General features: G+C 37.6%; 1 protein-coding gene across 1 annotated transcript; it reads left to right on the forward strand.

Annotated features, from left to right (window-relative positions):
- Nucleotides 1–8,816: 8,816 nt before the first annotated feature.
- RAB38 (RAB38, member RAS oncogene family) lies at nucleotides 8,817–68,249 on the forward strand. Its single transcript, XM_063094535.1, has 3 exons — nucleotides 8,817–9,064; nucleotides 30,516–30,796; nucleotides 66,535–68,249. The coding sequence occupies exons 1-3, from the start codon at nucleotides 8,863–8,865 to the stop codon at nucleotides 66,685–66,687; spliced, it is 636 nt and encodes a 211-aa protein (XP_062950605.1). The 5' UTR covers nucleotides 8,817–8,862; the 3' UTR covers nucleotides 66,688–68,249.
- The last annotated feature ends 75,930 nt before the right edge of the window (nucleotides 68,250–144,179 follow it).

A 144,179-nucleotide genomic window follows, 5' to 3' on the forward strand; every position in this document is an offset into this window, starting at 1 on the left:
GTTGGCAGTAACGTAAGCATGGTCATGCATGGTTCATATTTTCCATTGTCATTAAAGCATTTGCTGAGTGCCTGTGCAAGTCAAGACATTAAATGCAGCCTGGCCTGAACAAGTACGGGACATGTCTGGAGCATACAGGATCATGTGGCAGGCATTGCACCATGTGCTGGTAGGGAATATGCTCCTGATCTCACAGGCAGAGTCGAAGAGGAGAGAGAGGAAATCTACAGAAAGAATGCTGGTGAGAGGTAGAATTGGCAAAATGGTGTACATGTAAACTGCTATTATATAGGCATGCTAGGGAGAGAGATGACTTCTCCTTTTAGACTGAAGGAGGTCACCATTTAGGATTTAGTTTAGCTGCATATTACAGCAAACCTAACTCAACAGAAGATTAAATAAGATAGAAAGTATTTCCCTCACGTGTAAAATAGGTTCAGAGATTGTGAGTAGAGGAGCGTCCTATTGCAGTAATTTATTTATTTATTTATTTATTTTAATTTTTATATTTTTGTGATGCTAAAAACATGTTTTATTTTGATTTTGGAGTTGGTGACAGGAAATTATGTATTTGTCAGAATCTTGCAGCAGTAATTTATTTTTGGAGACGATTGTTCTGGGGGTGGTAATGGATAGCCCAAAGCAGGGGTAACTGAAACAGGGAGAATTTCCTAAGGAAGAAGCTATTTGGTGCAATATTAAGTAGGACTGAAGGAAAAAGGACAGGACGAATGGCAAAGACATTGGAGGGGAGAATCAGCAAACTGGTGACAAAATGGGAAAGTAGCACACAAGCAGGAAGGAGGCGAAGATAATGCCCAGGTTTGGATTTGGGTTGACCATGGTGGGAATTTCAATCCAAATAGGAGAGCCACATCTTTGGGGAAGGACAGTCAGTTTCCTTTTGGGCACATGGAAATTGTGGGGACAGCTCACATTGTCAGTACTTCATGAGGTAAGCCTGTGCTGCTGTGGGAGAGTCACTTCAGGACAGCGTGGGGACCTTGTCTGACTGGTTCTGGAGTGTCTGCCCAATTATGCCACCCATGAAATGTTGCATTGGTTCCCTTGGGAGGGCAAACTTCTCAGCACTGATAAGATCAGTAGGATCAGGATGAGAAAGGTTGGCCAGGAAAGTACTGAAACCTGTAACACTGATGCTGAGCACCTGGTTGTGAGACTTAGGCACATCATTGTCATTACAAGACTGAATGCTGAAGCCCAGAACTGGAGCTTCTGGGAAGCCTCATCCGAGACCTAGTCAGTGCACATTATTTTTAAACTTTGTTTTCTTCTATTAAAATCAATAATGTTTCCTGTAAAAATGAGACAGGACATAGAGAAAAGCAAGAAAAATATAAAAAAACAAAGCGGTCATCTCACTATGCAGAGATAAACTCTGATAACATATTGGTATATAATTATACCCTTTTTCTATCAACGGTGTATGTGTGCGTGTAAAATGGAAATTATATATTTTATGCCAAATTGAAGATTATAATTTTTTGTAATTTGTTGTTTTCCCCATTTTAAAAGCTTATGCAAAAAATATTGTGAACATCTTTCCAGCTTCCATACTTTTCTTTAACATGTTTATCGAGGCTGTATATTATACCATCACATACTTATACCAGTACGACATTTGACCTGATGTGTATTTAGAAGGTTCTCATTTTTTTCTACTATAAACAACATTGTAACTAGCATTCTTAAAGGTAAATATTCACCCACATCTCTAATGATTTCCTTATCATAAATTTCCACAAATGGAATCGTTGGGTCAAAGGGCAATACATTTTTAAGGTTTTTGATACATGTAACCAAATTTCTCTCCAGCAGCTTTTTCTTAGGTTACAGTCAACCAGAATCACATAATAGTATCCTTTCCTTTGCATCCTCACCAATATTGGGTACTGTATTTTTAGTAGTAAAATATATCTGTCAATTTGAAAAATGGAAGATAGTATCTCATTATTGTTTAATTTTCATATTTTTATTACTAGTGAAAAATTTTTCCACATTATTATTGGCTTATTTTTTTCTTGCATGGTCAACTGTTTATTTATATCCTTGTTTCTTTATCTAAGTGGGGATTTTAGAATAATTGTAAGAGCTTTTTATATATAAAGTATATTCTCTTTTTGCCTGCTTTAAGTGTTACAAATTTTTCCCCATTTTGCATTTATCGTTTGCCTTATTTCTAGTGATTTTTAATATACATATACATTTACAATTTTTTTCTGCCTATCATGTAATACTTAAAATCCTTTCATCATGATGATATTGAATCAATATTCACCTTTTTGTCATTACAGTACTTTTACGAAGTAGAGGAAATGCACTCAGGAAATTGTCTGAGTAGAGGACTCAGGCTGATCAGATATGTGGGTAATAAAAAAGGAGGAGCCAAGTGTAACTGAATTTTCAGGCTAGGTAGACTACAGTGAGGGTGGAACCAGAAACCAGGAAGACAGGAAAAGGAACAACTCTGTTAGGGTAGATAATGAGTTCAGTTTTGCACATGTTGCCTTTAAAAAGCCTGCCAGAAATGCCCAATGGGAAATTGAAAAAAGGGTATAGAATGCAGGAGTAAGGTTGGAGCTTTAAATAAAAATATAGAAATCACCAGCAGACGTTTGATAGTTTAACATTTTCTTTTCAGTGCATTTCCTGGGCCAAGCACTATGTTATGCTCTCCACTGCATTATTTCATTTAGTCTTCCCAACGAAATTATGAGGTACAAATTATTATCCTCTTTGCACATATGAAGGAGCAGGCTTATAGAAGTTAAATTATTTTACTGAGGTCTTCACAACTGGGTAACAGTAGAACTTGAATGTGAAATCAGGTAAGTTTGCCTTAAAATTTAATCTCTTGGGCCGAACCCGTGGCTCCCTTGGGGGAGCGCCGAGGACGCAGGTTTGGATCCTATATAGGGATGGCCGGTGCGCTCACTGGCTGAGCGCGGTGCAGGCGACACCAAGCCAAGGGTTACGATCCCCTTACCAGTCAGAAAAAAAAAAAAATTAATCTCTTGCCCAATTTGTTATGCTGCTACAGAACTGGATGAGTTTAAGCAGGAAAAGTCAGAGTACCAAGACCAGAGAACAGCAAATTGTAATGGATGGGCCGAAAAGAAAGTTGCCAGTAGAGTCTGAGAAGGAGTTCGGGGAGGTAGGTAGAGGGTCTTGTGTATACACACTGATGCTTTAACCAGAATGGAAGCATTTTGATAGTAGGAGCTTATATTGTGTATACTCTTTTAGATAAAGGTGAGATCCTTCTTCTGACCCTTACCCTCAAAAAAATCTGTTAGAATGTCTTGCACATAAATATTTCTTGATTGAGTTTTTGGTGGTCTAGCAGTAATTTTCTTGCATTATCCTTCTGAGCAAGACCGTACCAGTTCTTGTGTCCTCAGCTGTTAGGGGCTGGGGGCTCATTTGCTGGAGATCCTCAGTATTTTGCTACTGCCTTCTCTGAGAGCAACAGAGGTACATGCTCTCTAAATGTACTGGGTCAGACCATGCCCACAAATGAACAGCATACCATTTTTACTCGTGTTGACTTTTTGCCTGAGTTGTTGAGTGAGCATGGGATATATATCCTTTTATCTTTGAATTGTAGATTTTTCCCTTCCTCCTTTATTGGATGTTTTCTTACATACTTAGGACTTTATAAGACAGAAATAGAATCAAACTCTCTTCTTTACAGTCTGAATATCTAGCAATATAGCAGAAACAAAGCTACATTAGTCTGAACCTGGATCTTATCACATGCTGAAGGAGTGTGATATAGTAGAAAAAGCACAAATTTAGGGATTAGGGGTTACAATTCTCATTCTGTCTTTCTTTGATCCCTATTTTCCTCATTATACAGTGGGGGTACCTGCTACAGGGTGGTTGTGAGGATTAAGCAAATTTAACAAAATAAAAAGCTTGGCTCATTGTAAGCACCCAATGCATGGAGGTTGAAATTCTAGTACATACAGAATCATTTTGCTCCAAGTTCTTCTCAAATGCTTGCCTTTCAGCCATTCCACAGCTCATTTCCACTCATCCATGTTGGGTGGGTTAGGAGGAAAATGGGCCCCAACTCAGCCATGTCTGTCCAATGCAGGTCTAGTGTGTGCAGCTAGGGCACACAATTTTAGTTGGCGATAAATCTACTGCTGAAAATGGTTTAGGGTATAATCTGGTTTTCTTGATGCGTGCTAATGGTGGGTTCAAAATCTCACCTGCAATCACTTTTAATGATCATCAGTAAATATCCTATTGTAGTTTTTCTTCCTGAAGAAAAATCCAACATAAAAATTCTCATAGAATGAAATGTATTCATTTCAAGTACTCCCATACAGAATCCATTTTGGCCTCTCTCCAAATAATCTTAAAGTTTTGGCCCACTTTCAGGCAACTGCTATAGTCCGGAATCAATATGGGATGACTTCCACTGCAAATTTAGCACAGGTTTCAGACAAGGCTAGTAGATAAAAGGGGAATTCTTTGAAGACAAAGGAGAAATGAGCTGCAGCATTAACTTGGCAGGCTTACTTATCAAAGTAGTGATTTAGAAGATTTTTCTAATGCCGCTGTTTGTTGCCGATCCCATTTGAGATCTCTAACCCTTTACTTTAAGAATGAATACTCTTTAGGATAGCTCTGCCTTGTTCCTGCTGTTTGGTGTAATTATTAATAGTGCCTCCTTTCATTCTTGAGAATCTCAGTTTGGATGATAAATTATACGATCATTTCCTGCAGGCCTTTTGCAGGGCAAAGGCCATCTCTTTTAAGATGTATTCCTTGTATTAACCTAAGAAAAGAATTAGCTTACTTTTCTTACAACAGAGCTTCTGGGACTCTATCTTGCAGTCATATAAATATTTCTTTAGAGCAATAATTAAGAGCACATATAAGCTAACTCCTGGTGTCTCTTCTTAATGGCAAAAGTGAATAAGGTAACCTCACAGGGGCTCACCAAATACAGCAGACCTGGGAGGGAAACTTGAGGGTTTGTCCCTCCAAGTTTATATTTGCAAAGCAATTTCCAAACATTTTAATTAATCTTTCCATTTAACAAGTGTAACAACATATGCTCACTTCGGACAGCAAGGAAATGGATACTTAGAGAAATATGATGCTGTGCCTTTTGGGATATCATTCCAGGCTTGAATTCTGAGCATGTTGTGATCTTCCACACCTTTTACAGACTTGAGTCACCTTCCATCCTGAACTTTGTGAAAAGGTGTGCTGGGGTTTAGAAATTCGTGGGTGGTAAGATTGTCAAAACATCATGAGAGACGCTTTGAGAGTTACTGTGGAAAGCAGGTTTCCGTGGTGCAATGTGACTGCTGGGAGGAGGAGCCATAAGGCAGGACTCTAGACATTGTCTCCAGAGAGAAGGAGCACTAGCTCCTTTCAGTCTTGTCAGGAAGAAGCTGAGCATCCTTCTGTACAGTCCTAAGGCATGTGGGGCAGATGGATGCTCAGGTGGGGACAGATAGGTTCTAATGAAGCATCATAATTATGGGAGAAGTGGAGGGAGTGGAAGAGGAAGCAAAGATGGTCTATTTGCTTCATAATGTCCTTTCCATCTAAGATTGTCTGGCCTGAACCTAGTTTATAACTTGTCCCCAGCTCCCTGACTCCCTGGCTGCAGCCTAGGTCTGAGAGAAGGAATAAGTTCAAAACAAGGCAGGGGAGTACGGAAAGGTGTGCGGTACAAAACACATGCCTGGATTTCCCTTGTCCTGTGGGAAGATGTACAGTAGCTAAGGAAGGAACATGAAACTAGAAAAGAACTATGGCATAATGTTTGTATTGAAATGTCCCTTCCACAGCCTTTCTCCCAAATCTTCTAAAGAAAGGGCAAATGGGGTGCAGAATAGAAAACCCCACCTTTTGGGTAATAGTACCATTGTGGAGTGACTAGAATTAGCTAGGGTGCCACTCCTACCAGAGAGTGTCTAGCAGACCCAGAATTCTAATATTTTAGGATCCAAAGGAAACTCCAGAGATCTTGCAACCCAGCTCCCTCATTTTATTCAGGGGACTTTCAGGTTCAGAAGCCGACCTAGAGTGCCTTTTACAAAGATTTCACTGAATTGCTGGCCTGAAATGCTTATCAAGACACTTTAGTCTTAAAGACATAAAAATATAAACCGAGAGTAATTTGTTCCCACTGTGAGGAATTATCATGAGACCTAAATGAATGCCCCTGGAAACATATTGCATATACTTCCTGCTTAGCCAGGGAGCTTGCTCACCATGGTTGGCCAGTGTCCCTGAGAGAGGGATCACCTGCCCCCAGAGATGCGCTGGAGCTGAAGCTTTAGGACCCCTTTCAAAACCCTGAAGCTAATTTTGTATTTTTAATTCTTTTGCTTAAAGGGCTCTCTGCCCCGAATTTTAAAAGCTTCAGGACCCAGAAAAGCTGAATCTTGCTCTGCCTGTCACACATCATAAATCTAAATGTCTGATGTTCCAATATGCTCCTGATCAAAAGGGTAGACCAGATAATGGTGAAGAAGACTGCCTAGGCCCAGCTTAAGAAAACAGGCTGGGACCTGAAAAGAGGTTGGGTCGGGTATAATGCTGAGGACCGGCCCACACTGTGTCTCTGACTTCTACTCCTCTCCTTGCTTCTACCACCATCAGCTCCTCACTCAGACCAAACTCGTCTCTCAGATCTACAGAACCGGGATTTTTAGATTTTGTCATCTCTCATTTTGCAGATTTTAAGAATGGCCTAAGTACCTTCGGTTCCTGAATTCCCCTTCCTGTGAAGTAAAACCACAGTGTTGGCTGATTCTTTAAGTAGGTAGAATATCTGTCTTACCTGTGAGATATAATCTGCCTGTGTCCCTGTGTGGGTAGAAACCAATGAATGAGGCCTGCCTATCTCAGCATTTCAATGAGACAAAACCAAGTGAAATTCTACACACCTTCACTTAGTGTCTATCATGAGCAAAACTTCCGATTTACCCTCTGAGGAGAGAGAAAGCTGAACAAAATAACAACTGTGGACAATGGTTAAAGCTTATTCCTCATTTCTTATTAAGAACTACCATTTATTCAGCCTCTGCTACAGGCCCAGAATTTTATGATATATATCATCTCTAGTCTTCTGAATAACTCTATAAGGTAGATGTTATTATCCTCATTTCATTGATGTGGAAATCAAGGCTCAGAGAAGTTCTGTGCTCTGTCCAGGCCACATGTGTAGGACAGCCCGCTGCTTGTTAAGGGCTGTAGATGCTGAAGGTGAGGGTGTGTAATGTCAGAGGAGGAAGGCGGAAAGACAACGGACATGCCAAACCTTGTGTTTTTCATACAGGCTTGCGTTTAAATCCCAGTTCTAACAATTTACTAGCCTTGTGTGGCTTTGGGAAAGCTGCTCTCAATCTCGTTTGCATCATTTATAAATTGAACAAAATACCACACTTCATAAGGCAATTGGAAAAATGAAGTGAGCTCCATTCCCAGCTTGTTCAGGTACAAAACAACTCATCTTGTTATAGAATGTTCATCTCCTAGAACTGCATGCCCACAATCTCATTTCCTTCAGGTCCTTACTGACTTGTCACCTTCTCAGTGAGCACTTCTCTGGCCACCCTATCTAAAAGACCAGCCCATACCAACTCTTCATATCCCCTTTCCTGCCTTTTTTTTTTTATTACCAGTAATATATTGCAGAATGTACTTATTTATCTTTGTTTATCTTGTCTGTCTCCACCCACAAGGAAGAATATTTTTTGAGGCAGAATTCTTTGTCTTGTTATTTCTATGTCATCCAAGCGCACAGAGCTGAGCCTGGTACATGGTAAGCACTCAACGTATATTGGTTAAATGAATGAATAAAGAAAAAAGTCTTTGGCACCTGAAAGACCTGGGTTTGAATTTGGCTTTTTCCTTACTAGCTATTTGACCTTGGGTACCTTACTTATAATGTCTAGTCCTTGGTTTCCTCATTTTTAAAATGGGAAGAATAATGGTATGTATTTTTAAGACTGCTGAGATGATTAAGTGACAAAACGTACAAAAACTCTGGCACATAGCAAGTGCTCCATCAATGCTTGCTGTTATTATGAAATAACAATTTGACCAGTTGTTTAAACTGTCTTTGTGCTCAGAGTTTTTAGGATAGGAGAGGAAGCTCAAAGTCAGGGATGTCCTCAGTATTTTCAGCCTATTGTCCATTTTGTTACACCATTAACAATGGAATGGGTGTGAAAATCCTCAGTATTCACACCTCAGAGCTGCTGAGAGCATTACTATTTCACTGAGAAAGAACGGAGAGGAGACCCGGGGAAGTCAAGTGACTTGCCCCTGGACACTCAACTCAAACAGTGGGGCCTGCAGGACCCAAACCCCAGTGTTGTGCCTCCTGGTACTGTATTCTCCGCTGCCTCCCGAAGCTACTTCTGCAGTGTGGGCTGGCCACAGGACACCTTTGTTCAGCTAAGTCTTTCACTGACTGTCATCTGCTGCACAGTACGTTTTGGCACTCATTTTTTCGCACACGGGACATGGAAAACAAAATCCACATCTCCTAGCTTTGTGGCCAGGATCACAGGCAAGAAAAGCTCTTTGGAAACTGTCAAACGCGGTACAAATAAGTGCTGCAACAGGCAGTAACACGCGACCCCTCAGTTTCCAGTCCCTGGAGTGGCTCCTGTCTCCACCCCTCTGCCAGCCCGCCGAGTAGGAAGGAGGATTAACCCACGGGGGAGGAGTTCCGCCCTCGGCCCCCGCCCCGCTGCCGCCTCTCCCGCGCGCCCACACTGGAGCCCTCTGAGTCTCCCTCCCGCGCCGAGCCCAGGCTGCGCTTCCCGGCCAGGCACGGCACGGCGGGCCGGCGCCAGCATGCAGGCCCCGCACAAGGAGCACCTGTACAAGCTGCTGGTGATCGGCGACCTGGGCGTGGGCAAGACCAGCATCATCAAGCGCTACGTGCACCAGAACTTCTCCTCGCACTACCGGGCCACCATCGGCGTGGACTTCGCGCTCAAGGTGCTGCACTGGGACCCGGAGACAGTGGTGCGCCTGCAGCTCTGGGACATCGCAGGTGAGCGCCCGGGAGGGGTCCCGGGGGTGGCGGCGCCTCGCAGCCGGTCTCCAGTCCCAGGGCATCGGCTTGCGGCTAATCATTAGGTCCAGATCGCCGGATGGCCGGGACGGTGCACCGCAAGAGACTTTTCCTGGTGGGTTGAAAATTTGGTTTCAAAGAAAAGAAAAAAGTTTCTTGCTCTAGCTGAAACTTGAAGTGCATTCCCTGGTGTTTTGGGGCTTTGGCTTTAGCTCTCTTTCGCACCTCCCCCTGGGAGCTCTCCGCTCAGAGCAGGCCTGCTGGGGGACCCAGAGGGAGAGACTGTCTGCAATTGCCTTCCGTTCGCGGCTCCCGCTCATTTTCTGGGCTCGGGCTGTCCTGAGGGTGACTGGGCCCAGAATGTCACGCACGCCCTTCTGTGCTGGGGCCGACTCCAGCCGAGTTATCAGCGGAAACCGGGATAATCCCTTTCAATCTCTTGCGTTATTCCAAATTTCGCCACCCTCTTTTCTGCCTTTCAGTTAAGAAAATTTGAGGTTCTTTGCTTTGAGGAAACCAAGCACCTTTCTGTGTATATGTCAGAGGCAAAATAGTCTCTCTCTGTCTCTCTGTCTCTCTGGATGTCTGTAATCTATCAAAAGGAGTTTGTGTATATATTTTAAGGCCACTTTGTGTAAGAGCCTATGACAGCCATTCGATTTCTTGATTTGGCCCTGAAGTTTTCATTGAGAGATCTGGAAAATGATAAGTTTTTAAAAAATGCTTGAAATCAGTATTTGATTCTGAGGATTTGTACCAGGAGGTAGGCTCAGTCAAAAGTGAGAGTGCAGAGTGTCTACTCTGAGTCCTGAGAGTCAGGCTGCTTGCAACCTGGCATGTCCAACCCCTCATTACACATCCTGGCTCTGTCACTCACTAACCTGCTCAGTGGCTTTGAACAAGTCTCTTCAGCTCAGGTGCAACCCTGTTAAGTGGAAAGGGGTTGGACAGTGATGGTTCAGGAACCTTCCTGCTCAGAAGTTTTAAGGTCCTCTGGAATTCTCCGTGAGTCACTTCAAACAGTCCAGCTTCATCTCTATTTCATGGTTCTGTGGCACCAGGAACCTTTCTTTATAAATGCTGGATCCAAACTACCCGCTTCTTTTTCAGAAAATAGGTTAATTTCAGCTGGTGCATTTGACTGGAAACATTTTATCATGACTTGAAGCGAGAACAAATGTGGAAAATTTTTGAAAGGGCATTTCTGGTCTGGGGACTTCAGTGCCTCTTTAATCATGAGCTGCCAGGTCTTATGATAAAGCTCTTGGCAGGTTGACAGATTCATGAATTTGGAGTCATCTTTAGCCACTCTAGTAGCACAAAGATTATCAGAGAACGGAAGATGTCATCAGACACTGTTTGATTAGGCTTTTATATAAAAAATCCACTATGAGTTTGTGTACTTTGTTGCTGCATGTTTTAGTGTCTGAAAGCTCTCCTGGCTGCATAGAAATCTTCAGGACTCAGGTTTAGAAATAGCTTACTGTTTAAAAGGGACTGTAGCTATAATTTGGATTTTTTGTGTCGTCTAAGTGTAGCCTCAGGCACGTTATATGTGTGTAAGTCTCAGTTTCCTCATCTCAACAGGAGAGATAGAAGAGTATAGTGATTGAGCCCAGATTCTGGAGTTGAACTGCCTCCATCTGAATACTTGCTTTACTTTCTATGTAGTAGGTGATTTTAGGCAAGTTCCCTAACCTCCTTGTTTCAGTTTCCTTATCTGTAAACATGGAGAATGCTTTCTCCCAGTAAATGAGAGATGAGCAACCAACAATGCTAGTCAAAGGCAATAGATCTACAAGGTTTGTTATTGCACTTGCTACCATTTTTTGAGCATGTATAATTGCTAGGCAAGGACATGATGCATGTATATATGTGCTGATTAAGTTCTAATAAATTGTGATTTCTGTGTTATACATATATTCTATCCCCAAACACTCAGCACCACTTTTCAGCCTTACCCATTTTATAACATACTGTCAGGAGCAATTTTACTCCCGAGCTTAGAAATGCTTCCTGAACCATAGTTCTGGACCGAGGTTACCATGGAGGCTATAGTCACAGAAGTCTGTGTATACAAGAAATCTGAAGAGTCTTGAAAGTCAGTTCTACAAATAGGATGGTATTCAGCATATCTATCTAATACTCAATGTTCATCTGTCTTTGGCCCAAACTCCCTATGGACTCAGTTAGAGGTTAGGCAGATGCTAGGCCACTGTGGGAAGGGATGGTTGGAGCACACATATTTCAAGCTACATAGGGGGCCCTGTCAATAAAGAGTTCATGTGAAATACAGCCTCAATTGCCCACCCAGCATCCAGTGAGTTAAGTGTACTTTATAGTACCTTCTAATCACAGCCTGTCTGTCCAAAGATAAGAATGCTTCTCTGCCTCTTTTGTGCCCAATTCTGCTGCATGTCTGGAAAGAATAGGTAGTAAAGTTTACAGGGTCAGTTCTGAGAAGGTTGAGGCATGGATGAGATAGAGGGGACCTGGCCTGTCCTGATAGGATATCAGATTTAACTATTATAGGGGGAATCTTTGCTGAGTTAGACTCTTGATATTCATTTGGCTCAGTGCCAAATAGGGACCTATTTGTCCAATATATTTCCATAATATATCTCTTGCAGCCACTTAATTGGCCGTTTTCATCATGAATAACTGCAAAAAGTACCTTTAGGGGCTTACGAAGTAGGCTGAATTCCACATACTCCATAGGTGACAGTAGTTGCCCCAGATCCTAATGATTCCTCTGTAGAGGAGTAGCTGGGTCAGCTCTGCGTTCAGAAATTCTTGAGAGAGTCAGAGAAATTAAGTAACTTGCCCAAGGCCACCCAGGTAATACGGGAAGAGCCAGATATGACCTGGTTCTGTCTGATTTGGAATCAAGCCATGCCCATTAAGTCCACAGGCCTGTGAGTGCCCAGCGCATAGTCGGCCCACAAGGATTATGCCCTCTTCCTCTTTAAAGGCATAGCTTCTTTAGTAGGTAGGTTATCCCTGCCTTCTTATTTCTCGCTGGTTTTTGGATATTAGTACTGCTGTGCATATGGTGGAAAAAAATGAATGAAAATCTATTTCAGAAAATTTGATTCTTGGTTATGATGTGAATTTATAGTTTTTTTTCTTTTTATAGATTTATCAGGAAAAAAGAAAACAAAAAGTTTACACTGGAGACTCTCCTTTCTTACTACTTTCCAAATCCAGATGCTATAATTGCTCCATTCACACTTTCAAACTGTACAATTATTTCTAGAACTCTTGATGAGATCTGGGACTCAGCTATAGGAATTGGGACAGTTATAGTGATAGTAGCTAACATTTCTTAAGCATTTATTCTTATAATTGTTCAGGCATATTTATCTTTAATTTTCCAGTAAAATAGCTGGTTAAGTGATAGTGCTACAATTTCAAACTTGACCATTGAATCTAGCATCCAGGTTCCTTAATAGCTTTGCTTTACTTCCCTCCATTTAAAAATAAAGTACCTCAGACATAGCCTAAACATATTATAAATTATAGATATTCTAAGAATATTGTACTTGACATTAGGCAACCCATGAAACTGTGCTGAATTTTAGTTTGAAATGGTGATTATTTGATTTTCCTGTGATATCACTTACATTATCTCTTATAGTCTCTATCAGCTTAAATGTCATATTTTCACTGTGTCTGGGGCATAGGTAGTACATGGTACTTTATTCCAACTTCTTTATTCACCAGCTTTGTGACTTGTGCAAATTACCTAACCTCTGTGCCTTGGTTTTCTGTTGGTAAAATGTGTATAATAACAGTACCTTTATCCTAGGGTTGTTATAAGAATTAAATGAGATAATTCATGCAAATTCATTAGGTGTTACTCTTGCTATAATTATTATTATAAACTATTTACATTATTATTATTATTACAAACTATTTTCATATATATTTTCCTGCTTGATTTTCCCAGCACTGCTGAGGGTGTACACAGAGCAATTGGTGTTAAAGCCATGTTATATCAGAAAAGATCAAGAATCAGAGAGGTGAGGGACTTGCCTAAGGTCACAAGTGGCAGAGGAGAACAGGAACTGTTTAACTCCAGTTTATGTATATATGAGAGAGATGATCAAGTCTGTTGGTTATCAGAAGAAACAACTCTAGATTTAACAAATACACTAGAAAATTAATTAAGTTGGCAGATAGTTTAGAGAGTGCTTCTTCACCATGTAAAAGTTTCACTGCAGTGTTCTACTAAAACACAAATGCCTTGAAATACTTAGCAAGATCCAACTTACAAGAAAAATATTTCCATGTAGGACATATCTATACTAACCTTCCTCACTTAAGGAAGCACAGGAATACATTAACCATTTCATAAGCAGTCACAGGGTGAGGGCAGCCTGGGCCCAGAGTCAGGAGTCCTTGGGCAGCCAGCTGCTCTTCATACCAGAGGCTACAACACTCATTTGGTTACAGAGGTATGTTGTTTTAGAGTTTGTAAAGTGCTTTCAGGTTGTGAAATTCAACTGAAGGAAGGGTTTTGACTTGACCATCTCTTCAGTACCTATTTCTAAAAGACTGTAATTCTCCAAGGAGTTTTGTAAGGTAATAGATGTAGAAATGTAGAACGTGCTAAATTTGGCAAACAGTATGTCAAGGAAAAAAAATGCATGTCAAGTCTAGGACGTTCTTTACTGGGCAGTTTATTGTCTTGTTTCTAGCCTGGCTAATTATAGATTTTCTAAATACTATGTGGAATCACATGCTATGTACAGGTAAGTAATGTGTACATTGAGCAAAAACAGTGAATTGTCAGACTAAGGCAAGGAATGTGTGGGGAAGGCACCTCAGGGCTTCTTGACAGGCAATTGTTAAAAAGTCTGCATCTGTCACAGACACGTGGGCAGTAGGCATATGGGACTTGTCCCCTCATCTAGGTTTTAGAGGACTGGTTCTTACAGGAAAGCAGGAAGCAGCTTTACCAAGGAAAGCTGTGATTTGAGAGGGAAGGAGGAAAGGGGTAGCTCTTATAAATGTGGTTGGTTTCTTCAGCAAATATATATACTAAATGGCTGGTATGTGTTAGGTACTGTGCTAGGTGGGGGGGTGGGGAAAGAAGGATAAAGAATTTAATAAGACTTGATTCTTCACCTTAAGAAGTTTACAGTTTAGTGAGCATGATGACACGCAAGCAAACCACTGTAACTGTGAGTAACGTGTATTGATATAGGTAACTTCAAAATACTGTTGTGGTGCAGAGGAATTCTTTTCACACCACATCCTTCCACTCTCAAGATTAAACCTGAGGAGGCTGGTCAAGCCTCCGGCTAGTGTGATATTTCCTGTGCCCTTACCTAGTACCTGTTATTCCCTGTGAATGATTTCAGGGCTGCTCAACTTGAGGCGGAATTTCATCCCCTGGCCTTTTTTTAATTCTATCTCCTTCTCTTGAGGATCTCATGCATTCCTGTGGCTTAGACTCTGTGCAGATGACTCCAAAACTGTGCCTATAACCTTGACTTCTCAGGAGCTTCAGACTTATAATTCCATCTTTCCGCTGGATGTCTTTACGATATCTCACGTATACTGCAACATCAGTACATCAATATGTCCATAGCAAAGTTTGCATAAAAATAGGATGTTTTTCTATTAATAAAATGATATGTGCACAATATAGCAACATTGGAAATATATAAATATAAATATAAATATAAATATAAAATAAATAAATATATATATATATATAAAAAACACAGCAAGAAGAAAGGAATACAAACAGTATATACACAATTACTCCATTTAGTGGTAAGTAGTAACGGATAATATTTGTGAGTTTAAACTAGACACCTTTCCCCACTTGCTGGATTTCCTAGTTTGTGATAACTATACTACCTTCCTCCCAGTCACTTAGACTTGAAACTCTGCCATCTTTTCTCCTTCTCTTTTGACCCTCACATGCCATCAATCTCCAGGTCAGATGGTGATTATGACTCTCCTCCCACTTCCCGAGACCAGGGACGGCGCTATTTTTACTGACCTATTCTGCTGTCATAGCCTTTTGGCTAGCTCTAATCTCTTCCTCCTCCAGTTCTCATTTGTACCAAGGCCAAGTCTATCTTCCCAGAACATCACTTTGGTGGCTTCCCATTGCCTATAAATTATATACGTTGTGATGAGAATAATGAAAGAGGGGAATAAGGTGGTAAGAGTGCTGGTGAATAGAAAAAGGATAGATCCCAAGTCATAAAGCTATTGTGGGAGGAGTTTCTACAGTCCTAGTAAGAAGTTGCTAGAGTCCTTGAGGCCTCCAAGGGAGGTCAAAGGGAGACCCAGTGGGTCTGTCTCATTGTGGTCTTCTTGTCAAGAATACAGATACTCTCACTGAGGACTGAAGTGCTATTTAAGTTTTTTTGTTTTATTTTACTGCATTTTATTTAAAAACTAGTTTTAAAACTTGAAGATTTGAGAAGCATAAGATCATGCCCGAGAAAATTTATTCATTCACTTGATAAGAAGAGAGATTTAGGGGTGAATAAAATGGATTGATCTTTGATGTATGGAATCTTAGAGTTTGTTGGGCATAAGAATATTTTAAAATAATTTAGGAGATAATTATTTAATGACTGTTTTATAGTAAGTGCTCTTGAGGGGAATTTTTGGGTGCTGAAAAAAAGTCAACAAGGGACCCTAGCCATAACGTGGAAATGAGAAGACATGGGACTTTGGGTAATCTGGCATAGCCGGAGATTACAATGTGTGATGGTGGCCGTCTTATGAGGGAAGCCACAGACATACCAGGAAAGGACATATATGATAAACTAAAGGTTAAGAGTGGTGGTGAAAATTCCTTACATTTATCAATTTATCAAAGCAGTATTTGCAGTTTAGACACCACAATAATTCTGGGAAATCATTACTTCCAATTTTATAAATAAGGAAGCTGGGCCAAGCATAAGTAGAATATGGCACATAATGGTTGCTCAATAAAAATGATTTGGTGTTAAGCAGTCCCTGGGTTTGATACAAGAGTCATGGCTCACCTGATAAATTTTTGAGAGTAGTTGTCTTGAGGTAGACTTGGAGCCCTTTCTCCTTCTCTTGTAATGATTTACTTTGGAGAATCCTTCAAAGCTTGCAAACCATTGAGAACCATTTTTATTTCTTTCATTCTCTTTGATTCTGAGGTGGACATTCCCAGAGGGATATGATGTCCTATTTCTCCCGGGGTGGGAATCAGGATTATTCTGTCAAGGGATGATGCCCATATTCTAGGTTGGCATACTAGCGTGGTCTCCTTCAACTTGGCAAGGTCAATTCTGAGACTGTAGCCTGGGGTTCCAAGTTACTGAGTTTCATTAATTCTTTCAGCTGTTTGGGAATTTGTTTGAGAAGTTATATGATCTTAAACTACTCTTTGAAAATAACTCAGGTTCTGACTTCCACCCTTCATCCCTCCCTTTGGTTTCCCACTCTCAGGTATCAATAAAATCCTATATTTTCTACATTGTAAAAAGACTATTTTATCCCTCTTTTCACTAGCCATGTCTTCTTCACAGCTCATCTGAACTAATAACGTAGCAGCCTCTGCATGTCCATCCCCTCCTCGAGTTCCCCACCCATCATTTAGTAATCAGCAGTGGTGATATTCCTCAGCATGGTGTCATTCCCCACTTTGAGATTCTCCAATTTGACATACTTCAGTAGATCAGCATCACTTCAGAATTAAAGGCTAAACTTTGTAGCTTTCATGATCCGGCCTCTGTCACTCATTCCAGTCTCATCTCTCACACCTGTGATTCTTAACCATTTCAGGTACATTACAGTGGCCTCAATTTACCTACCTTCCCTTTTATGCTGTAGCTCATAAAATTGCCTCTGACTAAATGCACTTCCTTCTTCTTTATTCAGATAATCCCTATGGGTCCTTCGTCACTCTATCCATGTCACCTATTCCAGAAAGTGTCTATTGACTCCATGTAACTGGTGGAGACACAGTTTCTCTGCTTCCATAATATTCCATGCTTACCCCAGATTAGAAATTCTCTGCTACTGCATTGGAATGTCTTTTTTCTCCAGACCATATCCCTAGGTCCTAACATAGTATTTGACACATAGTAGGTGCTCAGTGATTTTTTTTCATAAAAAGTTTTTCAGTCAATTATTGCATTGCTGTCTTAATTTTAAGACATTTCATTGATCTAAAAATTTTTTCAATGAAAGAACAACAACAAAAATAAACTTACTAACTCAATCGTGTTCATGATTGAAAGACTTCATAATTTTACAAACATTAACGTATAAGAATGCATACATTTTAGAACTGAAAAATATGGTGACTACTTTTCTCAAGGAGGCATTCTATTTCATTTTTTCATTCTAAGAACTGAGAAGTGGACTTAAATACCATTCTTTAATGCTTCTTAATTTCAGAAAGTCTCCGTAATTCGTACTGAAATGTTATTCATTTGGAAGTGAAATGGCAAAATTGTATCTTCCTTATGATTTTTCAATACATGATATGGAACAATCACTTCTTGAAAAGTAACTTTACAAAGTTAAAACCTTGAGAACTCATCAAAGTCAGTAATTTTACAAATAACGGGGTTATGATCTGGAAGGGAGGTAGCATTAGTTTCTCAGACCCTCAAAGCTTTATACACACACACACACACACACACACACACACACGCGCGCGCGCGCACGTGCGCGCACGCACACCATAATTTATTTAATTATTTTTATTTAAAGGAATTTACTTATTTTTTGATTGACATTTACTGATTGTACATATTTGTTAAACATTACTTTTAATTATAAATGCCTAGCACTACTGTACACCAATCGAATTTATTTTTCCTCTCTTGTTGTAATTTTGTGTCCATTAACCAATGTCTCCCTATTCCCATCTCCCCTGTGTCCCAGTCTTCAGTAACCACAATTCTACTCACCACATCTAAAATGTCAACTTATTTGTTTTTTTAGCTCCCACATATGAATTAGGACATATTTATCTTTCTGTGTCTGACTTATTTCATTTGACATAATTCCAGTCTCATCCAAGTTGCTACAAGTGATTGGATTTCATCCATTTTCATGGCTAAGTAGTATTCCATTGTGTATATATACCACATTTTCTTTATCCGTTCATCTGTCAATGGACACCTAGGTTGATTTCCTATCTTGGCTATTGTGAATCATGCTGCAGTAAGCATGAGGGTGCAGATATCTCTTCAGTATGCTAATTTTCTTTCCTTTGGATAAGTACCCAGCCATAGGATTGCTGGATCATATGGTAACTCTGTTTTTGATTTTACTTTTTTTCTGGTTTTGGTGGCTGGCTACTTTTAGTTTTTCAAGGAACCTCCACACAGCTTTCCATAGTGGCTGTACTAATTTACATTCTTACCAACAGTGTGTGAGAGTTGCTTTTTCTCAGCATCTTTACCAGCATTTGTTATTTTTTGTCTTTTCGGTAATAGCCATTTTAACTGGGGTGAAATGATAGCTCATTGCAGTTTCAATTTACATTTCTCTTATGATTAGTGATGCTGAGCATTTTTTCATATAACTGTTGGCCATTTGTATGTCCTCTTTTGAGAAATGTTTATTCAGGTCATTTGCCCATTTTTATATTTATTTATTTAGTTTTGTTTAGTGTTTTGTTGTTGTTGTTTTTGTGTTTATCTTTCTTTCTTTTCTTTTTTTTTTTTTTTTAGCAGCTGGCCAGTACATAGATCCAAACCCTTGACCCTGGTGTTACAAGGCTGTGCTCTAACCAACTGAGCAAACCAGCCAGTCCATTTGTCCATTTTTAAATCAGGTTTTTTGTTTTGTTTTGTTTTGTTTTCCCTGTTGAGTTGTTTAAGTTTCTTGTGTATTCTGGATATTAATCCTTTAATATACAAGAATAGTTTGCAAATAATTTCTCCCATTCTGCTGGTCACCTCTTCACTCTCTTGATTGTTTCTTTTGCTGTGCAGAACCTTTTTAGTTTGATGTAACCCCATATGTCTCTTTTTTTTTATCTTGTTCATTGTGCTTTAAAAGTCTTCACAGAGCTTGTTAATGGTAAAACTAGAACCAGAACATAGGATTCCCTAGTTTATTACTAATGAGATTTGACAAATTAAAAACTTATTTATTAACACCAAGTGTTTTGGTGCTGTCTTAAGCACTGATGTACAAAGGTAATAGAAATGGGTAGGCATCCAGCCCTGTGGAAATTCACACAGTAGAGAAGAAGGGATGATGGCATACTATTGAGAACACCCAATGTCATCCACAGTTTGGCTTCAAATGACATTTCTAATATCATTTCCCCTCATCCTCCATTATGAGGCTTAAATTGTAGACATTTGAACTCCTTGCTATTCCTTGCTCACTCCTGTGCTTGTTGCCTCTGTGCATTTACTCCTGCTCTTCCTGTGGGTTGATATGCCCTTCCCTTTATTTCCACATATCCAAATCCTACCTGGTGTTTAAGACCCATCTGAAAAGGAAATTCCTCTACAGAGCCTTCCCTAATTCTCCTGTCAGTAGTCACTCCTTCTCTACAATTCCATGCAACTTTTCTTTAACCTTGTAGCACTTCTCCCATTAAACTTAATATTAAAGTTATCTTGTACCTGTCCAAATGCCCTTCATGAATTTTAGCAGACCCTGCCATGAGTTACTAGCTAATTTAATGACATGATTGTAAAGTCAGCAAAGATGTAGATTACGAGGAAGTGCCAAGTAGGAGGAGAACTAAGCAAGGGCAGGCTTGTGGAAGCAAAATGTAAAGAATTTAAGAAGAGGATATTCAATTGTTTCAAACATCTTACTACTTTTTGCTCTGTGTCTCTATTTTTTTGTAGTTTGTATTTTCCTGATGCATCATTTAGGCTTTCTTCTTTATAATTTATATTTGGATTTGACTTTTAATTACTTTATCAGCCTTGCGTAAAACAACTATTCTCTCAAGAAGAGTAGCCAAAAACTTAGCTTCTTGTATACCTCCTCAGTCTAATGCAGACAAAGAAAACACTTAGTGTGGGGGATTTAAACAAATTTCAGTCTAATTTATAGGGTGAAGTTTAAAACAAATAGATTTAGATTATTTGTTGGGAGGACTGTTTTTCTCTACAATATAATGTGCTATTAACATCCACCATCTATTGAGTATTAGGCATGGTGCTAGCATTCATATGCATCATTTCATTTACTTCTCACAACAGCTTATCTGATAGACATTGTTATTAACCCCATTATAGAGACAAGAGAACTATGCTTAAATAGGATAGAAAATATACAACCAATGTAACAGTTTTCAAATTTCAATGGATTGTTTAAATTACATTTAGAAGATACACATTATATATTTTAAAGGAATAATTTATTAATTTTTTGAACCTTTACACTTTTGGATAGAGCTAAGAATTGAATGAGCTGAATTCTTTGCACATATCATTGCTGAGGCCATATGGTTCATTTGTCTTAATAACAACCATCTTCATGTACTACTTTTAGGCATGATAACCACAGTGCCTGAGTGACACAAGTCTCTAATTTGAGAGTTGAGGGTAAGAATAGCTGTGATGCTTGATGATATCATAATAAAAATTAAGTCCTACAGAGTGGTAGAGGGATCTATGCGCATGTGTTTTGGGTGTGTGCATTTTAAATTTAAAGAAAACAATAGAGTAGACTCTAGAGATTACAGAAAAAGTTCTCAAACTTCCTCGGTTTACCACATCCTTAGTGTAAAAATAATTTTTTCTTTGTGCCTTTAGACCAAAAGAAATATCAAACAATTCTGTTCATTAAATAATTAGCACCAAACAATTAAATGTATTATGTTCTAACAACCTGGTATCCATATGAAAAAAATAGAGCACATAAATTCAGAAAAATATTTTTGTCTGTTTTTAATAACCACGATTTACTATAGGCATGTGCATGCCTTTGGCCATGAAATAATATCTCAAATTTTTGAGTCAGAGTGGATACCATGCCCCTCATTTCCTGTTTCACATTGATTTTCACATGATTCTTGCTTTTTTTTTTTTTTTTTTTTTTTGTGACCGGTAAGGGGATCACAACCCTTGGCTTGGTGTCATCCGCACTGTGCTCAGCCAGTGAGCGCACCGGCCATTCCTATATAGGATCTGAACCAGCGGCGGGAGCACTGCTGCACTCCCAAGCGCCGCACTCTCCCAAGTGTGCCATGGGGCCGGCCCTGATTCTTGCTTTTTAATCACAGAAACTTCCTAAACTCCAGTTTCAAAAAGATATAATGGCATTAAAAGAATGTAGTGTTAAAACTGTGAACTACTGCAAGCTAGTAGTTCCTGACATGTCTGATCATTAGTACTGCTTTAAAAATTTTAAATGTCCCGTTGCACCCTTGTTAGTTCACTGTAGCACCCCAAAGCACCTTGGCACACATTTTGGGAATTTTACTCTAGAGGGATCTGGAAATTTCTTAAGAGTGAAACCTTTAGAGTCTAGGGTCTCTTGTGAGTTATTTGTAAAAGTATCTTTAAAGACTACTTAGATGTGTTGTCTCAAATGCTAAGTAAATCAAACATAGCTTTGTATTTAATACATTTGAGCTTACAATTCAATGGAGGTATTTTTAGATTCTTTGTTTAATTAAAAACATGAGATACTCATCCTTCTATCTTGATTCATGCCAACCTTTCATCTATGACTTGCCTTCATTCCTTCCCTCCATTTATTATTGGGCCTTAGATTTCTATATGATTTTGTTTTTCCATCCAAATGAGTTATTTCACTTAATTTGGTAGCATCAAACTCCAGTCTAAAAAAATTCTGACAAAAAAAATATCTGCTGGGATTCTGTGCTAGCACTGATTTTTACATATACACATATATATGCTGCCTCAGATTTAGATATAAATTCAGAATTTAATGAGAATATTTTTAAAAATTGAATTTAAAAGTAGATCACTAATCCATCCACCTTTCCCTCTATAAGGCTATTGTTTGTGAACACCTAAAAACTAATTTTTACTTTTCATGCCATCTTCTTCTTTCATGTTTTGTTTAATTCAGTATCCTGCACCTAGCTTTATCTTCTTGCTAAATAGAGGTAAGAATTGCCTGTAAGAGATGACAGCAGCAGCAAGATGAAATGAAAGCCACTGGTTGAGGGGGAACTAAAGAAACTGGGGAAAGAGCTTAGGTGGTTCTGAATTGTGGACAGTTTTTTTTCAGAGTGGATCTAAAGAATGAACAATTTAGTAGGAATAGAAAATAAAACAGTCGGATCAGAGATCTTGCTTTGACTGGTCTACTCCTTTCCCTGTCAGAATTCTCTCTGGTGAATAAGAAATCACTACTGTTACTTCATTATGTAAAGAGTACTTCTGTTACCTCTTCTATTCTATTATACAAGCCTATTGTGAGCATAGAGTAAGAGCGTCTCAGAGTAGTAGGCTTTGGAGATATAGGGCACAGAATTGAATGATTCAGCAGAGGGCTCCAGTCCACAGTGTGATGGGGGACACTGGTTGCAGAGGTTTGCAGCACTTTAAAAGCAACATAAGGCAGGACCTGATTAAATGGCCAAATGAGTGATACTGTCAGTCAGTGCTGCCAGAACATTGAGGAGTGAAGAGATGAGTGTGGAGCCACAGAGACATAAAATCTCCTAGAAGCTGGGCTTTGGGTACAACCTTGAAGAATGGGTAGGATTTGCTTAGGTGCAGGATTAGGGAGACAGTATGTTTCAGTGGGAGTGGGGTCACCATGGGGTAAAGGTGAATGAAAACAAGAAATAGAACTTAGCAGAGCCAAGCAAGGCATGGTTTGGGGCAGAGCTCAGTCTGAGGATTTGCCTTTAGCTTGTAGATCAAGGTCTGCAACCTCAAAAGTCCGATAGGTGGTCAGAGGATATGACAAGTGAAGTCTTTTTTTCTACCTGGCAAACACTTGTTCAACTTTCAAGAGCCTCTCTGGAAAATCTGTTCCTAATTCTGGACCACCCAAGCTACTGCTCCCTGTTTCCTTAGGAAATGGGAACAAAGCTTCCCCACAATCCTGATTCCCATTTTTTCTCCACAAAACTCCATGGAGAGCTGGTTGAATGTATAGGTACGAGCCAAAGTGTGTTAGAGTACTTTGATGCAATGAAACAAACACGGGATCCCAGGTAACCATTAATGAGAACCTTACAATAAGAGAGATGGACCAATAGCAATGATTTATTTTAAAATAAAATTGCATAATCTTAATTGATTTCTAAATATTTTGTTAGAATTATTTTTATAAGATTGATATAAGTACATAATATTAAATTTAAAACAGTGTTTTTGTGGTACATGACAATATGAAGGAATAGCATTTGTTTTTCTTTAATGCTAGGAGTTTGGTATTCATCTGCCCAAGTGAACTAACTTCTGAGCATTATTCACATAATGTGGACACTGTATTTCTAAATGTTTTGAATTTTAAATATATGTATATTTATAAGACATCTTCCAATTTATAACTCTTGGGAAATAGTTTAAATTGTTTTACATCCTTTGTGGTTTGTATAACATGTTAGCAACTCAACCACCAGTTTTGGGCATCTGCTCTAGGCAGTGGATCCATGGAAGTGTTCAACTAGGAAACAACTGGGTGAAAACAGGAAGGTGAGTTTGGCAAAGGTGTACAGAAATTAAAGAACCAGATAAATCTCTAGCCTTGACTTCCCTCTGGAACTTCAGACTCATATATCTAATTGCCTATTCAACATATCTGCCTAATACACATCTCAGACTTAAGCCAGAATTCTGATCTACACCCTCCCCTGCCACCATCTGTGTCTCCCAAAGTCTCCTTCATCTCAGCTCATGACAACACCATGTTTTTAGTTTTTCAGACCCTGGGAATCATGCTTGAGTCATCTCATCATCATCTCTATCTCCAAATATATCCAGAAAATAACCAATCTTTACCATCTTCACCACTACCACTTGGGTCCAAATCATTATTATCTCTTGCCTGAATTATTGCAGTAGATTCCTAACCATTCTCCCCACTCCCCACCTTGACTCCTGTAAGTCATTTGTCAATACAGCTGCCATAGTTATCTGTTTACTCCTGTCAGTTCATGTTTCTCATTGGCTCACAATCCTTCAGTGCTTTCACCCCATATTAAAGGCAACATCTGTGTAGTACCCTGAAACTGTCTACAAGCTGGGCCCGTGATCTCCCTGCCCCATGCCATACTCGTACCCCTGCCCAGTCCTGTCCAACCAGCCCAGTCTCCTTCTATTCTTCAAACACTTGCCAGACACATTTGTGCCTTAGGATCTTTGTACTTGCTATTCTCTCTGTCTAAAATCCTCTTTTCCTAAATATCCATTCGGTTTACTCCTTTCCTCCTTTTGGTCTTTGTTCAGATGATATCTTCTCAGTGGGGCCATCACTGTCTATAACCTGTTTAACTCTTCCCCCCACCCCCCCAGCATATCCATTTCTCCTTTTCTGCTTTGTTTTTCTCCACAACAACTTTCACCAGTTAACCAAGTATTATATATATCTTACTTACTTTTTTGTTTACTGTGTATCCCTTTCTACTACAATGTAATTGTCATGAAGGCAAGGGTTTTTACTTTTTTTTTCAGTTGCTAGAACAGTTTTTGGAAAATTATAGACATGCAAAATTTTTTGTTAAATGAATGAATGACAATTCTAGCTAGAGTGATTTCAGTGGGAGTGGAAAGAAAATGACAAAGGCAACTGATATGACAGATGACTCTCAGACTTGGTAGGCCTGCAAGTATGCATGGGGAGGGGTAAGGAATTAGGGCTTATTCCTTCACTCAGCAAGAAGACCATGCTCACTGTGCTTGTCATGGGGTCTGCAGAAACTTGGATCTGGCTGTTGGGCAGCTTGTCATACTACAAAAGGTCAGTTCCAGGATATACACCTAGGTGACTTGGGGAAAATGTGACTATAATTGATATGTTCCTGTCACTGATTTGGTGGGGCAAAGTAGTGGAGAGAGAAGGTGAAAGAGAATCAGAACTACTACCAGGGAATCAGATGGGCTCGTAAAAACTGGAGAAAACCTCACTCACTAGGATATCAACCTGATTCTGATTCTAGTATGAAGATTTCCCCTGAGAAAACCAGCTTAAGCCATTATAAATTCAGCACCCTTTTGACCATTGCAGCAATTATATAGCTTGATTTTTTTTTTCTTCCAGATCATTGTGCAAGATTCATATTTACTTTTGGTTTTGTATTTACTTCCTGCTTTCCACACTATTACTCTTCAGAAATTGACAGAATATCTTGGTGGCATTTTTAGGTCTACTTATTGTGCCATGACCTAAAACATGTATTATTTGGAATAGAGTAAAAATTCCAAGGGATTATTTCTTCAGAAGATAAGAATAATTACAAAGGCATAACATTCCACTGTGAAAATTGTTGCAACAGATACACGTATAACCCTGTCAGAAGAATGTTAATTTTCTCCTCCAATGGATATCTATTGATTATTTACTGGAAATGAGAGTTGAATACAGCATAAGTGCATCAGTATGCAGCACTAGTTCATACATACATGAACCTTAACTTCAGTGTATTTCCATCATAATATTTCGAGCTCTTGCTATATCCAAGAGATGGAGAAACAGGCCTCAGGTTTTATAACATTAAAACATGATCGCCAAAACAAACAAACAAACAAACAAACAAAAAACATGATCGCCAGAATTTTCAATGCCTTGGTGCAAGAGAACAGAGCACGATAAGTGTTAATGGTGTTGGATAAAGAAAATGCTGTGGAATCATGAATAAGGGAGTCAGTGATTTCAGCTGTCAGGAAAGGGAAGTCCACACAAATGTGGTGAGATTTCAGAGCCCAATTGAAGAATGCACAGGAGCATGGGATTTTATTGAACAGAGTGAGAAGAGAGATGAGGAGGCATCAGGCTTTGGGAACAGAAATGTAAAAAGGAAAGAAAATCCAAGGAGTAGTGTGGGATGTGTTTAGAAAGGACAAGAAGTAATCCAGTATGGGTTGGAAGGAAGCAAAAGGAGCAGAGTTTGGAAAAATGGTTGGAGCCAAAAGATACACAACCTTATGTGTAGTGTTAATGAAGGCGTCTTTTTCTTCAGCATGGAAGAGTCATTGGATAGCTAAAACAACAGAGTGTAATGGTAAGATTTACCTTTAGAAAATGGATTCTAATAGAAATAGAGGTTTTAAGACTATGTCATACACTAATGTCACCTAGGGAGTGCTTAGAAATACTGATTTCTTGGTCCCACACAAAACCAGCACAATAGGAATCTCTGAGGAGTGCAGCCCGGGAATGGGTCTTCTATAAATACCTTAGGTGATATCTTATGCTGCCAGAATGGCAACTGACTGAAGACGTCTGCTTACATTTATATTTATGTTAATATTTATATCTGGGGAGAGAGGGAGTGACAAGAGCTTAGATGCTGAGAGTCCTGCTTAGGGAGTGGTCAGGGTTCCAGGTGAGGAGTGATGAGGGGCTGAACTGGGGCAGCAGCAATGCTGGTAGAAAAGAGGGTCAGAGTCAAGGGCCACCACTAGAGCAGAAGTGTTGGTGGTTGTTGGAGACCCTATGGATGAGAAAGTGAGGAAGGAGTTGGAAGATGACTGGAAGGTACTGGTCTGGGTGGCAGTGTTGATGTGCTGTGAATATGAGTGGGGAGCACAGGAGGTGGAGAACTGGATGCCTGCATGTGGGGGAGGGCTCCCCAGAAGCAATCGTGTAGTTTAATAATTGGAGTGTCCAAACCAGTTTCATAATTTTAGCAGAGAGGAAACTGAGACTAAGACTGGTGGAGTGACTAATCTGAGTCACAGAGCTACTTGGTTAGTGACAAAGTGGTAAGAGTGTGCCCAGTTTAGAAAACCTTCCATGTTTCCTGCCGTTGGTTTTATGCCCATCTGGAAGATTCACTGCTTGGTTGTGCCTACTGAGAGCATCTACATAGTACTAATTATGAAGTGAAAATATCATTAAACACACATTACAGCTGTGATGCTTGTGTGCACATTTAGCTGAGCCTATGACAGCAAATGGACCATTTCAGGCTATTGGAACAGATTGCCAAGGTTCAATTTAATCTAAGGCATGAGAACAGGAAGGCACCTTAGAGATAAGCTACACCAACTTCATTTTAGAGATGAGAAAACTGGGCCTTAGGGAGAGAAATACATTTGTCTTAGGAGGCTCTGGTAACCAGTGATTAAAATTAAGTCCCACATGTTTCTGACCCTTCAAGTCAGTACCGTTTGCCATAAGGTTATTCAAATTGTTATTGCAGCGATTGTATTAACTTTTGTGATTCAGTTGATTGCTTTGTCATTTAACAGCCCTGGAAGGTGGGAGCTGAATCATGAGCTACATAGACATTGCTGTGGTAGTTGTATTAGAGACCAAGAGAAGTGGGGACCTAGGTTTTGAATTGGATCATTTTCAGTGCAGACATCCAGTATGAAACTCCTTTGTTTAGAAGTTCCTCATGGGCAAAAACCTATGTATTTACAAGACAAAGAGCACGGACCACATTATATACATTAGAGCATGGAACACATTAGCTATTCAGTAAGCATGTGTTAAATGAATGATCTAACGCCAAAGGCAGTTTTTGAATTATAGTCTTTTTTTTTAAAGTAAATTTACCTATGATAAATTTATCAGTCTCTATTTTGCCCACAAGTAGGCACTCACTAAGTCACCTGCTTCTCATTCTTTTTATGGTAAACAGCAGGAAGGGCTGTCAGCTGACCAAGGAAGGAAACAGTGTGAGTGCTAGAATGCTCTGAAATGTTCTGATCTGAGTGTGACCTCTTGCTGGAATGCCAAAAATACAAACTTTTCAAGTGGGTTGGCCCAGTGACATCAATATACAAAGGTCTTTTCTTTCTAGAAGCAAACTAATTTCTCCTTGTTTCTGATTTGACACATACATTCACAAACTCAAACACACGTGTACAAACACACACACACACACACACACACACACACAGATTTTCCCTTCTGAATCCCTATAAAGGTGTAAACCTACACATTGTTTTTTGTATAGTCTTAAAATGACCCTTTGATGTATATGTGAAATGTTAAATCTTTATTTTCGAGAGCCACCTTACTCTATGAAAACCTCTGCACAAGCAGATTATTGAATAACCCATGACTTTGCCCTTCATCTGATTAGATCCCTGAAAGAGATCATAAGACATCCTTAAAAGGCCTAGAGGCCTTCAGAGTTCTAAGTGATCACAGAGGGCCTTTTCCTCTGTTTTCTTGAAATGTCATGGCCACCCTGTGCAGTATCAAAGGAGATCACTGTTTGCATCAGACATTAAAGAAAAGAAATTTAAAATTCATTTGGGCAAAATGAAAGTTTATCTGTGGGTTGTGTGTCATATGAAGAGTATTTTACTCCTTTCTTTCATTGACTAGATGACTGTGGGAAATTAAAAAAAAAAAAAGGTTCTGTGGTGGTAGAACCTATGTAAGCAATGTTTTAGGATTGTCATGTGCTTTCCCTGACAAAATGTTCTTCTCTACAGCAACACCCTCTTGAGCACACGGGCTCACACACTAGGGCCAGAACCTTGACCTTCATTCACTTTTACAATGTGCTTAGGGAGTCTTTTTTCTTTATAATCTCAATGCTAATGCCAATTTGAGCATAACAGTCTACAGAATAGTTTGTTAACCTGAATTAAAACTCATCATCATAAAACCTTAAGCTCACAATTAAGTTTAAAGTGTTCTTAGAGGTATGTTGACCTGTGGTTTCTTAGACAAATCCCAGTTTCAGCATTTTATTCTTTCTGGGAAACTTTGGCTTTTTAAATGCACACTTAACTTTGTCTTAATTTTTATAACTTTCCAAGACTCTTAACATAAATAAATTTCCAAATCAGAGTAAAAAGACTTTGTCTCCTCACACATTTCTGGGATTTTGGGATCAGAAAATATAAGCCCAGTCTTCATTATCCCCTATCTTCAGCAACCACCAATAGGCAGAGTTAGAAGTAATAAGTAATGTGATTTTGTTTACTTTTGTTACTCAGCTGAAATACCTGTACTTTTTTTGTCATAAACTCTGGCCCAGAACTCCAATTTCAGACGCATGTCATATTATCTTTCATAGTTTTTAAGAAGCTGGAGAAAGAAAGGGAAAACCCAGGTGTTCATTAGTTCTGAGGTACTGTGCTGGGTGCTTTGCCTATGTTAATTTTTTTCATTCATGTAACAACCCTGTGAGGTACATGTTATTATTGCCATTTTGCAGATGAGAAAGGCTAAACTTAGAGTGTTTGAGAAACTTGCCAATATTCACTTAGAAAATTAAGCAGCAGAGCAAAACTGATTCCAGCCATTTTCAACTAATTTCAAAACCAATCATGAGCCCCACGGCAGAGGGCTTTCCTTATCCAATAAACTGTAGACTACTTATTAAGGGTAGAGACCATCTAGTTCACTGTTGTATTCTGAGCATGTAACCCAGAGACTGGCATCAATACTATAGATGTCCAATAAATATCTGTCCAATTGGATTGAATGGGATGCTTCTGGTACATAAACATGGAAGAGATGGTACAAGACTATGGTGTAGTAGTCGAGAGGATTTAATGTTGGTAAATGCCTGTGGGTTCTGGATTCAAGCAACTCGGGTTTGGATTTTGATTTCCCAAGCTTATCAATCATCTGTATAATTTGAGCATGTTACTTTGACTCTCAATTTTGTCACTTTAAAATAGGGATAATAATTGTACCTTCATAACCATTTACATAGGTCACATTGCTGATGTTTAGTAAACATAGTGAATACCAGCTCTTATTATTACTTTTAATTAGAGTAGACTGTGGGTGCCTTTTTAACATGTTACACAATTTAGATATTTATTTTGTTTGTGGTTTATAATCTGTCTTCCACTAAAATATAAGCTCCACAATGGCAGAGATTTTCATGTTTTAATCATTATATTCCAAGTGTTTAGAACAGTGTGCCCAACAGAATGTTCTATGATGATAGAGATGTTCTGTATTGGTGATGTCTAATACAGTAGCCAATAAGCCACATGTGGTTATTGAACACTTGAAATGTAGCTTGCTAATGTAACTGAATAACTAAATTTCAAGTCATACTTAGTTTTAACTAATTTAAATTTAAATAGCCATGTGTTTAGAGGGATACTGTATTAACACAGTTCTAGAACATTACATAGTACACAGAAGTTTCTCAATAAATATTTGTTAAAAAGATGAATTCCCTTCTGGACTCAAAGATCAAGAAGAAATCTGCATGATTGTGTATTCAGCCCACTCCTTAAATATTAGCAATAAAACCTTTTACTGAGTGACTTGCTCATAGTGGAGGTCTTATGAGGTTCTAATATATGATTCAATTTACAGTTGTAATACGTTTTTGATTTCTATTTCTTTTTGGTGATAGGTCAAGAAAGATTTGGAAACATGACAAGGGTTTATTACCGAGAAGCTATGGGTGCATTTATTGTCTTCGATGTCACCAGGCCAGCCACATTTGAAGCAGTGGCAAAGTGGAAAAATGATTTGGACTCCAAGTTAACTCTCCCTAATGGCAAACCAGTTTCAGTGGTTTTGTTGGCCAACAAATGTGACCAGGGGAAGGATGTACTCATGAACAATGGCCTGAAGATGGACCAGTTCTGCAAGGAGCACGGTTTCGTAGGATGGTTTGAAACATCAGCAAAGGTAATGTGACGTTAAATGATATGCTTATTGTAGGGAAGATTTGCAAAGACAGTGGCACATAATCATCACCATCATCATAGTGATAATAATATGTGTTGGTCTAGTGATTTATAGTTCCCAAACTGCTTTAAGCTCTTTCTCATCTCCAGATAATAAGTGATCAGGGCAGGAATTATTGTCTGTGATTTAAGATGATTGTAGGTAAGGGAGCAAAGCAACTTGTACCTGGTCATACCTGTGTTCATTTTTGAGTGCATACTATGTGCCAAATATGTTTTACATGTATGTTCTATTTCATCCTGGCAACAACCCTATTAGGTGAGTATGATTTTATAGTAAATGAAAGAAATGGGCCTCACATTCAGTGTCACTGCCTTATTCATGTATTCATTAATTTACACCATCAACGTTTAATATGTTCACCTGCATGTCAGGAATTGTGCTTTGCCCAGAAATGAAAAGAAGGTAAGGACATAGAACTACCACATTGGGAATACTGGAAGAGTGGAGCAGCAAAGAGTAGATGGCAAGTACAGATGTGAAGAACAGTGTAGCTTGGCACTGCTGACTCTCCTGGGTGGCAGAGAAGTTGCAGGATGTGGGACAGAGGTAGGGCTGGAAACTGGAGGATCTTGTGTGGCATGATGAGGATGTTATGCTTGCCATTATGTCCCACACTGCTATCTGATTTGTCAGGGGCATGGTTATGTTCTACTTCCTTTGGTTTTTGCTTACATTTTTAAAATTTCAGCATCAGGGGGAAAAAAAACTTTCATTGTGAAAATCACCCCCTAAAAAGGCATAAATAAAATAAAAATAATGTTTTAGTATATTCTTCTGATGTTTCCTGGGTGTGTATAAACTTACATTCTACATGATAAGGATTGCATTCTGCATAGTTTTATATCATGATTTTTCTACTTTTATTTGTTTGTGAAACACAAATAAAAAATATTTGTGGAGCACAGGCACTATGCTAGCTGTTTGTTATTCAGCTATGAATAAGATAGGCATTGCTCCTGTACTTATGGAGTTCACAATTAGACCTTTCGTGAACATGTGTGCACATTGTTAGAGAATGGTTTGAAAATATATCTTGAATGGACCTAATTCACATAGGTTGGGGAAGAGCCTCTAATGGGCTTTAAGCTGAAAATTTGAGTTGTCCAATTTGCCTTGGAGACTGTGGTAAGATAGATGGGAGGGAGGTAAATCTGGAGACAGAGTGGCATGGTAGCTACTATGTCCTGTGGGAAAATGCCAAGGCCTTAATCGAGAATAGCGGCTATAGAAATTGGGAAGAAAAATCTGACTTGAGAATATCACTGAAGTGTGAAACCAGCAGGATTAAGCAAGTGCTGGGATTGGGAGATGATGGAGAGGGAGAAGAGGGTGATGGGGCCACGCTTTCTGTCATACTGGGGATGTTCTTTTGTCCTGGCCACTCCATGGAGAATTGCAATGCATGTCTTCTCTCTGTGCTGTCGCTAAGCTGCCCTTGTGTTTGGGCAGTCATTATTCCTCAGCTCCTGGGGTTCTTCCTTTCTTCTGAGGCCCCAGTGTACCAGCATGCTTTCCTCCTTCTTTCCTTTTAAAATCCTTTTTTTCTCCTATTTCTTTGGATTCTTCCTTTGGTTCAGAATGCACTACCCATCGTTTTCTATTTCTTGGTTGTCATTGACCTTTTTGGTTTATCTGTTTGAAAGATTTATTGATATAAAGGGAGACAGAGCAAAACTCACAGGTAGGATTAAGTTACAGAAATTTAACAAATGTGACATTTGTTTATAGTCTAATTTTATTTTTTAGATGTTTTTCTGGCTTCTTCTTACATTCCAAAACATAGGTGAATTCACGTATTCTTTTCCCTTAACTCACACTCAGTTTCACTCCCCAGCTCCTGCATGTTCCTCCAAATTCCTTTCTTTCTAAAAAAGTCACTATCCAGTCCAGAAGTCTCCAACCATCCTTCTATCAGTTGGTTACTACTTTACATATTAATGGCAAACCAGACTGAATTACCCATATTTGTATAAGGAACGGAGTCTCCCTTATTCATTCATTCATTCATTCAACAAATGTTATTGAATACCTCTTGTGCCGGAGACCAGCTCCACAGGATTCGTTGGACCTGAAAGGTGGTGTGGCGTTGGCGAGGAAAGAAAGAGACGGACCACAGATGTCTAGTGCAAGTGTGGATGACGACCACATGAATCTTGCTTTATTTATATTTTTTACTTAACCTTTTACATGATGATTTATCTTTTAATCAAAACATTTATTATTTTATCTCCATAGAAAAAGAAAAATCAGAATGTTCCAAAGCACTCATGCTGTGATAAAAGCACCCTCTCATGCATCAATAGTTTATCCCAAAGCCTGTGGCTTGTGGCCAGGAAACTATACAGTAGCAGCATGCTTGGCATTAGAGAGCATCAAACTCTTGGTCTGAATCACAATTCTTGACCTTTTAAACTTACACATAAACTTATATTCTAAATTCTTATAAAATGTTACTTATACTTATATTTAACAATTTAATGTCTTATGTTTATATTTATTATTCTAGTTTATGACCAAAATCACAATATATACAACATGATTTTATATAATGAAACTTGATTATAACGTTCTATTATATTTTATACTACTATTAAAAACAATTATACTATAAACTAATCTAAACAAAATCTATTAATATCAAAAAACCTTTTTCTATATTTTTATTATTTTACCTATTCATCTTTATAGTAAAACTTTCTAATTTTTTTACCAATTGACTCTGGGAACAGTACAAGGAACAAAGTGAAAAGTTAAATGATCCTACTCAAACTAACAAAAACGCAATATATCATTCTTATGATTACTAGGGAAACAACACGTTCTTGGTAAATCAAGTGAAACTATGGGAGTGGGGAGAAACAAAGAAATCTGTAACTGGTTGAAGATCAATTAGTTGTAAACATTACTGCACTAGGACCCACTGTCTCCCTGGGGGGATGTGGATAGAAATCCAACATAATAACTTCATTCCACAAGTACAAGAGCATGACCATAGCCACAATGGGTCCATGCACACATCACTAACAAGGAAGATTAATGACAAGATTAAATGAAGCCAACCCATACCGGGAACATGCATCAAAAACACCTTTAGTACTGACAATGCCCTTTAAATAAACCAGTTAATTTTGATGTATTTTAACATGTCCTTTGAGAAACTCCAGGGAATTTCCCAAAGCCATACTAAGCCAAAAGGTTAGGCTGTTAATTCTGGGAAGCCTTGTCAAGCAACCAAAGGTGAACAAACAAGAACTTCCATGGAGCTGTACCACACACATGGGACCCCCTTGTAGCCTGCAGAACAAGGGGTATCACTCAGGCTCCCGTGCCGTTCCCTGTAGCAGGATGGCTCACGGCACTGTTGTATGCCAGACAAATGTTCTAAGCACTTGAAATAGAGAAATGTAAAAAATAGGTAGAATCCTGCCTTCATGAATAACAGCAACAACCAAAAAAGTAAAATATGTAATGTGTTGGAGAGTGATTAATTGTTGATGAGAAATAACAAGAGGCCTACAAATTTTTGAGAAGGGTTGAAATTGCATGTGGGTCAGAGGACCTTCTGAAAATTTCTTTCCCACCTCACTCTGACATGCCTTGCTCAACCACTGCAGTATCAAACTGTCTGCTTTAGGACATGATATTCATTAACTTAAGGCCTGACTGACCCACCATACTTGGATAGTGGATTTCTAATCCTCCAAATCCCTTTAACTGTGAACTTTGAAGAGAAGCTTAGTATAGCCTGGGGAGAGGGGGAACAGAATTTCAAAAGCTAATGTAACCAAGAGAGTACAAAGCCTTATTGTCAAAGGTAGAAGCCACATTCAACATCTCTTTTCCCTCCAAACATACTGCTACTGAGGTTGTCTTCCTGAATGTCTTAATGAAAATAGCCTGCCAGCACCAGGACAGAATTCAAAGTCAACACCTGGATGCTCAGAAACAACACTGCAGCATTCACAAGATGGAGTGTCAAACTGTTCCAAAAGTCTTTTTAAAGATCTCTGATAAAGCTCTGCTAACGTTCTGAGTATAGTATTACAGCATTTGCAAAGCTCAGGCCTAGATCAAACTGTCTGCCTGAAGCTAAGATTGCAGCACCGGGGACAGCTACCAATTCATTCTTTGATTACATTTGGGATCAGGGAACATTTCCCATAGAGATCACTCTCTTAGAAAGAGAATGTACTAACAATTAGAGTCCTCTTGGGTGATGTCATAATCTTTCTGGTGATAAACATCTGATTTCCTTTTTTTACATCTCTGAAGCTTCTAATGAGCTAAAGGCCCAACCCCATGCCTATATCCTGCAGAAATCCTTCAGGTATCACCAGAGATAGCTTTGCCATCTCTGCAGCTAAAACTAGCAGGATGTTGGAGGAGTTTGTCTTTAAAACCAGCCTCCATCCTTCTGCTGACCCCACTGCCAAGGGAAATTTACCTTTTTGCTCTTCAGTCTTCTGGAATAACTTTCTATTAGGGTTTTCATGCCTAGTGCTGTTGCTGGAACAGTCATGGTAGCCCCTAGCTGGCTAGTGAATTAAGAGAGAGAAAATAAAAATTAAACATGCTGGTTTATCTGGTTTTTATCATTTCTTTTATATCCTTTTACTTTTATTTTATCAAGACAAATTCTTTATCAAAGTATACATGACTTCTAGGTACTTTATAACAATCATGAAATTACTATTAGAAAACCAGCTATATAATTTTTAGAGTGACATTAAAATATAGCAAGACTTTACTCATTTCCCCATTTCCCCCTCCAAATCCATATGTTCTCTGTGTTGTTTCTAAGTCTCTCAGAAACACGTTATAGAGTCATTGCTTGTTTACTGGTGACCCTACAAGATTTTCCAATATTAAAGCCAAAGGAAAGAAAAGAAGCACAGGTCTTTCCCAAATCGGGTTTTCTTTGGTTTTCAACCTTTACATCCTATTCTTCTCTCAGCTGTGTTTCCTTGAATTCCACTTGTGGATTCTCCAGGTGATGTATAATTAGGATGATCATATGTCCCATTTTACCTAGAACATTCTTGTTTTATGACTGCTGTCCTAGCATAACTATTAATAATGCCCATGTTGGAGTTTGGATGTGTTGTCCCCTCCAAAACTCATGTGAAAATCTGATCCCTAATGTGGCAGTATTGGAAAGTGATTGAGTCGTGTGGGCGGATCCCTCATGAATGGATTCATGCTCTCCCTGGGGGAGGAGGGATGAGTGAGTTCTCACTCCATTAGTTCCCGCGAGAGCTTGTTATTTAAAGGACCCTGGCACCTTCTCTCTCTCTCTGTTTTGCTTCCTCTCTCGCCATGTGATCTGCTTGTACCCGCTGGCTGCCTGCCGCTTTTCCGCCATGAGTAGAAGCAGCCTGAGGCCCATGCCAGATGCAGCTGTCCCAGAATCGTAAGCCAAATAAACCTCTTTCCTTTATAAATTACCCAGTGTCAGGTATTTCTGTCATAGCAACACAAAATGGACTAAAACAGCCCACATTCCTGGTTTTTGATTTAAATTTACATGGTTACCCTGTAGATCAGGAGCTCAATCAATTTTACTTTCTATAGTATACCTTGACTCTAATAATGGATATTTTATGTATTTCTGTGCCCCTGTCTAGTCTTTATGATGCGCTTTGGCAGATTTGTTTCTTTAGAATGAGAGCCCTGCTCTGCTCTTCTTAGTGCAAATCCAAAGTTCAGTCCTGTCTTCTGGACCCTTCTCAGTGGCTGACTGGGCCCTGCTCCGTGCTGACCAATTTACCTGGCGCACTCTTGATGCTCATTTCCTGGAACTCCACCAGTTGCTGCTTTTTAACCACACCCACCCACATTCTAGAATTGTTGAGAGCAGTAAGGGGTTATGTACGTGGGGTCCCCAGATGCATTGTGTCTGATTTCACCACACACACACGCACACACTATATCATTCCCACTGTCTGTACCCACAGCCTATCTGCTGGTCTGGGTTACACCACCTGTACCTGTCTCTGATACACACAACAGCTGCACTCTGGTGGGAGGTTCTGTTTCTATATTTTAGCCCTTTCCAGTCTGCACCATCCTTCTCCTATAGTGCAATGGTTCAGGCATGCCTGTGTTCAGAAACAGGAACACACAAAAATGCCAGAGTAGGTGCAAAATAATGGAGCAAGTTATATCTGTGCAATAGTGAGGACAAGAATCAAATTCACTGAAAGAAGCTGTGGTGCACCCTGCCCTTGCTCCCCTCTACCCCAAGCCCTGCTCTCTATTCTGCTTGCTGTGGTGTGTTAGGCTCACCCTGTCTCCCAGAATGTTCTAAGATGGGTGCTGGGAAGGAGCTTTCTCATGCTTAATTCTACTCTATTTTGGTCTCTCCCCTGAAGCTAGAAACAAAAATGCTGATGTGTGTCCTTCTCCTGCAAAAAGGAATACATGGGTGAAGGGGGAGAGGAGTGGAGGTTTCACACCGTGTAGACATTTTTCATTCATATTTGGCTTTCTAAAACTTTTAAACACATTTGCAATCTTTGGGGAACTTCCAGCCACGAGAAGCTCACTTTTCCAGGTAGAACCCATAAAACTTTCTTCTTTTCCTCCTTTTGCAGCTGAGGAATAGGAAGATGACCTAGATTTCACCAACCGCACTGTTTTGGAAGTGAGCCAATAGATGAAAAAGGCACAACGCAGAATCCATTCTTCTGGGGAGGGCAGTGACAGAACAGGCCTCCAGCTTTGGAAGACAGCAGGGTTTACAGGGTCAGAAGCACTGCTGGCCCCAGGAACCATTGCATTGAAGTTGAGTTTCTGGGAGCTTCAAAGAGTATAGGACCTAGTGCTTGGTGGAGGCTGGCAGCAATTTCCTCATCAGGACTCTTCTGTGTGGGGTTTGAATTTCTCTCTGGAGGCTTAGGCTGAATCCTATTTTTGTAGACAACAGAATAGTTCTGCAAGCTACCCAACCGCATCCCTTGAACAAACTCATATTTAAGCAGCCAGCATCAGCTTCTGTACCTTGTCAGTTAAACTTGGATTAAGATACATGGTCGAAAAATTTGAGAAAACCCCAAATTAAACAACTGCTCTTTTTACTGCAGGACTTCTTAAGACTTTGATATTCTAATGTGCATTCTGAATGTCTGGTAATAACAATGACTATGTTTCTTGCTGTTTGTTACATTAGCTTTGTATGTGGGAAATTTTTTATATGCATAAACTCATTGACTCCTTAGCATGACCCTATAGAGTAGGCATTGTTACTACTATTTTAAAGAAAAAAAAAAAAGTGGAGGCTTAGGTGACTTCCTGAAAGTTTCTACTTTATTTCTTTGATTCTAATATACACTTTTTATTCCTTTACATATTAACATTTCAAAATCAACATGTACCCTATAGTCAGCATAGATTTCTAAAATGGTATATCTTACTAATTTTTTTTTTTTAACTATCTCCTCCAAAATGGAACTATGCCATGCAGCAGTTCCTAAATGTTTTTGGCCACGTAGAACACTTAACAGAATAGTGGAACACATTTGGGAAATGCTGACCTGGAATTCTTTTGTAAAGGGAAAGTTTTCTGTGTTTCACTGAGTTTAGTGAGCTCTTATTATTATTTTTAAATTGCTCAGCTAGCTGAACTATACAGCAGTTAAGGAAGGCTAGTTTTCTAGAAGCTGCTTGAAGAGTAGTATCACACATCATTTCCTTTTATAGACTTCTAGAAAGTACACAGTTAGAAAACATAATGCATTTATAAAAACTGGAAATGCATAGATAATTGCATTTGGGTATGAGTAGATAGTTATTCTAATTCATTTTTTAATGGATTGAATAGAGGGCATTCCTTTTTTAAATCCTTTTATTTTTAAATTGGGTAGTAAGCCATCTTTGATTATTCCCATTTAAAAAATGTAAAACCATAAAAAATTCTTGACAGTCACTTGTGCATTCATTGGCTAACACAATTTGTATTGAGTGACTTTTGTTTCTGTGTCTGTGCCATGAACGTGAGTATTAAGCCCTTTCTGTGTTCAGAGAAGGATACTTGTTCTTTTTCTTAAAATGTTAGCATTTTCTATGGAAAATAAACATTCCAGTTTTCAGTCATTCATCTCTGAAGAATTTAGATGGGGCTGTAGGATGTGGCTTCTCTGACTTAATTGGCCACAGCACATTTAACCCTGTATTTTTAGCTGATTTGATTAGAACTGGTTGTACTCCAGGACATAAAAGGAAGGGCCTAATCTGAAATCTAAAGTCAGAGCAAAGTTAGAAGCCGTTATTTAAAGGAAATGATGGTTATGTTTAATAGTCATGATCATTTCTCGTAATGACCACCCGCATGTAGTACAACTATTTGAATTACCGCTTCTGACAGATCCTTAATGCCCTACATGAAAAATGGAAATTGTTTCCTGAGGTTGAGCATAGCTTAAGAATAAGAGTCCTAAACTCAAGCTAGTCATCTGCTTAAGGATCAATATAAATTAATACTAACATTTTTATTTTTATCTTTAGCTCATTAGTTCTCTAGAGGTTCTCTAGGTCTCTACTTAGAATTTATCGGCTAGTCTGAGGCCCAACTATGACTTAGATGTTGTAGGAGAATAGAAATGGATCATCAGAGGATATAACCATAAATTGGAACGTAGGAGGCAAGGAGTTGCATGTGCCATTCTATCCTGCATGGTTCACATTGTCATTTCATGGAGCTCAGGTCCTTCCTGTCTGGTGCTTGGACAATTGTAATAGGTTATTGCAAAGTCTCCAGACTTTGCTCACAGTAGTCTGCACTGCATGCTGCTATAAACTCAACTTGCCCAAGGAATCACTTTGATTTTGTCACTGCCTACTTCAAGAACTTTTTGTAAGCTCCACTTCTTAATGATTCAAATTTAGACACCTTAGAACAGCCATAGCAAACTACAGCCTGTAGAATTGGCCTGCTGTATTGTAAATAAAGTTTTGTTGAAACACAGCTATGCTCACTGACTGACAGATTATTGATGGCTGCTTTTTTATTACAACTACAGACTAAAGTAGTTGTAACAGAGCTCTTATGGCTTGCAAAGCCTGAACTATTTACCATCTGACCCTTTAGTCTTTAAAGTTTGCCACTGATTTCTCAGTATTAGAGCTTTCCTTTAGCCACGCACTGTGCTGGAGGCTTTACATGCATTGGAGCATGCTTGAAGCAATCTTGTAAGGTATGTACTATTAATATTCCTGTTTATCCGGGTGGGGGGGTGATTAGAGTTTAAATTAAAGAGTATAATTGACGAGCCAAAGGTCTCATAGTTGGTATGTGGTAGAGTTGGGATTTCAAGCCAAATGTGCTAAAAGTACAATTAGCCACCCAACCACCTTGTAGCTTTTTCCAACCTGAACTTATGAAACAACTATTTATTGAGCAATTGATACATGGTAGACAAGAGACTGGGGTAGGCAGATGAGCAATATGGTCCCTGGTCTCCAGCAGCTTAAAGTCTAATGACAGGTTATATATGTGTAAATAGGTCTTCCAGGAAATGTGACAAAATGGAGCAATTCTCCTGGAAGGGTTGAAGGGACTGTACAAGGAGAGGCTTTTTCTCAATGTACTCTTCCTCCTGTCATTGTCAGGCACTTGTCTTTTCCACATCTCTGAGATTTTGTTCATGATATTCCCTCTGTATGGAATGCATAAGGCAGTCAGTGTTCTTTGTCTATATTTCATTTTGCTTGAGAAAGTCCAGCTCCACATTTAAGAGAGAAATGGAAAAAATCCCCTGGCTTTAGCCATAAAAGTCAACAAAAATTAAATTAGCTTCCTTGATTCTGATATTCTACATCAACAAAGAATTGCTGCTCTAGCTAGATAGAACTTTTTCTTCAGGAATTCCCTAACTCCAGCACATTTTTGTAAAGATACCTTTGGAGAGAACTCAAGCAATTCAAAGCACAGTGGGCTGGTTAGAGAACAGGGTCGATGCTTCAGTGGGTGGGATTGTCCAGGAGTCCCCTGAGATTGAGTGTGTAATTTTTTTATGCATGTATATATTTCTAAAGAGACTAATCATTTATTGCATACCAACAACTTTCCAGGCATTTCTTACTTATTATCACCAATTCTTACAACAACACTCTGAAGCATTATCATGATATATCATGGAGAAAAAGAGAGTCGGCATGATTAAGGGACTTGTCCAAAGCCGTACAACCTTGTGCCAGAGGCAAGACTGTAATCCCTAATCTGCCTGGTCAAAGCCCACACTCTCCATATTCTGCCAAAATGCCCCTCCATGCTTTTTGGTGCTTTCTGTCAGGTTCAGAATTCCACAGTGATCTAAGAGCCTGGGTCTAGCTGAGGAAAAACCTATTTTTCTGATGTCACAAGGATGTCACTGAGAACTGTCCACACTCTGGTCTCGTCTCTCTAGGCAATGGCTATTAATCAGAAGAGATGGCTGAACTAAACCATATGGACTGATATACATCTCCTACCTGGTGCCAGGCATGTGGGTGGGAAAAATAAAGCCCTTTAAGGAAACTGTAAAGTCCATATGATGGTAAGGGAACACAGATTTGTAAAATCTGTAGAATTTTCAAAGGCAGAGATGGGAGAGAAGGATATTCTAGGCAGAAGGAACAGCATGTGAAAAGGCATGTGAAATGGAGTGCTGAAAATGCTCAGGTTCACTGAGGCTGAAGCATAAGGTGGGTGGGGAACAGAGAAGGCGAAGCTCTGCAGTGGATCAAACTGTGTCCCTGAACATAAATCCTCAGGCTGAGAATCCTTATAGACTATAGAAACCAGAACCCAAAGACTCCATAGTTTCTTAGCAATCATACAAAAATCAAAGGACAACTCTACTTGATTTTTCTTAAAAGGAAAATGCCAACTAAGTAACAACTGTTATTCAACTAATACCTTTTCCCTAAAGAATTTGGAAAATTCTAATATAAAGCATGGTGTCTTAGTCTGTTCTGTGTTGCTATAACAGAATACCACAGACCAGTAATTTATGAATAACAGATTATTTCTTATAGTTCTGGTGGCTATAAAGTAAGTACAATATTAGGGTTCCGGCAACTGGTGACAGCCTTCTTGCTGTGACATCTCTTGGTGGAAGGCAGGGGGGCAAGAAAACATGTGTGTGAAGGAGAGCCAAGAGAGGGCTTAACTCACTTTTATAATAAACCCACCCACTCCTGTGATAACAACATTAATCCATTTGTGAGGGCTCTGCTGTCATGACTGAATCAGCTCTTAAAAGTCCTATCTCCCAACACTGTTGCATGGGGGATTAAGTTTCCAACATATGAACTTTGGGGAACACATTTAAATCATAGCACATGGCATGTAGCACCCCAGACCCCAATCAGTGTGACAACCAACCATATTTCTAGACATTGCCAAATGTGCCCTGGCAAGAGGGACACCCCCCCACACACACGCTGAGACCACACTTAAATAATACTGAAAATAATCATCAAAAACAAACATCTGTGCCCAATTGAACCCTCTCTTTTCTAGGGATGGAAAATGATGTCTGTCTTGATCCTCTCTGAGAACAAATCTTCCTATAGTCCTTTTCTCATGAGTTTCCAGGAGGGAGGAGACATATAGAAAGTGAGGTGGCTTATCTCTGAGTTTTCATCTTTCCACCTGGCTCTCTATCACCAGCCTTGACTTCTTTCCCAAACTTTAAACTTCCATGTTCTTCTGGAGCTCTACTTGGATATCACCCAGAGAACTCCTCAAACCCAACATGTCTGAAACTAAATTCATCAGCTTTATAGCAAACATAATTATCTGAGTTGAAGACCTCACATCCGCACAGACACCCAAGCCAGATACCATGTAACCAAGTCATTCGCCTTCAGAAACCTCTCATTCCTGAGCATAGAAAACCTTACTAATGAGCCTCTTCTCTGTCTCTCCGGGCCTATCTCTACTTTGTCCCTCAGTTCATCCCCTGATAATGCCAAACTGCATCAAGTCTAACATTCACACATTGGTATTTCCCCTGCCTGAAGCACCTGTCTACCTTTAGGCACCTGTCTCTTACTCTTCTTTCAGGACTCAGCTCAAGCATCATGTTACTGATTCTCAGATATTCTTTGCTGTTCCTTTCTACATTATGTTGAAACTATTTCTTTATGGGCCTGACCCTGCACTACACTGAGTCCTCCTGGTCATCACCCAGCACACTGCCTTGCACACAGAGGGTGATGCCATGGTTAGTGTTTATTGGATGGAACAGGATTACTTGCTGCCCTGACTTTCAAGGACTCTGTCAGAAGATTCTTTTATTGTATTATTCTTTCCCCTTACCTTTGTGGGGGTATTTCTGTCCTTAGAGAACCATGCAGAAGCAGAAAAATTAATTTACTGCTGTATTTCCCAGAAGGACTCTGCATTATATAACTCCTTTCATCCAGAAAGCTCTCCAGACACTTTGCACAATGGGGAGATTGTAGGGCCCTGCAGTGTGGATGGGGAAGTAGAAAAGAGAAATGAAGGTGGGGAAAACAGCCCCTTTTAATGCCTTGGGCTCTAGACTGGGAACTGCAAATTCTTTGCTTGGTAACCCCCATAGCATCCTATAGGAATCTAACATTAGTTTGTGCATCTGATTATTTGACATAATCTTTTGCCACACCCAGGAACAGAATATAGCAGTTTTCCCCTCATTGAGATTCTTAGATTATTAATCTTATTTTACATGTATCTTTCATATATTTCAGCTACTCTCATTTGAGCCACACGTAATGGCTATTACGTTTTTTTCTTTTTTTTTTACTAATAAAGAAACAGAATTCCAGGGAGGCTTTTCGATGATTTTTATTTGTAAAACCAGGCCTTGACTTCAGATCTAGTCTGGCACTCTACCCAGTGATGGTGATTCTTGGACAGGGTTGTGGAGTAGGGTCGGCTGAGGAGCTTGATAAAATTGCAGATGCCTCTGCCCTGTTCCCAGAAAGGTCTGAAGTGTTTAGATGTAGGTTTTTGCAAAGCACTGTTTTGGTAAATTTGAATTGCACCCTTGCTAAAATGCATCATGTTTGGAATTTGCTCACTCATTTATCCATTCATTTTATCCATTTCTGAAGTGTTTCTTAAATACCTACTCTGTATTCAGGTAGGCCCTTTGCTAAACACTGGGGCACTGATAGCAAAGGGCACAGTGTCTCTCTTGTGAACTTTCCAATCTCCTGAAAGAAAACCCATATAAACAAATATTTACATTACAGTGAGAAGTTCCATAAAAATTGGTGGCTTCTACAAAAGCTGTGAGAGCACGTGAAGAAAAAGCTGTTACCTCACCTGAGAGTGGAGTAGCTCCCTTGATGTTTTATCTGGGTCACCAAGGATAAGAGAGCCCCAAAGGAAGATTCAAGGTGACCACTGAGAATAACTCCTTTTTAATGGAGGCCGTGTAGTGGGGCATTAGGAACCCACCTTTAGGAACCTCTGGGGTTTTTAGAAGGCAAAGACAAGCTTTTCATCTTTATCCTAAGATACCTAAACAAGTACACGTTGCTGAAGTTAGATAGCTTTATCAGTCATCAGAAAATTGTCAATACAAGACCGCAAAGAATCTTAATATTAAGAATATTTGTAAAAAAACACATTTGTAAAATGTATGCTTCCTCTCTACCAGACCTTGTCCTAAGTTCTTTAATTATTTCATATATTTCTCACAAACCCTTATGAAATAGACGCTATTATTATGCCCATTTTACATAGACAAGTTAAATGATTACCCAAGATCATATAATTAGCAAGTGGCAGAAACAGAATTAGAACCCAGATCTCTCTATTCAAATCCCTTCTTCCTTATCTTTTTTTTAAAACTTTTTTGTGCCTAAATAATAGTCTTATATTGCTATTTATTGATTTACTGGATTTAGACATACCTATTGATATTCTTGCTGTATACTAGATGAGGACTTCACTTCCTTACCTGACTACTCCCCTATCCTCCATCCCATTAATAGAGTTCTATCACTGCTTTTAGTTGAATAATAACAAAAAAACCGGTTCATATCATTAAATATGAAAGCATTATTCATTCACATAATTTGCCATCTATGCTAATACTCAGTGAATATTTATTCCGTAGTGTTTTCAAAAATTCTCAATTATATTATACTGAGACTAATCTTGTCTTGGTGGCTTCCTTCCTAGAGTCCTCTACTTTCCTCATCCAATTTGCTTTCAATGCCCTGTAGACCCAGCACACAGCTGTAATCCTGGGACTTGCCTTCTGTGTGGGACCATCTGCTCCCTACATACCAATTTCATATCTTTCTTTTGCTGGAACACAGTCTCCTGCAACTGCTTAAGAAAAGCTGTATGGACATTTCCGAGTCTTTGGTGTCTTCATGTGTGTATTTTCTAGGCCTCACACAATTTTCATTGTCTTAAAATGATATTCCCTTATCACTTTAAAGTATTGCTCCATTGTAGCATAGCATTTAGCATTTTGCTTTAGAAGTCTCATACCATTCTGGTTCTGAAAGCTTTGTATGTATGCTGTTTTCCTTGTCTGGCAGTTTGGGGGGTCATCTCTTTGCCCCTGGTAATCTGAAATTCTGTAATCCTATGCTCTGTATGAACCTTTGTTCATTTATTGTTCTGGGCCCTCTGTAAGCCTTTTCAACTCAGAGACTCAAGTTGTGAAAAACGTTATGTCTTTGATAGTTTTCTTCCCTTCATTTTCTTTGTTCTCTATGAAACTCTTCATTTGGTGTGACCTCCAGAACTAAGTCTATGAACCTAATTTTTTTTTGCATTTTTTCAGCACTTTGTAATTTTTGTTTTATTTATCATATTTCTTTGACTTAATTTTCCACTTTTTATTATACCTTTTAATTGCAGCAATCACAGTTTTAATTTTGAAGAGCTGTTTCCTATTCTCTGATTGTTCTTTTTCATAGCATTCTATTCTTAGGTAAGAATGTAATAGTTTATTGTATTTGTGATGATACTAACTCATTTTCTACATTTTTTTTCTTGCGTTATCTATTTTATTAGAGTTATTTTTTCAGTCCATTTTTGTTCTTCTATTTTATGGTGATGGTCCCCCTTAAATATCTGATGATCACAGCAGAACATTCGTATTTAGGAGCAAGACCATCAAAAGCAGATACTAAGCTTTGTGTATGGTATCGGTAGTCTTGTTGTTAGTGGCTGTGTTAATTCTTGATTAGTAGGTTTCATGTTAGGTTGGTAGTCACTGGGGACTCCCAAATGTCAGTTGTTGGAGGTCTTTAGAGAAGAAATCTTCTCTCTTGCTTAGGGTGAAGATGCCAGAGTTCTGTGCAGGGGCGCAGGGGGTAAGAGTAGTCCACCTGCCATATTTGCAGACTTTTAGTGAATTATTTTTTCAGCCTCACACCGTGTACACAGGCACACTATGTGCCTCTTGAAGTCTCTTGAGTCTGAAGTCTCTTTTCTATAGTTTATTCAGAGGATAAACCAGTATTTAACTTGGGGTGTAGATGTCTAGCTGCTGGTATTCTATGAGGAACAATAAAGAAAGGATAGGGTTGATGTGCCCATTCTGACTTTCCACCAATGCCCCTTATTTTAATTCCCCTTATTTCAATCCCCCTTAGTATGTGAGTCTGGGGCTTTTGGATTCTGTTGGGATGAATCAGCTCTCTTATTGTCCATACCTCCCTCTACACACCCTTTAGTCCACATTGTCTACACCCTGGTAAACTCATTGCAGCAGTTCCCCCTTACCTGCAGTTTCACTTTCCATGGTTTCAGTTACCTGAAATCAACTGTGGTCCAAAATGGAAAATTTCAGAAAGAAAAAATTCATAAGTTTCACATGGCACGCCGTTCTGAGTAGCGTGATGCAGTCTCACGCCACCTGGCTCCATCCCTCCTGGGAAGTGACTCATCTGTTTGTACAGCACGTCTGTGCTGTCTGTGCTCCCAGACCTTAGTCACTTAGTAGGCATCTTGGTAGTCAGATCAACTGTTGGATATCACAGTACTTGTGTTAAGTCACCCTTATTTTACTTCATAATGGCCCCAAAGCACTTGGATATGCCGAACAGATGCCATGAAGTGCTTCCTTTAAGTGAACAGGGTTCTCGACTTAATAAGGAAAGAGAAAAAAACTCATATGCTGAGGTTGATAAGATCTATGGTAAGAACCAATCTTCCATCTGTGAAATTGTGAAAAAGGAAAAAGAAATTGATGCTAGTTTTGCTGTCACAGCTCGAACTGCAAAAACTACAGCCACAGAGCGTGATAAGTGCTTAGTTAAGATGGAAAAGGCATTGAATTTGTGGGTGGAAGACATGAATAGAAATGTGTTCCGGTTGACAGCAATTGGGTTCGGTGCCATACACAGTTTCAAGTATCCACTGGGGGTCTTGGAAAGTAGATAAAGGGGGTTGGGGTCTACTGTACTACTTCACAGTTACTTTCAGGTTTCTAAAAGTGTGTTGAAATCTGTTGAATGCTGATGCACATTTTCTCATTTTCTTAATTTCCTAATCCTTGAGATTCTATTGAAAATATTTCATTTCTTTGGTATCATTGTTGCAGAGTTTTGGGAAGGAAAGGGGAAAAAACGCAGTCCTTTGTTCTGCCATCTTTATCTGGAAGATTCCCATGCTGTTTGACGCTTTGTTGATTCTACCTGATTTATGACTCCATCCTAGTCATTATATAATTTAATTCATTACAATTTCCCTTAAAGTTAGAGTTGCTTTTTCCCTTTATATAATGTGGGAACTATAGTACAGCAGGATTTACATAAGTTACCCAAAGTAACCTAGCTGGTGTTTAAACAGAGCTAGGATTTAAACTCAAGTCTGATTGATTCTGGATCCACCTGGTGCTTTCTATCCCCACTTTCTACTTTTAAAAGAAAACCATTATTACTAGAGGTGGGAAAGGGGGAGGGGTATAAGGGAAGACTTGGTAAAAGGCCACGAAAAACCATTACATTTTATAATGTTGAATATATTGATTAAAATGATCGGAGATGCGAAGGAAGACACAGCAGACGAGGTGCAGGTGAAGAGCGGGGGGCTACTGCTCTCTCAGGCAAGTAGCACCGACCCAGCCGCTGTGACAGCTTTTATTACATTTAGCAAGCTTGTGCAGGCGAGATAAGCATTAATGCATAAATTCTGTTATACTTTTCTCAAGAGCAGAAGGCCATTACCTCCCTTCTCAACCACTTGGTTATCTATATTGCGTCTCCTGGGAACATCCCAAGAAAGTGTTCTCATGACTTTAAGCGTTGTCAAGGATTGTTTGCAATCTTTGACATTTCTTGGTTAACTCGTTTGCGAGTTCGCCAAGTGAACATGTCCTTGGGTGCTGACCACAGAAGTCCATTAACCATTTCCTTCATGAATATACTAATATCCTGATGTGAGCACCACATATTGCACACAAGTATTGGTATTCAACTCTGTACCCCACAGATATGTACAATCAACTATCTTTCAATAAATAAATAAATAAATAAATAAATAAATAAATAATTTGTAATGTCCTAAAAAATAAAAAGAAAAGAAAAGAAATCCAATAGACAAAGGCCCTGTCTCCTCTGTCAGAGCTAATGTCAACTTCCCTTCTTTTCAACTCTAGGAGGGGTTTCATTACTAAGATATGTTTGCCTTCTCTCTCTCTCTGTTACTGCATTTTTTCAGTATTGATTTTGCTTGGCCCCTGTTTTGTGGTCCTTTGCTCTCTTTGATGTGTTTTGTTTGCCATCTCTGAAGCACCCTTAGATTTGTGGGCGACAGCCCTACCCTCCCAAGGCCTCCTATTTTATCTCCATCTGCTTCATTGCTAGTGAGGTATTGATTTCTTGGTCAAGCCTGCTGGGGTTGGGGGAAAATCAATATCCCATTAGACATGAATGAGGAGCAGCAGCAGCAGCTCCGCAGCAGCCTGTTCACTGACCTACCATGCTGGGACAGTGCTCAAAGACTGGGTGCGCCTGCCATGTCTGGAGAAATTCCCAAGTAGTTACATTGTCCTAGGGAGAATGTAGAAAAGCCAATGACAGAAAAATCAAGAATTCTAAATCCATTTCCTTGAACTAAATGAAGTGGAGTCATTTTGGGGGGAATAATTTTGCTTGTCAAAGGTTGATCCAGAGGAAGGAAGTTCTCTCTTGAGAATTTTTATAATTCTTGGTTACTTTGAATTTTTTAGTGTAGGCAAAATTATTGGTGAGCCAAAAAGAAAATAATTTCGCTTTCATGTTCCCTGGGGTTCTCAAAATGAGAAAGGAGGTGTCAGTATTGAGGTGCCTAGATACAATATGTTTCTTAGACGTTGTGTTGTAAATCCCATTTTTTATCCCACCCCGAGGGGCTCATTATGGCAGTTCTCCCTAGGTGAGTCTCTTTGAAAAAGAAGAATTCATCTGGAAAGAGAATTATCACCTTCTGTTTCATCTGGTATAAATTTAGTTTTTGTGTTTTAGATTTTTGTAAACAAGTGCAGATGTGAGCAGTAAACTTGTTTTATCAAAATCTAGAGAAGTCTAGTATTACTCCAGTAATAGAAATCCATACTTAGCCCTCAAATTATCATGTCATTATATCTTCTACCATTTGTATGGAAGTACAAGAATATTAGATTTGGAATACATTTTAAAATCATCTTATGGTCTTAACAGTTTTACAGTTCCATTCATTCATTTACCCATTCATTCTTCAAATAATCATTGAGCCCTTCTATGTGACAGGCACTATTTTAAGCACTAGGATGACACCAATGGACAAAACAGATAAAATCTCTGCTCTCTTGGAGAGGGCACTGTAGTGGGTGGAGATGGGTGATAAAATGATACGTAAGTGCAATGTATAGTTTGTCTGGTGGAGATAAGTGCTAAGCAGAAAATTAGAGCAAGAAAGATGTCTAAAGCTTATGTGCTATATGTATGTGGGATATAGGGAGGAGTTCAGAGAGCAATTTTAGACAGGTGACCAAGGGAGGTTTCACTGAGAAAGTGTGTTTCCTTTTTTAATTAAAGATTTGAAAGATGGGTAATAATGGGCCATATAATTTCCTGAAAGGAGAATGGCCCAGGAAGTGGGTATAGCGTGAACAGAGGCACTGTAGAGGGATTGACAGCTGTGCTTTTAGAACAGCAAGGAGCCCAGTGTAGATGGAGCCCAGTGAGCTGTAGTAGAGTGATGGAGATGAGCCAGAGAGGTGATGGGGTCATATGGAGTCTTCAGAGTATTCTAAGAACGTTGAGTTTTGCTCTGAGACAGATAAGACATTGGGTTTGATCAGAAATATCATATGATCTGATTTATAGGATCATTCTTGTGGCTACATTGAACCTGGATTGGATTATAATATGAAAGGTTGGAAACAAGAGATCAGCTTACAGTATCTAAGAAAGAAGAATTGTGAGAAGTTGTAAAGTTCTGCATGTATTTTTAATTGTGTAGCAGACATGATTTCCTAACAATGTTGATGAAGGTAATGAGAAATAGGATTCAGGGGTGGCTCCTCAGTTTTCACCCTGAGCAACTGGAAGAATAGAGTTGACATTTTTTTGAGATTAGGGTCCTGAGATGTGGAGATATCGGTGGGGAGGAGGTATCAAAATTCAGTTTTTTATGTGTGAAAGTCTGGAAGAATGCTGTACATCTAAAAGCAGATGTCAAATAGGTAGCTGTGTATGATTCTGGAGTTCAAGAAAAACGTCCAGGCTGAAGATATAAATTTGGGCATTGTGAACATATAGATGGCATTTAAAGCTCCCATTGAGATTACCTTCAGAGAGAGTATAGACAGAAAAGAAAGAAAAGGACTAAGGGCTAACCTCCTGGCATTCCACATTTAGATGAGAAAATTAGGCCACAGAAATGGGAGGTAGTAGTGGTAGCACAGGTGTTTTGCAAGATCTAGGACTGGAATGTAGTGGACTATTTTCCGTGTACAACATGATAAGATTACTTTTGAGTAGCCAGAGTTTTCACTTTCTTTTCTTGTGCTATTCTTCTGAGTAGTAAAGTGGGAAGATGTTGGACAAGAAAAAAACCAGATTGCACAGCATTGGTTCTTTCTCTAAAACATCAAAATTTGAATTTATTTACTGCATCTCTGCTAGTTAGTGGGTCTAAAAATCAAAGAAGGAAAATAAGGTGATTAAGTGATTGTCTCCCTCTATGCTGTCAACAGTGCACTTTCTTTTATGCCACTGGGAGTTCTAACATAGGTCAGAGATGTCTAGGGAATGATAGGAGCAAGGTTTTGATATTTAAATCTAACTCAAAGAATGTAATATGTAAACTTGTTTCAAGTCCACAAAAGGGCCAACATATTTGGATGCTTTGTGAATGAGTTCATCATCTAGGTTGAAAGTCAGTCTTTGTTAGGTCAAGAATGTTCAAAATGGCAATACTTAACATTTGTATAGAACTTTCAAATTTTAAGTTTCCCAACATCTGTTTTCTTATTTGGCTTTCACAAATATCCAGGACAGAATAATTTTTCACTCTTTTGTAAGGCTTCTTTTTATTAAGAACTTTTGTCGTTCATTTGAAATGGCTTTAAGAACCTTTACAATTCTGGTTGCCTTATCTGGATACTGTATAATCTGTCCATACGGCATTTTAAGTGGAGTGGCCAGATCTGTTGACAATGTACTAGGTGTAGACTGATGGCATGATGGAGCTCTAACCCACTTTGCCTGGGTCACAATATTTCTATTTTGTATAGGATTGTACTATATTAGTTTCTTTTGACCAGCTGTATCAAGCCATTGATACATACTGCACTTATGGTCAACTAAAAGCCTCCTTATTTTTACAAATAATTTGCCGTCGAATGATGTCTTATGCATTTAAGCTATTGATAATTTGAATTATAGTGTGTGATTTTATGTTAATATCTATTAAATTTTATTCTGTGGTTTCAGTATATTGTTCTAGTTTCACCTTTAATTTATTATTTTTGCTCATAAAAGTAAAACATCCATTTCACTTAGGGTTGTATTCATCTACATTTGAATGAGATCCTGAAAATAGTGACTTATCCAAATAAGAGTTTATTTGTAATATGCAATGGGTCCAGAAGCATGTGTCCAGGAACAGAGCGGCAGCTCAAGGATGTCATAAAGGGCACGTCTTTCTGCTTCACCGGTCATAGCATATGGCTCGCTTCCTCATGGTTACAAGATGGCTGCTTGTATTTGTTTTCTACTGCTGTGTAACAAACCAGCATAAACTTAAAAGCTTAAAGCACCACATGTTTGAGATTTCACAGTTATCATAGGTCAGTAGTCCTGGGACAGGTTGGCTGGGTCCTCTACTCAGAGTTTCATCAGGCTTGAAATAAGATGCTGGCCACGCCTGCATTCTCATCTGAAGCTGGGGCTCCTCTTCCATGCTCATTCAGATTGTTGGCAGAACTCTGTTCTTTGCAGTTGTAGGGCTGAAGTTCCTATTTTCTGGTGGCTGTTGCCTGGGGGTTGCTTTCAGCTCCTAGATGACCACCTGAGTTCCTAGCCATGTGGCCTTTTTGCAGTGTGGCAGCTTACCTCTCCAAGGTCAGATGAAGAATCTCTCCCCAGTCTGCTACAAAGGAGTCTTACGTAAGGTAACCTAATCAAGGGAGTGACCGTCCCATCATATTCATATATCCCACCTATACTCAATGGGCAGGTTCCCCAGGAGGTGGGAATCTTGGGAACATCTTAGAATTTTGCCTGCCATACTTATTTCTGGGCAGGATCAAGTATTCTGGAAAGGTTAAGGATAAAAGGCCTGTAACAACTGACTCTGCCCTGTGCCTCTTTTTTAAAGTTCAGAAAACAATAGTTTTACTAGAAATTAACCCAGTAGACGTCTGCTTACACTGCGTTAGTAAAAACTACCATTAGCACAAGGAAGCCAGGAAAATCAAGTTTTTGCTACCTATGCAAAATCAGGATTCTGTTAAAAAGGAAGAGAAGATATTGCATGTTGCATAGATAGCCAGAGCAAGAGTGGAAATGACAGGGCAGAAAAAATAAATTTTGTCCAGTTTAGGAAAAATGAAAATTAATAATTGAAAAAAATCACATATAAGCTTCCATCCAGGGTTAATCACTGTTAACATTGTCGTGTTTCTTAACTACATCGTGTGTTATGCAATCTTAAAGATGTATCATAAGCATTTTTCATGGTGAACTCACTGTAAATGTAATTTTTAATAACTGGATAATATTCTATCATAAGGATGCACCATAATATCCCCTATCATTCAACCTTCTTTTCTTATAATACATGTAGATGTTTTTTAATTTTTATACATTTATGTACTTTTATACATAAGTTAGTTTATACATTTACTACTAGTGTATTAGATTTTATTCTTAGTAGAATTACTGGATCAAAGGGAATGACCATTTTTATGGTTCTTGTTACATATTTTCCTATAGATTTTAAAAAATGATGAACTAATTTATACTTGCCAACAATGAATGAAAGTGTTCATCTCTCTTTGAGAATATTCTAAAATCCTAATTTCATCCATCATGTCGTTTCTGCTTCTTACCTTTGTGTCTAACAAAAATTTGGTTAAGTATGCCTTTTATGACTCCATCCAATCATCTGATAAAAATGAAGTTAGTTCTGGACAGAAGTTTGAGCCTCATACTGCCTTAGAAACTCTTTTTCTTGTTTAATGTAATTAAATAGTTAACAGTCCTCAGGCACAGTATGAGCTCATAGAAATCTACTTTGGATTTTTTTTTTTTAATTTTGGAGCCAACTTGTAGTTACCCTGTCCACAGGGACATTATGATGAGTGGTATTATACTAAAGACCAGATGCACAAAGCAGTCTCCTGATTGCTCAATCTTAAATCGTCATTATGGAGGGAACTGAAGTTAGCTTATTGTGCTTAGGTCTGCCTTCTCTGTGTCATCTGTTAAAATTGCACTATATTTTTCAAGCATTAGTCCATAATTCTTCTGCTTTGAATAAACCCTAATAGTGTCTTTTTCTGCCATTAGTATTTTCTTCAAGCTTGTTCTTAGACTTGGTTTGAGCTTCCTGATTCTATTTGGAACAGTTCAGAATACCCTCAAATCTGTTCTGAGCTCATTCCCCTTTTCTTTCTATCTTTTGTACATGTTATCTTTAAACCTGATCTTATCTTAGATGTTCCTGTAGCCAAACTGGCTTCTTTTAGAGCTCTCTCCTCTTTCTTCTTCCTTGGATAACTCATGACTGTGTAGTTAGAATTTCTGTTTCTGAGCTTCCTGTCCTTACTTTTTTCCAGACTTAATCTTATGGAGTATTTTCCATCTGTGAAAAGAACCTACATAATTGTCCATTTATTCATATATATTTCTACTTTCTAGTTCATGGGATATTTATAAATGTGCTATTTCCTTCCTATTGTCTGGGCTTCAGGGGTAAAATAAAGATATTAGGACTTCGTACACCATTCATGGTTCAAAATTTATCATTCTTATTTTCTTTTTTCTACATCTTTGTATGTGAATATTAAAATAGTATATACACGTCATGGAGAACTTAGAAAAAGGCAGAATTAAAAAATATAAAGTTAAAATTATTTTTAATCAAACCACTAAATGATTTAACTGTTAACATTTTGTTTTATTTTCTTCTAATAAGGAATATGTGTACATGTGTGTATTAAAAATAACTCCATCCTATACCTTTAAAGCCATATTTATCCTTAAAGTGTCAACTCATAGAATTAGCTTATTAGCTATAGACTGATATATAGCTACAGAGGAGGAAGGGGAAAAAGAAAAAAGGTACCCAGAATCCAATTATCTTCTGAATAATGTTTAATAATTCAAAAAAGTATGTAAAACATTTTAAGTGGTTTTTAGCAACGAAATTAAAATTTTTAAAGTTTATAGTAGAAGCAGAAGCATCTTTTACCTAGTGAATGTATTGTCCTTTTGAAACTATTTGAGTCAGTAGAATTCTGTAAAAACAACCAGAAAATCAGAACTGAGTTTACTCAAGCCCTGAGAATCCTCTTTTATTTTTTCATTTTCTTTTTTCAGGTAAATTTATTGAGCAACTACTTTATACCTTTCTGATAAGAGGTATCTCTTTCCAGGTCATTTATGTTTCAACTCTACATTCCGCATCTTCCCTTTTTGCATGTCCAATGTAATAGCCTCAATTGTCCACTTATTCTGCATATTTTAAGGTTATCAGATGCCACTAGATTTTTATCTGTTTAATAATATGCAAATTTATGGAAAAAATTTTTTCTATCTTTTTAAAATCTTACATTGTTTATACTCATATATTGTATATTATGCATGCATATCTGTATATATGTATGTGTGTATATTCATGTATATTATGTATATATCATACACTGCATATTCTGTGAAATGTAAATATATACATCTCCATTGGTGTAGATGATATAAATATCCATAAAGTGATATAGTGAATACAACTGAAGATTTCCGGATTCAAAATGCTTCAGCCATAAGAGGTTTGGCCTCCTACTCCCAACCATCCCTCTTCCTGTCCCCCTACATGTTGTTCAAATAAAAGTTGCCATCCCTACGTATTGTGTCTCTCAAGTCACTGTAATGGCTAATTATGTCCACACGACCTAAATGAGGCCACTCCTGGTACCATTGCCTCTTGGATTTGGAGTTATTCTAGTCTTGAATGTGAACATATAACTGAGGATGAATTCATCAGAGTCCTTCCTCAGGATTTCTTTAATTGAGGTTGAGGGTAGGAAGCCTTTTTTCTTTGGTGGCAAATCTATAAGCATGTGATCCCAAGGATCCAAGCACCTTTATATGGAAAACCTGCTGACAAATGCAGAAAATAAAACTGACTTGATGGTATTTGAGAGTCAAATTTGATTTTCTAAAGTTTCTGGAGTAGCTTAAGTCTTTTAGCAATTCTGTCACTCCTGAGAGCTACCCTTCAGATGACCTAGGCAAGTCCATGGGTTTCTTATTTTTGCAACCAAAAACTAATGGCTAATCAAGTTGGTAGAATACACTTGCTCTAGTAAATGATTGCTTAAATAAATGACCAGTACTTAAACTCTCAATTTGAGAAATCTTTCCCATTACGGGAGCATTATTCTCAGATCTTTCACAAGTTTAAATACATTAGTCAAGAGCTGGAGGTAACCTCAAGGGTCACCTTCAATCCTGTTTGCAAAAAGGCAGAACATAAATTCTCTTCCTTCACAGCTGATGAAACTGACACCAGAGAGAGGACTTGTCCTGCCTGTAGTGACCAAGATAGTTTGTAGCAAAATCAGGGCTAAGATTTGAGTCTCCGGGCTGGCCAGATAGTTCAGTTGGTTAGAGAACAGCTTTATAACACCAAGGTCATGAGTTCAGATCCCTGTACTGGCCAGCTGCCAAAAAAAAAAAAAAAAAAGATTTGGGTCTCCTAATTCCCCGCCTTAAGCTATACTGAGTTTAAAGGAATTTTAGTATAATGGATATCAATATAGAGCAGCTCACAATATTTTTTGTGACTTTTAATTGGAATGAGTTCATTTTATTTTTTCCTCTTCACAGGACAGTTCATTTATAAATTACATTTTGAGCACCTATGTGCCAACAGGCCCTATGTTAGTAGCTGTTAACACTCCAAGTGTGTTAGTGCCACTTCTGCTCTCAAGAAGTTTATTATCTAGTGAGAGAGTAAATTTCTAAAAGTAATTGCAAGTGTAAGTGACAATAACTACTATAATGGACTGCTAAGAAGCACCTAGAAGAGGCACCCAACCCTACTTTGCTGGCATTGGGGGCAGGGATAGGAAGCATTGGTCTACCAGAGTGGATAATACCTTGTCATAACCAGTCATTCCCATTATTTTCAACTTTGCATTATCTCACTTTATTTGGTTAAAATCATATTTTTAAAAAACCAAAAAAAACAAAACAAAAAAAGAAAAACGTGTTTTATTTTGGGATAGGCTCGGAAAAATGGAGAAAGGTAAAAATGGGGATAGCACTACTTAGGTAAGGGTAAAAACCCACGAGGCTGATACAAAATCAATCAATCAATGTTTCTATCCATCCATCCCTCCATCCATAACCATTCCCATAGATACTACTACTCCAGATGAGTGGTTGCCAAATTGTGTGGAGAGGAGCACTAGTCCAGTGAGATAAAGCATTAGGAAAGAATTCTGTGATCAGATAGGTTTATGACTACTGCACACTCCTACCCTGCTTTGAGAAAGGGGGACTGCTTGCTTCTCTCTAATCCTCCCATCCCAACCTAATTCTACCTTTTCCCAATTCACGCATTATTGATGCAGATCTTTTCCCTATGCTCCCAGTTCTGCCCTGTCACTTTCATTCCCCTCAGGTCCTCTCTCCCACTCAGGATGCTAAACTGCTTTTCCATTTAATGCAGAAAGTGCAATCACATGCAACATTCTGTGATCTTCTAAAACTCTGAGAAATCTTGTGATAAATAAACATTTTTGAGTTATTTTTAACTTGACATTTCCTAAAATTATTTAGCCATAAGCTGCCTTTTTACCCTATATCATCCCGTGAAACTTCAGCACCCACTTTGGGATATCTTACTCTAATAATGAAGTATGTTTGTCCCTCCAAACTTACTTATATATGACTCAACAGTAATATGTATGGAATGGTGTATTGTTTCCCAAGTATTTTATTTTTAGTGGCTATTGTACATCAGCACTATTGCTGAGTTCTTTTACGTATCTCATCTCATTTTATACACATCCCCAGCAACCTTGTGAAGTTGACATTATTTTATCATAGATGTAGAAACTGAGGCTCAGAGGGAGGTTATGGTGTCTTCCCTGAGGCTACTCAGCTAGAAATTGGCAGAGCTGGGATAGTTCTAAGTCCTTCTACTGTACCATTCTCCTTAATAATAAATAAATATACACAAATAATAAAAACTTAAGATACCAGAAGATTCTCAAGGTGGCAAATATACCTGAATTTTACCAAAAATTTCAAAGCAGAATAAAATGAAATCCTTGTGAATAAGTCAGATGTCAGCAGCTGACTACTTCTAAATGAGATGTTTTTGTTCTAGATGGGCAGGTGATCGACAGACAGAAATGGAATAAGAGTCACCCAAGCAAAGACTTGTAGTGGATGTATAGAAAGAGATGGGAGTAAAACTAATTCAAGCAGAGGGCACATTGAGAGAAGGGCCTATGATCTGGTTCAACTGGGACCTAGCTAAGTAAGGGAAGTCAGTGAGATGAGACAGCAAAGTTCAGTTGTGTCCATGTTGGTTGGCCCACAGCTTAGTGGTCTGGACTTACTATGACTAGGCAATGTGAGTCAACAAAGTATATTGATCTGGTAATTGGGGATGAGTTATGAATGTAACCACACTTGCATTAGAGTAGTCAGGAGACAGTCTACCAGGAATATGGAGGATGACTGCAATGGGAGGAAACTGTAGGCATCTGACCAGAAAAGAGACTACACAGGGCATGAAGTAGGGTGAAATGTCACAGTGACTGTGAGAAGAGAGCTCACCATGTCCATCATCATCTCTAAACAGAAGCAAAAGAACAGTGGACTAACGAGACAATCACATAACGACTGACTCTATATCATACTGAAGCACAGAGTGTAAAGCCTTTGATGAATATTGCCTAGTCTATGGAAAGTGCTCAATGATTATTTGTTAAATAATAGATTATTTCATTTAGTTACATGGTATTTTAAGTATTACATGATAAGAACTTCAAATTTATGTATCCTCTCTTTTTCTTTTCTTCCTATTACAAGTTTGTGGAATGAAGAAAAGGAATGTATTATTTCATAACAGAAGAAAATTATATAGGTCATGCTAAGCACAGCCTCAGGGAGGTTGCCCAGGCCAAGAATTGTTATTTGAGTGTGGAATTTAGTCTTAGACATTTAAGGATTTGGTAGAGTGGGGCATATTTAGGTTCTAGGGTTGAGGCCAGAGTTCTGGTAGTTAGCTAGTGTCATTGGCATTCCAAATACAAAAAGGTAATTAAAAGATGAATTTTTTTTAGCTTTATCAACATCCATATTTGCACATAGTTCTTGTTCCTATGTGTTTTCACCCAAGCTAGTATTATTTTAACAGTGGTGGTAGAAATGGTTTCTTTAACACTATATGGAAAAGCAAGAGCTTCAAACTCTGTACTAAAGAGTTAGTTGAGGGCTACATAAAAGGGTAGCATATAAAAGAAAAATAAACTAGAGGCTGAAGGGAAGTTGTTAAGCTAGAATTGATTATACATTCAGTTTCATAAAAGTTCTTAAGAGAAAAAAGATGTTTAAATAATTATACATAATATATAGTCATAAAAATATACGACATTACCCAACTTCTACTTTTGCCCCAAATATAATATTTCCAATCTTCATCATTCTGTCAGGTGGGTAGTATTATCTCTATCTCATAGGTATAGCCCAAAAAGATTAAGTGATTTGCCTAAGTACATCTAGTTATTAAATAGAAATTATTTGAAATCATTTCTGGATTAACAGGGTATAAAGAATTATTTTTAAAAGAGCAAAATCACAACTCTAACCTAGGTCTGCTTGACTGCAAAGCCTATACTCATTTATCTCACTTTTTATAAACTGGTTCATTCAGTCTTCCTTCCATTTCACCTAAAAATAATGGTGTCAAGTAGTACTTAGAAAGCAAGATAAGAACAGGCAGTTTAACTTGTGAACTAAATTATGTTGTGAATATGTGTGTGTGTGTGTGTGTGTGTTTGCCACTCTCTACAGAAATCACTCACATCTAAAATTATTTTCAGGTTGAAACCTGAGCTTGCCACTCTTCTGGGAACCTTGTTCATTCATTCATTCATTCATTCATTCATTCTCTTCTGATTGCCTACTGTCTGCAGGCACTATGCTAGACCCCAGGATACAGCAATGAAGCCCCCATGAGCCCCCAGCCAGTGGAGATTACACATAAACAAGCCATTACATATTAACCAGTGATTGGTGTCAGAATAGAGGGGGTGCCTCTTCCAGTCTAGGGGAGTCAGAGGAGAATTCCCATGGGAGGTAATCACTGCAGAATGACCTGAATGAAGAAGGGAACAGTGAAGGTGTGTTTCACAGTACTGAGAGAAGACTACTCAGAAGAGATAACACTTTCAGAAAAAAGGAGGTGTGCAGGCAGCAAGAGCTAACACGTGAGGTCATTCCAGCATGGTCTCTGTGATTCTTGGAGCCTGTGTGATACCAGGAAAGCCACTTTCCCTCCCTTTACCTTAATTTCCTAATATGTAAAAGAGAGCAGGTTAAATGGGTGATGTCTAATTTCCCTTCCTCTTTAATATTTGGTGGCTTTCTGTAAGCTTGGGGATGGTTCGTGGCTGACGTGGGTGGTGGAGTCTGCTAGGGTGGTGAAAGGGATATCCCTTGGCAATAAGGGAAGAGAGCTAAAAGGTATAAGCCCTAGTGCTATAGAAAAGATGGAGGAAAGAAATGGACTTTGGCACATCTAAGAAAAAAGGACATGAGCTGATAAGGCTTTGTTGGGGATGGTGGAAGTATTGTCAGAGGGACACAATCTTTGGAGCTGACTTTATTTGTGAACTTTTCTCTTCTCTATACCCTATTTCTCCATTCTGACAATGTGATTCTGTCCTGTGTTAAAATCTGTGACAATATAGCTCGATGTGTCCTTCCCAGTGCCTGTTAAACTAATGTCTAGTAACTTTCAGAGAATAGGGCATCATTAAGACCTGGTTTCTCTGAATCACACTCTTCACTTATGGATTCCTTTCACAGAGAAAACTTTGAAAACTTCGGCAAAGTGCAAAAAAAAAAAAGGGGGGCTTTGGATTTAGGTAGACATTGGCTTAGGAATGAGCAAAATGTTGGCTGTGGACTCTAAGAAGATAGCAAAGAGAAGAAAAGAGGGAAAATATAGGAACTTTAAGGATAGGAGTTTGAAGCCAGGTTCTGACCCTTGTTGTCCCCGAGACCTTGCGTACATCATTTATCTTCTCTGAATTTGACTTTCCTCATCTGTGAAAGGAGGGCAATAATCCCACCTCAGTGATATTGTAGAAGTGAAGTGAAATGTCACATCTGAGAACAGTGCATGAGACACAGGGCTCAGTGTGAGGGAGCCCCAACAGAGTTTGTGACTGCAGTGGGACGAAGCTGTTACCCAAAGGAAATGGGCCTGGGGGTGGTATCAGGGAAGAGAGAGGACACAAGTGCTTAGGAGACAGAAATACAGGTGTCCATGACACTAGCACCCATGTTAGGTGTTGCCTAAGGTAAACAGAAAGCTAGCAAAATGTTTGACACTTAAGTGCTCAGTAAACAACTGCTGAAACTCAGAGAAAGGATTTTTAGACCCCTCTTCTGTGTAAGACTTCTTACAGTGGTGTTGTTATCCAGCAGGCCATCTGCTCTAATTAAAATTTCACGGGTCTGAGGAATTTAGTGCTCTAACCTTGGAGCCTTGGGTACACTGGTGTTTTGTTTGAGGTTGATGTATTTGGAAAGATTACGAGAGGATGAATTCTTTGCCAGCTTCTAACTAGGCAGATATGAAGGTTTTCTGCTAGGATTTTTTTTTTCTTTTTGCTCTCTGGTACTGTGGGGTCAAAGATTAAATAAATTGCCACCAGACAGATGTTGTGAAGAGCTAATTAAAAAACTGACAAGTACCCAAGACGTCAGATGGTTATATTCATATGCCTTCCTTCATCAAAAGATCAGAATCACTGCAGCTTAGAAACACAAGCATTAAATTATATGTCCAGAAAGTCCGTGATTGCAGTAAAAAGGACAGTGTCTTTAAAGACATCCTTAATTACATGAATAGGTCTCAAAACTGGCTGTACATTTTAAATAAATGGAGAATCTTTTAAAAAATACCCATGTTGGGGCACCATGCCAGACCAATTAGAGCAATGTCTCAGAGGAAAGCACTGGTAACACTCTTTTTTAGCTCTCCAAGTGATATGAATATACAGCCAGGATGGAAACTACTGATTTAAAAATCAAACTATTTTAATATCTGTTTTAATCCTGGGAGACACTGTTATATAATGTATAGGAAACAGGAAGGGAACTTGAGTTAGACCAGTCATGGTTGAAATGACAGATCGGCCAAGATCATGTTTTGCTCTGTGTAAGTAACCTTTTTTCTACCTTTAAAATAGGGCTATTAGCTCCCTAATAAACTTTTGTGAGGTCTGGATGTGAACATTCTTTCATAAATAAAGTATGTGCTTATCTCTGGTTACTACCATTTGTTTTTAGTAAAATACTTTGTTAGGAATTTTAAGCCTGTGTCTCAGGCTTGTTTATAGATATAAATGAAAAGATTCTGAGCAGAGGCCCAAAGATGAGCACACATCAACCTAAAGCAGCCAGCACAATCGACTGTCTTGTTATGTTGCTGGTGTGTAAATAAACCACAGTCAGATCCAGTCCATGTGTATGTGTCTCAGAAGTTATAGATTACATAGATTTCCTTATTATCAAAAGATGCTCCTGGGAATGTTGTTACTACTGTCTATAATAAATACAAATAAAAATTCCCAGGTAGTATTTTACACTTGAGCCAGCAGCTCTGTTTTTATACAGTCAGCCAGAAAATGTAGACTTGGCTGTGTCTACTTGGATGCCAAGTAGCTCAAGCAATTATATTGCAGTCTAATTGCCCAAAGGGTGTGAACCTGCAGTTCTGTCAGGCAAGGTTTGATTATCCATGCTGGCCTTGGGAAAGAAGGGGAGAGAGGTTTTCTCCATGTTGCTATTTCTTCTCCTAGTCTAGGCCATTGGCTGTGACTTCAATGGTGTATAGAAATTCTGATGATTAAATAAAGTATTGTATGAGGAGAATATACAGATAAGATTTATTGACTGTACTTATATACTCCATGCCTTTTACTGTCCTAAGTATTCACATGTTCTAAGTATTAATATGTATTAACTTGCAAGCACCTGTGAAGTAGATTTTTAAATGCTTCTGTTACAGATAAGGAAACTGAGGCACAGAGTGGTTAAAGGAATTTCCCCCTGGTCACACAACCAGAAAGTGGGGAAACTGAGATAAGGGTGTGGGTGCAGGCCTGGGATCTAAACACTACACCCCTTGCCTTTTTATAGTATGAACGTGGTAATTCATAGTTCTTGCTCTTCTTCCTGGCTTCCTCTTAAAATTTCTAGTCTGAAATAGGTATGCTGTGGTAAACAGCATCATAATGCACATGATGGGTATTCACCAAATACTTACTGCCTGATTAATTGTTAAAACAGATGGCTAAGGTGTATATATAGTCCTGTCTAATAAAGGTTATATAGCATTGTGCTTATTGACACCTCACCTACAAAAAATCCCTAACAACTCTACTTAGTCAACTTAGTATCCAAGTCCCGACAGTGATCTGGCCCCCAGATGCCCTTTCCAACCTTTTTATTATGGCTTTGCTGTTTACACAAACCTTGCTAGTGTGTAAGCCTAGTCAGGAATGGGTCTTATTGTATTATGTTTCTCTTTGTGTGCCTAGTACTTAGTGGGAATCTAAATAATATTAATTGACTGAAGGAATGGCTTGGTCCCCATGACCTGCTACTTTGTTCATATATATGGTCTAAAAGCAGACACTGCCACTCCCTGGCTCTGCCCCTTTCCTTTTTCTAGAGCCCCATCTTCCATGATCTCATGTCCTAGTCCCAACACCAACTAGCCTTTCCTTGCTGTGTTAAACTTCACAAACAATTTCACCAGCAACATCTTACCTTTTACAAAAACGATGCTGCTAGGCTGCCACTCATTAGGCTTAGGTTTTAACTGTTTCTATTATAATGATGATGGATTTTCATCGATTTGCCCACACTAGCATTTAACTCTCCTTTTTAGCAGGTTTTGTCAATTTGAGCATTAATGAAAGAAAACCCTATTTAACTGACATGTTAATATAGCAGTGGAGGTTTAAAAAATACTACTGGCAAAGTTAACTTACATTGTATATGAAGGTGGGCCCTTTATAATGTTTAAAACTTGTTTTTCCTGTTATATAAACATGTCTTTATTATAATACTTGAAAGAGAAAGAACTAAGATTTGTTTAGCACCTATTGGGTATAACACAAGGGAAAGAACTTTTATTTGTTGTTGCATTTGGTCTTCAGAATGATGTTGAAAAGAAATAGAGCTTAGTAAGGGCCAGACTTTGTTGTCAGAAAGACCCCGATGTGAATTCCGGCCCTCCAGCCCACTTGCTGTGTGATCATAGGGAAGTCTCTTAGCCTCTCTAAACGTAAGTTTTCTTATTTGTAAACATCTATAATATCTCATGTTTCATATTTGGGTAGGATTTTGTTACATCCTCCCCCAACACATAAACAATGGCCAAATGGGAATCAAAGAACTGGTTTATTAATGGCTGGGTAAGTACCTGATATCCACCCAAACATAGGCCTTCTTTATTGAGATGCTCTAGCCCATGAGGCCAAGGCTTGGAAGGCTAAGTGAGGTCACCTGCCCCACCTTCCTGAATGTGACACAGCAAAGGACCGTCAAACAGGCTTCTACTGTGTCAGGTAAACATGTGGCTGGACTCAAGAGCAGAGCATTGAGCTGGGTCTGTCCCAAAGAGCCAGGCCCTGCTTGGGAGCAGGTAGTTCTAGTGTGACACCTGAGCATGACAGCAGGAAGAGGAAGAGTGGCAGAAGGCAATGCAAGCACAGGCAACGACTTTGAGGCACAATAACCTGCCCAACAGGGGACAGGGCATAAGTACTGCTGTTCTCTACGAACACTTCCACAGAGAGGCAGATACTTGAGCCAAAGGGAGAAGTGCCATTCCCAGCACCCCCAAACTTAACAACAAAATCTATAAGAACAAGAAACTTATCATCTTCTTACAGGGTTTTTAAATGGGATTAAGTAAGATTTTATATATATAAAGTGCCTAGCAAGTTCACACTGTGAAAGCCCCAGTGACCACTACACTCCATTAAGAGAAATATGTTTTTATTAAGTAAGTGTTATCATCAAGACCATTTTATAGCTGAACAAAGAGAGGCTCAGAGACAGGAATGATTGGTCTGGTTTAAAAGCCAATAACAACAATAACATAACAAATAAGCCAAAAGCAACCAGACCTTTTTACCTTGTGTTTTGGATTTAGAAACCCTCAGAAGCATTTTCATTAAGGTACTATACAGGGGAGATAAATAATCAGGCTATTGTCTGGAACTCTGAAGTTACCTTAAGCTTTCATAGCAGGTGAACTTGGGGTCAGGCTTAAAGGATGGGACACATGCTAATGAATATTTACAGCTAATGTCATTATCCATGGGTACCATTTGGGACCATCACTATCTCTTACATTATCCACGTAACACGTCTTCGTGCAGTGATCTCAAAATATATCAACAACTTTGATATACACACAAAAATTAGGAATAAGTAGTTTCACTTCAGGTTGGACAACAAGGTCCTATATTAAAACAATTGGACAGCAGGAAAGTCCTTGTCTCTTTGCATTAAATTTGAAGAAACACATCAAAGAAGTTCTACAAATTGTGATGAAAACAATCAAATTTAACTTTACTAGAAATCTTCACTTTACCTCTTTTTACCTGAGCAAAGATATTTTCATTTTAGTACACTGATAGTAAATACTTGGTATTTCTCAGTTTTCTGACTACCAGGGAAAAAGGCAACTCAGTCTATAATAATTAAATAATAAATTTTAGATTCAAGTGCATGTGCCATATTTTCTACAAATTAAAGCTTATTTCATTCTTGAAACTCAACTCAGATTTCTAATTTCACATATGCCTTTAAAGAATTATATTCATCTGGATTGTCCAGGTAATGCCACACTAATAAACAACCCCAAATCTCAGTGGCTTAAACCAAGATCATGATCACACTTGTGCTACTTATGTCACCCTGGGGTGACTGGGATACTTACCTCTACTTGATTCTCACTCACAGACCCGGGCCAAGTGAATGTCATCTCTGTGCTTCCACAATTGCAGAAACAGAAAAAAGAACATGGGGCATTGAGCACTGGCTCTTATTGCTTATACGAGGACTCTTCAAAAAGTTGGTGGAAAGGGTCATATTATCTTTTAATTCTATTTTTTCATGAACTTTTCATGAGGAGTAACCTCATATGTGAAAATGAAACACATCATCTCACATTTCCTTGACCAAAAAAAATTCACATGTCCACACCTAACTTCAGAGAGGTCGTAACAGTGCCCTTTTACCATTTGACTGGAGAGCGGAGAGCCAGAAATGTTTGTGAAACCACTAATGACCACTACAAAAGGCATCCTGTTACTTCTATTTTAGATCAAGGTCTACACGAGTGGTATGTGGCAGAGGACAATTATAAATCTAAATAGGTTAGAATGAAGACTTAGGCTTCTACTACAATACTATGCAATATATAGTATACAATTACGTGAATATAAGAAAATTGCCCACTGACTTAAATTCAGCCTACTAAGTGAATCCACTAAACACTATTTCCCCTGTATGACAAAATGAAATAAATATTTTTACTTTTGTGAGGGACTGAAACGCAGAGTTCTTTGAAGGAATAAGTGAGCGAGGGGAATAGGAAGAGAATGCATGGATAGCATATAGGAAGGGGTATTTAAGTGAATTGCCCAAAATACTGCCCTATTGGCTCCAACATTATTTTTGAATATTGAATAAGAAAAACTGTTTTTTCCCCTTAGGAAAACATAAACATTGATGAAGCCTCCAGATGCCTGGTGAAACACATACTTGCAAATGAGTGTGACCTAATGGAGTCTATCGAGCCGGACGTCGTGAAGCCCCATCTCACATCGCCCAGGATCGTTAGCTGCTCCAGCTGTGCCAAATCCTAGTACTCCTTCGTAGTGTATGATAGGAATAATCCCATCATCCCACGAATTGTGTCTCAATTTTTGCCATTTTTGGTAAGTGGGAGGATAGGGAAACACACATGGCAAGACTAAGATCTACACCTGTATCTTTCCTGTAAGAGAGAAATAGCAGATGTTCTTTTTATGTTTTTCCCACCATCAGCATGTTTACAAGCTTTTTAAATATTTAGTCTGTTACAAAATTCTGTGGTGTAGCTGACCAAAATTTTGCAGGGTCAGAGTCAGCACTTTTGTTTGCTTCTTTAATTCAGCAAAGGCCTCAGGCTTCTAAGAGAAGGGGAGAAGAGCAAACTAGCTGTCCTCTTAAGCATTGGCTCTTGCCTTTTCCCTGGAGTCCTTGACCAGACTTCAGTACAGTCTCTGATGTTCTGACAGGTCTATTAAGCAGAAGCAGTATTTTCTCCAGAGATGACCTCCATTCTCAGCAGACCTAAGAGGTGTCTCTGATTGAGCTCTCTGGAGTCCTGTACACAAGCATCCTGTGCTTTTATTGCCTTCATTGTTAACTTGCCATGGCTTAAATGTTGGTTTAACTGAAAACTGTATAAAAAGACCTGTATGTGCCTTTCTGTTAGCTTTCTCTGATTCAAGCTGTGGGATTCTTCTAAACGTGTAATATATATTATATATATTTTCACAAGTGAGCAATTATACATTAAAAGATACTGTTTCCCTATTTCTGAAGGAGCTTTAAGTTTCTCAGTATTGTAAACTTTTTTTTTGGTAGTGTAACCATGGTTCTCAAGATCCGTTTTAGAAATCTAGAATTTTATTTCAAAGAGGAGGTGAAAAACACGCCCTTAAAAGAACTGGTGGGCACTCTTAAAACTCAGATGAGTCTATTTCATCTACATCTTCTGTTCATACTGACATTTAGGCCAAGAAAGGAAGCAGTGTCCATATATTTTTTGATTAATTAGGAGAATATTTTCTCATATATTCTGGTCAAGAAAGGTGCCAGGCCAATCAACATAAAAAGAAACAACTAAAATGTACATGGTGCTAATATGCTGCAAGTAGTTACTATTTTTTAATGGCATTACTGTCCATTGACATTCATAGCACACTCAGAGGGGCCTTATCTTTTGTCACACATGTTTTTTGATGTCCTGCCCATGGTCTCTTGACATTCACTGTCTCCAAAAACACCAATCATATATTTCCCTATTGTGTTTGTGACCCTTTCCCTGGAGACATTCTCTGGCCCCTGGAGCAGGTGGCCTACGAGGCAGGCAGGCCAGACGTGCCAGGGAGTTAATGTCTCCAAGAGAGGCCGTCAACCAATGATAACAGGGATTGGGGGATAACTACCCCAGGTTCCTTGTCCCTCAGGAAGGACAATTCTGAGGCATGCTGTGTGCAGTCTCTGAGGTTGTCAGTGAGATTAAGTCCCTGGTCCTACAGGGGTAGCCTTCCCACGTGACTCACCATCTGCTTCCTTTCTTTCTTTCCTTTCTTTGCTTCTCCACTTCTCTACTGATACTTCCTGGGTTCATTTTCCAAATAAACTATTTTCACTGAAATCCTTGTCTCCGGATCTTTTTAGGGGGGGAACTCAACCTAAGTTAGTTAGGACAGAGGTGGTCCTAAGAAGCAGATCTACAGTGTCAGCCTCCTGAACTGAATTATTCACCATCCACGTGATAGTAAAGACCCTCTTTCTCATGGATAATGTATTGGAGCTAATCTCTGACAAGCACTGTAATTACAAAGACTCTCATCAAGTGGATAGAATATAGGTGGAAGGAAATGCTATTGCTCTTGTGTTTGAAAGATGTCAGATAATGAAGTTAGTTAATTGCCATGGAAACTCTGAAGGAAGAAAAAATTATGGACTCAGATCAGCAAATTCTTAATTTAGAATTTGGTGTGAAAGCTGAAGACCTCCAAGCAACAATCAAAATGACCCTTATTTCCTTCAGCTGAAAGATAGACCATACTGAAAATCAGACCCAAAATTTGATTTTATGAGTGGCAGAGTTTTAAGAGAGGCCAAATTCACAGAGCTACCATGTCCCCTCTCTTAAAGGAGTGGGATCCCAAAATATAGGATGAGATATTTGGGTATATATCCTTTCTTGAACCCCCAGGTTCCTCTGAAATTCTGGCCTAGAAAAAGAGGCTTTTTACCCTTTCTAGTGGAAAAATAATCAACTGCCACATAGAAGCCCCACCTCAGTAGACTGTTTTAAGACAACTTTTCTCCTTTTCAAGTTCTGCTCCCATTTTTTCCCCTCATTGCTTCTAGACAAATAACTTCGGTCAAGTCTTAGCATGACTTGGGTGGAAAAGGATGACCTCTATTGCAGGATGAAATGTATCATTCATCAAATGAACTGCAGAACCTGGCTAATAAATACTAATAGTAATTTGGAAAACGGTCCAAAGAACTGGTCTTAAGATATTAATATATTGGATCAGGAAGGACACAATATCGGACCAGAAAGTCACTAATCTGTTTATATGAAGGCACTCTTTTATGAGTTAATTTTTAACATTATGGCAAGTCCACCTGGAGTTGATCCTAATATGCTACTGGAATGGCTCTTTGAAGTTTGCAAATGATGCTAACCTAAAATTAATGACATGGATATGCCAGAACTATTCTGGCAAAGTATTGGAGAAGAGATCCAAGGTCTTATAGGAGTGGGAATGTTAAAATGTGTTTATTTGGAAAGGCTAGAGAACCTACCAGCTGATTATATTCCCTGAGATTATGTTCTTCAAAATGAACATTCATTTTTTTCTTTGGTCACCTCACTCCCCCAACAAATATTTACTGAACAATTACTATATTCCCAACACTTGGGCTAGCTGGTGTTGTGGAGATACAAATGACTAAGTCATGGTCCTAGATCTTAAGGTGTTATGATCAAATAGGAGACTCAGACATCTAAGCAATTCACCATGTTTTAAGAGAGAAGTCAAATGTCCAGGCCAAGATATCTCTTTGGAAAGCATAATTTGTTTCTAAATACAGTGACTGCAGTTCAAATCATGCTTAAAGAAATAGAATAAATGTTCCTACTATTCTCTGCCCAGAACAGTGAGATCTAGCCAAACTAGATTAATTTGTTTAGTTAGCTGTTCCTGCTGTTTAGAATATTCTGTTTACTTTTTTGTCTGGAATCCTACCCATCCTCAAGGATCAGCACAGTAACACAGCCTTATAGTCTTGCCCATGTCTATAGGCAATTCAAATCTTTTTTTTTTTTTTTTAGCTCACACAACTTTTTATTCATGCTATCATCAGATACTCACATGTCACACTATAATTATACATCAACTACTACTTATAGAACACATACTATAGGGCAGCTACTGATATGTAGCTTTATGTCATTTAATCCCCACAATAACCTTATATATTAAAAGTCCAATTTCTCCATTTTATATATGAAGAAATTGAGGTACACAAATATTTAGTAATTTGCCAAAGCTCCCACAGCTACCAGTTGGCAAAGCAAGGATTCAAACCCAGCAGCCTAATTCTAATGTTCATGCTCCTAGCCATTATGCTAAACGTCCTCCTCTTAGATTTTTGGAGGAGACAATATTCTGAGTGCAAAGCACAATGCTTAGCTCAGGAAATAATAGAGCTTACCATAGGCTGGACATTGCTAAGCACTTCTCAATAAATGTAAGAGATCATGTTGTCATGAGATAATATATATAAAACACTTAGCATAGTGCCTAAAACATAGCAAGCAATCAATAAATGACGATATTATGATATTATTCTGTCGGCTTAGTTATCTTTTAAATTGAAGTAGTACAAACAATGCTATCAGATTAAAATGGTAGATATTTTTTGAGGTATCAAAAATGGAACCCCAGGGCAAATCTACAGAGGTAAAAAGTGAATTAGTGGTTGCCTAGGCTTGGAGGGATTTGTCAGTGACAGCAAAAAGGTGTGGATTTTCTTTGGGGGATGATGAAAATGTTCTTAAATTGATTGTGATGACCACTGCACAACTTTGGGAGTATACTAAAATCCATTGAATGGTATACTTTAAATGGGTGAAATCTATGGCATGCAAATAAATAATTATAAAACCTGATCCCCCCCCCCCAAAAGTGGAGCTACAGGAAAAAACGTTATGAAATTATTGTTTCCCCCAATGCATTACTTTATCCTAACTATGGATTATAGTCCTGGTGTTATTCCACAGGAAGGAATCCTAGGAGGTTCCTTTTTACTGCTGCTGTCACCTGCTATGTTAGTCAACACTCTGAATTCATGACTTGCTCTCAGATGTTGAAACTACCATTATACATGGGTTTAAATTCAGCTTCATCTGAGCTGTTTCCATCTGAAAATATCCTTGACTTTTCTGGGATCGCAAGCACCAGAAAATTCCCCAATATTGGAAGAGAAAAGAACATGAGAAATCCCAATAAAAAAGGTTTGAAGTGCTGATGGTCTATACCAGAATAAGTCTCAAAGATGAGGGTAAAATGCCTCTTGGAAGTATGTCCACGACTATTTCATTGGATGGATGAGTCTGAAATTTTCTTGTCAACAAATCAACTTATTTTCCTCAATTTGATTAATTTTCAGAATTTTAATCCCCAATACCAGGAAGTATATTCTGAAATAAAATGTACTCACTGAAACGGTACTGATAGACATAAGACTCTGGAATGTAAAATTCCAGATGGCCCAGATTATGCTTTCTACCAAAATTTTCTTTCAAGAGAGCTCAAAGAAGGCTTATGAGAGTGTTTCTTTTTTAATGTCAAATACAAAGAGTGCTATTACTTGTAGTAGAATACAACGTTTTCCGTTTTGTCTTGAACTGACTTTTTAAGAAGGTACCTTATGCGAGATGTGTAACATCAATCAATTTGTACTTGTTGAATTCCTTAATCAAATAGCTATCAAGTGGCTGCTCTGAGCAAATTGCTGTGTTTGGTGTATTAAATAGGTCACATGTCAAGGTCTCTAACAAAATGCATAGTGCTTAATATATGTTCATTTCTTTCCTTTCTCTGTGATAGTTGTCATGGAAACAGGAGGAATAAAAAGTCATGGGTCCTTGCTCTTTAAGTTTGCGGTTTCCCTGGGGGAAGAGGGAGCTGGTTAACAAGAAAGGCAAAAGATAGAGCTGCAGATCAAGAAAAGAAGATTGTCTCTGCTTCTACTACATGGCAGTCTTTGTTTTATTTTATCATTATAATAAATGTTAATAGCTATCACTTATTGCTTGGATTTTATAGTATATCTTTTCCAAACATAAAGTCATTTAATCATCACTACTACTCTGTTGGGAAGTGCATGGTTGGTGACTTCAAATTTTACAGATAAGGAAACAAGCAAATAGAAAAAAAGTCCACATGTGTCATGTGATTCTAGCAGGATTTCTAGTCAGCGCATCTGCACTTGTGGCCACAATGAGCTAATCAAAGCACATCGTTCCTCCTGGCTTGTGTGATAGATCCAGGGGTGTGCTTGTGATCCAAGCTGAGCCATGCAGAGTCTTTTCCTGTGCCTTTTCCCCCCAAAGCTTTAAGAAAGGGGGCTGTAGGAAATGGTCTTCATTCTCTCACCCCATGTGAGAGTTAGGGGAACATATAACCAATAACAGAGAGATGAACAGTCAAGCATGACAGAAGGAGAACAGGGAAGAATGAAGATCCCACCTGAGTCTTGTGGTCCAGCTGTATATGAATCCTGATTTAACCTTTAACTTCTTAGTTACAAGAGGCAATAAATTCATCTTTGATTTCTTTGTTCATTTGTAACTGGGAACTCAAGTGCTCCTGAATAATATAGCTATACAGCCATTGAAAGTGGATTTAGACTCGTACCCAGTGTATTTGTGTACATGGTCCAAAGGTCCACATCCTTGACCATAATGTTTATTAAAATAATAGCTCCCACTTACATGGGAGATTTTTATATGCATTGGAGGCTTTACTTCAAATATTCTATCAGTAGGAAAATATATAAAGACATAGCTGATGGAAGAACAGGTGCTTTATGCTGATGCAAATTTAATAGTATCCAAAAAGAAAATAAATAGTGACAAGTGGCTTATAGAAAAAAAAAAAAAAGCATGCAAATACTTTGCAGGAATAAATAATATTGTGAGGTGACAATACAGGAAACTGTGATAGACATGTAAAACCATGGATTGTATATGAATTAATATATTAAAAGTTAATGTATTTTAATATGTCAAAATATGTATTAAAAGTTAATATAAAAATGCTTTAATCAGAGTGTGTTTGCATAGAACAATCAGGAGGTAGATGTTCTTAAAAGTTAATAAAATAAGGTCTGGGAATCTCTAGAAAGAGATAGAGAATATTGAGAGTAATCAAAAAAGGATGGAAAATAAAAATTTTGTGAAATTGCTAAATAATAATAGTATCCTGCAAGAGAAGTATGAGAATAAATTTGATAAATGCCTTAAATACTGATTGATTTTAAAAGAAGTGATATTTAGCTATTCTCTTTGGGAAAGGTAGTAAAATGAGAGAAGAATGGGTAACCAACATTCAGAAATGCTCTGTTTAAGCCTAAGAACGCAGAGAACTACCATGAGTATATGTGTGGGGGGGGTAGGGGGACACAATTATTTGAATATGACAAGTAAATGAAATAATGCTGAATCACAGGTACTGAAAAATTATCATAGTGAGTTAGCATTCAAAATACTATTCATTTAGTACCCACTTTGTGCCAACTACTATACATATGCCACTTAGTCTTCATAGCAACACCACAAAATAATCATTAGTAACTCAATTTTAGAGATGAAGAAACTAAAGCTCAGAGATCTTCAGGGACTCTCCCAAGGTTGTGCAAATAGAAAGTGACTGCGCCAGCACTCCAATGCAAGACTGGTTGACTCAAAAGACCATACTTCCAATATGTCTTCATGTGACCATATTTAGATGACAGCAGTTTTTAAGATCATATATTTACTTTGTGTATGCATTAGCTAAGGTTCAGTAAAGAGACAGGCATTATACAGTAAATTAAACAAGGAACATTTAATATAAGTAATTGTTAATTAGTATAAGGAAATTAATTATGAAGAGTTGGTTAAAGAGACCTCTAAAGAATACAAGAATAGCAGACACTGGAAAAAGCCACCACTTCTTGGACTGAGGGAGAGATTCCAAAGAAGGAAAAAACTTGGTAGAGCCTCCCCACTGCCCACCCCTTGCCTGAGTCTGAGACTCAGACTTTGCTGAGGAAGGTGGTGTTGAGGTCCACTGGGTGGCGGAGAAATTCACTTAGGTCCCTCGTGCCCGGGTGATGAGCAGGAAATCATTTTCTGAGAATTCACTGGCTGAGGTGCCATTGACACTCACTGGAGAGTGTCCATCACTGGGTTTCCATCCCTCACTGCCAATGCCTTCTGGCAAGAAAAGGTGTCTGCTGGTCAGGAAGGTGTCCTCTGGCAGCACACCACAGAAGCAAGAAGAAAAACATTGGATCTAGGAAAAGAATCCTCTTTCTCCTGCAATCTCTCTCTAGCATCCTCTCCTGACAAATGCCTTATAGTGTGTCTGCTGACAAAAGAGAAATGCTTGCAGAGTCCAGCTCTAGAATCAAAAAACAGTCAAAAGAGGGTGGATTTAGAACAAAGGAGCAATAAATTGGTAACTGGTACCATGTATTAATTAGAGTAAGCCATGATCACTGTGGGAACAAAGAACTCCAAAATTTCAATGGCTTGAAATAATAAAGGTTTTCTTCTCACTTAAGTCATGATCTGATGCTAGTCAAGTGACTCTATAAGGCTACTCTTCCATAAGTAGAAATTCAACTATTTAGACTTCTTCCCTTGTGGCTGCAACATCCTTGGTATTCTTTGTTTCTAGATGTGCAGATGGAAGAAAAAGAAAATGTTAAGATTAAGGGGCATACTTTAAAGCCAGTCCTGTAAGTGGTATATATATACAACACTCACATTGAACCGACCAGAATTTAGCCAGAACACTCCTAGTTTTATGAGAAGCTGTGAAATGTATTGTAGAAAAATAAAACAGTAAACATGTAACTTTGTTTCTGCCACACTGTATTTCAAATGCTTGTTCTGTCCGTTATTAAGTTTGAGCAAGTTATTGTATGTCTCAGAGTCTTCATTAACTCATCTATAATATAAAAATAATGACCTTTACTTCAAAATAATGTATGAGGTTTAAAGAAATGTTACATAAAGCACTAAACAATAGAACCACTACACACTTAGACCTGCAGTAAATATTAAATTTCCTAAATCAGTAATTATCAAAGGCGGAAGAGGAAATGAGATACATATCAAAATCTCAAAGAGGTGGTGATAATAGGAAAAATATTTAGTCTTATAGTTTTATATTTGGAAAGCCAAAATATTTAATATTCTGGTAACAGAAATCTCAGAAGATTTAAAAATCTTTATTTAGAATAATTAAGACAGTTTACTTAAAGTCTTTGTCTACTAAGTCTTTGTGCTACCTCAAGAAATGATTACATTATTTAATGCTGTTGGATATACTAATTATTCTAATTTGAGCATCACATATTGCACACAGGTATTGATATTCAACACTGTATGCTACAGATATATACAATCAACTATGTTTCAATAAATAAAAAAAATCTTTTGTGGTTGGAATATTTAGAAATTAAATTCACAGCATGGATTTGCAAGAGAAAAAACATGGCAGATCAGTAATACATAGGAGAAGGTAGAAAGGGCACTAGGTGGGATGACATAACAGCATCTGGTGTTTGCTTTGAAAAATAAAAGAGGGACGGAAAGGGAAGAGAGTGATAACACAGTATTTATTAAAAGGGACATGGGTTAAGAACGGTTGCAAAACATTACTGTAAATGCTCGTTAGGCGCCTGCCTGTGTCATCGTGCCCATTTGACTTAACTCACATGCATGTAAGGAAGTTTCAGAGCAAGGAGTTGGAGTGCTTTGGTTCTGAAATGACACTGCCTACATTCAAGTCTAGTGTGCTTAGTATTCATGTGCCCTTAAATCGACTTACTTTCTCTCCTTCTTAAAGGAGAATATAATTTTTAGCTGGGTATTTGAACACTCAGATATACAGCACATTTTCCAGCCTCCCTTGCAGATGGGTGTGGCCATATGATTAAATTTTGGCCAATGTGAAATCAACAGAAATTACGGGTGCAGCTTCTGAGTTTTGTCCTAAGGGAAGAATGCATTATTCCTTCCCCCTTTGGAATGTGGCCATGAAGTAGAGAGCTGGAACAGTCATCTTGAACTCAAAAATGGAACCATAGAATGAAAGAGTAAAAAGATTTGGGGTTCCAGATAATGAAGGGTTGACCTACCAACCAGGGAACATCTACTTTGATATTTTTAGAATAAAGGAAAAAAAAACCCTCTATTCTGTTCAAGCTATGATATTTGAGGTGTTTGATACAGCCTAGCATGCATCCTTGGTAAAACACTCTAATCTTCTGGTTTTTTAGTCTGCAAAACCGAGATGTTAATAATAGTACTATATTTTCTGTTTTTTGTGAAGATTCAATAAAAACAGCAACAAGGACAATGACAGCAATATCAGACGTTTATATAGCACTTCGTGTCAGGCTCAGTTCTGTGTTCTTTAATTATAGAAAAACATCTGGTACATTAGTAAGTACGGATGTCTGCTATTGTTATCTTCCTATTTCCTTCATGATCCCCAGGATAAGCATGCCAATTCATATTTCACTCTATCCTTTTTTTTTTTTTTTGAATCTTTATGGGTGTATTTACCTCTGAAATTAACATCAGAATATTTTCTTTTACATTGCTGAAGTTTCTTTTTTATATATATTTTTTATGAATATTCATGAAATACAAAGCTGATTGTCACCCCTGTGCCCATGATGTGAAGGCCAGATTCTCAATGGCAACATGCTCTATCCTTTCTCAATCCCATGGGAATTGCAACTAATATTCTGTGTGTCCAATTATTTCTATATTGACAGCAATATAAACATAGTAAAGTAGTTATAAATATGAATGCAAGTCATAAAATTTAAATAACATAATTATGTATATTATTAAATTTCTTTGTTGTTCACCTGATAACTAGCTTTTGGAAAGCTTATCAGCAAGCTCGTGGCCATGGAAATAAAAACATTTTTTGTAGTATTAAAAATCAGCAATATCTTTATATTTCATCTTATAACAAATATGAAGCATGCATATTGCAGAAAATAAACTAAACTAATATAGCAGTCATGAATGATTCCCTATTCAAATTAACCAGTCTTTTTCTCTGCTTCAGTGGAATTGTGTTTAACATGACATTTTGGGACCTAATTTTTTCTCTTTATAATGAATGTCTTTCTAATTCATGAAATATTTCTATAAATTTTGAGGGCGAATTGAAATCACATTGTATTAATATATACTATGGTTACTTAACCATACCATTAATTCTGGACATCTACATGGTTGTCAATAATTTGCCTTTAAATAATGTTGCAAAGATACATTTTTATGTACACCCATGATTAATTCCTTTGTAAGTTCCTAGAGGTGAAGTTGTTGAATCAAATGTTATGCAAAATTTTAAATCAATCTGAGAATTACTTTCAGAAAGTTTGTACCAATTACCACCCCCATGAATGATGTTTGAAAATGCCCAAAGAACAGAAAAATTTATGGTGATCTCTCTTTACACACACATAACCACTGTAGAAAGCCTTTCAATGTGTATGTTGGGGAGGGAGTGGTAAATATATGAGAAGAAAAATTTGGAGACACTGAAAACATGATATCAGATCACAGCAATATCACTTTCAATTGGGAGGAAAAGTGGTGGACTATTTGGTACAAAACTATGCTATCCACCCTAATGAATCATTGTGCAGTATATGCATGTATTTAAATAACACACTGCACCCCACAAATATGTACAAATAAGTGTTAAAATATTTTTAATAAAAATAAATAAATACATAAATGTAGACTTTAGTCTCTTCCCTCCCCCTCTTTTTCAGTACCCTTGGTACCAAAAAATAGATCAGTTAGCTGTCTAGTAGTTGGGAAGAAGTGAAAAATAGGATTTCCTAAGAACTATTTTGTCCACTTGAAAGATGTAACCTGCAGGCTCCTGCAAAACCTGCTTTCCCATAGTATTACTAAAATTAATGTCATGTCTTTGTGCTTTATAGTGTTATAGTACATTTATTCTACCAAAGTATTATTAAAATTTTGAAGTACTAATATTCATAGAATCATCCGAGCTTGTTTTAAATCCATGACAACAAAATGTTCTTACTAAAATACTATTGAGGTTGTTTACCCCTTAATTTTGTATAAGCTAGAATTCTAATAACAGAATAAATACAGAAATAAAATTTTCCCAGAGCAATATTAAGCATTTTATTTTAATTATAGAAGAAATAAGGTTCTTTGATATTTTGGGTTGGCAGAATATAAAATATGAACTATTAAGGATTATTGGACTATCTATTGTAATTTTAACACACCATTGTAGAGACTTTTTATATGATTTTCTTGTTGTTTTAAGGCAACACACAATCTCACTACCTCCTCTTCCCTTTTTGTACCCTCAGAAGAATGCTAGGCTCCTGTAAATCATTCCGTAAGTGTTTTCAATTTATGAGTATCTTTAGGTTTTTATCCCAGCCACTCATTTTACAGATGAAACTGAAGTCTGAGAAGGTTCAGTAACACATATGAGGTCATGCTACTAGCTAAGATATAGAATAATGGCTGAAAGGCACATCTCCACTATTTCTCTAATAGTGTTTCCTGCCACTGAGAAACTACCAGGTACTAGGCATTCTGCTTACATGACTTTATTTAATTGGCATAGAAAACTTTCAATGTGGATTTAGATTTTCATTTGACAAATAAAGAAGCAGAGTCTTAGAGAGGTTAATTAACTTGAACAAGGTCACACAGAGTAAAAATGGGTTCAAGTTCAGTTCTGACCCTTAGCACATGTCTTTCTGTTACATTGCCCTATCTCCTTCATAGTAGGCTCTCTATTTCATGCTGCTATCCATTGTTGAAATATCTTTCATTGTGTTATTATCCTGTTTTCTGTGCACTAAATTTCTGATAAGAAGCCAGGCAGCCACCACCAAATAAGACTGTACGTGTGCGTGAATGTATGTACAATGTATGACTGCATACTAACATAGCTGATATGTACTAGCTCAGAAGGGTTCAAATTCTAAAGGTGTTTAATCATTCCCTTTGATAAATCAAATCAAAAGCAAAGTTGGCAGCCACCTGGAGGGGCTGACTTTACAAAAGAGAAACGTAAGCTGTAGAATATTGACAAAGTGATCCTCTTTTGTAAATTGGTTTTATATGTATTGCTACATTCAGTCGTCACAACCATCTATTTTACTGATAAGAAAACTGAAGTTCTGAGATCCTAACATATTGTTTAAAACCTCAGTTATACAGAGACACAATGGAAACTGTCCTTTTCTAATTTTCTAAGTCTTCTACTTGTGGAGGAATTTCTTTAAATTTGGAGGTGGTACAAGTTGGGTGTGAAAATGTAGAGCTAACAGAGGGAATTAAGGGGTGAAGGGACTCAAGTTCTTTGTGCAGTAGTGAATGGATTTGGCCCTAGGGTGCTCATCACATCCTCACTACACCTTCTTTGTGCGTCACAAAGCTGAGGCCACCACAAGGCACACAGTACAAAGCAGTCCTGATGCATCCTGGCAGTGCCCTAGGGAGGGTTCCACTCCTTATTATTTGTTACTCTCTTCTCCGTGCTCCTGCAGAATGAGGCACATATATTACTCACAAGCAAAGATTGTTTAACTTTCCCAAAGCAGACTCAGTGTTTTCTCCTGACAGTTTATAAACTCTCTGGAGCACAGACAGAGTGCTGTGTCTCCTCTGTACCTAGCTCACAGTAAGGCAGGTGCTAAGTACTTGCTGATTGTCTGATCGAATGTACCCAAGCTGTGCATCTGGAATTGGACCTGAAACACTCCATTCCCTATAAAGTAACACTCACTTCATGGGGTATTGAGAGATAACCTGGAAAGCCATGGGAAATAGTAAAGTCACTACTCTGAAGCCATGTCTGTTTTAATTTAGACCATCCAGTGTTTCAGATTTTTCTATAGAAAATGAATGAGAAAATATGAGGATACAGATCACTTTTCTCCTTTATTGTATATTATTTTTCTTAAGATTTTTCTTCTGTTTAAAAACGTTTAGAGGTATAAATCTGTTCTTTATTTGAAAAACACAAAATAACAGAAAAAATTAAATTCTCCCCCAAAATTCCTCGCCATAATTATACTACTGACATATATACATTGATATTGACATTTTTATATATATGCTTCTAGACTGTTTATATGTGTATTTTTTCTTTTATTTTTTAAAATTTAAAAATACAGTATCATATTGTATACACAATGTTACTCCAAATAGTAGAAGAATCTGTTCTATGTACAGAACTTTTTTTAATATAGCAGCTTCTTCCTGCCTTCCTTCTTTCCTTCCTCTACTTCTTCATTTTTATTGTAATAGAATCTTTTCCTTGAATGCAATTTATTTATTCAGCAATTTGTTAGCATTGTTGAAGTTGCTAAGGATAAAACAGTAAATAAAACAAAGTCCCTGCTGTCATGTAGGTTGCATTGGTCTACAGGATCGATCTACAAATAAATCTATGATCTGTTAGGTGTTAATGAGTTTCATGAAGAAAAACGAAGACACATAAGAGGAAGAGTGTTTCTTGGGGCACTATTTTATACAGATTAGTCAAAAAAGTCTTCTGTGATGAGGTGACAATTGAGCAGAGATCAGAATAAAATAAACTGAGCTATAAAAATGTGTGGGAGAAGAAAATTCTATACAGAAAGAACAGAAAACATAAAGGCCCTGAGGTGAGAACATGCTTGGAGTGTCCAAGGAATCTCAGAGGCCAGTGGGACTTGAAGATGCTAGCAAGGGAGAAAAGTAGTGAATGAGGGAAGGAAGGCATTGGGGAGGGTGAAGATGATGCTGGACTTCTTAGCTTGACTTTTAACTGAAATAAAACAGGGAACCATCAGAGGCTGCTGAGAAGAGGAGCAGCATGTTATAACTGAAATTGTAAGAAGGCTTCTCTGGGTGCTGCATGGAGTTTGCAGGGGTTGGAGGTAGACCTGGAGAGACGAGGTAGGAGACTAATACAGTAATCCAAGGGTGTGATGATGCTGGCTTGAATCAGGGTGGATGTGGATGAGGTGAAAAAGTCAAGGAGTCTTGATTTAAAGGTGGAACAAAAGGGATTTCCTGACAGATTGGATATGAGGAATATCCAAGGTTTTTGTACCAAGTAACTGTAAAAGCTGTGGGTACAGTAGAAGGAGTGGTAGTAATGGTGGGGAGATCAGGAGTTAAATTGGGGGCTCATTAAATTTGCCATACCAGTTGGAGATAAATAGTTGAACATTAGGTATATGACATTAGCATTGAGAAGAAATACTAGATTTAGCTAAAATTTTAGGAGTCATCATCTTATAGATAGTATTTAAAGTTATGAGATAACCTAGGAAGTAAATGTAAACAGAAAAAAAATTCAAGGACTAATGCCTGGGGTCCTCAATATTTAGAGTTTGGGAGATGAGAAGGAACAGCACAGAAGACTGAAAGGAATGACAGGGCAGTAGGAGAAAGAGAGTGACTTCCTAGATGCCAAATAGTATCTGACAACAGGAGTTACCATGTCAAAAGCTACTGGTGGGCTGGGTGGGGTGAGGACTGAGAATGTACCACTGGATTTATCAATAGGTGATCACTGTGACTGTGACAAAATGAGTTTCAGAAGGGAATGACAGAAAAGATAGGAGATACATATGTGTAATTCTAAACAACTCACCTGCTTTAAAGTGAAGCAGAGAAATGGGTTTGTAACAGAAATGCTACTGGGATCAAAACAGAGCATTTTGTTTTGTTTTATTACTTTTCTCTTTTGTGTTTTAGGATGGGAAGTGTATTGCATGTTTGGATGTTGAAAGAAATAATCCAATAGACTGGGAAGGGGAGGGAGAAATTGATGTTGCAGGAGAGAGAGGGACAATTACCAGATGGATGTCTTTGGGTGAGAAGAGATGGGATGTCCTGCATGAATGGAGGAGTTGGCCTTAAGTGAAATGATGGCTACCTGTCCACAGTAACTGGTGGGAGGTAGTGTTTTGCTTTGCTTTCTCAGTGAAATAAGTAAGGTAGGAGTGAGGAGATGAATGCAGATGTTGAAGGCTTGAGGATAAATGAAAAGGTGTGAAATAACCTAAGAAGGAAGGAAGATTAATTGACTGAAGAAATATTTAATTGCCTGCCAGCACAAAGAACATACTTGAAGTTGGCAGTTATGAATATAAAGTGAGATCAGTAAGTGTGGCTGTGCTTTATTTCCAATCACATTTTGCTTTGAAAGCTCAGGTTAAAGTAAGTGGAGATATAGATTCAACTTGAATTGATGATTTAATATGGAAGTATGGATGCAAGGTAAGAGGAGCAATGGCTATGAGGGCTTATGTAAGTGAGTTAATATAATGTTTGACAGTAGAATTAAGTGGATAAGGAGAAAAGTGAAAACATAAGGAGTTCAGAGACAGTAAAGATATAGTAAGATCAATCTATTGTAGGTACAGCTGGGGTCAAAGGATTATTTACGAAAAGTGAAACTTGTTACTGGTGATGGCAGGTCTAGAGTTGACCTCAGAAGTGAGTGGCTAAGGTCGTTGGAAGAACAAGATCATTAAAGAAGATCAGGCTATAATATTAGAAAATTTATCTATGTGCATATTGAAATTACAAAAATTATAAGTGGAATTGGAGAGTGATGGTGAGCCACATGATAAAATCTTTAAGCAATGAGAAAAAATTAGTTCTGTTTCTATCTGGGAATTGGAGAGAATATTAGAAAAAAGCACCAAACTTGACCTCATTCATTTGGTCATTTATTCAGTATTACTGAGTCCTCCAATGTTGAAGAAAGTGGAGATGTTAACATGTGTAAAATAAAAATCGTACCTCACCAAGGTTTCTTGTGTGAGAGAGACAGAAAACAGAGCATGAAAGCTATGCCTGTGTGACCCACCAGCCACAGAAGCAACAATGCAGGTGTAGATCATTTTATTCCAGAGTTGAAGTAAACTTTTCAGATAAGTTAGCAAGGAGCCCTTTGAAGGATAAGTATATATTTCAAGACAGAAAAAGAGGGTCGGACATCTGGCAGAGACCAAGAGTATATGAAATGAAGTGAAAGGTGAGGAGAGGGTTACTTGACAGGCGTGGCAAGGTTCTTCTGGTGTAAGTAGTAAAGAAGCTGTCAACAAAGCTGATGCTGAAAGATGCGTGGAAGCCTTGGTAAGGCTATCTCATGCTGTAAGCAGTTCACTTCAAATTGCTGCCCTCCCACTCCTAACAATGACTTACCTATTTTCTGTCACTATGGATTTGTCTATTATGGTCATTTTGCAAAAACTGAATTATAAAATTCGTGATCTTTTGTGACTGACTTCTTTCACTTATCATTCATGTACAATATTTTGTGTGTTTGTAGACTTATGGTTTTTGATTCTCTTGGCTATATACCTAGAGGTAAAATTACTGGTAATAATGTAAATTTATGTCAGACTTTTTGAGGTACTGCCAAATTATTTTCCAATATGTCTCCACCATTTTACATTCCAAACAGCAACATATAAGGATTCCATTTTTTCCACCTCCTCACTAACACTTGTTACTGTCTCTTTTTGATTTTAGCCATCTGGTAGGTATAAAGTGGTAGCTCATTGTCGTTTTCACTTGCATTAAAACTGATTACTAAGGATGTTGAGCATATGCTCATGTGTTTATTGGCCATTTATACATCTTCCTTGAAGAAAAATTTATTCAGATCATTTGATCATTTTTAAATTGAGTGATTTGTCTTTTTGTTATTGAATTGTAAAAGAGTCCTTTATATTCTAGACAGAAGTTCCTTATCAGATATATGATTTGTAAGTCTTTTCTCTCATTCTGTGGGTTGTCAGCTCACTTCCTTGATGATATTCTTTGAAGCATAGAAGCTTTTTATTTTGATAACTTCTGACATATCTGTTGCTTATTGTGTCTCTTGTGTTGTTTATTTCATATCTAAGAGGGTGTTTCCGAACATAGGGTTCTAATGATTTATCCCTATATTTTTTTCTAAGTTTTTATACTTTTAGCTCTTTTATGTAGGCCCATAGATCATTTTGAGTTAATTTTTGAGTATGGTGTGAGAAAAGAGTCAACTTTATTCCTTTGCATATGGATATCCAGTTGTCCCAGCATAAATTGTTGAAAAGATTATACTGGCACCTGATTTTGCCTGAGAGGCCAAACTCCAATAAAGACCTGACTCCAGAGACTCTGGATAATATCCTCTACCATTTTTTTCTAGGCAGAGTGGAGACCTTAAGCCAATCATGGCATGTTCTGAGTTGCGGCCTATTAAAGTTTGCTTTACTGCTGTTTCTATTTCCCAGAGCTTTCAACTGAGAACCTGATGTATTCTTTACTCTTCTCTCTAGTGAGTACAGAATTCTAATCTTTGCCTCATGAGACTACCTAAAACCCCTGCACAGCTCTTTAGAGGCTTTCCACTTTGGTTTTTAGCCTCCTACCCTGCATAGCCCTAGTATTCAGCACATGTTTAGAGGAAAAACCTGGCAGTGTGGTTTAAGCCCCTTGAGTCCCCTCCAAATACTCTGCCAGTTTTTGCGTGCCCTCCGCAGATTCAAAGCCTGAATTTTTAGCCTCTGTTTATAGCCAGAATCAACAAATGCCCCCCGGGGAAAAGAAAGTAAAAGAGGATCAGCTCATATGCCTGGGGCTCCTTCCTCTGCAAAATTTCAGCACCTTTATAGTTCTAGTTACCTCAGTATCTGTCCTATTTTCAAACATGTACTCTCTTTATTGAATTGTTTTTACTGGTTGCTCTAGTCAGGAGCACTGTCCTACCATTAGCTAGTCCATTGTCCCTGAAATGCAAGTCTAATACAGTGAAATAAAATTCAACATGTAAAATGTCGACGACTAAAATACTTTAAACTTGTAGAAAACTAAGTCTGAGATTCAAGATTTAGAAGATAAATTTAGAGAATGTTCTTTTTTCACAAATCAGTATTTTGTTTTCATTGACGTAAATAAAACTTTCCATTTTTGTTGACATTTATTACACACAAGACAGTGTTCTAAGACCTTTATATATATAATCTGTTTTAAATCCTCTCACCAAGTACTATGAGATGGTTCAACTATTTCCATTTTACAAATGAGGTTACTGAGACACAGAGAAATCACAAAATCACATTGCTAATGAGAGGGAAACCAGAGATTTGAAAGTGAATTTTTTCTCAACCAGTAAGCCAAATTACCTCACATGCAAACCACTTTTACAGTGAACTGCCTGTTGTGTGATTTGCAATTACGTTACTTCTCCCAATGTAGGAACGAACTTCCCAGGACTCATTCATATGTTGCAATGTAACATCAATTTTTGAATCAGAAGAAAGCAAAAGAGTTCCAGCACTTATATTCCTCAAGGCCTTGGCATTTGTTGGCCATATTAACTAAAAGCTCCATTGTGAAACTCAGCACGCAGGCCTCAAATGAGGAGATGTTGGTCACATTTTTCTGAAATTCATTTATCAAAGACAGGCAGTTCCAGGAAGAAGGGCTCTATTCACTGATTTCCAGGTTGATAGTTCTAGTTTGCATGGCCCCTGTGTTTCTACAACAAAGCACTGTGAATGAATTCTCAGGTTTCCCTGAGCCCTTTGTGGTGCAGGAGTAGTCGTGTAGAAACAACTTTGAAATGGTCCAGGCACAGAAACCACATACAGCTTCTCAGAAATGAGAGGGGTCACATGTCTTACTATTGTGGCCGGAGGTGGTGTGTTTTGTTCACACTGACCAACAGATGAGGGAATAAAGACAAGTTTTGGATTACTTCATGGATAGATACCTATAACAGAGTCCCAGACAACCCTACACACACAGGGGTGTACAGTATTGGTAGGCATCTATAATTAATAATATAGTGAATGTTCTCAAATGGCTAGAAGAGAGGAGCTTGAATGTTCTTATCACAACAAAATATAACTGAAATATAACTCTGTACCCAATAAATATGTACAATCAATACATTTCAACTTTTTGAAAAAAAGAATGTCTTTACTGTAGAGTTGATGTTTTAGTAAACACTGAGGAGAGTGAGAGAGAAAGCTGTGCAGCTATCTAGAGACATAGCTAGACCAACACAGAGAATAGTAGGAAAGAGCTCTAGGCAGCAGTATATCTACTCAAGCTAAAGGAACAATGAAGTGACCAGTATAGCTGGAGGGGATTAATCCAGAAAAAGAGTAATAAGAAAAAGTTCAAGAGCAACTGAAGATCAAATTATGTAGCGTCCTTTAGGCTCTTGTAGTACTTTTCATTTTATGAATAAGACAGGAAGCCATGGGATGCTTTTGCTCAGAGAAGTTAAATAATCTGATTTATGTTTTGAAAGAATAACTCCGATTGATTAATGGAGGAAAAACTGGACAGGGTAAGGACAGGAGCAGGAGACCACTTCGAGAATACTTGCAAAAATTAGGAGTCTGGTGTCTTAGACCTGGATGCCCTCAATGAAGTTATTAAGACATGAGAGACTCTGAATAAATGTTAACGATGGAGCTTACAAGATTTTTCTGATGGATGAGATGTGAAATTGAGAGAGAATGATCAGTGGTGACACCCACGTTTTTGATCAGAGCAACTGAAAGAGTGGCATTGCTGTTTCCTGGACTAGGATAGACCGTGGGAGAGGCATATTTTATAGGAACTATTGAGAATTTGGTTTTGGTTATGTTAAATTTGATATTTCTATTAGATATCAGGTGGTGAAGTCTCCTGACACTGTTTATTTCCCACTACCTCTGCCACCAGACAAATCCAGACCGGTATTTTTTTCTGCTCAGACTCTTGAAACAGATCTCCTTGCCTCTAGCCTTGTATGTCCTGAGAAATCCTACATTTTTTTTTATGATATTAAGACGATTAATATCTTTGTTCAAAATGCTCAAAAATTTTGGTAAATTTTCATCGCTTTTTTAATTTTATAGACTCTCCTTGATTGGCCTAAAGTACTATGAATGACTGGCAAATACGTACAGATGTGTAACTACCACAACAATTAAAATATTGATCATCTTCTCACCCCAGAAAGTCCTTTCATGTCAGTTCCTATCTCCCACCCCAGGCCCTGGATACCATTGATCTGTTTTTTGACTTAAATTTAGTCCTTTTCAGGATGTTGTATAAATGGAATTACAGAATTTTTTACTTATCATGTGGCCTTTAAGATCCATTCTTTTTGTACATGTATTAGTAGTTCATTTTGTCTTATTGCTGAGTAGTGTGGTGTTCTCACTTTTTTATCCCTTCACTTAATATGTAATTAAGGTAACGATCTTGAAATAAGATTACCCTGGATTAGGTTGGCCCTAAATCCAACAATGGGTCCTTCTACAAGATAGAAAAGAAGACATACAAAAACACAAAGGAAAGAAGGTTATGTAAAGATGAATGCAGAGATTGGAGTGATGTGTCTACAAGTTAAGGAATGCTAGGAATTTTCAATAGCCACCAGACACAAGGACAAAGGGATAGAGTAGATTCGTACTCAGAGTCTCCAGGAGGGACCAATACTTTGGCATCCATAATTTCTGAAATCTACAATATGAAAGAATAAATTTCTGTTAAGTCATCAAGTTTGGGATATTTGTTATGTCAACTCTAGAACACTAATGTAACCACTATAACATTAATGCACAGGTCTTTGTGTAGACATACATTATCATTTATCTTGGCTGAATACTTAGGAGTGGAATTGTTGGGTAGTATGGCAATTCAGTGATTAAATTTTTAAGAAACTTCCATACTTTTTCTCAAAGTGACTGTACTATTTTTCACTTTAACTAGCAACATATGACAGTTCAAACTACCCTGCATATTCAACATCAATTGTGTTTGTATTTTAGTTTGTTTTAGCCATTCTAGTTGATGTGAAGTTGTTTTATTTTCTGTGTATCTAATGACTAATAAAGAGAATCTTTGAATGACTATCTTTAAATAGTGTCTGTTGAAATATTTTGTCCAATTTTTATTGGGTTGTTTGCATTTCTATTGAATTGTAAGTGTTCTATCTGCTCTGGATATAGAACAATTTGTTTTGCAAATATATTCTCCTTTTTTATGGCTTGTCTTTTCATGTTTTTAAGTATATTTCAAAGAGAAGAATTTTTATTTTTGATGAAGTACAATTAATCATTTTTAATTGCATGTGCTTTTTGTATCTAGACCAACCTAATCCACTGGAATTTTTTCCTATATTTTCTTCCACAGGTTTTACAAACTTATCTCTTAAGATTAGACGTATGATCAAATTTGAGTTACTTTATGTATATGTTGTTCGGTAGGGGCTAAAAAAGGTCCCCTTTTTATGACATGTGGATGTTTAATTGTCACAGCAGCATTTGACAAAAAGATAATCCTTTCTCCATTAAATTATTTTAAACTGTTGTGGAAAATCAATTATCCACATATGTATGGAGGAGGGGATCTAAATTTCTGGAACCTGTATTGTATTTCATTAATGTGCAAATCAATCTGTATGCACACAAATATAATACTGTAATGTTTATTGTAGTTTCAAATTAAGTCTTGAAATCAGGTTATGTCAGTCTCCAACTCTGTTATTTTTAAAAATTTTTTTGGCTATTGGATCTTTTTTTTTCTATTTAAAATTTAGAATCAGTTTGTCAATTTCTGAGAGTGTGTTGTGATTTTGACTAAGATAGCATCATATCTGTAGATCAATTGGAGAATTATTTATATCTTAACAATGTTGTGAATACTTAGTTCCAATTAGTGAATATAGTATATTAGTTCCAATTAGTGAATATAATATATTTCTCCCTTTGTTTTAGTCTTTTACAAATTTATTTCACATTATTTTTCTTGATTTATTAGTTTAGAACCTTATAAATGTTGCACATGTGTTACTGATTTTATCTTTACTTTTTTGCCATCAGAATGATATTTTAGATTTAATTTTTTAGTTGTTTATAGTTAGCACGTGGAAAAATAATAGAGTGTTAGGTCTTGTTTTTTTTTATGTATTGACTCTGTATCCTGAAACACTGCTGAATTCACTTTTTACTTATAAAAGCTTTTGATAGATTCCTTGGGATTTTTTCTATGTAGGGAAACGTCATCGGCTGAAAAAGACATTTTTATTTCTCCTTTTCTAATCTATATATCTTTAATTTCTTTTCTTGATATATGAAACTGGGTACCTCAAGTAAAATGCTGAGTAGAAACAATGAGAGTATATATTCTCATCTTGTTCTCTGTTTTAGGGGGAAAGTATTTGGTTTGTTTCCATTAAGTATGATATTGGGTATTGATTTTTGTTAGATGCCCTTCATCAGATTTTTAAAAAATCTATTATTTTTAGTTTATTGAGTTTTTATCATGGACGAATATTCAATTCTGTCAAATGCTTTTTGTGCATCTATTGAGATTCTCATGTTTTTTCTTTTTTTTTTTAGGTGTTGATATGGTTAATTACCTAGATTGAGTTTTACATGTTAAACTAGTTTGTATTTTCTGGATAAATTTCATTTGCCAATGATGTATTACCCTTTTTTGTATTGCTAGATTCAATTTGTACATATATCCTTAAAAGTCATTGCATCTATATCCATGAGGTACATTAGTATATATTAGTATACATTAGTATATATTTTTCTTGTAATGGTTTTGATATCAAGGAAATTTTAGCCTCATAAAATCAGATAAGCAGTGTTCTATCCTCTTCAAATTCTTAGAAGAGTTTGTTTGGAATTGGTACCAAAAGTTTGGTGTAATTTACTAGTGAGGTTATTTGGGCCTGAAATATTCTTTGTGGTAAGATTTTCACTTACAAACTGAAGTTCTTTAAATTATATAGAGCTATTTAGAATTTATTATTTTTGCATGAGCTTTGATAATTTGTGTGATTCAAGCAATCTGTCCATTTTATCTAGCTATCATCTTTTCAACATAAAGTATGTTTGCTTTCATTTTTTTTTTTTTTTACAGTAACTACTTATTATTGTTAATGTCTGTAGGATGTGTAATAATATGGTCCCTCCTTTGGTCCAGATATTCCTGTTTTTTTTTTTTTTTCCCTTCTCTCTTTTTTTTTAACCAGTTTAACCAGAGGTTTATCTATTTTTATTAATATCTTCAAAGAAGCAGTTTTGTTCTCATTTATTTTCTCTACTGCTTTTTAATTTGCTATTTATTGAATTTTTCTCCTGGTTATTTTTTTTAACCTGCTTACTAGCCCATAGTTTACTTAGAAGTCTATTATTTATTTTTCAAATATTTATAGATTTTTTTGATATTTTTCTATTATTGTCTTCTGATTTAATTCCATTTTGGTCAGAAAATGTACTTTGTATGATTTTGATCATTTTAAATTGGTTGAGATTTATTTATTTATAGCCCAGAATATCTTGGTGAATGTTTCATGGACACTTGAAAGGAATGTTTATTCTGCTGTTGTTGACTTAAATGTTCTATAAATGTCCATTAAGTCCAAATGTCCATTAAATTGTGGATAATACCATTCAGGTCTTTTATGTATTTTCTGATTTTCTGCCTATTCACTCTATCAATTTTTGAAAGAAGAAAGTTGAAATCTCCAACTGGAATTGTGGATTTATCTGTCTGCTTTCAATTCTATCAGTTTCGACTCATGTATTTTGAAGCTTTGTCTTTAGAGGCACAATTAGAATTGTTATATCTTAAAAACATAGATCCTTATCATTCTGTAATGTTCCTCTTTGCCTTTGGTAATATTCCTTGTTCTAGCTTCTGATATTAACATGCTACTTCAGGTTTGATTTGATTAGTATTTACATAATTTATTTTTTATGTCTCCTCTGTCATTAGATGTCAAGTAGGTTTCTTAGAGAGAGCATATATAATTGAATTTTCCTTTTATCGTATCTGACAATAACTGCCTTTTAATTTGAGCATTTAGAACATTTACATATAATAAAATTATTGATATATTTGAATTTAAATATATCATGTTGCTTGGTTTTTTATTTGTCTCATACTTTTTCTTTTTTTTACTCTTACTTTTTCCTTTTTGAGTGATAGGATATTTTTATGATTCCATTTTCTCTCTGCTGTTAGTTTATTATTTTTATCTCTTTGCTTTAAACTCTCAGTAGTTTCTCTCACATTTACAATATACATCTTTAACTTAACATAGTCTCCCTTCAAATAATATTTTGCCACTTCCTATTTAGTTTTTAGAACTTTACAGCAGAATATTGCACTTTAATTACTCCCATCTTTCTTGCCATTGCAATCATATATTTTGTTTTATTTCTGCATATGTTAAACTTTCCATAATGCATTCTTGCTCTATTTGCTTTAGATAGTCGATTTCTTTTATAACAATTAAAAAGAAGAATAAGCATATCTTTCATATTTTTCATCATTTTTACCATATCTAGCATCTTTAATTCTTTGTGTAAGTCTAAATTTCTACCTGATACTATATTCCTTTGCTGGAAGAACTTCTTTTTAACATCTCTTTTAGCACTTATCTCCCAGCAGTGAAATCACTCTGCTTTTGTTTGTCTAAAAACATTTTTATTTTGCTTTTATCTTTGAATGATATTTTTACTTGGTATAAAATTCTAAGATGACAGTTACTTTTCTTTTCTTTCGGTACTCTACAGATATTTCTCCATTGTCTTTTTGTATGAATAATTTCTAAAGTTGACCCTAATTCTTATCTTTGTTTCATTTTGTGTGTTTCATAATTTCCTCTGGCTAACTTTTATATTTTCTTTTTATCTGTGTTTATCAGAAGTTTCAATGCAATGGGCCTAGGTATATTTATTTCATGGATTTTTAATATTTAAAATTTGTTCATGGGGCTCTCAGAAGTTCTTGGAACTTTGGCTTGTTTTTTATTAATTTTAATTTAATTAATTAGTTTTGGAAATTCTTAGCCATCAAATTTTACATATTTATTTTTTCTGCTACATTTCTTTCTTTTCTCCTTCTGACATGTCAATTAGATGTACATAGACCAGTGGTAGTGTCTCACAGAGTTGTGACACTTTATTCTTTTTTTGCTTGTTCGGAAATTTTATTTTTTACTTTAAACGTTTTATTTATTTGTTTGTTTATTTGTTTATTTATTTATTTATTTGTTTGTTTGTTTGTTTGTTTTTGCTGTTTCAGATCAGATTATAACTACAGTTGACCCTTGAAACAAGGCTGGGGTTAGAAAAGCCGATGCCCTTCATGAATTCAAAAATTAATGTATAACTTTTGACTCTCCCAAAGCCTAACTACTAATAGCCTGTTGAAAGCCTTATCAATAACATAAACAGTATGTATTATGTGTTGTATTCTTGCAATAAAATAAGCTAGAGAGAAGAAAATATTATTAGGAAAATCACAAGGAAGAAAAAATTGTGAGATTACTTTCTACTTCAAAACCCAATTTACTGCAGACGAATTGTTCAAGCAGAGACGTTTAGTGCCACACAGCAGCGTTTTAAACAGATACATGAAACATTTCAGCTCATCCCAATAGCAACAGGTGGTGGCCACAAAATTATTACAGTAGCACAGTATGTACTACAATTAATTTTATACAGTTATAATTTAATACTGTATCTTTATATTCGTTTACATTTCTCTAGACTGGGAATGGTGCCTTGTATGGTCTGTAAGCATTTGTGTGAATAACTTTTCATAAATTTTAACTTTTTATAATAGATTTGTGTATATTTAATGATAAATGATAAAAAATAGATTAGTATCTAAATATATTTTGTGCATTCATGGCATATCTAACATTTTCTTAATTTTTTACAGTATTCTAGGCTATGCAGTTCATCTGTGATTTTTTTCAAGTTGTCACAAATCTTCAAAACATTTTCCAATATATTTATTGAAAAAAATCCACATGTAGTTCAAAGCTGTATTGTTCAAGAGTCAACTGTATTGATCCATCTTCGAGTGTGCTGATTGTTTCCTCAGCCGCATCCAGTCTGCTGATGAACACAGTGAAGGACTTCCTCACTTCAGATATTGTGTTTATTATTTCTAGCAATTCCACTTGAGTCTCTTTTATAAGTTTCATTTTTTTTTTCTAAAATTGCCCCATAGATTCATATTAATCACATTAAAAGTCTCTGTCTGGTAGTTACAACTTATAAATCATTTCTGATTCTGGTAATGTAGATTGTTTATCTCTTGAAAATGGAATTTTTTTTGTTTATACATTTATTACATGCACATCGTGAATGTGTTTATATATGCTTGCATAAAGAGGAGAGTTAAAGAATGAAATTTTTAATAGTGGTAATTTTATAGCATACAATTTTAACTAATTTTAGAGATAGGAAAACCAATTTAAAATACCATTCCAGTAATCTAATTGAAATATGCTGACTTGGGACTTGATGGTAGGAACAGAGGTGGTAGGAAGTAGTTTACTTATAGACATAGACATATTGAAGGTAGAGCTAACAGAATCGTTTGATGGACTAATTATGTAGGATGTGAGAAAGAGAAGAGATAGCAATTTCTCTGATATGATTTATAAACTTATTAATTTCACCTTAAAAATGGAAATACATGTCATTGACTTGAGATGGGGAAATGTTATGTCTTTATGTTTTAAATCCAGTGGTCAATTCTCAGTCCTCATCTTTCCTGATCCATCATAACATTTGACACAGTTGATTGGGTACTTCTCCTAGAATAGCTTTCTACTTTTCTATTACAGACACCAGACTCTCCAAGTTTTCCTCCCACACCACATGGGCTGCTGCTTCTCATTATTTTCTTTATTTCTCCTTTCGTAATTTAGAGTAGCTCAGAGCTCAGTGCTTCATCTTCGTGCCTTTTCTGTTTCTACTCTACCTTATTGATTTTATTCCATCTCTACAATAGCAACCCAATATGACCAAAACCCAGGACAACCCTAATGTCTTCCACACATAACATTCCCCATCTCAAGTCAATGACAACTATGTATTTCCATTTTTAAGGTGGAATTTTTTTCCTTGTGTTCATGTGTGCTCTAAAATTTCTTTTTTGAATATTGGACATTGTGTTTATAAGAAAAGTAGACTTGTAGGTAAATTGTAGTTATGCCTTACCATTTGCATATCTCTTCAGTGAGACTGTAATATCAGAGGTTAGATGATTCTAGCCTGGAACTGAGCTGGTTTGGGTTTTGTTGCTACCATTAGTCTCAGTGCACCAAAGTCATTATATCCTCTAGTTGTGTATTTAGTGTAGGGCCTGGAGTATCAAAGGCTTTTTTTTTCTATTGTGTCTGATCCATCCTCAGGTTTCATCAGTCTCTGCATTTGTGCATCACAAAGGAGCTTTTCCTGAATGCTCTTGTCCCTCTCAGCAGTAGACTTTCATTGTATGTTATTTGGTGCTTGGTTTGTGAAGAGATTGAGGGGAGGTTCTCAAATTTTCTTGCCCAGTCTTGGTTTTAGGTAATCCTCAGGAGGCTCTGGGTGGGTGGAATCTTCATCAGTATCCCTGCCTTCTTAACATGGCAGTCAAGCACTAAATTTAATTTGTGGTGTGTCTTAGGGTTTCCTGCTTCTCCTGCAGTGGGAGTGAAGCTCTGTTTTTTATTGGTGCAGGATCCTAAGTCCCAGAGAATTTCCTCCTCCTTTCTCAAGATTAGATTGCTTTTGCTTCTGCCACTCCTGCAGAAATAGCAGATCTTGCTGAGCCTTGCACATGTGAGGGTTTTCCACTACTCTACCACAGGCAGATGAATTTTGTTTCTATTACTCTCCCAGGAGTAGTATATGTCTGCCTCAGCCTCTGTGTGTGTCTTTGTGTGTGTGTGTGCCCTCCCTCAGAATATTAAAGCTTGTGGCTTCTGTGAGAAGCACCCTGGAAGGCAGGCATAGTTTTGTGCATATCCCCCAGTGGCAGCGATGGGACTTGCATTCTCGCCCCACCTGGCAGGTCTGTCTCCACTTTCCTGCCCTGCTTCTAATCTTTCTTTTAAGCGTCTAGTCAAGGCCTATGAAAAAGAGTTTTTGAGTGTGTATTTGTAAATTTATTTTGAGTCTCGAGCTCCAAGTTAGAGTCATGCATCACTTAAGGATGGTGATAAGTTCCGAGAAACGCGTTGTTAGGCAATTTTATTGTTGTACAGACATCTCAGAGTACATTTACACAGACCTGGATGGTATAGCCTACCACATACATAAGCTGTGTGGTATAGCCTATTGCTTCTATGTAAGGAATTTGTTGGTGCTACGACATTAGGATAGCTACATCACTAGGTGATAGAAATTTTCCGTCTCCATTATAATCTATGGGATCGTCATTGTATACGTGGTCCGTAGTTGACTGAAATGTTGTTATGCTGTGCCTGACTATATTTATAACTTTCACACTAGCCCATACTTAGCCTTTAAAAAATTCATGAAAATTTTAGGTAAATGTTTTCTTATCAGGTTTTATGACAACCATTTCTTCCTCCCATGTTCTATAAACAGTGGCATAGGTCATGTTTCCTCTGTCTAATTAAAGAAGCTTATCACTCTTGGAAATTTAGTCTAGTTCTTACTGCCTTACAACCTCACCCATCTGTTGAGCTCAAGAAAAGTTATACTTTTGTAGATTGCTGGGTTTTTTTTTTCTTGTTGCGAGGGTGGGAACAACATTTTCTTTCAGCTTTCTCCATCCTCAGTGAAAATGAAATTTTTGTCCACTGCACTCATCTCAACATTCTGATGTCTGATAACCAAAGAGAACTAGCATGTCCCTCTTAAGGTAAATGTTCAGGGTATTTTCTTTCCTTTGCCCATGCGTGAAATTAAAACAGAAAAACATTGCTGGTCATGTGGATAGCATCAATGTTTTTAAATTCTAGGAAAATTCTGAAAATGGATTAGACTCATACTGCCTCCTGGTGCCATACTCAGGACAGCTCTATGTGAGCTGAGCAAATTGCCTTAATATATTTATTTTCATCAAATGAGAATGGGTTGATGCCAGAGTTGAAGATCTTTTGGCCTCAGCTGGTTGAAAAACTTCCTTGATTTTACAATTTCCCTTGCGTAGATAGTAATACTTTGTTTAGAACAGCCTGATTGAAAATGTTGACCTGGCTGGCCAGTTAGCTCACTTGGGACAGCATGGTGCTGAGAACACCAAGGTCAAGGGTTCAGATCCCCTGCACAGGCCAGCTACCAAAGGAAAAAAAAAAGAAAGAAAGGTTGATGTCATTTTAGGGCAAGTATAAAACTTGTAATAATAAAAAATGTTTATTTGGGTCCGTTTATTTTTATAATAGCTTTGTAAAAATTATTGATTTTTAAAATAAAAAGGTATCAGTAGTATTTGGTTTTGATCAAATATTAGTTGAATAAAAAGAAAAAACTTACGGCAAAAATGTAATGACTTTTTACAGCGTCTGGAAATTCCAAATTCTCTGTTTCAGTTCTCAGCTTGTATTCTAGCCTGGAAATTTTTTGTGTTTTAAAGAGTTTCCTTAAGGTTGTATGAATTGTTGGTTATTTATTGCCTTATTTCCTTAGCCTAAGATTAGGTAATACCTCCATATTTGAAAGAAACAAAAGAATTTTAAAAAATAGTTACAGAAAACTCAGAGTATAGCTGATGTATTACCCAAAGTAAATATAACTCAATTAGTAACAAGAGATTTTATAGGAATCCACACATGATTTAAAACATGTATACAATGAGTAAGGGTCCACCTGACTAGTCCTAATATCACCATATTTTCCAACTTCAGTCCTTGATCACATCCTTTAACCTCAAGTCTAAATACTGAGTTGGCCCTTTTACAGAGCATTTTGTAGGATTTGAGTCTATGGAAACTGGGTTAATCTAAACTTTTTTTTTTTTTTTTTTTTTTGAATAGACAGTGGGAAGAGTATTGCCATTTGAAGTTAGACCAAAATCTTACCTCTGATACTTGACTTTTCTGTATTGTAGAATTCACAATGGGGGAAAATAACATCTTGGATGCTTGGATGAAATAATGTACGAAAATCACCAAGTTTAATTTTGTTCCGTTTTAAGACTCAATGTTTTTATTTTCTCTTATATGTTTTTTTATAAAGGAGTCTTGATGGTTTATTAGAATGAATGTAGCTCTAGAGTTGGAAAGAGGCTTGAATCCCAGCCCCGACACTTAGAGGTGCTATGTGATATTAGGAAACTAATCAACTTTTCTGGGCATGTGCTTTTTTCACTTGCTAACAGTAGGCAATAATATCCACCTTAGAGTATTGTGAAGATTAAATGACATAAACTCTTTTGGTAGTGCTGCAATCTAGAAAGAATTCAATGAATGTTAACCAATATCCTGCTGTTACTTATTTCTTTTAATTCTTCTTTTTCCCATTTCTTATTTTTTTTTATACAACTCAGTTCCTGTCAATTTGGACTTTCCCTCATATTCTCCAGTGGTTGCTGTGCATCAGCCATCCCAACTGTAACTCCATGTGAAACTATTAATGATAATAACTGATATCATTTATTGAGTGCTTACTAGATACCAAGAAATAGTCTAAGCACTTTAACTACATTATTTCATTTATACCAGCCAGCTGGCAAAAATAAATAAATAAATAGATAGATAGATAGATAGATAGATAGATAGATAGATAGATTAAATAAATAAATAAATAAACAAATAAATAAATAAATAAATAAATGTGCTCTTCTTTAAAGTGAAAATCAATTTATAATAAAAGAAATATGAGCAGTGATTATCTCTGGAGTGGGACAAGCAGGGATTGGCCGGGAAAGCATTCCAAGGAAATGTCTGAGGTAATGAAAATGTGCTATACCTTACCAGGGGCTTGTAAGCATTTGAAAAACTCATTAAGCTGCACACATAAAATCTGGATATTTCACTTTTGGTAGATTATACCTCAGTGAGAACTTGAAAAGGAAAAAAAAACCCTAATCTTAAAAATATCCTATAAAGTGGAAATTTTTTATGTCTACTTTCCAGATGAGAATACTATGGACCTGAATGTTCAAGTAATCTATTTAAGTTCACACTTACTGATGGCTGTGCCAGAGTCAATTTCAGAAATATTTTAGTGCATGGCCCATGAACTTAACCTTCAAACTCCACTACCTCTAGTGAGATTGGTGCATTCTGATCCATGTTTTAAAATTCATACTGTGTTACTTTATCCTTAGTAACTATATCATACAGATTGAGGAAAAGCAATATGTTCTGAACTATCCGGACTTTATTTTATTCAGGATAGAGGGTTTCATATTTTGGACAACAGAGGCTGGGCTGGTAAAAGGGGAAACTAGATGGGGAGATATTGGTCAAAGGACACATAATTATGGTTAGATAGGAGGAATAAATTCAAGAGCTCTATTGTGCAGCAAGGAGGCTATAGTTAATGATAGTATATTGCAAGAGGACACTTCTAAAGTTCATGTAAAGATTTGTGTTATCTTTTAATTCTATTCTTCCTTGAATTTTCTGAAATGCCTTCATATTCTTGAAAAATGCAGAGTGGATGTTAAGTGCTCTCCCCCCAAAAATTATAACTGTTGAGGTAACGCATTTGTTAACTAGCTAGATTTAACCATTCGACAATGTATATATATTCAAAACATCATGTACATGATAAAAACGTACAATGTTATCTTCCAATTAAAAAAATTCTATCTATCCCAAAATGTTTAGCTAGGATGATGAGACCCCAGATACGTTCCATCCTTGGAATCAGTATACATTTCCAAGAACTTTGGAAGTGTTTGAAGGTAACATTTTAGCTACAATAACCTCAGGCAACATATTCAAACACTAGCTCAATAAATTCTCTGGTAGCAAAACTACATCCAATGTCTACTGTGCAGTGAACCAGCAAGGAGCCAAGAGTACCTCTAAGACAAGGTTTTAGCAACTGGGTACACCTGTCATCTAACCCTCTGTTACAAAGCACATATTTAAATTTCCAAATCAAACATGTCAGCAAAGGTCCCTTGCTATTTTGGTGATTACAAAATAAAGCAGTCTGCAGTGCCTTTGCAGGGCTGGGGTTACTTCACAGTTATTTTTTCCTTAAATGAGGGGTCAGCTTCTAAATTTACAATAATCTTGCCTGATGTGTCCAAATTAAAGGGACATTTCCTCTGTATCATGATGAACACAAAATGAGAAATGCCTTATTGTGCTATAAACTATGAGTTCACCCTCTGAAAACCAATATTAATGTGAATTACTTCATATGTTTATTTAATCCTCACAGCAACACCATAAGAACTCTGTTAATAATATGCTCATTTGCAGATTAATAAAATGTGTTAGCTGGGTTAATCAATTTGCATAAAGACACACATCACACAATTTTGAGTAGGAGAGCCAAGATTCTGGCCTCTTTAGCATCTATTCCCCCCTACCAAATATTCTATTCCTTCCAAAAAAAAAAAAATGTTGACCTACTGTATTGTCTGTACCTGAACCTGGGGATTAACCCAGGCCAACTAGTTTGGGAATTAAAACTAGGCATTTTCCCTGTTCCTCCCAGCACTTCCTCACCTCTAAACACCCTTTCCAAGCTTAGAGTCTCTGGGCTTTGAAAATTTTAGTTTCTATTGAAATTACAAAACTCATTAAAGTGGCATTGGTTGGAGGACAGTCAGTATTTGTAAAGCAAGCCTACACCTGAGAATCACACATGGAGCTGGAAAATAAACATAAAAACTTACCCTTTATATCTTTGAGAGGAAAATGTTACAAACCTATTGAATGCTGGTCTTTGACAGACTTCTCCTATAAAGATCAGTAAAGAGATGGCAAACAGAAAAGTCAAGAATCATGGGGTCCAGAAGCAGATACTGTAGCGTAAGTCCAGAGGCCTTTTTCCAGAGACTTCAACAGAGCTCTGTAAATGATTATTTACAAGAACCAGAAAATTTCTTCACTAGATTGTAAGCATCATGTAGACAGGAACTTTGCTCCTTGAGAAATTTTCAGCACCAAGGACAGTGTTTGGCAAATACCAGGACTCAAAAAATGCTTTCTGTGAATGTCTGTGGATCAAAAAGTTTACAGAAAAAAGCAAAGTATTGTGAGTAAAGAATTTCCCTGACTATTAATTGCAAAGACAATCTTACACACACAATAACTCAAATTATATGGTATTTCTGTGTTATTCCTGGAAAAGCCACTTGAAGATGCATGCTTTTATTCAAAATGTGAATCTAAGGTAATGAATGCTAGCTGCTTCAACAAACACTCCCTAAATCTCAGTGGCTTAACAAAATAAGGTCTATTTCTCATGTATGTTATAATCTGATATGGGCAGAAGGTTCTGTGCATCACTCTTCCAAGTGGCAACTCAAGGATCCAGGCTCCTTCGATCTTAAAGTATTATATTTCACTTGCAATAATATGGGTGAGAAAAGAGAACATATAAAATATTACATGGGTGATAGCAGACCATTTCTAGAAATGGCATTCATCACTTTCTTCTCATGCCATTAGTCAGAAGCCAGTCACATGGTTCCAACTTAAGAGTGGTTGGGAATGTTAACTTCCTGTTTGCTCAGCAGGAGAAAGTGGAACTTCTAAACATTTAGCCACTCTCTGCTACATTTCATTCTTTTAAGGACCAAATTTTTATTACATTCTTTTTCTCATACATTGAATACATTCACCATATCCACAAGGTGATAACCTAAAGTCCCAGTTAGTCAATCTCTGCATCTCATCCATTGTTGCTTTGCCTCCCACAGATTTGTCACCCCTTTCCCCCTGGGTGACAGAGCCGCTAAAGATTGCTCAAAGCCCATCTCTTCTGAGCAGTGAGAAGCCCAAAAAAGGTGTTAATCTCCCGGAGCCCTCAAGCAAGAGGCATTCCTTGCATTTGGGAAATTAACCATGAATTGGGGTTCTCTTCCCGCATTTATTCTCCAGACCAGGAAGTTACAGGAAGAGAACATAGGTGGGGTTATAGTTTAAAAATATAGGCTGGTAACATTCAGTAAAACAAGCAAGGTGACATTTTATTTTATTTTATTTTATTTTTTGTCGTTTTTTCGTGACCGGCACTCAGCCAGTGGGTGCACCGGTCAGTCCTATATAGGATCCGAACCCGCGGCGGGAGCGTCGCCGTGCTGCCAGCGCAGCACTCTACCAAGTGCGCCACGGGCTCGGCCCGCAAGGTGACATTTTATAAGGCAATTTAAGTGATCCACCAACAAAAGCTTGATCTTAACAAACATTCCTTCTCCCTATAGAAGCTTCCGAGTATCTTTACATATCAATCAGTAACTTGTCTGTCTTTGAACCGGCAGCCTTGCTGTGTTACAATTCTTTATCTTACAACAGAGACTATAGCCTGGGGAAAATTTCCTGTTTTTTGCAAGGTCAACATCTTATATGTACTTTTAAGCAGTTAGACTAAACCTGAAAGTACAAGAAACTAGGCCCTGTGAAATATATTTGTTTTATAGTATACTCCACAATCCATCTCAAAGTTTAGAATCTCCGTTAACAATAGTTCTTTCTATGAGTCCCGGCTGTGGGTCCCAACAGTCCTCTGGCTCTGAGCATAACCATTAACAATGTTGAAAAATTCCCAGAATAATGGAAATAAAGTCTCATTTCAAAAGAGATACAAAAGTCACTGGCTCATAGCAACTGTGAAATTCCACTGGGCACATGTTTAGTATTCCTTGGTGTAGAGGAAGGTCTTTGGTTAAGCCCTGGTCCTCCTTTCTGATAAGAGCTCTCTTGCTCCCTTGCCCACCATTCTTTACTGCCCCACTGAAAGGGAAGTTCCTCCTCATGCATTTTTCTACTTGGCCACTCTCAGCTTGGGCCATAGAGACTTCAAAACTAGACTTCTACTTCTGGAACAGGGTAATTTCAAAGCTTAAAGAATGCAGTGTTTGTGTGGGGAGGGGTGAAGCAAAAGGGAGAAATGGTTTCTGTGGCAATACAATTATCTCAAAAACTTAGTAGGTTCTGATCTACTAGGTTCCAAACTGTTCAGTTTACTCCTAAACACAAAGCTCTACTGTGGATATAGTTCTAAAATCTGCTTTATTATTTTTATTTCTATCTACACCCACTGTGACTCTCTTCATATAGGTGGGGCCACCTTTAGGCAAGATATAAATGGATCTGTCCCTTTAGGCAGTTTATTCAACTGAGACATTTTACTAGAAATTTTTTACTCAAAGTCTGAAAATATTTATGAAAAATGTCCAACATCTAAAAAGTTACAGGTTGCAATAAACCACCCTAATCTCATCATCCAGTTTCAACAATATTCAGTGCATGGTCAATTTTAACTCACTGGTCCCACAATACACATACTATTATATTGAAGCAAAGCTTACATAAAAAATCATTTTCTCCATAAACATTTTAGTATGCATCATGAAAAGAGAATGACTTTAAAAAATACAACTGAAGATGTTTCAGATCTTAAAAAAGCAATAATTTCTTAATATCATCAAATATTTGATAAGTGGAATGTTTGTTTTTCTATTTGATTCAGGATTCAAATTAAATTTATTCATGGTAATTGATTGGTGTGACTCTTGAGACTTTTCTTCCACCATCCATTTTTCTTTTTCTTCTTACAGTTTAATTGGTGAAGAGAAAGATAATTGGTTCTGAATAGCTTTTTTTTTTTTTTTTTTTCCTTTTTCGTGACCGGCACTCAGACAGTGAGTGCACCGGCCATTCCTATATAGGATCCGAACCCGCAGCAGTAGCATCACTGCGCTCCCAGTGCCGCACTCTCCTGAGTGCACCACGGGGTCGGCCCCTGAATAGCCTTTTTAATAGTTAAAGTTTTGCTGTTTGCAATCCTGTAGTGATGTTTAATATGAGGGTACTTCAGAAAGTTCACGGAAAACTTGTATTATCTTTTAATTCTATTTTTCCATGAACTTTTTGAAGTATCCTGATATGTTCCCTTGTCACCTGTGTATCTGTAATTTGGTAATTAAATCTAGAGCCATGATCAATTCCTAGTTCACTTTTTTGGGAGGAATATAGTGGACAGATCCTAGGGTGATCTCCAATAATCCCCACCTCCTGGTGCTCATCACTTTGTGTAATTTTCTCCTCTTGAATGTGCACAGGATTTGCAATTTGCTTTTCATCAATAGAATATGGCAAAAAGTGATGAGATGTCACTCCTGTGATTAGGGGACATTATAAAAGGCTGTCACAGCAGACTGGAGTGAGAGATTCTCCTTGCTGCTTTAATCAAATAAACAGCCATGTTGAGAAAGCCTGTGTGGCAAGAAACTACAGGTGGCTTCTAGTAGCTGTCGGCAGCCTATAGGTCCTACAGTCTGGTAAATTAAGGGCAATGATAACACTTTAAGCAGCGACTGAATGTTTATCATTTATTAGGGAAAACAAGCACTACCTTCCGTAAGCAGCTTGGAGATACTTCTGAAGAAATGAAACTTACAAAACAGAAATAATTACAAAATAGACAAATAAGAGCACTGTAAAATTAGTATTTAATTGCCAAATCTATTTTTTCAAACACATTTACTTTAATTTTCTTTATTTATTAAACTTCTCTCCTTTTTCCTATTATATTTAAAAATGGAAGAAATGTGAGGATATATTTATCTAAAAATTCTTAGGAGGCTGCAATTTGAAGAATATTTCTAGAACAGTGAAGTTGAAGTCTGCATTAAAAAGAATGAAAGACTCTTCTTCAGGTGAACTGAATCGTCTTCATGCATTCATTAAAGTGAAGGCTAAGAGCCATATGAAGACAATGACAAAGTGAGCCTGACCTTTTACTTTTGTGGAGACACCTCTGCATGGTGCCAGATGGGCTCCCAGTGGAGACGATTGGCAGATCTTGTTGGCATGCTGCGAGTCGACATAGGAGAGGAAATCAGGCCTTACAGCTTGCTGAACCACACTCCCATCAGTTCTCTAGTGCCTACAGAAATACTATTATGTCCTTTGAGTTTCTTTTCCTATAGGGAAGTAAGGTTATGTGAAAAAAAAAAAGTTTCTTTCCATTACCTCAATATTTCTCATTTGCTCTAGTCATTTCACTAGCTAGAATCAGCCCTTTATTTCTGAGGCAAACACAATTGCAATTTGATTCTTAAATGATCATTAAACAAAGTGATGTCTTCTTCATTCATGATACATACACATGCTAATGTCTCTAGACACCAGGGATGACTTTTCCAAATATGTATGATTAATATTCTAATTTTGCTCAGCACTGAAACTCATGCCTAATTTGCTATTTTCACTTCACTTCCAAGGCTTCTGCCAACTGCTGTCACTTGGATCTTTTGCAGCATCTGTGACTGTCCATCACTTTGTGATCTTCGTGAACACTGGTCAGAAACAGAAAGAATGGACTTCCATCCAGGCCTTTCCTCTTAACTGCTGTATGACATGAGGCAGGCTACTTTATTTCTCTCAGCCTTAGTTTCCTCATTTGCAAAATCAGTAAAAGTCTGTCGCTATTATAAGATTGCTGTTATAACTGTGGTGATTACTATTCACATTATTGCCATATTATTTGAGGATATTGATAATATTGGTCAGATCAGTGGATGGACAATAGTTCTTTAATAGTTTCCTCCCCTGTTAAATAAATTGACCCCACAAGTAAACCCACAATCTTTTCCCTGATTTCAAAGCCTTTTTATTAAATTCCTTAAAGGTAGAATGATTTCCATATGCATGGTATATCTTTTTCAATCCCTTCACTCTTAGTCTGTGTGTGTCTTTAAAGGTGATATGAGTGTCTTGTAGACAGCATATAGTTGGGTCTAGTTTTTTAATCTAATCAGTCAGTCTGTGTGTCTTTCAAATGAGGAGTTCAATTTATTTATATCTATGGTTTTTACTGAAAGGTATTGTCTTACTTCTGGCATTTTATCAATTTTCATTTGGATGCTTTAAATATCTTTTGTGGTTTTTTTTCTCCCTTTTATTGTTTGTCTTTGGTGTTCGTTGGTTTTTGCAGGTGGTAAGATAAAATTTCTTTCTCTTTCTCACTTGCATTTTTGTTCTACCAGTGAATTTTGTTCTTTCTTGTGTATTCATAGTAGTGGTTATCCTTTTTTAGATTCTAGATGCTGGATTCTTTCAAGGATTTCTTGTAGAGCTGGTCATGTGGTAGTGAAATCTCATAGTTTTTGTTTGTCTGGGAAATACCCTATTTCTCCTTCATTTCTGAAGGATAGCCTTGCTGGGTATAATATTCTTGGCTGGCAGATTTTATATTTTAGTATTTTGAATATGTCATCCTATTCCCTTCTGGCCTGTAGAGTTTCTGTTGAGAAGTCTGCTGTTAGTCTTTTGGGGAGTCTCTTATGGGTGACTTGATGCTTTTCTTTTGCTGCTTTTAGGATTTTTTCTTTGTCTTTGAGGTTTGTCAGTTTGACTGTAATATGCCTTAGAGAGGACCTTTTTGGATTGAATCTGTCTGGGGGCCTTTGAGCCTCCTGAATCTGAAAGTCCATGTCTCTCCCTATACTTGGGAAATTTTCTGCTATTATCTCATTGAATATGTTCTCAATGCCTTGTCCTTTCTCCTCCCCTTCTGGAATACCCTGACTCAGATTTTTGTTCATCTAAGGTTGTCTGCTATCTCTCTTAGATTTTCTTCATTTTTTAAATTCTTTTTTCTTTCTTTTCTTTTTTTGGTCCACGTTGAGTTATTTCACAGAGATTGTCTTCAAGATCAGAAATTCTTTCATCTGCTTGCTCTAGCTGGCTGCTTAAGCTCTCAGTTGTGCTTTTTTATTTTACTGAATGACTCCTTCAGTTCTATGAGTTCTGCTACATTCTTTTTAAAGTATTAATCTCTTTGTAAATTTCCTTCTTCATATCCTGGATAGTTTGACTCAGTTCATTGTGTCATCTAACTGCATTTTCTTGTATGTTATTGAGTATCCTTAAGATTTGTACTCAGAATTCCTTTTCAGTCATTTCAAGGGTTTCTACCTCTATGATATCTGGTACATGACAGTTATTGTATTCCTTTGATGGACTAGTTAGGAGAATTAATGATTTTCCCCTTCAAAACATGTGTTAAGAACTGACATTTATTAAATGTTTACCATGTCCCACATGCTGAGCTAAGCACTTCTGACACATTTTCTTATTTTGTGCTCAGAAGACCATATAACATAGATCCAGCAGCTACAACTGCCTCCCTCACATCTGCAGGGTCTGCAGCAGCAGGGGGGTTACTTAATGGTGGGGGAGCAGTGCCGCAGCTGCAACAGCCTCCATCACATCTGTGGTGTCCACGGTGACAGCAGAGTTACCTCGTGGGGATAGTGGGTGCATTGGCAGCTGCAGCTATCTCTGTCATGTCTACAGTGTCCTTGGCAGAAGCAGGGTTACCTCATGAGTGTGGCAGTGGCACTGGCAGCTGTTACTGCCTCCCTCATGTCTGCAGTGTTCTTGGCAGCAGGGAGATTACATTGTGGGTATGGCAGCAGCACTAGCAGCTGCAACTGCCTCCCCTGAATCTGTGGTGTCCGTAGCAGCAGTGGAGTTATCTCACGGGAGTGACAGGAATACTGGCAGCTGAAACTGCCTCCATCATCTGCAGTGTCCTTGGTGACAGCAAGGTTACCTTACAGTGGCAGGGTGGCAATGGAAGCAGTCATTGTAGCCACCTCCTTTGCATCTGCAGAGTTTGTGGCTGCAGTGCTGAGAAACCTGTTGCTTGGCCTCCCACGGATTTGTCACCCCTTTTCCCCAGGGTGACAGAGTCGCTAAAAATTACTCAAAGCCCATCTCTTCTGAGCAGTGAGAATCCCCCAAAAGGGGTTAATCTCCCAGAACCCTCAAACAAGAGGCATTCCTTCCATTTGGGAAATTAACCATGAATTGGGGTTCTCTTCCCGCATTTATTCTCCAGACCAGGAAGTTACAGGAAGAGAACATAGGTGGGGTTTTTTCTAAGTACAGTTTAACAAGTTTAACAATAGAAGCTGGTAACATTCAGTAAGACAAGCAAGGTGACATTCTATAATGCAATTAAGTCAATCCACTAACAAAAGCTTGATTTTAGCAAACATTCTCTTCTTACAGCAATTTTCCAGTATCTTTACATCAATCAGTAATCTGTCTTTGAGCCAGCAACCTTGCTGTGTTACAATTCCTTATCTTACAACAGAGACTATAGCCTGGGGAAAATTTCCTGTCCTTTGCAAGGTCAATATTTGAAACTGCAAGGCCTTGGAAAACCAGACCCTGTGCAGTACATTTTCTTTATGCATACTCCACATCTCCACCCATTTTATTTATTTAAAAGAAAAAACAAAAGCTATAGGTCAGGTTTTCACAGTTACAACAAAAGCATTTAAAGCAAAATTTGTATCATTTAGCATGGCAAGTCCTTTTAATTTACTTCAGGTGAGGACTGATGATGTCATCATCTCTCAGAGTGGCTGCATTGGCATCATTCCTTGTGCTGTGAATTGGGTGCAATCACCAATTGTCGAAACTCTGGAATGGGCTTCTGCTCTGTGTAATAGTTGATTCTGAGTCCAGAGAGTTTGTTAATGTTCACCTGTCCAGGACATTACTGCTTTCAGAGCATCTAGTCTTTTGTAAAATTTTTGATCAATTACAAATCTTTTGTTTAGGAGCAGGATGTGTCATCCAAGTTACAAACACCCTCTTAAGGCCAGAAAAATTTAGAGAACTGTTTTTGTAGAGAAGACATTATTTCCCCCTTTCTGATCAAGGCATTCCTCATAAAAGCATTGAGGATCAATATCTTGATTGAAAAGATCTTACTTTTCTTTGCATAAATCCCTTGGTGTTGGGAAAGCTCTTTCCCAGGTGGTCTTGTGTCCCACATTGGGGGGAAAGATTAACAGCAGGATGAAGCAGCAGTGAGGCCAAATTAGGGTAACATGAAAGAGGGTTCAGAACTTAGAAGTGAGAGATGCTATCTTATATCTAAAGTTTTAAATTATATCCTGTTATAAAGAGAGAGAGAGTTAAGTTTCATTGGATTTATAAAAATAGGCACATTGTCAAAATAATCATAAAGGTACTTAAAGTTATTAAATTTGGGGGGATCAAATAGGGAGAAAACAAATACTTTTATCTCTGTTTTAAATGATATTTTACCAAACTGTTGTTAGTTATAGATAGCTTAAGAGAGAGAGGGAGGTTTTTTTTAAATTTGAAAAACAAAACATAAGAGAACCAGCAGTGTTTCAAAATAATGAAATTGTAAAAACCTATAATTCTTTACAATTAGTTCACTAATTAACTTTTGTTGTTTTGACATTTGTGAACAATTTCACAAACCCATCAGTTTCTTTATTAGAATTTTGGAACTTTACTTTAAAGCCATGAACTCAAAGCTTATCAGGAAAGTGTAACTATCAGAGTTTTTTCATGAAATATTTGAAGACATAACATTTTAAAATTATAATTAAACCAAGATTATGACTGGTAGCATTTATATCAAGGCACAGATTTTCAAGAACCTTACAAGATTTTGAAACACCTATCCATAACAACTTCAGTACTGACAATGCTTTCCCATATAGTCTTAATTTATTAAATAAGCCAAATAGTTTGATACATCTTTTATATATCCTTTGAGAAGCTCCAGAGCCCTTGGAACTCCTCAAAGTTAGTTTAAACCAAAAGGCGGAGCTTTCAGTTTTGGAAAGTTTTGTCAAATAACAAAAGGCTTAAAACACTTAGTTGAATAAAAACAAAATTATTACAAAAATAAAACCAAAGTGAAAAGGGTTTCAAAGGCAGAGAGCACAAGAAATTATCATGAAATCAGTTTCTTACACCAGTTATCTAAGGGACAAAGAAAACCTTTTACAATTTTGTATTAAGAGCAGTCAAGTGAAAAGACCTCTAGTCATCCTGTTTGATCAGTGAACCCAGGCAATGATGTGTGCTGATAAGAACATTTTTATACATTCAGGTAAGTTAATAGGTGTCCATTTATCACAGCAAATTATACAAAGCCCAGTTTGATATTTAGCTGTTTTTACCAAATACATATTTATAATTTCCCAGCCAAAAACTTAGTGTATTAGATCTATACACATCAGTTAATGTTAACTAGGGCCTGTGTAATATTGGGCATAGGTCTTCTTTCACTAGCCATTTTGGATCCCAGGTTGCCACGTGGCATTAGGAGCCATGTGAAGCTTAAGACAGAGGGCGGTATTTACAAAGATAATGTCTAGGGCTGGCCCTGTGGCTCACTTGGGAGAGTGCAGCGCTGGGAGTGCAGCGGCACTCCCACCATGGGTTTGGATCCTATATAGGGATGGCTGGTGCACTCACTGCCTGAGCACAGTGTGGATGACACCAAGCCAAGAGTTGCGGTCCCCTTACCAGTCACAAAAAAAAAAAAAGAAAAGAAAAGAAATATACAAAGATAATGTCTAAAAGATATTGTTTCTCCCAGCATGGCTGGGAGGCAGAGCTGAGATAACAAGGAGACATATTGACCTAGAGACAAATTTAGGTAAAAGGTTTAAATCAAATTTTGAAAATATATTTATTTTGTCAAAACTTTAGAATATTTAAATCACATGAACTTGAAAAGTATACTTATTTATTTAATGACTGTGCATTAATTTTAAACCAATTTTGGTACCTTGCAGAAAACACAATTACACATACAGACATGAACATATAAACATAGCATACAGCTTATACACGCATATATGCAGACATAAACAACAAGAACAAACAAGGATCTTATAGGTTTTGTTCAGGATTTTAAAAAGCTCACTATTAAAAAGGACAGTCAGGTTTAGATTGTGTTTTGTTAAAAGACTTATTGGTGAGGGCTCACCCTGTTTTGAAAGAAAGCAAAGTAATGAATGTACATTGCAAAGCGAAGTATGCAAGCCTTTTAAAGAAGATACAGAGAAGGCTTTCCTTTTTTAAAAAAGGGCATAGAACTTTACCAGAGGATTTTGTGAAGAAATACATAGATGAGGCTAGAAGAAAATTTAGAAGTCTGTTTAAGATAATCAGCTGGATACCAGAAAATTTGAGACCTTCTAGTTAAACAGGTAGATTTTAGTTTAGTTTTTGTTTCTCAAATGAGTTACTGAACTTAAGGGCTGAGCTATTGAAAGCTAATTGACTATTGAAGTTTTTAAATTTACCCTGGGTCAATTTGGAGCTTGCCATCATAATTTTCATTACTGGTGGTCTGATGTGTACCATCCCTGGTGAGATGGATTGAGGTGTGATGGTGAGGCACTGAGATTTGGGGATCAGATTCAATTCCTCGTCTGGTTTGGGGTTCCACATAAGGTTTAAGAGCCTTAGCAGGAATCTGTAGTGGGCCTGTGGGTGAGAGAACAGATGCATACCCTCTCCTCCATGTTAACAATTTGGCAGGTCTCAACCATTGTGGTCCCATGGGCAGGTAATGGAATAAAACTAAGGGTCTAGGTCTCTTTTTAGGAGGTATAAAGTGTCGTTCTGTGACTGTTAATTTTTGGGAATTACAGTTTAAAAAATTTAGTATAAACAGAGCTTTAAAGACCTGTTCATGAAGGGCCAGTCCTATATCTATATTACCCCTCCTTTGTTTACTTATTTGAGATTTAAGAAGGCCATTAGCTGTTTCAACAATGCCTGGCCAGTGGGGTTAAATGGGATTCCTGTGACATATTTAATGTTCCAGTTGTCACAGAATTCTTGAAAGACTTTGGAGGGGTATGCCAGTGCATTATCTGTCTTAATTTGATTTAAATCCCCATGGCAGCAAAGGCAGAAAGACAATGTTTTTTAACATGTTTAGCAGTTTCTCCTGTTTGGGCAGTGGCATGAATAAGACAGTATCAACAGTAACATGTAAATATTTAAGAAATCCAAAAGTGGAATAAAGAGTGACTTTCATTTGCCAAAGTTCATTACCTTTTATTCCTCGAGGATTAATTCCTCCAGGGAAATTAGATTTAGAAAATCTCTGACAATTGGGACAAGCATGAACAATATCTTGAGCTTGCGTGTAAGAGATCTGATGCATGTTAGCCAAAACTTGTGCAACCTGATGAAAAACTGATGAGAATCAATAGCTTTCTGCAAAACATTATTATACATAACAAAGTGATCAGCCATATCATTTCCAATTGACAAAGGCCAAGAAGACCAGAATGAGAATGCATGTGAGTTACATAGAAAGGATGATGTCTTTTTTGAATAAGTTTCTGTAAATGTTGAAACATTTCAAATAAAAGAAAATCATTTCCCTCATGGATAGGTGCATCTTGAATTACCTGTAAGACTCCAACTACATAGGCAGAGTCAGCTACTAAACTAAGTGGCTGATTGTAAAAATGTTGTAAAGTTGCAATGGCAGCTGCCGATTCAGCCATTTGAGTGGACTTATGATGGATAGTAACAAAATATTCCAGATTCCCTGTTCCTGCCATGTTATAGATCCCTTTCCTGACCTGCCAGAACCATCGATAAACACAGTCAGCACTTGAGGGAGGGGAATAGGGGATAGATAGGATTTTAATTGTATGGTCAGTATTTGGAGTCCTTGTAGGATTTTATCATGGGGTAATGAGAACTGTATCTTACCTACAAAATCAGCCATAATTATCTGTAAAGACTCTGATTGTTCGAGGACAGTGTAAAAATCAGCTTTAGAAAGACCGAGATTAATAATATCAGGATCATACCCAGTAAGTACTTGACAACAGTGTCTTCCCCTGGTGAGTAAATGAATACATTGTTCTAATTTAGTATATAATATCCTTTTCTGTTGATGGGGTAAGAAAATCCATTCAATGACTCTAATTTGAGGAAGAAATTCACAAAGCAAACCTGTGGGAATATAAGGGGTATTCAAAATAATGAAATGAATGACTTGAGATTTAACAGTATGTGTTAATTGTCTGGAATGTAAAAAGGATTCAATCTGTTTTAATTCTAATTTTGCTTCTTCAGATAAGTAAGGAGGGGAGGACAGATCAGGGTCTCCCTTCAAGGTATTAAACAAATGTTGTAATTGATAAGTAGCAATGCCCACAGAAGGGCGGAGCCAGTTAATACAGCCAAGTAATTTTTGTAAATCATTTAGAGTAACAGGCTCCTGAATATGGAAAGATACATTTTGTGGCCATCTATTTCTCTGAGTGGTCAAAAAACCTAGGCATTTCCAAGGGTCCTTTTTTGAATTTTATCTGGAGCTAGTTGTAAACCAGCATTATTAACTTGTTTGATTAAATGTAAATAAACTTGCTATAGCAGTTCTGGATTGTCATGAGCATTGTCAATTTGTCCAGTTATAGCATCTTGAAGACGATTAATAAAATCTATATGAGGCACTGTGGGTCCCTGTCTAACACTAGCAAAAGATTGAGTGGGAGTATTCCAGGGACTATGCGATGGCTCTAAATGTCCCATTTGTAACTGTTGTTTAACAAGTAAATTAGCTTGATTTAATTTCTCCCCTTTAAGAGGCTACTGTTCCACCCAAACCAGAGGACCCGGGGTCCATTGTAGTTTGACTGGTGCGATTGTGGCCATGGCCATCATGATAATTTTGAAGATGTCCCAATATAAATATCCCATTGAACAGGGAGGTCTTGTCCCCATAGAGTTTGAGGTAAATCTGGAACATAAAGCATAATGGAGGCAGTTTGTCTCTCAGGGCCAGTACACAACAAAGGATTTTTACTTTGATAAGGGATTTTGAACTCGCCTAATCCAGTAAGTGTAACTGGAGACGACGTTACTTTCCATAAAGGATTCCAATTCTTTTTAGCAATTATGGTAACATCAGCCCCCGAATATGTAATTAATTTTTGTTCAACAGATAATATCAACAGCGGTTGAATGTTATCTAATCTTCGTATCCAAAATGCATCAGGGGAAGCAGAAGGTTGAAGTTTAGATGTTGTTCAGGAATTTTGTCCCCAGCCTTTATGGCTTCTCTAGTTGTTTGTCAAGTAACATGTCCATGCTAATTCGAACCTCATTTCATACATTTTCAAGTGAAATAGCATGTAAGGCTTCCCAATATTCTTGTAGCCATACAGTAAATTGAGCAGGATTTAAACAGTTTTTCCAAGTGTTTTCCAATCACAAAGGGTCATATTATACCCATTAGTAATTGATTCTAAGTATCCCTTAGTAAAAGTACTATGTAAGCCATTTTCTGTTATTCTCTTTTTAAATCTTTCAAACAAGAAGAATGGGAGGTTTTCATGTCTTGACTGAGTCCCAGTTCTTACAACAGGAAAGACATGACGAGCATCAACTCCTGTGTTATGTCCTTCTTTAAGACAGGACTCCATCAAGGGAATAAATGAGTTATTTGCCTCTAAAGGTGGAGATGGGGGAGAGGAGGAGGAGGCGAGGATTGCTTTTCATCCTCTTTAATGGCATAAACATGTTTTTTCCTTTTGTTAAGATTCTGAGTAATTTTTAAAGCAATTCAACAAAATTTCCAAACCATGATAATCAATAATAATTTAGTTAGATGACGATTAGTTACTTTATAACCAACTGCCTTAAGGAGACATAGAAGGACGGAACTATGTTGAACTTCCCTCTTAGATAGTAAACTACCCATAATCGCAAGAATAGATAGAAAATTGAGAGAGTAAGAAAGCAAAACTTCCAGGCAAAGCCCTAGCTAGACAGTGCAGCAGGCATGTAATCGCTTAATCGAAAGCCACCTCTGTGATCTCCTTTACTGGGGTGAGTCCCCCTTACCAGGATTTCCCTCTTGACGGGATGAGGAGATGTCCTGTTTCTTTTTCTGGGTGTCCTGTTTCTTTCCCCACTTTTGTCGGGACTTCCCTTTTGTTGGGATGAGTGGCAGACATCCTCTTTCTTTTCCTTTCCAAGGCTTGGCAGGTTGGTCTCCTATCTGTGGACCCAGAATTCGTCACATCAGGGTCACCATTTGTTGCTTTGCCTCCCATGAATTTGTCACCCCTTTTCCCCTGGGTGACAGAGCCGCTAAAGATTACTCAAAGCCTATCTCTTCTGAGCAGTGAGGAGCCCTGAAAAGGGGTTAATCTCCCAGAACTCTCAAACAAGAGGCATTCCTTCCATTTGGGAAATTAACCATGAATTGGGGTTCTCTTCCCACATTTATTCTCCATACCAGGAAGTTACAGGAAGAGAACATAGGTGGGGTTTTTTCTAAGTACAGTTTAACAAGTTTAACAATAGAAGCTGGTAACATTCAGTAAGACAAGCAAGGTGACATTCTATAATGCAATTAAGTCAATCCACTAACAAAAGCTTGATTTTAGCAAACATTCTCTTCTTACAGTAATTTTCCACTATCTTTACATACCAATCAGTAATCTGTCTATCTTTGAACTAGCAACCTTGCTGTGTTACAATTCCTTATCTTACAACAGAGACTATAGCCTGGGGAAAATTTTCTGTCCTTTGCAAGGTCAATATTTGAAACTGCAAGGCTTTGGAAAACCAGGCCCTGTGCAGTACATTTTCTTTATGCATACTTCACAAAACCCACAGGACTGCTGCTCTGCAAGGAGCTGCTCTGTAATGGGTCACAGTTCTGGTACCATACAATGGCTCCAATGACTCCAGAGGCTGTGGCAGTAGGCCATTTTGATCTTCTTCTGCAAGAGGCAAGTGCCCTGGGCACCTTTAGTCTGCCATCTTCCCTGAAGTCTGGAAAATATGGCTTTTCAGTCAGACCTAGGTTCCAGTCCCAACTCAGTTGTTTACTCACTTTGTGATCTTGGGCATGCTGCTTGACTTGTCTACATCTTAGTTTCTACCTCTGTAAAGTGAAGATATTTCTTTAATTTGGGAATAAATACAGTAATGGTTGTAAAGTATCTATTTCAATGCTTGATCCATAGAAGGTGCTCAAACATATATGAATTTTTCTTGCACTCTCAAAGTTCTGTCAGACATAAAATGCTACAAGAATCTAGATCCAGAGAGGTAGATGAAAACAGAGTTTCTTATCTTAGTAAGAACCAGGGATCTTAAGCTCTTAATAAATGCTCTTAATAAGACTCAGGATGTTCTCTGGAGACATGAAGAATGACAGTCCTGATCAAAAGTGTGATTACAGAAACAGCAAAAACCAATCTTGTGCCTTCTGTTGTGGCCACTCTGAGCTACTTTTGCCTTTGCCTCCTAGACACAGACCACTTTAGGAGAAATTGAGCATTCCACAGCACTAACAGAGAAGACGTCAATTCCATTCACTTCCTGAGCTCAGTAAGTGTCCATAAATTGAATGTTTACATAATTGATTTCATAGAATCACAAAGGCTTATTTTTACCTAGAATCTCCAAAGGAGACTGAGCCTCCAGAGAATCAGAGCACAGCACAGTGGGTGGGCAAGCACATCTGTACCCACTGCAACCAGCTGGCCCTTCTCCAAGGCCCTGGCCCAGTGCTGACAGTGGCCAGTCCAGGATCTTGGAATACTTTGATTGTTCACACTCTTTGTGTTGAGCACCTGGTAGACAAGAGCCAAGGAGCTTCAGGAGAGCCTGTTCTGAGGCCATGCAAGCAGGGATGCTGTCTTGTTTGCTGTAACAGACTCAGGACCAAACAGTGCCTAGAACATAGTAGATGTTTAAGAAGTGATTACTGAATAGTCTCAAAGCAACACAGAAGTACATTTGACTCTGAATCCTGAGGGGAACACTCTGGGCAGAGGCTTAGGCAACTCTCCTCCTACGAGAGCCATGGGTCCTGTGCGGAGGTCTTTGAGCTGCATGGTTCATGACCATTATAACAACATTCCCAAAGGATAATGCCTTTTCTAAGGAGTAAGCCTTAATACCTTACATGAAAAAAATAACTGCAGAATCAAGTGGGTCCAATCCCTCACATTAGCAGATGTATTCCCTGTTAGGAAAGAACAGAGATTACAAACCAGAGTGAAGTATAACCAAATTCAATGGAAGGAAATAATTAGTTAGGAGAGTTAATGATTTTCCCCTTCAAAACATGTGTTAAGAACGAACATTTATTAAATACTTACCATGTCCCACACACTGAGTCAAGCACTTCTCACACATTTATTTATTTTATGCTCAGAAAACCAAATAATGTAGATCCTATTGTTATCTCCATTCTAAACTGAGAAAATTGAGGCTCACAGAGGTTCAGTGATTTTCCCAAGGTCCCAGAATGAATAGTAGTTAGGTCAATACGAGCCCACAGCTTGGATTCTTAACCACTAAGCAGCACTGCTACTGTGCTGTTCAAGAAGTAGATTCTCAAAGTCACAGATGCTCCCTACATATCAAATTGGCTCCTGGAAAACGATGTTTATAGAGGGCTGTATGAAGATTATGCTGTCTATTTATTCCTCTAGGTACTGTAAAATCTATCTCTAGACTGCAAATGACCAGAGGGAATGTCCTTAGATTTCATGGTTATGGCCTTTTTGTTGTGTGTCATATTTACAGCAAGGATTCTCTTGCAAGCATTGTTAATTAAGTTAAACAGTGTCCTCTGTGAGAGGCCCCAGAGAAATGATTCTCTGGTTTTAATACCAGAGATAATTGTGTTTCCCTAATGCCTCTGGTTTGCCTTTTTCTTTTGCACATTGAATCATGTAAATATTCACTTTTTCTTCTTTGTTTTGGCTGCCAAAATCGTATGGCTATTCACCTGCAAATTTACAGAACCTTGCACAGCAGGTAAGTACTTCTGGCTGAGGCACAGATTTGCCAAGCAATATTTTCCATTTGAGAGGATGCACCAAGAAATTCCTTAACCTCCTGTTGTTTGAACCTCCTGTGAATGGGAAAAGTCTGGGTCATCATGCAGGGAGTGAGGTGAAGAGTGGTTAAAAGGTTCCAAGCCATGCAGTAGGGCGAGGGCAACACAGATACAGAAGTTATATCACCCACCCTCAAAAAGTTTTTATTGGGGAAATACACAGGTTCAAAATATAAAAGAACTGCAACAGAGGAGACTTCTGACTTTTGTACTTTGCTTAGGGCAATTAAAATTTTAATACAGGAATTGACAATTGGACAGGATCTTGAAGCATAAGGAAACAGCATTAACTGAGAACCGTACACTGTGTTCTTCTTCAGTTAGATTAGCTTATTGAATCCTCACGACAACTGTGAGAGATTGCTATACTTTCCCTGCTGATGAAAGTGAGGCTCACGGAAAACAAACATATATTCAGGGTCACACAGGTGTGAAGCACTGAGGATGAGATTCCAGCTGAGGCCCACTGGTCCTTCGTTGTGCTCTTTCCCTAGTACGTTAGGGCTGTTCAGGCCTAATGAGGCCTTCAAAGTGAGAATATATGCTTTATGTACAGTTTTGGGAAGTGGAAAAGCAAATTCCACCCAGGAATACTTGTTTGAATGTTGTCATTTGTGCAGGCAGAAGAGTGAGCCAAATGATTTCTCAGGCTGTTTCAGGCTTGCTTTCTGAGCATGCTTGTTCCAGAGAATGAAATGTGTCCACTTCTAACTTGTGATCAGTGATCCTCCTGGTGTAAGTGTCTCTAAAGGAGCGCCTTGAAGAGATCAGCCATTTAAGCTAGATGAGGGCAGGAATTAGATCAGTTTTGTTCAGTGCTCTTGCCTAGTGCCTGGGCCATACAAGGCATTAATATTTATTAAATATCCACTAAGGGAGCACAGGAATAATTTAAGAAACTTGAAGGTAAATGCTAATGTATTAGATTTGGTGATTTGGTGGTTTCTATATCCTCCAAACCCCCATTATAATTTTATATGCTCATTAAACGTTTTGAATGAAAAAAAGTTCCACCATTTAAGCTACCTTTAGTCCAGGAAGAGTTCCCTGACAATCCTCACCTTGACTCACCTTCACCCCAAACTAAACATGAAATTCCTGCTGTGCGATTCCTTTAACACCCTACATCTCCTATCAGAGCAACTATTAGTATTCCTGTAATTGCATCCTTGGTTGGACATCTTCCCCTGTCCCTACGTCAGCATCCTGAAGGCAGAGGCTGAGGTTATCTCAGTTACACTTGTATCTACAACACCCAGCCTGGCTTTAAATAGGGTTAATCAGTTAAAAGAGTGAAATAATTAGTCAATTATAAAATATTTTGGCTGTGCTTGATTATTATATTAATCAGATGATTTACAAGCTTTTGCAGGGGAGTTATAATTCAGAGGAGAGCTAAAAAATTTGCAGTGCTCTTAAAGAAAATTATTACATATAGTTGCCTCCACCCACACCCCCCACCACACACACAGCAAAGAAAGAAAAATATATAAGAATTTTATAATGGCACCTAAATGGCAGTATGAGTGCCCTCAAAAGCAAAACAAGACAAAATACATCAAAACCCAAACCAAACAAGTTTGCATCCATCATTAGATCAACAGGGCCTCCTTTTTATCGTCTCTTAGCAGCAATTCCTTCTTTTAAAATTTCTGGCACCTCCTACTCTGAGTTGCTGCAGTCTACATGTCAAATTCCTCAGGCTGAAGATTTTCTGCCTTATTAATCTTTCATTTTCCTTCATTTCTCCCAGGAAGCTGCAAGGCTTTTACCTCTTATTCCTCATAATATTTTGGTCAACTTTTCCCACCCCAAAAACTGCTTTAGATTTTTATCCTAATGTTCATGGCTTTTAAAATAATAAACCATGTATTCAAGCTTTTTATTCTTTTTTGCATTATTTTACTTTTTCTATCACAATACCTCTTTGATGCTAAAGGTTTTCCTCTAGACTTTGCAGATAAGAAGTCATAATATAAGTGATTGATTTTCTCTGGCTAGTCACTAAACATTTTGAAAGTGATTAAAAAAGTCTCTGTATCTTTTGATACCTATCTCAATTCCTGGAACGTTTTAGTGGTAGCCATGTATTTCATATGAATAGCATGCAGGACACTGTGTATTTGTTGCTTTATGAATATAGCTATTTAAGATTAGTCCAATATGGGTTATTTATAAATTGTCATATCTAAAGTAATATTCATAATAATAAACATCTGTATAGATTTACAGTTTAAAGAATATTTTCACATTAACAAATCTTCGTAATAGCTGTGTGAAGTGGTGATGATCTTTAACTCATCTTATAGATGAGGAAACTAATGCTCAGAGAGGTTTGCCAAGATCAAGTCATCAACCTAGGTCTTTTGTCTACATATTATTCCCTACATTACACCACTTGGTGGAATTTAGAATCAGACAATCCTGACTCTAGGAAAAAGGATTCTCAACTCAGTTGTTTCATTCTGGGACCGTGGTAGACTTAAGGAGATCTCCTAATAACCCTGTGCAATTACTGGGCTCTGTATTCCTCTTGCCTGGAAAGCCTGTTCCCACCCCAAATCTGAAAACGTCTGTATGTCCTTGTGTTCACACATCACTTTCTCTGTGAAGCATACCTGTCCGCCTGAACAAAGTTAGTGGCCTCCTTCTGTTACTTATACATCTTTCCATTACTGGATATATCACACTGGAGTATCTGGTGAGATTCCTGTCTCCCCTGATATGCTTGAGGAAGTTGCAAGGCAGAGATCATGTCATGTCTAGTAGATGCTCAGTAAATCCCAGGTGAGCTGAACTAGCTATAGGGTTCTTAACATTAAAACCATATTTGGTACATTCCTAGGTAATATTTATTTCCCTTTTGTTTTTTTATAAAGTTCATGTTGATCCTCCAGGTGATCTAATTGCTTCACTGAAGTATTTGAAAACCAGGAAGCTGAATGTAGTATTATGTGCTTTATTTCTCCATCTTACACACCAACCTTGAGGCTTTGGAATGGAGAAAACTACCCAGACATGTGTCAACCCAAGGAGACCTGAGTTCATCCTAGACTGGTTCCTCAAGCCTCACAAAATAAGGTGAAGGTGGAAGACCTTTCAAAGGAGAGGGACTGTTATTCTCTGTGCATGAAAATTGCTGTCTTCATGATACCCAGGCTCATAGAAGCATGACTGGGTATGAACTTTACAGGTGTTAATCATTAGAATAGTCATGTGAGGCAGGCATGATCTCTTTGTTCTTCACAGTTTATGAAAGTGAGATCAAGGCAGGTTAAATGACCCGCCAAGTTCTTATGCAAGATAAATAGAAGATGTGAGATTTGCAAAGAGTTCTGTCAGATTTCAAAGTGGGAACTCTTTATACTATATCACATGAACTTTTCTTGCAGTAGGAGAAGCAATGACATAAGTAAAAATGCCTTTTTTACCTCAGTCATTTATTCAAGTCTTTTTTCCTCATGGCCAGTGTCTTTGCTATGGGAAGAAAGTATTTAAATCCTTTCCTCTGGCAGTGCACCTGGATGAGAACTAAAGTGACTATTTGTCCTTGGCAAACCTCTGTGTATTTAAGGCTTTTGATGAAACTCATTTAAATTCTCTGCCTTGGTCTCATGGCCCCAACCTCCTGATATCATTTGGTTTTTATTTTACTTTTCCTTCCCAGTGTGTGTGAATCTCCTGCTGGTTTTTATAAATGTACCTTTTTCACTGGACACTCAGGTTTCTAATGACTTTAATGTTTGTTTGATAGGTTTCTGGGGACATGAACAGAAGGCATTGAGAGTGTTTGTGTGTGTGTGTGTGTGTGTGTGTGTGTGTGTATTCGCTTCCCTGAGAAGAAGTGGCGGGAGGTATATAAAATTCACATTAATCTCTACCTCATTTTTTTTTTGTCAGCCAAAGGCCCGGCAAGTAAAGAGACCCCAGAAACTGAAAGATTCCATCTGATTTTCAAAGGTGGCCTCAATTTCTTCTGGGTCACTGGAGATTTTCAACTACTAAAAAACAGCTAAAAACAGCTTTAAAAACAGGGAAAACTGCCAGGAGCCTAGTCATTAATGTAGCATTGATAGTTCAGAGCCAGAAACTTTTGAGAATGGAAGAAATTGTGAAAGCCAAGTAACAGTCTTTTCTTGGCATTTGAAAAAAAGAAAATATCCTTGGTAAAACTCAAATACAGATCTAGGGAAGCACATGAATAGGACCTAAACAAACTTTTGGGTAAAAAAGTCTTGGGATTGAAATCCAGTTCTGTGGTCACCTGTTTGCAGTGGCAGTTCTATGATTCAATACATACATTATAATTCATAAAACTGTACACCAAAAAAATTGAAAAGTTTTTAGTCATTATTTCTTCAATTAAATTTTTTTTGCAGCACCAAACTGTTTCTATTCAATTTCTGGAATTCTGATAGCACAAACACTAGACCTCTTTTATTGTCCTACAGATCTCTGAGATTGTTTCTTTTCTTTCTTTCTTTCTTTTTTAAATCTCTTTTCTCTCTGTTGTTCAGACTGTGTAATTTTTACTGATCTATCTACAAGCTTATTGACCCCTTTCTTCTATTCTCTTCTATTCATCTCTATTCCTTTCTTAACCTCAACCACTGTGTACCTTTTTTTTGTTTGTTTTTGGTTAATACATATTTTAGCTCTATGATGTCCATTTAGTTCTTCCTTACATCTTTTAATTCTTTGCAGAAAATTCATATTTTTTCATTTGTTTCAAGAGTGTTCATAATTGTTTGTTGGAACATTTTTATAACAGCTACTTTAAAGACTTTGTCAGATAATTCCAAAATCTGTGTCATCTCAGTTTTGGCATCTGTTGGTTGCTTTTTCCTGTGTGAGTTGAGATTTTCCTTGTTCTTCACATGCTGATTAAATTTTTGGATTGCATGCTGTTTAAATACCACAGAAAAGTTTGATATTTTGTTTTTATTAGGTTCAGTCTGCAAGTTCAATCTCACCTTCTGTGGGATTGTCTAAGGTTCCAATATCAGTTGAGTTTTTAAAGCTTTGCTTCTATCTGTCCTGACTGTATTCCACATAGTAGCCAGTCTGGGTCCTGGGTGGTGATGTATTTGTTGGTTCCATTGTCAAAGATTTTAGGTTGGTGATTAGAATCATGTTCATGCATGTACAGTACAGTACAGGAGTTCATGTACAATTTTCATGGTGTCACTTTCCTGAGCTCTTCTCTATCATTAATCTCCTTGGTAGTTTCCAGTTCCCTGGGGCTCACCTTTTTGGACCAAGAAGCTGAGGTTTTAGTAACCCCACTCTGCTGCGGAGCTACAACCACGTGAAGTAAGTGAGGAACATTTATCAGGTAAAAAATTTAAGAGGGCACCAAAAAATTCAATATTTGAGATAAATAAAATTTTAATACATTTTAGAAAATAAAAATTAATGCAAAAATACATAATGAACAACATATCAAAATTTTAAGTAAAGGCAGGATCTGGCTTGGCACTCACTACCCTGCCTCTCTCATCTCATCCTGACTCCAGTCCTGCTCTGCTGTGTACTTCCACAACTGTGCCCTCATCTGGGACCCAGAAGCAGAAAGGTGGGGAAAAAAAAAAAAATTGAAACACTGCCTGTTTAGCGATACTCTGAATTCTGGTCTTGTTCTCGACCTGGCTGCTACTATTTATTTATCAGAGCCCTCACACATCTGCTCTATGCATTCCGTCCACGTTGTGTAGCTATATACTCAGTGGGAATGACAAGGTGGAGGGTGCTTACTCCCTTTTATTGAAACCAGAACCAGAGAAGAATATTCTTAAATTGCTGCTAGGAGCTAGGTGAGAGACACAGATTGGTAAAGGAAGTAAATTCTAGGGGGGGAAAAAGAAGTAAATATTTCAGTAAACAATCTGTCACATTATTCTTCCTAGTAAGACTTGGTGTCTCTGAAAATAAAATTTGCTTTACAGGAATTATACAATATATTCCTTCCCTCTCCTTCATCCCAGAGGAAAGTATGTGTGTGTTTGTGTGTGTGTGTGCGCACGTGCATGTGTGCAGGCATGTGTACACTCATGCCCCAGAGAGACAGAGGCAAAAACAAAGAGAGGGATGAGGGTTGGGGACTAGTTAGCTGTAGATTTAGATAAATAGTGGTTCTTCTAGGTTTTTCTCAAAGTTAGCAAAAAAGAAAATGTTAGGTTTGAGAATTTATGATTTCCCATCTTGGCTTCCTTCCTCCTTCTCGTTTTAGGGAAATCATCAGGGAGAAAACCTCTCTCATGGGTACAGTATTTGCTAGCACTGACCATGTCACAATTTTTCTTATTTACAAGGAAGAAGAATACTTACAAAAAGGGTCGATCCTTGTTTTTAAACAAGATGTCTATTAGCTATTGCTAACTTAGTTATTATTGCTAAGTTAGGTGGCTACCTTAGCTATTGCTTTAGCAAATTGAATTTTCTTATACTACCCTCTGTCGAGACATTTCTATTCACAGTCTCTGAGCCAACTCAGGTGATAATTACTGATCATTTAGGAAGTCCTGAGCCCTAGGTCAGGCATTCTGAAGGCCACAAGAGATGACCAACCTAGTGGCGTATTTTACTGAGCTCTTGCTTCATTCCAGAACTTCTGGCTTCACATGCATGGACCTGATTCTAATCACCAACTCAAAGTCTTTGACAACTGAGTCAACAAATGCATCACCACCCAGGACCCAGACTGGCTACTACATAGAGTATAGTTCTGCCATTCCTTTAGCTATCTCAAATCTACCTTGAAAAAGGTGAAAAAACATTCAAATGCCCTTTTGGAAGTCCTTTGTTTAAGATTTCTGCTTGTTTGCTCCTGGGCCCAGAACTGTTTTGTTTATTGAATATGACAAGCTTGAGACAGAAGTTTGTAAAAAGCAGAGCAGAATGTATCTAAATGTTGCTTAACCACTGAATATGATTGGAGAATAAGAGCTGTGTACCAACACTGTTGACTGCTTTTTAACTTTGTGGTCCCTACACCTTTTGTATTCATTGCAGTGAAAAAAAAAAAAAAGTTTTTCAGAACTACTTCATGGCCCAGAGAGTGAATTTCTCTATAATTCTGGAAAACCCTAAAACATCCCTTATCTAGTTTTCTTTCCTATCTCCTTCCCTGCCTCCATCTTACCATTGTTCCTTTCTCTCTCTTATTTTCTTCCTTTCTGCAAACAGTAATTTAGCACCTTCTTTATGCCTGTCACTTTGTTAGATGCTATAGACTATATAAAAGTAAATGAAATAAATAATGATTCAACTGGGAGCGTTACCATTTTTTTGAGGAAACAGCCATGGTCACTTGAAAGAGTTGAAACAATCCTGGAACAATATACTTCTGGGTGTAGAAATATCTTAGGAGATGGTACTTCTACACTATTTCTGATCTCTTTAGAGCCAGTCTCAGATTTTGTCACTTTTGCCCAGGATTCCTCTTTTCTAGTAAAAAAGAAATGATCTTATTGCTCTGTGTGTGTGTGTGTGTGTTGGGAAATCTTTTACTTAAAAATGCATATGTGTTTCTAATGCTTATTGCTACCCTAAACTTAGCTATTGCTTTAGCAAGTTAAATTTTCTTATATTACCCTCTGTAGAGACATTTCTGTTCACAGCCTCTGAGCCAAGTCAGGTGATAATTACTGATTGTTTAATAAGTCCTGAGCCCTGGATCAGGCATTCTGAGAACCACAAGAGAAGAGCAACCCAGTGGCATATTTTACTGAGCTCTTGCTTCATTCCAGGCAAAGCTGTCCCATGAAGTCTCCAGGCTCCCCTCTGGCTTTATCTCTAGTTATAATGTTGTAGGCAGCCTTCATGCCCTCAAGTCTGCAGACCTAGGTAGCTTCTGTCTGCTTCCAGAAATTAGGGCTAGAGAGCTGACACAGATCTACCTGGGAATTACCACTGTTTCTTGCTCAGTTCCTGGCTTCCCCAGGCAATGTGCGTGGGAATTAACCTTCTGTTATACCATCCAGGAGGGAAGGTGGCCCATGATGGCATCCTCTGGCATGACTGACTTGGGGTGCTCTGAAGAAACCTGGAGGCTGACAGTGACAGAGAGCAGTAATGAACACAGGAAGAGCGCCTTCAGGAATTACTTCAGGATACTGCCTGCCTTCTCCCATACCAGCTTCTCAGCACCTCCCCGGGAAGCACTGAACACTGGTCAATAGTGGTGGAGCAAGGCTGTGTGCAGGAACTGGCTGCCCAATTTAGCAAGCGAGAGGGTTGGAGGCTGTCTCCCATGCAGAGATAGCCATATCTGGGAGAATTTGTTACCTGGGGACAAGCTGCCTTCTGCCTTCTCCTGGGAAGTCTGTGACTTATGATTTTTCAGATAATTTTTTCTTGAGAATAGGGAGCTTAATTTATGACAGGTTTTGAACATAGATGTAATGAAGTGGCCTTCAAAAATTTAGAAACTGGATTGAGCTTTTATTTTGCTTAAAGGGGTCTATTATTTGTCTCCCTAAACCCCTATGCCCTTCCCTAAGTTATGGATTTTGGCAGATTTAGTTTTCAGGGTTCAATTCCCTATTTTAATAAGGTAGGAATAAAAGCCCTTACCACCTGATAACTTGTAACTTTTCCCAGCAGGATCAGGGGAGGCTGAGCTGTCAGGTGTCAAGTGAAGGCTGTGCACAGGCATCCCAGGGCTGTCAGCCCTGCACACCACAGCCACAGAGGGAAGCTCAGGAAAGGCTCAGTAGGAGAATCAATTTTCAGAAAATACATATATCTTTTTTTCTACTTCTGGGTGCTGGCCGTAGGAAGAGGGACTCAGAAACACATCATTTTCAGATTTGTTCAATAACTAAATTTTTTTCTCAATTTCATGGAATAAACATGTGCTGCCAACCTCACCAACTACCAATTCATTCATGCATTAATCATTTATTTAACGAGCCTTAGTTGAGCTAATAACATTCTACATGCTGAACTCTAGATGCTGAATTATGAGAGTTTTACTCCTTACATTCAAGGCACTCTGAATTCTTCGGATAAAACATGCAATAACACTTATTTTAAACCAATATAATGTGTTTATGATATTATAATATAATATAATATACTTCATGAGTATAAATGATGGACAGAAAACCAGATGGCAGGAGATAAGGTCATTCCAGGTAAAGAGGCAAGCACATGCAAGAGAATGGAGACACATGAACACAACATGTTCAGCTCACCACTGTGAAGAGGCAGGGCAGTGAGTGGGACTGGAAAGGCAGATAAGGAAAAATATTTAAGGAATATGCCATGCTTGGGAGTATTGGCTTTAATCTGAAGTTAACATTTATATAAGAATATTAAGCAGATATAACTGCCATGATCTACTTCACCAGCTTGGAGTACAGGTAAAATTATAACAAAAGAGTAAAAATATCCATAGCAATGTTTTTAGAATAAATACTGATAACTTCTGTGGAGGGACAGCCATAAATGGGAATTGAGAGACTCACAGGAAGCCCCACTTGGGCTTGGTATGTTTATTTATCTTTTAACAAAATGTTCTGAAGCAAGTTGTCATGGCACTAGATTTGATAAACTTGGTGATGGGTGAAGAATTGACAATAAAATAACTTTTAAAACTAATAAGGGTTGCATCTTTTTAACAATCCAATTCACTCAAGTCTCCATTTGTGCAACTTGGCAAACGTTACAGGTTGAATTTTGACCTACTCCCATCTCCCAAATTCATGTGTCGAAATCCTAACTTTAGTATGTACCTCAGAATGTATTTGGAGATAGGCTCTTAGAGGGCTAATTAAGTTAAAATGAGGTCATTAGGGTGATCCCTAAACAAATGTGACTGGTGTCCTTATGAAAAAAAGGAGATTAGGACACATACATACACACAGAGAAGACCATGTAGAGACATAGAGAGAAGATGGTTATCTACGGGTGAAGGAGAGAGACTGGAGTATACCAATCCTGCTGGCACTCTGATCGTGGACTTCCACTCTCCAGAATTGTGAGAAAATAAATTTCTGCTTTTGAAGACTCCCCGTCTATGATGCTTGCTTATGGCAGCCCTCGCAAACAAATGTGGCAAACATTTTAGAGTGTCTCTCTTGGGGCTTTCTCAGCACCCAGCAGTTGTCTAAAAACCCCTCGGGAATTATTCAGTCCCAAATGCTCAGGATTGCTTCTAGGCTAAAAGCTAACTCAAGAATCAGATCGGCAGATGCTAGTTTTTCAACTGCCTTGTTTATTTTGCTGCCAAACGGTGCAGTTGAGGACTGGTACTGCACTGTTGAATGTTTCCTGACAAACTGCAGCAAAGACAATTGCTTTGCTGGTGCAGATACTATTCCATGAGCATTAACTTCATTTAAATATGCTCAAGGTTAGATCATAATTCTTTAGTTTATACTTAAGGCCCACCCATTGTGCCTAAACTTTTCCTCTGGGATAAGCATCAGCCACCGGCCCTTTATCATTTTCATTTAGCACCTGCTATTAGCTGAACTTGCCAATCAGACTCTCCCTTACCTCTTGGTACTTTCCCCTTCAGGTTTTTTTCTCTGTTAGTGGGTTGTTTTTGAGACCTAATCAATTCATAAGTAAAACTGAGATAGCATTGAACCTCAAAAGAAGAGGGCTGGCATCCTAATCCCTTCCTCTCGGGAGGCTCATAAATCCCTGTGCACATTTTTCTGTATTCTCCCCATACCACAGTTTTGCTTATCTAGGGTATTAGGTGCCTATTTGATTTATATTTGCCTGAGGGACCCGTTAAGTAAGTCTCTGCAAAATAAATAAGTCTGACTTATGGTGCTTTGCTGCTCCACTATTAAAAAGAAGCTGAAGTTTTTAAAATGGCAAGTTCTCTTGCTTAAATTCCAAATAAACAGTATGGTTATAACAAAGGAAGGTGAAATGATCAAAATTTCCTAGTTCCAAGCAATCTCTAAATCGCCACTAACATTATCTTCTAAAAATAAAATAATTTCAAATTCTCCCTTTCATTTGCCCACAAGGAGCAATCAAAATTATTCCTCAACCTGGCTCCAGCTAAAAAGCAAAGGAACACACAACAAACAAATTTTTACTCTTTCTTCAAGGTTCAGCTCAAATATTCACTCCCATCTGTGTGCTCCCAAGTGAATTGGTTAATACTTGTTTCTTTTTATCTTATTATTTTTCTTGTTTGTCTATCTACTTATGAAAGAAGAGCCAGAGGCTCTTCTTTTTTCATCTTAACAACCGCAAAGCATAGCAGAGTGCCTGCACATAGCAAATAAATAAATACATAGAACAGGTTTTGGGAAAGTATTGCTTATTGCAATGTAGAGTATATGTAAGATGTGCCTCTAAAGTTTCACTCCCAATCAGCAGCAAAACGAAGCAGAGATGAGGTGTTTGGATGAAATAAATAGTAGCGTGGATAGAGTATTGCAGATTTTAGAGATAAAGAATTGGTAGCACCTTGTGTTTAATTAGTTAAAAGACGTAAGAAGAAGGAAATGACTCCCAAACTATTTACAGGGAAAGTTGGTAAAAGTTGGTGTCTTTTTCTGATAGAACATTAGAAAAACAGTAAATTTGAAATTTTCAGGTTTTTTTTTTTTTTAGTACCTACTAAATGTAAAGAAATATGCTTCAACATTAAGAAATGCTGTCTATTTGGGAGTCAAGACATACATCTAAATGAACAAAAAAAATGTAAATAGCTTAGAAAAAAATATCAAACCCAAGAACATTATGGGGAAAAAAAAATTCCATCGAATTACTAAAGGAAAAAAAAGTCAATGTAATTGCTTTATGATCTGGAACCAACTACTCCACTGCTCTGAGCTTGGGTTCCAAAATGGCAATAAATATTTTTGTTTGTTTGATATTTTGACTCAAGGCAAGCTGTTGATAGATTGCCTTCAGCTCAGTGGGCATTAGTCAGGAGTCTTTCTTCTGGGCAAAAACCCAGCTTACACTGGCTTTTGGATAGGGGGAAATTTCTTGGGTTTTGTAACTGGAAAGACCAGAGATAGTGGGATAGATGGGCAGAATATCAGTCAAGACTCTTCAAAAATACCATTAATAAAATAAAAGGGCAACTCATAAACTGGAAGAAAATATTTTACATTCCCTCTATATATGTATATACATATACTCATTTGTACATATGGTGTTATATTCTATGGATATAACACAATTTGTATATAATTTCACCATATATTTTATCTATCTTTATGAATTTTTATTCCTGCATTAATGAGTTTTCTTTCAATTCATTAATAAGAAGGCAAATGACCCAGTAACAAGAGCAACAGATTGAAACAGATAGTACACAAAGAAGATATATAAGATACATGATAAAAAAAGCATATACAAATTGTTATAGCCATATAATGGAATATTGAACAGTAACAAGAGGTGAACTATGGATAGATGCAGCAACTTATGTGAATTTTAAAAACATTATATTAAGTGAAAGACACAAAGACTACATACTGTATGATTTTATTTATATGACATTCTAGAATAGCAAAACTAACACTTACTAATAAGAAGCAGATGAGTGGTTTCCTGGGGACAGGAGTGGTGGTGAGAATTTATTGTAAATGTGCATGAAACAGTTTTTGTAATAATGACAATACTCTATGCCTTGATTATGGTGTGTCACAAAAGTACATTTTCAAGAGTGCGCAAACTCTACCCTTACAATGAGTACACCTTATTGTATTCAAATTATAAATCAGTAAAGTAATAAAATTATAGTTCTTTGGGAAAAACTACAAAATGAATAAACCACTATTATGTAACTATTCAAAGAATAAAGGGTGAAAGAATATCTAAATATGCATAAAATGAGAAATTACAGAGGAGAAATAACTTTTTTAAAAAATGAAATAAACAAAATCATGAGATTATTTAAAATTCATCTATGGAAATGTATGTGAAATCTTAAGCCAAAATACAGCTTATCGTAATTGACCCTAGTTGTAATGGAACACTTAAACAGACTGATTATCATATTAAAAAGATAAAAATTCAAAGAACTACCTGTTCAAAATCATCCAACTGCATGGTTATATAGAGAATTCTACCAATCCTTCAAAGACCATTCTTACTTAAATTCTTGTAGTACATAGAAATAAAAAGAATTTTTAAAATTCACTTATTTCTTTAAAGCAAATGTAGTATTTGTAACTACACCTGTTAGGGCTGGTCAGTTAGCTTAGTTGGTTGGAGCACAGCCTTGTAATCCCATAACAGGTTTGAAAGAAAGTAAAAAATAAAACAAATAAAGCCACAAAAGGGAAAACTATTAAAACATTTTTCCTTATAAATATCGGTTCAAGAATCCTAAAGTATTTGCAAATCAACCCCTCCAACATGTTAAGAAAATAATAAATCATAGCCAAATGATATCTATTCTGGGGATCAATGAATAATCCAATATTAGGAAATATATTAGCATAAAATTTTATATTAGTTCTGAGTATATAATCACACATTTGTTTCTGTTGATATGTTTAACAAAATTCAACACAAAAGGCAAACAACTGGCCCTAAATGTATGTCAATTGATAACATATTTACATATAAAAAAATTAATTCAAGTAATTTGATTGTTTTATTTTGAATGTGCACCCTTAATAAAATATGTGCTAAGAACAAATAGAAATACAAAGAAATCTTGAACTCTACTAAGTTGCGCTAGTAGGGATATTGGTGTAGACATTTTGAAACTGTTTTATGTACTATAGAATAAAACAAATGGATAAATATGGAAAGAGAAAAGGTAAAAACAAGCACTATGGTTTTGGATTTAAATTTTTGTGAGCATAAATGATTAAATATATATAATTTAGTTACAGAAAAGGTCAGAAGCAATGTCACCCCAGTAGCTATGACTGTACTTTTCCTTCTCATCTTGGCTTCTAAACATCATTTCTCACCAAAAAGAACCTGGGATTGTTGGCAATATAACTCAATCTATGTCTTTGGCAGAGGAAGTGCAAAGTGAATTTGAAGCATATTGTGGCAGAGAGTAAAGAGGGCACAGTTTGAGGATACATATCTAAATGACCCAGAATATAGCTGGAATGGACTCTCATTGTCTAAGTTGGGGATGATTTGATTATTAATAATAAATAATGATGATTTTGCTTCTAGATATGGAGATGAAGTTTTGTATCTGACTAGTGTTCCAACTGAGAATAACTATAAAACCTGGATTTTAAAAGATAGTAGCTTGAGATCATCAGAAAGAAGTGAAGGCAAACAGGGTTTGAGGAGCTGTGATCCCAGAGAGAGACAAATGCACTGAGGTCAGTCCTAGATCATCATCACTATTTTCTCTTCTGAAATTTCTCAGCTTGCTTCAGGGAAGAAAGCAGAAACATAAATTGCAGCAGACTTGCTAGAATGGGACAAAAAAAAAAAAAATCACAAAAACTTGAAGTTCAGGATTCCTTGTCAACCAGGTTTGAAGTATTAAAATCCTGGGGGAAAGAAAATTGTGGAAAGTGAACATAAGAAAATTTCCAATGTCATTTAGAGGGATATTTCTGAATTCTAAAGCCAACAAATCAAGCAAAAAGCAGATGCAAAGGGACTAAAAAGCTATGGAGAAATTTCTGCAATATCATAAAGTTTGGAAGACAAAAATTGGAGTTCAGGGCACATGAAGGAGAAGTGGCCCCAGAAAATGCCTGACTTTCATTTAGGACCCCTAAAATTGATGCGTTTGATACAAGCACAAACCAGAAACAAACTAGCCCAAACAAAATCTGAAACATAATTTTAAAATATTTTAATCCCTGATGTCATCAAGATTACATGAACTTACTCTAAATGCCTAGCATAAGGAAATTAAGTTTTCTGTGGAGAAAGACAATTTAATCCAGATCTCTTACATTTTTTCCTAAACAACATGTAACATTCAGGCAAAAGCTACCAGGCATGCCAGGAAACAGCACCAATAAATCAAATCCTGGGAAAAATATAGATTATAAAAACATATCCAGAGATAATCCACATATAGGAGCTACCAGAAAAGACTTTAAATAATTACAATTAATATATCAAACAAAATAGTTGAAAATATGAAAAATATTACCAGATTACCCAAATCTATAAAAAGGAAACAAATAAAAATTCTATAATTGAGAAGTACAATGTTTGAAATTAAAATTACAATGGCTAGGTTTGACAATAGATTAGATTCAGAAGAAGAAAGTATTATTAAAATGGAAAAATAGATCAGTAGGAAATATCCAGATTGAAATGGGGAAAATGAGTGAAAAATTCAGATAAGAGCATTATGGACATTGCTTAAGTGATGAAAACTTCTAAATTACATGTCATTAGAATCACAGGAGGGGAGAACGAGGCACAGAAATATTTGGGAGATAGTAGCTGAGAATTTTCCAAAACTATCAAATTCTATAAAATCACAGGTTCTAGAAGCATTGCAAGGTTTAAGTAGAATAAATAGAAAGAAAATCATAAAACCTAAACATACCACACACACACACACACACACACACACACACACACACACAAAGCTGCTAGAGACAAATAATAAGAAAAATTTTACACGTTGTTGGAGAATAAAAATGCATTACTTTCAAATAAGCAAATATAAGACCGACTGCACAGAAAAAGCATTAACTATATATAAAAAAAGAGATTAATGAATTTTACTGTATTAAAACCACTGCTAAATGGAAGAACTGGCTTTAGATAATAACGGGAGGACTAGCAGAGTAAATGTGTACAGATGCAGGTAGGTTGGGTTCTAGGGAGTGGAAAATAGGTAAGTTCTCTCCCTAGTGTTTCCACTTTCTCAGTGCCATAAGCAGCAGGGTTATCAGCTGAGAGGAGGGAGTTGATAGGGAATACAGAAATTCTGAAAAAGAAAAAGCCCATGTGGAATTGTCACCTTTCTGTGTGTGTGTGTGTTTAAACCACAGGACAATTTAGTTTTAATATAGAAAAGTAAGGAAAAGAAAGGTCTGTGTAACAGGTAGACACAGAGTTGAAATTACCCAAAGCTGTTGAAAGCAGGGGTCCTGGAACAAATGTATATCTCAAAGGAGAATACAAACGACCAGGGTATGTCATAGTTAATCAATAGATTAGCAATCATTGCAAAATAAGAAAAAAGCTGGAGACAGACATCCTTGAGACACACGTATTGTAGTTTTATATGCACAATTTCTTTATTGTAAATAAATATCATAGAATGACAGAGATGATATGACTTTAGAGATTATATAACTCCCTGTCATCAACCAATTTGAGAATACAATGAGATCAAATGAATGGACTTCCATTTCCTCCACAGGAAAATGTATATAAGCACATACACACAATGTCATACATAAAGAAGTATTTATGGACGAATGGAGAAGAATCCTGATCCCACCCCCAAATGTGTCCTGAGCTAACTTGATCTTCCCTCTGTCATGCCCCTGCTTGTGTACTTTATCCTTTCTGCTTGCAATGCCCAGCTTGGCTTTGTTTTCTAACCTACCAAACTGCTGCTCCTCCTTCAAATTCTGTGAAGAATTCTCTGATTTGTAACAAACTCTATGAGTGCCTTCTTCAAGCTCCTGATCATTCCATGGTAGCATTTATCACTTTGCTTTGTAACTATTGGTTTCCAAGTCTGTTTAGCCCATCCTGCTGTGGATTCCTTGAAGGCAAAAACTAAATCTTATTTCTGAATTATTACCTAGACAAGTGCCTGGCAAGTTTTGAATGAATTTTACTAATAAAAATGACATCTAGAATAGCTTAAGTGACTTACTCAAGCAAGTTAGTGGCAGCACAAAGCCAAGACCATGGCATTTTTCTTGCTCAGCTTACGTGTCTCCTTATTTCTCCTGCATCTATCTGCTTTTAGGGAAGAACGCATTTTTCCACCAGGAAGTGGTTGGTAGGGCAGGCATGGAGCTGTGGCGCATATCCAGGGACCATCCATAAGGATGAGTGCTCCCTCTTGTGGCATCTATGGAAGGTGGAGGTGAAAATGACCATGGACTCACCAAGGCATACGAGGAAGCAAGATGGATCTATAGCTGGGAGTAAACAATTGTGCCCCAACCTGTGTTCCCCAAGAAACAAGTTAATGAGACCATCTTTTCTTTCACCGTAAGTGAAAAAATATCTTCATACCAAGTCTTGAACCGTTTTATTAGATTCCACAGGCATCTGAGAAGATTCTTTAGGCAAATATTTTCACATATATTATCCAACATCAGTCCTCACTACAATCCTATTGAAACATGTTTTCTCATTCTAATGTTACAGATGAAACACCCGAGGTTCATAAAAATTAGAACAATTATGCCAAGGGTGCACAGCCTGGAACACTGGTCTTTGAACTCCTCTATGTAGTGTACTTTCTACTACACTCTGCTGCCCATTTAGGCAGTAAAAGTTTGGGTAGCTGCAAAACAGGTTATTCTTGTCCCCAGCTACCAAATAGGCAAAAGAAACTGGATTTAACTGACGGCTCAGGTGCAGAAATCAAAGCTACTTTTTTCCTACACTGAGACTCCAAGTGTCCAAAATATTAGGAGTTTACAGAGGAAGGATGGCCGAAAAGTGTATGGATTTCTCTCTCTTATCCACAAGCTCAGACCTCCCAAATAGCCAGCAATGGTCCTAATACTTTACCTCAACCAGAGGTTGGAAAAAAGAGAAGGTAGTCTTCAGACTGACTCACACGAAAGCTCCAAAGCCCAGTCTGAAGTATGCTTCTTCTCTGAGACTCAAGACCTTCTCTTAACCAAGCCAACAGCTTTGGATTATGCAGCAGCCCATAAAGGACCTTTTAGGAAGACTGGATACCGTCTTTACTGGAATAAGCAATATTAGCTTTGATTTGACTAATGCTTTCATAACCTTCTCTTCTCTCCTCGACACTCTTGCCCCCTTAGTAGATCTAATAAACACCCAAACCACCACAATAACTTGACTAACACATTTCCATATTTCAAACCACTGCAAGGTAATGATGAAAATAGTAGCCAACACCTACTCATCACTTATTATGTGATAAGTGCTTTACCCACATGATTACCTCATTTAACACTTATAGCAAACTGTATTTTACTGGCCAAGGGAGGCCGAGAGTGTTTAATTGACTTGCCCACGGTTGCAGTGAGTAATTGGTAAAACTGGGATTGAAAGTAGCAACCCGAGCTCATGCTGCATTGCCTAAAGGAGTAAAAATGAAGGGATAATTCCCATGAGCACTTGAAGACCTGAGTCTCCAACTGTAGGGCTGCTCTCTTAATTTTCTCGGCCCATCAGGGAAGTGCATAAGAAAGAGAAAAGCTGAAGCTTCTCCTTTCCCACACTGTATTTCTAGTTAGATGGCAGAGGACTAGTCCATGATCTAGCCAGCCATGTGTTTCTTAAGAAAAATAATAGCAATTAAAAATCTCATCAAGAGTTAACATTGCAGGGAAATTTTATAATTAACAAAATTTGTAAAGAAATACAGGTAAGTGGGTGCAGCTTGATACTTTGATTTTAAGGCTGAACTTTTTCTGATTACTAATTTGCTTTGATTGTCAGTTTCACTCTCAGGAATCCCTGGATGTTGCCTCTCCACAGCTTTCTAGAGGGAGCCACATCTGTCTGTCTTCTTTCCCACAGAAGCCCCGCAGCCCTTTGCTGCTCAGGGCTGGCTCTAGCAACATTGCCAGTGTTGGCCTTGTGGGTTGTGCCTCTCTTTGCACTGGTCTTTGCCACCTGGCCCCATGGCAGAGCAGGAACGGCTTTGAATTGTCCCCTTCCACCCTCACTCCAGCTGATATGCATATAATAAGGCTCACTAGGAAGAAAAAAAATTAAGGAAGGATCCTCCCTAATGCACGTTGTTGTCAGGTACGAAGCAGGCTTCACCGGCAGGGGAGGTAAGAGTGGTGGAAGAAATGTGGGATGACCGCCCCCACTAAGAGGGTTTGTTACAACCACAGTGTTGATGTTGTGAGGATAATGGAGGACAGTTTGAAGTCAAACAGACTGGTCTTCCAACATCTCTACTCTGCCACTTCTGAATTGTATGGATTTCAGAAAGTCATTTTCTGAAATGAACCACAACTTCATTTTCTGGTCTCTTAAGTGGAGATAATAATACCTACCTAGTAGTATTGTTGTATGATAAAATGAGTAACAAACTGGGGTCCTTCCCACTCTTGTCCTACTCTTGCGATTTTTAGGATATATAGATCAGGACACTATGAGGCAGATGGTTGGGGCCAGGCATATCTGGGTTTGCATCCTCACTTGCATCACTTAGCAACTGTGTGAATTTGCAGAAATTTTTTTTTAACTCCCTGACCCTCAATTTCCTCAACCATAACATGAGTTGAAGCTACCTACCACATGGAATATAAAAATAAGACAGTATTTTTAGCAGTAGGGCCTGACATATAGATTCTAAATCCCTTCATTTCTCTTACTAGAGCTCCCACTGTTCTTGACCATTTGATACTGGAAAGCAAGAGGGGGGAAGAGGGTTGTCCTCAGTTGTTCACTTGTCTTCTGTCTCCTGCTTAGTAATGTAATAATAACGACTATTGTTACAATCACCACTTCTAATCTGACTGTGTTTACTATGACTACTGCTTCTGTTATTCTAGTATTATTTTTTGACCACCAACTATGTAGCAATATGTAAAGTGTACTGAGAAATGCACTTTACCAGCATTATTGATTTTAATCTCAATATGTCTGCTTTCAATCAAGTTTTTATTGTATGGACTTCAAAAATCACTATGTCATTCCAGCCCAGAGTTTTTGCAGGCCAGGGTGAATGCATGAGGCCATCACTAGTAAACCACAAACTCCAGAGGCTCATGGGGAATAGGACTCAGTCCATGTAGCTTTTCCTTTTATCTCTTGACCCCACTGATGTGTCCGTCTTTGACTGATTTCACAGCTTGCCATCAAAACTGTTCTGGGTTCGTAAAGTCTCACTGCAGCATTTTTCGGGCAAACATAAATCTCCAAATTTCAAGTTTTGACTCAAGTAGAACAAAATCTCAACATTGTTTTTCATGCTGTTAGTCATTCTCAGTTGGTTCTTCCTTTGTGCTTCAGTTATTCTAAATGCTGAAAAATAACAGAAACAAAAAAGCAATCATGAAGCCACATCCTTGGATGTTATTAGAAGAAAAAAAGACAATATTCACTTTTATTCTGTTGAGCTTGTATTTACTCTAAACAAAAGAAATTGTATTGATGAACTAAAGCAAATAAAGCATGCTTTCCTCTGCCCTGCTTTAGACAGATAAGCAAGGACAAGTAACATAAAGGTCATTATTTCTTTGTTCCAATTTTCTATCCCTGTTCCTAGTTGATATTCTCTAAGGTATCTGAGATTAGATAACTATTTAAATTTCCCTTCTGGATTATTTTTTGGTATTTGGTGAAAATTTACTACCTACAAGCCTTTTGAGGTAAGTAAATTCTAAAATGTTAATAGACCTACAGAATGTCAGAACTAGAAAGAACCTTTGGTATAGGATTTTTCTGGGGTAATCACCTCATTTTACAAATGAGGAAACTGAGGCCCTGAGTACTTTGAGATGTGTGTGCTTTGGGAGTTTAGAGGGGACCTTCTTTGTAACACAATACTTGACTCTCTGTGCATTTGGTTCTTTGAAATTATTTTTAAATTGTGTATATTGAATAAGAGGTTACTTTTTAAATTTATTTATTTTTAATTAAAATGTATTTATTGCACTTATTTATGGGTATTCAATACATGTATACAATGCGTAATGATCAAATCAGGGAGTTAGCAAATCCATCATAGTGAAATTTATCATTTTTTGTGATTAGAATATTTGTGTTCCTCTCTTCTAGCCATTTAAGAACATATAATCAATTATTGTTAATTATAGATGCTTCTCACTACTGCACACTGATAGAACTTATTTTTTCTATCTAGCTGTAATTTTGTATCCATTAACCCATTTCTCACTATCCCCGCCCCTTTCCTCCTTTCTTTCCCTTTTAGTAACCACAATTTTTTTGAGCTTTAAAAACACTTTTAAACACTTTTTTTAAACACTTTTTTGAGTTTTAAAAACTATATTCTTCTAATACCATAGTAGAGCAACACTACTAGTATCAGATTCAGCTTGCTTCTTCCAATACCCACTGGGGCACTGAGGAAGGACAGGAAGTAAAGTAGAGGAGTTTGACTTAATGTAATTGAGGAATAATCCTCTTTCCTCAATACAAAGGGGCTTTCAGAGCTTTATTCCAATTTTACTTGGCTGCTTCTGATTGTCTGGGCATGCAATTACTATGTCAGGGGCTGTCCACCCAAAAGCCAGAAAAATATAAGCCACCAGGTATCCTAGCTGTCCAGGCTTAAAAACATTTTTTCACAGAAACTTTATCAGGAAGAGCAATCTAATAAGACCCACAGGCTCCTTACCTGCTTGGTTCCTTCCATCTTTCTCACTGTTAACCAATATTCCTGGTCCCAGTTTCTTCCCTTCTGGTGTGGTGGCTTCTCCTGCTGCTGATCTTACCTCCTGAAACAGATGCTAAAAGGAACCCCTTCGGTGCCCTTCTGAGGACCTGAATAATATTGTGACTCTTTCTGTGCCTGCCTCAGTTGAGAAGCAAGAAGCTCCTGGTGGCTGGGTGATAGTCAACTTTACAAATCAACTGGTCATAGTCTATGGCTTTTCCTCATCTGTGCCATACCTCTTCTGACCAGATTAGAAATCTGATGAGGCTCTGAGAGGCGAAGTGACTTGACCAGTGAATGAACCTAGCTAATGGCAGGGCCAGGATTAGAGTGAGAATCTCCTGATTCCAAAGCCCATGCTGTCCCATCTTTCAGGTGAATTTCACACTGTTTGAGACACTTTAAGGAAGGGAGTGGAGGAAGTGAGTGTGCCCTGTGACTCTTCTGACCTAGACAAGCAGAGCTAAGCATGAATAGGCCAAAAGTCTCAAAGCAAAATCTCTTACTCAAGAGACAGTGTGTCTCAGCAGTTAAGAACAAAAGATTTGGAGTTGGAGAAGACTATACTTAATCTCAGTTGGTCTGGTTACCTACTATACTCTAGTTCTCTAGAGATACAGAACCAGTAGGATATATATATTAATATATAATTAATATATTATTATTATTGGTTCTGTTTTATATATATATATATATATATATATGAATAAGAGGGCATTTATTAGAGAAATTGGCTCATGTTATTATAAGGCTGAGAAGTCCCACGATGGGCCATCTGGATGCCAGTCGTGTGTCTTAGTCCCACCAGGAGTCTCAGAACCAGGGAAGCTTAAGGTGTGATTCTCGATCTAAGGGCCAAAGGCCTGAGAGTTGGGGGCACCACTGGTGTAAGTTCTGGAACCCAAAGGCTGAAGAGTCTCGAGTTGGGATGCCCATGAAGAGGAGAGAAGAGTGTCTCTCAGCTCCTGCAGAATGGAGCTAGAGATATGTGTTTTCCTCCATTTTTTTGTTGTCTCTTTGCTCCTAGTGGATTGGATGATGCCCGCGCGTACTGAGGGTGAGTCTTTCCCACACAGTACACTCATATTTACGTGTTAATCTCTTCTGGAAACATCCTCATAGACACACCCCAAAATGATGTTTTACCGGTTTTTATGTATTCCTTAATCTAGTCAAGTTGACACCTAAAATTAACCATCACACCTATCTGACTTGGAGAAAAAATATTGAACCCCTCAGACCTTGGTTTTCTAATCTGTAGATGAGAAGTATAATAATTATATCATGAGGTTATCTTGAAGGGCTGAATGACATAAAGACCTAGAAAAGTAGGTAATAGGGACAGGCCAAAGTGGTAATTACTACTATCAGAACTAGCCCTGCTGCATTCTCACCATTATTTACCCTTTTTAATTTTTTTGGCAATCTTGCCATGTCATTCATCTTTTTGAGATGTTTATCAAAGATTAGTTCTTAAGAGCACAGTGTTTTGAATCAGACACGGCTTGGTTTGCATGTATTTGGACTGCATTAACTTATTATCTATATTACTTGAAACATATCAATCCACCTCTGCAAATCTGTTTCTGAACCTGTCAAATGGGAATAATAATACATCCTTTATAGAGATGGGCCTATTTTGAAGATTAAATTATATTAATAAAATTTAATGAAAGCAAGGACCCTATCTTAAACAACATGGTATTCCTTACATCTGGCAATGTGTCCTGCATATAATTAGTATTCAATAAATAGTTGTTAAGTGAAAAAATTAGTAATGCGAGCAATACAAACTTTTAATACAGTGTTATGCATATACTATATGGGAACTATATCTCTCTTACCCCCAGTTAAAAAATATGAAGTGGAAACAGAATTGCAGGGCCATTTAGTATCTTCTAAGAGTAGAAATACATATGGAACAAACAGCCTATCAGACTCCCAAGATGTCTCCTTAAGTGGTTTTGACAACCTTATTCTTAAGAACTAAATGCCAGCGAGAAACATTTCAGTGAATGTAAATTAGGTAGAAGAGGTGATTAATTAAATTAGCTGATTTGGGGCACTCTTTCAGAGACCTCCAGACAAGAAGATTAAGTTCTGATGTTTGGGAAGGCGAGGTGGGTAGACGGGGAAGGGGAAAGCTAAGGATGGATGGTTGCATGTAGGAGTTAACTACGAGGAAGCTAAGAAGACTGAGACTGTGAATACCTGGTCTTAAATCCTGCCTTGGAACTTGCACAAGTCACATCTTTGGGGTCTCAATTTCTCCATTTATAAAATAGGAATAACACTGCTTTGCAGGGTTATTGTGCAGATTAGAGACAACGGAAATAAAAATGGTTTGTAAAACACTGAACCAAAATAAAAAGTTATCACTTGAAGATAGAACTTTGCTTTCTCCATGATTCTATTGGACTCAGAATCCTTATTGAGTCCAGATTGACCAAACTTAGTTAGGTTTCCATCCCATCATATCATTAACATTCTCTGGCTTTTATGGGAAAAAAATAGAGGTCATGTCAATTCAACAAACATTAACTTTGCCTGCTTTGAACAAAGCACATTGCCTGTTCTCTGAAGCCTCTCTGAGGATCCTAGCAGTCAGTCAGTGGCTCACACCTCTGGCTTTTACATCATCTTGAACTTATTCTTACTCCTGGCTACAATTTATACTCATCATCTCTTCTAGATGTTTGAGCTAGAATTCTAGTGCTTTAAGAAGTACTCCTTAAATGACTGCCAAAAGAAAAAAAAAAAATGAGTGATTTGACCAACAATGAGAGTACTGCCTGTTATGTGGTAGACAACATATGGCATAAGGTAAGTGTGTACTATGTGCATGAGGAGCACAGATAAAATGCTCTACTATGTTCAAAAAGGTGTCAATTGCAATATAACCTAAAAGAGCCAATCTTATTGGCACAGTAGCACCCACATAGGTGTGTTGTTAAGAATATCAGACTGAGAGACAAGAGACAAATTCTGGTCCTGATCTGACATTACCCTGCTTTAAAACCTTAGGCCAGTATCACTCCTCTCAAGGCATCAGTCTTATTATTTATCACTGTGGGGGGATTGAATTACATGGGTCTATCTCTACAGTCACTTTTAATTTCCTTTCTCTTATAACTTTTGATTTTTTTCCTAGAGTTGACAATTTCCGAATTGCTTTATTCCCTTGATATTTTTATCCCCATTTTTAATTTTTTTCCAAGCACTTCAATGGAACATAAAACCCTCTTAATACCATATATCACATTGTCAAACTCATCAAGTAACTTTTTCTGGAATCCTCGATCATGATGTTACACTCTGGATGGGTTGCTCTCTACGCCTTTCACACAGCTTCTACGTAGGCAAGTGGAAGACTTTTCTAGAACTTCTCTCCAGTATTATCCTGAGGATTTTTGCCCTTCTTTTTTGTATCTCTTGTTTTGAGATCTAATATTTCCCTCTATATCAGCTTACTTCCTCCTTCATGAGGAATGTGTGTTCTAGTAACTTATTAAGAAAGAGAGATTAAGAAATAAAACCTCTAAGACTTTGCTTAAATAACAATGTCTCGATTTTTTCCTATACTTTCTTTTTTATTGGTCAACGTGCAGAATCATAGATAGGAAATTATTTTCCTTTAGAATTTGTAGTATTGTTCCGTTTCTGTCAAGCTTTTGGTGTTAAAATTGAGAATTTTAAATTATCTAATATCAGTTCTACAGCTTATCATTTGATTTTTCTTTCTGGAAGATTGTACATATTTCCTTTATATTCCATGTTCAGAATTTTTATGATGGCATGCCTTAAGTTGGTTTTTTTTGTTTTTACTTTGCATTTTTATTGGAGACCCTGTGAGTTTATTCATGCAGGAACTGTCATGTCATTCTTTTATAATTCCCTTCCCAATAATCCCCCTCCTCTTTCCAAAATGCATATCAGTCAGATGGTGGATTTCATGGATTGGACCTCTAAATCAGCACTTTCCAAATTTTAGCATGCACAAGAATTTCCTGCAGGCTTGATAATACACACATTGCCGGTCCCACTTCTGATGGAGTAAGTTTGGGATGATGCCTGAGAATTTTCTTTTCTTTTCTTTTTTTTTTTTTTTTTAAATTTTATTTTGTCGATATACATTGTGGCTGATTATTGCTCCCCATCACCAAAACCTCCCTCCCTTCTCCCTCCCCCCCTCCCCCCCCAACAATGTCCTTTCTGTTTGCTTGTTGTATCAACTTCAAATAATTGTGGTTGTTATATCTTCTCCCCCCCCCGGTTTTGTGTGTGTGTGTGTGTGTGTGTGTGTGTGTGTGTGTGAATTTATATATTAATTTTTAGCTCCCACCAATAAGTGAGAACATGTGGTATTTCTCTTTCTGTGCCTGAATTGTTTCACTTAATATAATTCTCTCAAGGTCCATCCATGTTGTTGCAAATGGCAGTATTTCATTCGTTTTTATAGCTGAGTAGTATTCCATTGTGTAGATGTACCACATTTTCCGTATCCACTCATCTGATGATGGGCATTTGGGCTGGTTCCAACTCTTGGCTATTGTAAAGAGTGCTGCGATAAACATTGGGAAACAGGTATACCTTCGACTTGATGATTTCCATTCCTCTGGGTATATTCCCAACAGTGGGATAGCTGGGTCATATTGGCAGATCTATCTGCAATTGTTTGAGGAACCTCCATACCATTTTCCATAGAGGCTGCACCATTTTGCAGTCCCACCAACAATGTATGAGAGTTCCTTTTTCTCCGCAGCCTCGCCAGCATTTATCGTTCACAGTCTTTTGGATTTTAGCCATCCTAACTGGAGTTAGATGGTATCTCAATGTGGTTTTGATTTGCATTTCCCGGATGCAGAGTGATGTTGAGCATTTTTTCATATGTCTGTTGGCCATTTGGATATCTTCCTTAGAGAAATGCCTATTTAGCTCTTTTGCCCATTTTTTAATTGGGTTGCTTGTTTTCTTCTTGTACAGTTGTTTGAGTTCCTTATATATTCTGGATATTTATCCTTTGTCAGATATATATTTTGCAAATATTTTCTCCCATTCTGTTGGTTGTCTTTTAACTCTTTTAATTGTTTCTTTTGCTGTGCAGAAGCTTTTTAGTTTGATATAATCCCATTTGTTTATTTTTCCTTTGGTTGCCCGTGCTTTTGGGGTTGTATTCATGAAGTCTGTGCCCAGTCCTATTTCCTGAAGTGTTTCCCTATGTTTTCTTTAAGAAGTTTTATTGTTTCAGGATGTATATTTAAATCCTTAATCCATTTTGAGTTGATTTTAGTATACGGTGAGAGGTATGGATCTACTTTCATTCTCCTGCATATGGATATCCAGTTATCCCAGCACCATTTGCTGAAGAGGCAGTCCCTTCCCCAGTGAATAGGCTTGGTGCCTTTGTCAAAGATCAGCTGACAGTAAGTGTGTGGGTTGATTTCTGGATTCTCTATTCTATTCCATTGGTCAGTGTGTCTGTTTTTATGCCAGTACCATACTGTTTTGGTTATTATAGCTTTGTAGTATAGCTTAAAGTCAGGTAGTGTGATGCCTCCAGCTTTATTTTTTTTGCTCAGCATTGCTTTGGCTATGCATGGTCTTTTATTGTTCCATATAAATGTCTGTATAGTTTTTTCCATTTCTGAGAAAAATGTCTTTGGAATTTTGATGGGGATTGCATTGAATTTGTATATCACTTTGGGTAGTATGGACATTTTCACTATGTTGATTCTTCCAATCCAAGAGCATGGGATATCTTTCCATCTTCTTGTATCCTCTCTAATTTCTCTCAGCAGTGGTTTGTAGTTCTCATTATAGAGATTTTTCATCTCCTTGGTTAACTCAATTCCTAAGTATTTTATTTTTTTGGTGGCTATTGTAAATGGGCAGGCTTTCTTGATTTCTCGTTCTGCATGTTCACTATCGGAGAAAAGAAATGCTACTGATTTTTGTGTGTTGATTTTGTATCCTGCTACTGTGCGGAAATCATTTATCAATTCCAAGTGTTTTTTTGGAGAGGTTTTAGGCTGTTCGATATATAGGATCATGTCATCTGCAAACAGGGACAGTTTAACTTCATCTTTTCCAATCTGGATGCCCTTTATTTCCTTCTCTTCTCTGATTGCTCTGGCT

The sequence above is a fragment of the Cynocephalus volans genome, chromosome 4, assembly GCF_027409185.1.
Source record: "Cynocephalus volans isolate mCynVol1 chromosome 4, mCynVol1.pri, whole genome shotgun sequence".
Lineage (NCBI taxonomy): Eukaryota > Metazoa > Chordata > Mammalia > Dermoptera > Cynocephalidae > Cynocephalus > Cynocephalus volans.

Excerpts from the sequence above, each read along its gene's own strand:
- RAB38 (XM_063094535.1), top strand. The coding sequence starts at position 8,863 with ATGCAGGCCCCGCACAAGGAGCACCTGTACAAGCTGCTGGTGATCGGC. Across the intron at positions 9,065-30,515 it reads GCAGCTCTGGGACATCGCAG|GTCAAGAAAGATTTGGAAAC; the intron begins GTGAGCGCCCGG and ends TTTTGGTGATAG. Across the intron at positions 30,797-66,534 it reads GGTTTGAAACATCAGCAAAG|GAAAACATAAACATTGATGA; the intron begins GTAATGTGACGT and ends TTTTCCCCTTAG.